This window comes from Vitis riparia, chromosome 8 (genome assembly GCF_004353265.1).
Source record: "Vitis riparia cultivar Riparia Gloire de Montpellier isolate 1030 chromosome 8, EGFV_Vit.rip_1.0, whole genome shotgun sequence".
In the NCBI taxonomy this organism is placed as follows: Eukaryota; Viridiplantae; Streptophyta; class Magnoliopsida; order Vitales; family Vitaceae; genus Vitis; species Vitis riparia.
In genome coordinates this window covers 15,807,764-15,910,966 of record NC_048438.1, presented here as the reverse complement: position 1 = coordinate 15,910,966, position 103,203 = coordinate 15,807,764, and the positions used below count along the sequence as shown (strand labels likewise).

At 34.2% G+C, this 103,203-nt stretch overlaps 12 protein-coding genes, 2 long non-coding RNA genes, 3 other non-coding genes and 1 pseudogene across 33 annotated transcripts; 8 read left to right on the top strand and 10 right to left on the bottom strand.

Moving 5' to 3' along the window:
- The first annotated feature begins 2,163 nt into the window (after positions 1 to 2,163).
- LOC117921335 (O-fucosyltransferase 19-like) lies at positions 2,164 to 6,195 on the top strand. The gene is made up of 8 exons (XM_034839206.1): positions 2,164 to 2,896; positions 3,791 to 3,863; positions 3,957 to 4,027; positions 4,142 to 4,230; positions 4,322 to 4,454; positions 4,535 to 4,767; positions 4,874 to 5,350; positions 5,466 to 6,195. Exons 1-8 carry the CDS (start codon positions 2,366 to 2,368, stop codon positions 5,713 to 5,715), a joined length of 1,857 nt encoding a protein of 618 aa, XP_034695097.1. The 5' UTR covers positions 2,164 to 2,365; the 3' UTR covers positions 5,716 to 6,195.
- A 5,612-nt stretch (positions 6,196 to 11,807) lies between these two features.
- LOC117919581 (fructokinase-like 1, chloroplastic) lies at positions 11,808 to 13,908 on the bottom strand. The gene is made up of 2 exons (XM_034836767.1): positions 13,130 to 13,908; positions 11,808 to 12,839 (listed from the first exon to the last, which is right to left on the bottom strand). Exons 1-2 carry the CDS (start codon positions 13,892 to 13,894, stop codon positions 12,147 to 12,149), a joined length of 1,458 nt encoding a protein of 485 aa, XP_034692658.1. The 5' UTR covers positions 13,895 to 13,908; the 3' UTR covers positions 11,808 to 12,146.
- Positions 13,909 to 19,493: 5,585 nt separating this feature from the next.
- Positions 19,494 to 20,368, bottom strand: LOC117919826 (heme-binding-like protein At3g10130, chloroplastic). The gene has a single exon (XM_034837087.1). The coding sequence runs from the start codon at positions 20,234 to 20,236 to the stop codon at positions 19,634 to 19,636; it is 603 nt and encodes a 200-aa protein (XP_034692978.1). The 5' UTR covers positions 20,237 to 20,368; the 3' UTR covers positions 19,494 to 19,633.
- Positions 20,369 to 23,332: 2,964 nt separating this feature from the next.
- On the top strand, positions 23,333 to 24,992 carry LOC117921217. The gene is made up of 2 exons (XR_004652304.1): positions 23,333 to 23,434; positions 24,603 to 24,992. It is a non-coding gene; the product is annotated as an uncharacterized LOC117921217 (long non-coding RNA).
- On the top strand, positions 23,615 to 23,705 carry LOC117921364. Its single transcript, XR_004652325.1, has one exon. It is a non-coding gene; the product is annotated as a small nucleolar RNA snoR27 (small nucleolar RNA).
- Positions 24,049 to 24,139, top strand: LOC117921362. Its single transcript, XR_004652323.1, has one exon. It is a non-coding gene; the product is annotated as a small nucleolar RNA snoR26 (small nucleolar RNA).
- Positions 24,231 to 24,321, top strand: LOC117921365. Its single transcript, XR_004652326.1, has one exon. It is a non-coding gene; the product is annotated as a small nucleolar RNA snoR27 (small nucleolar RNA).
- An 866-nt stretch (positions 24,993 to 25,858) lies between the features above and the next one.
- On the top strand, positions 25,859 to 27,808 carry LOC117921215 (tubulin beta-2 chain-like). The gene is made up of 3 exons (XM_034839047.1): positions 25,859 to 26,360; positions 26,441 to 26,710; positions 26,826 to 27,808. Exons 1-3 carry the CDS (start codon positions 25,967 to 25,969, stop codon positions 27,503 to 27,505), a joined length of 1,344 nt encoding a protein of 447 aa, XP_034694938.1. The 5' UTR covers positions 25,859 to 25,966; the 3' UTR covers positions 27,506 to 27,808.
- A 406-nt stretch (positions 27,809 to 28,214) lies between these two features.
- On the bottom strand, positions 28,215 to 29,681 carry LOC117921216 (L-type lectin-domain containing receptor kinase VIII.2-like). Its single transcript, XM_034839048.1, has one exon. It carries the CDS (start codon positions 29,507 to 29,509, stop codon positions 28,433 to 28,435), a length of 1,077 nt encoding a protein of 358 aa, XP_034694939.1. The 5' UTR covers positions 29,510 to 29,681; the 3' UTR covers positions 28,215 to 28,432.
- Positions 29,682 to 34,019: 4,338 nt separating this feature from the next.
- On the bottom strand, positions 34,020 to 39,112 carry LOC117919796. 3 transcript variants are annotated; one of them, XM_034837050.1, is made up of 5 exons: positions 38,688 to 39,112; positions 37,877 to 38,055; positions 36,944 to 37,307; positions 36,560 to 36,641; positions 34,020 to 34,382 (listed from the first exon to the last, which is right to left on the bottom strand). In XM_034837050.1, exons 1-4 carry the CDS (start codon positions 39,081 to 39,083, stop codon positions 36,561 to 36,563), a joined length of 1,020 nt encoding a protein of 339 aa, XP_034692941.1. In that variant the 5' UTR covers positions 39,084 to 39,112; the 3' UTR covers positions 34,020 to 34,382; position 36,560. The 3 variants fall into 3 exon arrangements, with proteins under 3 accessions (XP_034692941.1, XP_034692940.1, XP_034692939.1); XM_034837049.1 differs by lacking the exon at positions 34,020 to 34,382 and adding an exon at positions 36,011 to 36,146; XM_034837048.1 differs by lacking the exon at positions 34,020 to 34,382 and having other exon boundaries at positions 36,494 to 36,641.
- Positions 39,113 to 40,149: 1,037 nt separating this feature from the next.
- Positions 40,150 to 43,120, top strand: LOC117920932. Of its 2 annotated transcripts, none has more exons than XM_034838635.1 (7): positions 40,150 to 40,381; positions 40,474 to 40,732; positions 41,301 to 41,468; positions 41,626 to 42,310; positions 42,410 to 42,513; positions 42,604 to 42,663; positions 42,757 to 43,120. In XM_034838635.1, exons 1-7 carry the CDS (start codon positions 40,208 to 40,210, stop codon positions 42,810 to 42,812), a joined length of 1,506 nt encoding a protein of 501 aa, XP_034694526.1. In that variant the 5' UTR covers positions 40,150 to 40,207; the 3' UTR covers positions 42,813 to 43,120. The 2 variants fall into 2 exon arrangements, with proteins under 2 accessions (XP_034694526.1, XP_034694525.1); XM_034838634.1 differs by having other exon boundaries at positions 40,152 to 40,381; positions 41,301 to 41,501.
- A 56-nt stretch (positions 43,121 to 43,176) lies between these two features.
- Positions 43,177 to 47,357, bottom strand: LOC117920933 (fructose-1,6-bisphosphatase, chloroplastic-like). The gene is made up of 4 exons (XM_034838637.1): positions 46,859 to 47,357; positions 44,102 to 44,326; positions 43,508 to 44,014; positions 43,177 to 43,381 (listed from the first exon to the last, which is right to left on the bottom strand). Exons 1-4 carry the CDS (start codon positions 47,288 to 47,290, stop codon positions 43,310 to 43,312), a joined length of 1,236 nt encoding a protein of 411 aa, XP_034694528.1. The 5' UTR covers positions 47,291 to 47,357; the 3' UTR covers positions 43,177 to 43,309.
- A 618-nt stretch (positions 47,358 to 47,975) lies between these two features.
- Positions 47,976 to 63,219, bottom strand: LOC117920429 (protein AE7). 6 transcript variants are annotated; one of them, XM_034837947.1, is made up of 8 exons: positions 63,169 to 63,219; positions 62,464 to 62,590; positions 54,128 to 54,157; positions 52,765 to 52,893; positions 51,602 to 51,707; positions 51,405 to 51,504; positions 48,542 to 48,587; positions 47,976 to 48,375 (listed from the first exon to the last, which is right to left on the bottom strand). In XM_034837947.1, exons 4-8 carry the CDS (start codon positions 52,886 to 52,888, stop codon positions 48,275 to 48,277), a joined length of 477 nt encoding a protein of 158 aa, XP_034693838.1. In that variant the 5' UTR covers positions 52,889 to 52,893; positions 54,128 to 54,157; positions 62,464 to 62,590; positions 63,169 to 63,219; the 3' UTR covers positions 47,976 to 48,274. The 6 variants fall into 6 exon arrangements, with proteins under 6 accessions (XP_034693838.1, XP_034693841.1, XP_034693842.1 ...); XM_034837950.1 differs by lacking the exon at positions 63,169 to 63,219 and having other exon boundaries at positions 62,464 to 62,627; XM_034837951.1 differs by lacking the exon at positions 63,169 to 63,219 and having other exon boundaries at positions 54,128 to 54,195; positions 62,464 to 62,533.
- Positions 63,220 to 66,182: 2,963 nt separating this feature from the next.
- Positions 66,183 to 68,334, bottom strand: LOC117919547 (fructose-1,6-bisphosphatase, chloroplastic-like). Of its 2 annotated transcripts, XM_034836705.1 has the most exons (4): positions 67,850 to 68,331; positions 67,363 to 67,587; positions 66,614 to 67,120; positions 66,183 to 66,512 (listed from the first exon to the last, which is right to left on the bottom strand). In XM_034836705.1, the coding sequence occupies exons 1-4, from the start codon at positions 68,282 to 68,284 to the stop codon at positions 66,441 to 66,443; spliced, it is 1,239 nt and encodes a 412-aa protein (XP_034692596.1). In that variant the 5' UTR covers positions 68,285 to 68,331; the 3' UTR covers positions 66,183 to 66,440. The 2 variants fall into 2 exon arrangements, with proteins under 2 accessions (XP_034692596.1, XP_034692597.1); XM_034836706.1 differs by lacking the exon at positions 67,363 to 67,587 and having other exon boundaries at positions 67,850 to 68,334.
- A 2,924-nt stretch (positions 68,335 to 71,258) lies between these two features.
- Positions 71,259 to 73,216, top strand: LOC117919825. Its single transcript, XM_034837086.1, has 3 exons — positions 71,259 to 71,471; positions 71,562 to 71,888; positions 72,871 to 73,216. The coding sequence occupies exons 1-3, from the start codon at positions 71,393 to 71,395 to the stop codon at positions 73,026 to 73,028; spliced, it is 564 nt and encodes a 187-aa protein (XP_034692977.1). The 5' UTR covers positions 71,259 to 71,392; the 3' UTR covers positions 73,029 to 73,216.
- A 9,561-nt stretch (positions 73,217 to 82,777) lies between these two features.
- On the bottom strand, positions 82,778 to 84,829 carry LOC117920128 (annotated as a pseudogene).
- A 647-nt stretch (positions 84,830 to 85,476) lies between these two features.
- LOC117919992 lies at positions 85,477 to 91,642 on the bottom strand. Of its 8 annotated transcripts, none has more exons than XR_004652170.1 (6): positions 91,283 to 91,642; positions 91,077 to 91,205; positions 90,590 to 90,684; positions 90,328 to 90,397; positions 88,936 to 89,031; positions 85,477 to 85,703 (listed from the first exon to the last, which is right to left on the bottom strand). It is a non-coding gene; the product is annotated as an uncharacterized LOC117919992 (long non-coding RNA). The 8 variants fall into 8 exon arrangements; XR_004652172.1 differs by having other exon boundaries at positions 90,364 to 90,397; XR_004652168.1 differs by lacking the exon at positions 90,590 to 90,684.
- A 5,899-nt stretch (positions 91,643 to 97,541) lies between these two features.
- On the bottom strand, positions 97,542 to 100,976 carry LOC117919710 (laccase-7). Its single transcript, XM_034836949.1, has 6 exons — positions 100,829 to 100,976; positions 100,408 to 100,559; positions 99,638 to 99,882; positions 99,220 to 99,348; positions 98,162 to 99,112; positions 97,542 to 97,931 (listed from the first exon to the last, which is right to left on the bottom strand). The coding sequence occupies exons 1-6, from the start codon at positions 100,916 to 100,918 to the stop codon at positions 97,801 to 97,803; spliced, it is 1,698 nt and encodes a 565-aa protein (XP_034692840.1). The 5' UTR covers positions 100,919 to 100,976; the 3' UTR covers positions 97,542 to 97,800.
- Between the last annotated feature and the right edge of the window lie 2,227 nt (positions 100,977 to 103,203).

Below are 103,203 nucleotides of genomic sequence, written 5' to 3'. Positions count from 1 at the left end.
TTTTCAATGACAAATGATGAGTGGTTTGAGACCAATAAAACCCATCAAAACTGTGAGGATGAGGAAAGTTCGAGTTGATCGGAAAAAGAAAACCCTTTTAAAAAAAACTAAATTCATTTTTTAAAAAAAAATTTATTTGTAACGAAAATATTTTAATTAATGGACTTCTTCTTCGTCGTCAAACCTATTTTTCCGTCAACATTCATTTTGTTGATTAATTCCTTTCCCTAAAAATTCAATTGTTTAATTTAATTAATTGATTTTAACAATTTGTTTCATTCATCCAAATTTTATTGATTTAGGAAATTAAAATTTTAATAATCAAATTTAATGATAATTTAATTTATTAAAAAATATCTCCAATATTTATTTACTTGATAATTTCCTATCATATCAACATCTATTCATTATTTATTTATATTAAATCATAATTAATATATTTGACTTTAAATTTATGATTAAAATCACAATTAATTGTGATTTTAGTTTTATGGTTAACTTTATATTTAAAATCACATTTGATAATTACGAATTTAACCTTAAATTTAAAACCATAATTAATAAAATAAAAATAAAAATTGTGATAAGTACTGTTTGAAAAGATGATCCAGATTGAGGACTTTTAACAAACATCATTTTTATTGCCAACTCGGAAAGTTCTTCTCTTCACAAATTTTCAAGATTCCCCGCGTTGAGCTTCTGTTTTGTCCAGACCCTCGTCCTTATTGCCACCGCATTCCCATTCAAAATCTTACATTTCGCGCTCCATAAAGTCAAGCTGTTTCCTACCCCCTGCACCGTCTGATCTCGGGGTCAGAACCATCTAGCGCTCCCCATCAACCTAATCTGATGAAATCCAACGTGGGCCCAAGCCGATTAATTCCACTTATTTTCCACGGGGTTTACGTTTAATAATTTTCACCACTTAAATTACAGCTTAAAAGAAAAAAGCACTTCTGCCGTCACATATGATTCTTTTTCGTCAACGACTTAAGATAAAAAAGTTATATTTTTGTGCTTTTATTAAAAAATAATAATTCCAAAATGTTAAATTTAAAATATAAGTAAAATTTCCAAAAAAAAATAAAAAATTATAATTGATACCAAATATTTTTTTGTTTCTAAATTGAAGGCAAAAAATAACTTTGGAAATAATAAAGGAGGAAACTAATAATAATAAAGATTTTATAATGTTTCTTCTTTTTTTTCTAATAGTCGACCGTTATTGATGCAATCGGAGGCGAAAGCCCTAGAAGGATGACGCGTGTATAAGAGCAGACTCTAATTCTACGCACCGCACCGCCACTTCATGTTGGACGAAGTGGTCAAATATTGCATCATATGAAATTGAAGCAGCTGCGAGCCTTCAAAAATATTTTACTTTTCATCCTCCGTGGCCGTCCAATAAATAATAAAGAATTTCCCCATTGAAATGACCTAATTGTCCCTAAAGGCATTTTTCTTTGGTTTTAAGAATGGTTAATAATAATAATGATGCAGGTAATTTTGTGTTGATACGTAATGAATTTGGACAATCAAAGAGATAAAATGCTCGGGAAAAACGTGGGTTTGGGGTTAAACGAATGTTTGGAAATAAAATGCTTCCAACCCGTTATGGAAAGCATCAAAATGGGAAAGAATTTCCCCCCTGAAATCCGTGAAAAAATGGTGGCTTTTCCCGAAACTAAATTTACTTACAAACAGAGTCATATGAATCGTCTTATCCGGGGATTTCATTTCCAAGAAAAAACAAACGTGGGGACACGATCATTAGCTACCTAAGCCTCTGGATATGGAAAAAGTTTAAAAATGGAATGAGGGGAATAATTATATATTTAAATTAAAAAAATATAAGAGGAAGAGAAATTTAAGAAATAGATACAATAAATAAATAAGGCGAAATAATATAGGGAATAACAGGAGATGCAGTTGGATATTTCCATAAAGAATAAAAACTCCAAAATTAGGAGAGAAATATAAGTCATATAACAACCTATAAAAAGAGAATATATCATTCCGTAATTAAATATTGAAAAATAACATATTGGGAAGATATTCGAAATTCAAAATTACCATCTTACCCCGATGGTTAAAGAAAAAGGAAACTAAATATGTAACTATATAAACGCAGAGAGGAAAACCAGAAATTCAATAGAACGGCGAAGGAACCTCTCTGCTCGCCTTTGATAACGGAGCCTCGTTTTGAAGAGAGAGAGATAGAGATAGAGAGAGGGAGAAAGAGAAAGAAAACAAACAACACCAACCAATAGAAGCGACGGTTCTCTCTCTCCATTTCTCTATTTTCTCTCACTTTCGTCGGCTTTCTCTGGGTTGCTCATTCGGGAGGAGTTTTGGTATCCCGGCGATGTCAAGCGGTGGCGCCAACTCCTGCAACGGAAGTCCCAGACTCGCCGGGCCAACCACCACCAGGCGACGCGTGGCGGATATGATAGACGCCGAGAGATCTTCCAACTTTTCAGACGTGTCTGAGGAAGAGGATAACCCCAACGGTAACAATGGCGATCACCACCACCATTGCCACCATCCGTCAATCCGTTATTGGCTGCTTCGCAGGAGGATATTCTTCTTTGCGCCGGAAACGTGGCTGCTTAAGATTGAGAACGGGTGTTCGTGGGCGGCGACGGCGGTGCAGTGGCTGAGATCGGGGAGGCACTTGGGGCGGAGGATTTTTGTAGGATTATTGTTGTTGGTTTTTTTATCGGTGTTTGTGAAGTTTTCGCTTATGAGTAGCCATGTGGAGGCGAATGGGAAGAGAGAGAATGGGCTGTTGATTATACAGACGTTCAAGGAGGATTGGGCAATGGCGCAAAAAGTTCTGGCGGAGGATGAGGCTTCGGATGCTGTCAAACCCCTTCGAGTATTGGAAAAGATCCCGGTAAGTGAAGACACTCCCAGAAAATCGGAAATCAAAAGTTTCGTTGTCTGTTTACATTCTGTTTGGTTCTCGAGAAAACTGGGGATTTAAAAACGGTCTCAAAATTTTGATTTTTTTTATTTATTGGGGATTTGATTTAGTTTATCTAATGTAAGATTATCCACTTAAACTACTCCTACTGGGTTATTGGAACTAGTTCTTCTTGCACAAAGGTTCGAGGATTAGTTCAATGTTCTTTTAAATAAATTTCCGAAAAATAAAATTTCCATAGAAAATTTCATTCGTTTTTCTTTCACGACCTTTCTTTTCTCTGCAACCAAGCAGAGCAGAAAAGGTCTCATGAAAGGTCTTTTGGAAATATTAGAAAATTGAATGAAGTATTCTACTCGCGATTGCTCTCTTCCTTTTCTTCTTTCTTTCATTTATTTTTTTATTTTATATATATATATATATATTCTGTAAGATGATGTTGAACGATTGGTTTTCTTTGTATTCAATTTTGACCCACAAGAAGTGTTGGGTAGCAAGCGAGTTCATTGAATTTAGGTTTGCCTCTGACCGACTTGTACTCACTATTGAGGTCGCTTTATAATGATTTGTTGGCCGTTATTGCCCTTTTATGCCTTTCGGTTTTACATTTCTATAACATTTAAAGAATACTTCTCTTTTTGATGCCTTCTCTATATGGCCCGGGGGACCTGGTGTTATCTAAAACTTTAATGATGATGATGTCTTTCTATTTCTATATTCATGCCTGTATAATTCTGTATTCATTATTGATGTTTGCTATCCCAACTAAGTTAAGATAGCCGTGGTAGGTGTAGGTATAATTGAGTGTTCCTTTTTTCCTTTTTGGATATTTTTCTATGAACTTACTATTTTCATTGATTGCAGATTCCTGAAATTTGGATGAAACCAAACAGTGATAACTATCACAAATGCATTACTAGACCAAGGAATAGGATACGTATGTTCCCCTGTTCCATTTCCAAACTTGTTAAGCAGCCTCCTCCACTGTTTAATCATCCTTGGCTAATTTTGTGAATTTAACTTCTTTTAGGGACTGGTTCAAAGACCAATGGTTACCTGCTAGTTCATGCCAATGGTGGATTGAATCAAATGAGAACAGGAGTAAGCATTCGGTGTCACCAACTTTTTAGAATGTTTTATCATATGGTCTCTTCCCTTTATTGCTTCATTCATACTACTTTTTAAGCTAACCTTTTGTTACTTATTGAAATCCAGATATGTGATATGGTTGCTGTTGCCAAGATTATGAATGCCACTCTTGTTCTTCCTTCTCTTGATCATGAGTCCTTTTGGACAGACCCGAGGTATTGAATTTGAGTTTATTAATTCTTGTTTTAGATTAATTTGAATTCTGATCTTGCTTTTAACTATAATTACATCCTGGTATTTTTGCAGTGATTTTAAAGATATTTTTGACTGGAAGCGTTTCATAGAGGTTTTAAACGATGATATTGAGATAGTTCCATCTTTGCCACCGAAATATGCAGCAATTAAGCCTCTTCAAAAGGCCCCGGTTTCCTGGTCAAAGGTATGAAGACTTAAAATACAAAAGCACACCCCTTTCATTTCTCATTTTTTAGAGCTTTAGCTTAGATGTTTCATTTGCAGGCTAGTTACTACAGAGGGGAGATGCTCCTACTACTTAAGCGGCATAAGGTAATAAAATTTACCCACACTGACTCACGACTTGCGAATAATGGCCTTGCAGCCTCAATACAGAGGCTCAGGTGCCGTGCCAATTATGAGGCCCTCCGGTACAAAAAGGAGATTGAGGAGCTTGGCAAGATTTTGCTTGACCGACTTAAGAAAAACAATGAACCATATATTGCTCTTCATTTAAGGTATGAGAAGTTAATATAACTAAATACGTCACCCACCTAATATGAGAACATAAGTGCATTATCCTTTACGGTGTGATCCATCTAATTAAACCAATATTGATCACAGATATGAGCAAGACATGCTTGCATTCACTGGATGCAGCCACAACCTTACCACAGAAGAGGCTGAGAAACTTAGAATTATGAGATACAGTGTCAAGCATTGGAAGGAGAAAGAGATAGATAGCAAAGAACGACGACTTCAAGGAGGATGCCCAATGTCCCCTAGAGAAGCAGCCTTGTTCCTTAAAGCCATGGGGTACCCTTCAACTACAACCATATATATAGTTGCTGGAGAAATCTATGGCAGAAACAGCATGGCTGCATTCCGTTCAGAGTACCCAAATGTCTTCACACACAACACTCTAGCAACGGAAGAAGAATTGGAGCCCTTTAAGCCATATCAGAATCGCCTTGCTGCTTTGGATTACATTTTGGCGCTAGAAAGTGATGTCTTTGTTTACACATATGACGGAAATATGGCAAAGGCAGTGCAGGGGCATAGGAGGTTTGAAGGTTTCCGAAAGACAATCAACCCTGACAGGTTTGTTTTTTTTTTTTTTTTTTTCAGATATTGGTTCCTCAAATCTTTTCTTGTTAATTGAGAGTGTGGCCTTGAAATAGATGGATGAATGACTGTTCCAGTTCTTGCATTTCAGGCAAAATTTTGTGAGGCTGATCGATCAGTTAGATGGAGGAGCTATATCATGGGAAATGTTTTCTCAGGAGGTGAAGAGTTTGCACACTAACCGGCTTGGAGCACCATATCTTAGACAGGCAGGAGAGTCACCAAGACTGGAGGAGAATTTTTTTGCCAATCCTTTTCCTGGCTGTGTTTGTAACAAGTCTCAGGAGCAAATCAGTAGCCTAAAACTTTACCAGGGGCGCAGGCGAAGGGTTGTCTTGTAAAGATAGGGTAGGGTCTTTGTTTTTATGAGAATATCCGGCTCAGGCCTAGAACACACAATACCCATTGCTCCAGAGGGCGGCTTGTATGGGTTTTGAAAGGACAGACTTTTTTACACAGCCAGGAGATGATAGCAGCAAACAGGGTCCAAAGAAGCTTGAAGGTTTCTTTTGAGATTCAAAAACTACAAGTTTCAGTTTTGATGTACAGACGGAGAAGGACCACAAGAGTGACTGGGGAAGCAACAGCAATGTTAGATACAATTGAAGACAAAACAGGGCAGCAGGTACATTGGCACGGATACATCATCCCCTCAGAAAGTGGTCGTATTTCATTTATTCATTATTCTTTCCTGTTTGGTTCGTTAAAATCAATTTGTCAAATTGGGATTCGGCTCTGAACTTGAATCTACTTTCTGATACAGATCATAATGGGAATTTTATGTTCCAAATGTTATTGGCAATTAGCAAATACTTTCCCTCTCTTTTATGATTGTATTTTTTTATTATTTATTTATTTTATAAAAAAGAACATAATGCAAGAAAGAAAAGACATTGGTTGTGGGGGTGTTAAAAGTAGTAGTGTACAAACTACAGTCCATTTTCTCATTACCAAAATTAAAATGCATTGTGGGTCTGCTCATTCTGTTGCACACCTGCCACCACACAGAAGGTACATAAACCTGTTCTTTCAGATTCTGTGCAGGACTTGGCACCAATCGTCCATTGTGATATGATTCCTGCAGCAATGGCAAATGGAAGCTGCCCTTCCAAAGTATCTTGATTTTCATACTCTCAGGGAAGGTGGTCAGCTTAAAACCTATTAAAAAAAATATAGCATCATCAGATCCGGTTCTATCACAAGTGAAGGGTGTTTATAAGCACATCCTCTGTTCCAACCACCACACCATCAAAAGATGGGGAATAATACTGAACCCGAAGAGTTCCATCAGTCAAACAAAAATTTCAATCCCTCATGCCACAATGGAGATATTTCATCACGGCTGTTATGGTAATAATCTCTTCTGTTCTTGGTTTCTCATAACTTTCAGCATGGTAGTGAGGCCAGTGGTTTCTCTTCCTCTCATGATGATCTTCATCTAAGAGAAACTCTGGGTCTTATTTGGTCACCTCAATGATGTCTGCCTGGTTCCGAGCTTTTTCAATCAATTCGTTTGGTTCATCATGCAATGTCCACAAAGGGAAGGACAAATTCAAATCGAAAAACAAAAGCACACCATCGGTTAGATAATCTTAACCTGTATGTAAGATCCCATATAAATTACAAAGTACTTTCCCATACATTATTGGTAGAATAAATTGCATGAATACATTATGATAAATTAGAATTGTTTCGCAATGTTAGGTGGTGTTTGTTTTTTTACTTAATTCTAAATAGAACCTTAATACTTAATAGTGTTAAATATTAGGTTGTTTGTTTTTATAGTATTTTATTTCTATTAAGTATTAAAAAGTAAAAAAAAAACAATATGTTATTTTTTTCTATTTAGAAAAAGCTACATATTTTGGCTTTTTTTATTTAGTAAAAAGTTTATAACAAGTTATGAAAAAGTAGAAAAACAAACAACCTAAATTCTAAAATTAAATTGCTTTTAGCAAAAAGCCAAAAAAACAAACACCACCTTAGTCATCATCTTCCCATTCTCAAACTTAATTCTCATATTCACATTTGAATCTCAAACTTAATTATAAGATAACATTTGATTTGAACTTAATCGTTTGTCTATACTCTCTTTATTCATAGTAAAAACCAACTCCTCCCCAAATTCATCCAGCCCAACCTTCCCCATGAAGGCCACTCTCCTTCCAATATGAGGTGCGATATCATAACATTCAATGATGGCCCATCGAGAGTTCATAAGAGCTCTCATTACAACGTCTTACACCATTGAGAGCTCTTATGAACTGTAGTAGAACTATAGCAAGTCCCATTACAGGACTTCTACCCTTAATAAATGTTTGAATGCATGTGGTGCTTTGAGACCTATATTGTGGGTACAAACTCATTTTGTGCGGCATCAAAAGTAGCATATCAATGAAGGTCATCGTATGGGTTCCATCGTAATTGTCCTCATAGTGCTCAATTGTTCTTGTTTAGTCACCTTCACTTCCATTTTTGAGTTTGTTTTTGTGAGGTCTTGTTTGAGAAGAAGAAGATGTGGTAGCGCCTTTCGACCTCTACAAGTTAGATTTAGTGTCTCAAGAGCTCCATCTTAGATACCAATGACAACTTTGAGTGGTTTTGGTTTTTGGTGTTTTTGAAGATAGAATATTGAAGAGAGGTAAGTGAATTTGATATGGTTGTGTTGGGCAAGAGGGTCGAGGAAGAAAGAGAAATGTTGCCGTGGTTTGAATAATAAGCTAGGGTTTATCCATGGATTTGGCAGACCATCTTCGTCCCAATAGGCTGATTTGAGTCAAGTCATGGTAAGTTTGGACGCAGTAGTCACCATTTTAAGGTGTAGGGTGTGTGGGATTTCATTTTATTTTTTTCAAAAAAAGAAATGCAAAGCTAAGTGGCTTGAGTTGTCTAAGTGTTGCATAAGTGCTTAGTAAACACCTCAATCCATCATAAGTGGTGTTAGAGCATGGTTGTGAGGTGAACAATATAACAAGTGAAAAAAGCATATCGAGCTCCAATGTTGAAAAAATGACTAGTGAACAAGCTTGTGGATGAGAAACCAGCCTTACTACACATGAGAGGATTTCAAAAGGGAGATTAAGAGGTAATTCTATCTCAAGGATGTGGCTTACCTAATGAGGAAAACCATGAAATATCTCAAACACATAAGAGTGATTTGTGAGTATGTTAAAGAATTCTCTACACTTATGTTTGAGCTTTCTAACATGATAGAGAAGCTACTTTTCAATTTTATGGATAACCTACAAAGGTGGACCAAGTAAGAGTTAAGGCACCATGGTGTCTAAGACCTTGCGATAACCATGACAATAATTAAGTCTTTGGTAGAATACAAGAAAGGAGGCTTTTTTAAGCCAAAGCCCTCAAAGGGTAACCACACCAAGGTAAAATGACAAAGGGTCAAAGAGCTATAAAGCTATCAAAGAAGGGTCAAATAAGGCCTTTAGTGGTAAGAAAGACAAAGGTAAGGACAATAATAGAAGTTCATGCCTAGGATGAACTGTTTCCTATGTGATGTTCCACATGAGTGTGAAATTGCCCTAAAAGGAAAACACTATGTGATGATAAGTGAGAAAAGAAAAGAAAGATGATGCTTATATCGGGTCAATGCAGCTCTTAAACACCCTTAAGACTAAGAATAAATGGTTGATGTGTTTAGAAGCCCATGTGAAAGGAAAACTAACCAAAGCTATAATGGACACGAGTGCTATACACAACCTTATCTTTGTAGATGAGGCAAGAGATTAGAGTTCCATGCATTCAAGGAAGGTGGATGAATTAAGGCAATCAAATTTGTTGCCAAGCCATTATAAGGTGTAGCATTAACCTACACATTAACACATGGGAAGGCTAGATCAACTTCATAGTAGCACCCATGAATGACTTTAAGATGGTGCTAGAAATGGATTTCCTAGAAAAAGTTAAAGCAATGCCATTATAATTCTTATGCTCGATGGTTATCCTGAAAGAGGAGACATTATGCTTAATCCTCACGATCACCGAAGTACACCCAAGGGCTCGTTACTATCAGCTATGTAAGTAATGATGGGATTGAAGAAAAAGAAGGTTACTTGCTTGGCTATACTTAGGGAGGATAAATTAATGATGAGATGCTACTAGAGTTGTCTAAGAGACTCTCGCTAAGAATTAAGGAGGATCATAAGATTGAGCTAAAGTTCAGAGTTAAGCCCCATGCCTTGGGGTCATACATGATGACATTGCTCGAGCTGGAGGACCTAAGGAGATAATTGAAAGAGTTGTTAGATGTAGGGTCCATCCAACCATCTAAGTCTCCTTATGGTGTAATGGTCATATTCTAGAAGAAACACAATAGATCCTTACAAATGTGCATAGATTATTAGACACTCAATAAAGTGAGGGTAAAGAACAAGTGGCCTATTCTTCTTGTTGTTAACTTATTCGATCAACTTAGTAAAGCTACGTACTTCACAAAGTTAGACTTAAAGTTAGGCAACTACCAAGTCAGGATCATGGAAGATGATGAACTTAAGGCAATGTGTGTGGTATATGGTTCTTATGAACACTTAGTGACTTACCAATGCACTAGTCGTGTTATTGATAGGATAGAACCCTCAAAAGCATAATATGATGTAACAAATTCAGAGTTTATTATTTATTTAATAAAATTCCAATTACACTTAAATTTATTCTTATTTTATGCATTACATATGATGATTTTTCTCACTTATATATTTTACATTATATATGACTTAGGTACATTAGGAGTTACATAGAAAATCTAAATTATGGGTTCCTTACAAGTAAATGACTTGCTCACAATTGGTTTATGGACTTAGGTAATCCATTAAAGGTTGTAATGCATAACTTTCTAATTTGAGAGATGGTTGGTCTTGGCTATTGAGATGAGCTTCCTATGGTAAGTGTACTAGTGTGTACAGTTACACATTAGATAAGATTTATGGTGAATCATGATATAAGACTATCGAGTTATCATAACTTCACCAAACTGCTATGTTGTATTGTCTCTCAACTTTTAGAGAACATTGAGTTTGTGTTAAAATTAACAATGACTTTGACCTATAGATGAGATCCTAAAGTGATTTTATATTCTCTATTAATTGAGTTACTATTAATAGAAACCTATAACAACAAGTATTTTCAATAGAGGTACCATGATATATCATGGGATTAAGACAATGTGTTTTCTTAGGTGATCCTAAGGATGTGTTTTGTTAAACTATGGTCATAATAATTCCTAAAGTGGAACTTGACATTAGCTTTGGTAAAGTAAGATATGTCAATTGATCACATCATAGGATGATCTGAAACTTAAGAATGATAGAAGTGATCTTGAGAAACTAATAGCTTTCACTTTGTTGGGTTATAAATACTAGTTTATGTGGAAACTATGTATAATGGATAGTAAGTCATGGACTCAAGTACTTAGTATCTCGCTGTTATATACATAAGGTATCATATTGCAGTTAACTCTTTTTAGTGGGATGTTGAGTCAATTTTAGAATTCAATTCTTAAGGAACCCAATATTGTCCTATGGGTTCTAGTGGTCCTCGTTTGAGTTTATATACCTTGTTGATACAACTTATGAGGGTTAGATCAACTTTTGGTTCACTTATGTGTATAAGGACATTTTGATAATTATGCAAGATTGCTCAAGAATTGGTGGACAACATCTCTGGATTGGGCTAACTAATTAATTGGAGTTGTGTCAGATTAATTAATCAATTAAAACATTTTTTGGACTAGATTAAGTAACCTAAGTTCAAGAAGAGTTCAAGTAACAAGCTTAGTGGAAACCCTATAAATACCCAGGTTGGGGTTTCAATCTTCCACCATCCTCCCTTATGTTCTAGATAATGTCTTAGCCTCCACCTTAAGAGCTTTCCACCATCTTGGTGCTAAAGCTCAAGGACAAATTATTAGGCAGAAAATCTTTAGGTCTTCGAGGTTGTCTTCAACACTTAGAACATAAGGTTGGGAAACATCTAAATCTAAAGGTCAGTAATTTAACCCTAAAAAATATTGGAAGAGAATTTTTTTTTGCCAATCCCTTTCTTGACGGTGTTTGTAACAAGTCTCAAGAGCAACTTAGTAAGCCTAAAACTTTACCAGAGACGCAGACGAAAGATAGGGTGTCCTCAAATTTTATTTTTTTTTTTTGAGAATTTCCGACTCACACCTAAAATACACAATCCCCATTGCTCCAGAGGGTGGCTTGTGTAGGTTTTGAAACGATAAAAAGTTTTCTTCACAGCCAGGAGATGATAGCAGTAAACAGGGTCCAAAGAAGTTTGAAGGTTTCTTTGGAGATTCAAAAACTACAAGTTTCAGTTTTGATATTGATTGGGGAAGCAACAGCAATGTTAGAGTCAGATACAATTCAAGGAAAACAGGGCAGCAGTTACATTGGCACAGAATCACAGATACATCATCTCTCAGAAAGTGGCTGCATTTCATTCATTCATTATTCTTTCCTATTTGATTCGTTAACATCAGTTGCCAAATTGGGATTCTGCTCTGAATTTGAATCTACTTTCTGATACAGATAATAACAGGAATTTCCACATGTTATTGGCTAGCAAACACCTTCCCTTCTTAATGATTGTTTCCTTTTTTAGAAAAAAAAAGGACAAATAATGCAAGAACATGAAGATGTCCATCAAAGAAATGGTCTTGACTAGGTTGTGGGGTGAACATACTACAATCCATTTCCATTTTCTCATGACCAAAATTAAAATGCAGTGTGGGTCTGCTCATTCTGATGTACACTTGCTACCACATAGAAGGTACATAAACCTGTTCTTTCAGATTCTGTGCAGCACTTTCAGTAGGAAAACCTCTCACTGCACCAATCGTCCATTGTGATATGATTCCTGCGGCAATGGCAAACCGAAGCTGCCTCTCCAAAGTATCTTGATTCTCATACATCTCAGGGAAGGTCGTCAGCTTTCTCATAATACCAGCCACAATAGCATCACCAGATCCGGTTCTATCACAAGTGAATGGTGTTATAAGCACATCCTCTGTTCCAACCACCACACCATCAAAAGATGGGGAATAATAGTGAACCCGAAGCGTTCCATCAGTCACAAACAAAAATTTCAATCCCTCATGCCACAATGGAGATATTTCATCACGGGTGTAATGGTAATAATCTCTTCGGTTCTTGGTTTGTTCATAACTATCAGAGTAATATTGAGGCCGGTAGTTTCTCCTCATCTCATAATAATCTTCGTCTAAAAGAAACTCTAGCTCTTGTTTGCTCACCTCAATGATGTCTGCCTGGTTCCAGGCTTTCTCAATCAATTTTCTTGTTTCATCACGGGATCTCCACAGAGGTAAGGGCAAATTCAAATCGAAAAATACAAGCCCACCATGCTTTTTAGACAATTCAATTGCTCCAAAAAGAGATGAATGCATAGAAGGCGATGTTAGAACCTCTGAATTAAAGTGGAAAATCCTGGCCTGCAAGAGAATATGCAAGGAAAAAAACATCATACAAACACATCTGCAGAAAGAACTAGAAAATTTCTTCAGCCAATAAGTCAGGGTTCTTAACATGTATATAACACCCAACCAATCATCTGAAAATTGGGGTTTTCACACCCATTTCAATTCAATGCAAAATCAATTGTCATATAAATTACAAAGCACTTTCCTATGAATTATTGTTAGAACCATGGTGAATTGCATGAAAACCTGCTATGCTATCAAAACAAACGCTATGATATATTAGAATTGTGAGTTCAGATTACCTCTTTGAGCACGGCAATGTTGAGTTCAGAGCTGAGGAGGGAATCCTCTGGCGACTCTTTCACTGTTTCCATCATCATCTTCCCATTCTCAAACTTAATTCTCATATAGGAACACCCGGTCCTCGCATTTGAATCAAATTTAACAGCTCGCGTCTGCACTTTCTCCTTATTCATGGTCAAAACCAACTCCTCCCCAAACTCATCCCGCCCGACCTTCCCCATGAAGGCTGCTCTCCCTCCTAATCTGACATGCGATATTGCTACATTTGAAGGCGGCCCACCGGGAGCCCTCACGAACTCCGGCGGGTCCCATTGCAGCATCTTCCACTCCGAATAAATGTCCGGGTGCATCTGGTGCTCCGACACCCGTACCGTGGGTACAAACTCCTTCTGTGCGGCACCGAAGCAGCAGATCAGCGGAGGGTCATCGTATGGAAAATCAATCTCATCGTTATTGTCATCAGAGTGCTCAGCTGGTTCTTGTTTTGTGATCTCCACTTCAGCTTCAGTTTGATTCTTTTTTGGCGAACGCTTTGGTCTCGTTGTTTGGGAAGAAGAGGAAGTGGTGGTGCCTTTCTTTCGGCCCCTGCGAGTTGGCTTCGTTGTCTCAAGAGCTCCATCCTGTGTGCTAATGGCAGCTCTGAGCGGTTTTGGGTTTTGGGGTTTTTGAAGATGGAATGTAGAAGAGAGGCAAGTGAGTTTGATAGGGTTGAAAAGGATTTGGTAAGATCTTTGAGGTGGAGGAAGAAGGTGAAACGCTGCCATGGTTTGAATACTATGCTAGGGTTTATCCATGAATTTGCCAAATCATCTTCTTCCCAATAGTCTGTTTACTTATCGGGTTGTGATTCGGCCCGAAACAATCGGGTCGGGCCATCATTAGATTGTTTTGAAAATTTTATTAATTAAAAAATATCATTTCAGGTAGAAAGGTTCCACTTGGGTTTTTTATTTTATAAATAATGGGTAAGTTTTCAATTCTTTAAGTTGTGTTTGGCCCAAAAAATACTAAAGAAAATAAAATAATTTTTTCTTTTATATGTAATTGTCCTATGAAAAATAAAAAGAAAATCAAATATAATTTAAACCAATTAAAAACTTATATATATTTTAAATTATTTAATATTTATATCAATGAGTTAAAATAAATAAAATAAATTTGAAATAGTAAATAAAAATAATTTATTGATTTTTAATATTTTTTTCTTATTTTATTTTATTAATCATTTTACTTTTTCTTTATATTTTATTTATGTTTGATTGTAGAAAATTTTAAGAAAAATACGAAAAAAAAATAGAGAAGAAAAGTATAAAGAAAAAAATAAAATAAAATAAAGTAAAAAATCAGTTCAAAGTCAATAAATTATTTATACATATTTTTTCAAACTTATTTCACTTATTTTTCCTTACTATATAAGAATTAAATCATTTTAAAATTCATAAATTTCTAAATAATTATAATTATATTTAATTTCATTTTCTATTTTTTATAGTGAAATCTAGAAAATTTATTTTCTTAACAATTTTTTCTTTCTTTATTATTTTCCAAATATAACCTTAGAAAACAAGTTATTTCTTTTATATTTATATTATAATACCAAATAAGGGGATTTGTTTTTCATTTCGGTTATTTCTTGTAGCAAATAGGATAAAGAAATTCAAATTCAATTTATTTCATTCTAAATTTCATTAATTGAATTCTTTTTCGTTCAAAATTTAGTGTCAATTAAACTTTAGTTTTTATTTTTAAAACTTAATGAGACGAATTTAAAACCCAAATTAGAAAGAAAACTATTTCCAAAATTTTAAGGAATATTTTGTACCAATTGGGCAAGTGGATATAAAAAATTTGATTAATCTCATTTTACAATTATGTATAAAATTATAAGGTTATATTTCCTTTTTGTTATAATTTTAGAAATCCGAATAATTAGAATTTTTCATCAATTTCCTCAATTTTATCCCTTAATATTTAGATGTCGAAATCGTGTTTGACATATGAGGATAAGAAGTGAGAATTGATATTTTATTCATTTACTTATCCATTCTCATTTTAGATAACTCAAATGCGAAGAGAATAAAAAATTTCAATGGAAATAAAACCTTGATCGTAAATGAGGTTTCAATTCATTTTTTACATGAGGTATTTTTATTTTTCCTACAGAGAGAATGATACATAATATGATAAATTATCATTTTATCCTTGATGTTATGTTTGTGTGATTTTCATGTTTTTTTATTGAGTGAATATTATTATTTGTCTTAGGGTCTATTTCACCATATATTTTTTTTACACTTATTTTTTAAAAGTTGTTCTTTAAATTAAAGAATAATAATAAAAAAATTTAGTGTTTTGAAAAAAATAAGGGTATTTGGTAAGTTGTTTTTAAAAACACGCTTCAAAAAATAAAAAACCAAAATATTGTGTAAATAAGTTATTTTTAAAAATAAATTTTTATTTTGATTTTGTAAAAATATATATATTAATTCAATTTATATAATATTAACTAAATTTAATTCAAAATTTTTGAAAATAAAAATAATTTATAATTAAAAAATAGTTTTATTTTTGTTTATTATTTTTTTCGTAATTATCAAACTGATTAATATATCCAAAACATTAAATCTTACTTGATTTGAATTGTCCAATAAAAAAATTGATTCTACTTAAAAGAGAAATAATAAAGTTATTGTTAAAAAAATTAAGCTAATCCAACCTATGGTAATCACCTTAAAGTGATGGTAAATAAGGTGATGGTCTCTTTTTGCAAATTTAAACTATGTGAAAGTCAAAGACAATTATATGCAAGTATATAATAAGTAAAATAAAGACAATTGCATATAAATTAAAAAAGTAGGGAAAAGAGAATGCAAACACAAGAGTTTATAGTGGTTCGGCGCAACTTGGCCTACATCCACTCTCCTTTAACTTCAATCCCAAGCTTGAGGTTCCACTAATTCAAGGCTTCCAAACCAAGCCTTCAAGCAATACAATTGGATTATGGTTCCAATTCACCCTCTTGAACTTTTGGCTTCAAGCACCCTTTACACTTCTCAAGAGATATCCCACTTTTGAACAACCCCTCAAGTGATACCCCATACTTGAGAAACTTCCTCTCAAAGATTTACAAATAAATGATCTCACAAAATCCTAATACAAAAACTTTAAGCTCAAATGATATAAGAAAACTAGGATTGAAAGGTGCACTAAAGATATGCAAGTTTTAGAATAATGGTGCACTCAAAAATACTCTTCCAAGGCTCAAATATATTCAAGAATGGTTTTAGAAGGTTAAGCTTTTTAAGCAATGAAGATTTGAGTCTTTTTATAGAAGAGAAAAGTCAAACTAGCCGTTTGGGGGTCCGATCGATCGAGTTAGGGGTCGATCGGTTGACTAGCTATTAGCATTAAATGCTTGGTAGGTGACCATTGGGCCTCAACCGGACCTCGACCGAACAAGCACAACCGATCGACCGGTTCCTCAATCGGTTGAACCGGTTGAGCCATTTTTTGGCTCAACACCCAACTTTTTCAACTTAAAACCTTTTTAAAACAAGTTTAAAAAATATTTAACACAAGGTTTTAGTTGAAAACATGAAATCTTCAAATTCTTAAGATATTTAAAACAAAATAACTATTGGATGATTTTGGTTGATAAGTAAAGAATGTAATACATGAAAATCCTAGTGTACCAACAACCTTATGAAGCTTGAGTCTTGAAAGACACCTCTCTTTGAGGTGATCTTCTTTTTCATGATTTTTCCTTGACTTGATTTGTCTTTGTGATTGCCACTTTGAAAATCGTCTTGCCTAATCACACTTGAAATATAATTATTAATTCTAAACCTTTTTTTGTTATCATCAAAATCAATATTAACCAAACCTTGGTTTCATAGTTATTTTATATCAATTTTTGTCTATAAATTTATGGTATTCATTGGGTCTATTTTTAAAGTTTAATAGATTCCATAAGGAAAAGGTTTGCCTAATTGGGAATTTAACTAGTAAAAAAGTTCATAAAATTATTATTATAGGTAAAAAAAAAAAAAAAATCTAACAAATTCATTCAAAGTGAAGTTTAGTTTTTCACTTTCTAGTGTTAATTTCTCTGATTTTGAACCCATGACTTTCTAACACTAATTATATGGATTTTTGAGTTTCAAATTATTTTTTTTAATTAATAATTTTTTTGTATTAAATGTTATTTAATTTTGAATCTATTTGGTTTACAAAAAAAAAATTAGAGAAATATATAGAAATTTAGAAAAATAAAGATAATATTTGAAGATTATCGTATTCTACTTCATTTATTTTTTATTTTTTCATGTTTTCCTTTTGTTATTATAAATGAGTGAAACTTTCACTAATATTTATTTCACTTTATTTGTAAAAAGTGTTTATGGCAACAACAATTAAGCAGTGAAATTAATTTTGTAAAATACATATTTTTTAAAAAAATATTTTTTAAATCATATGACGAAGCATGCTTTTGTTATTTAGCCAAAAAAAAAAAAAAACCCATTTGATTTATTCTTTTGTTCAAATGACCTAGTATCCCTCGATTAGCTAAAAAATAAGCCCCATAGAGTCATCCATTCAATGGAAAATTGATGTTATGTTTATTCTTAATAAATATCGAAAAAAGAAAAAAAAATGTTAATAAAAATGATTTTTTTTTGTATTTGATTGTTATAGGAAAAATATAAAAAATAAAATCTAATATAATTAAAACTAGTTAAAAATAATATTTTTTAAAATTATTTAATTTTTATATTGATGAATTAAAATAAATTAAATGAGTTTGAAGCCGTGAATAAAAATAATTTACTTTAAATTTATTTATTTTTCTTCCACTTTTCTTCACAGTCTCCTTTTCCTTCCATTTTCCCTGTAACCAAACATGCTTTAAGTTAAATTTTGATGAATCAAAGATGAAAGATAAAAGTGCTAGAGCTAATCAGATAATCTAGATTACAAAATTCAAATCCTTTAGGGGGTGTTTGGTACGTCGGAATAGGGAATGGAAATAATATTTTGTTTCCTTTCCTATTTCTTAGTGGAATGGAATGAATTTGATGATTCCATTTCTAGCATTTGGACGAACTTAGGAATGCAAGATTGGAATGATTATTTGTTTCAATTCCAATGTTTGATAATAATAGGAATGGAAATGAAAAAGAAATAAATTTACAATAATATCCTTACATATAATTTAAAATATTTTTTTATTTTTACTTTTATTTTAAAAAAATAAAATTTGAGAGGTTTTTTGTTATTAAATAATAAGACTAATATATATATATATACTCAATAAATAAAAAATTAACCATAAAAAATCGTATAACTCTAATGCACAAATATTCAATTATTATTTTTATTAAAAATTTGAATAATTTGTCATGCTTAAGTAGTTATAAAATTATATTTTTCAAAAAAAAATTATTTATTATAATATTTAAATTCTCAAAGCTAGCAAATGTTTTTCGTATTTTCAAGAGATGAAATAAAAGAATTCAAATTTATTTTAATTTTCAACAAGTATCATATCCAATAAAATCCATAACCTTAAAAAATTTTAAATATTCGTTTTTTTTTATCAAAATTTTAAATAATTTGTCATGCAAAAAAAGCTATAGAATTATATTTTACTAAGAAAAAAAAAAGAAAAAAAAAAGATAAGAAGTGGATGATGAATGGATAGACCTTTACAAAGAAGATAAACATTGAGTTTGAAAAATAAGATAAGAGGGTAAAATAATAATTTAGGTTATTTTATATTATCAAATAGGTTTAATGAATCAGAATACCACCTACTTTTAATGAATGCAAATCCGACTCATGCCGGAATAATTTTTTATTTCATTTCCGCCTTCTTAACATTTATCCAAACATAGGAATAAGGGAGAAAAGGAATGAGATGTCTATTCCCACTCCCTATTCCCATGTACCAAACACCCCCTTAGATTCTTTCCCTTCCATTCCAAATGCTAAACTTGGATTTCAAGCCAATTCTTTTATTTTCTAGCCAAATCCCTTCATTCCAACAGAATGCAATCTTACCTTCATTCCAAACGCAATGTAAGTGCTATAAAGCCATCTTGCCGAAATTGAGGTTTGCAAATGTCAAAAAAAGACATTACTTCCAGAAGTGTAAAACTATTTTTCGGAAGTGTGAGTTCTGCAACACAAACACTGATGGGCGTCAAAGCTATCTGCTTTTTGCATCAAACTAGGGTTAGCCCAGAAAGTGAATTTTGGCAGAATTTCCCTGTGTGTTTAATCCGGACTCTTTAACTGATAGCCCAGCGGTTTTCCCATTGCCGGAGCAATGGCTGCTGAGGAAAAAAGGTTTACGTGCAAAAGGAAAGTGGAGCATAATAAGATACTTTGACTGAAAACATTGAGAGCAGGATTGGCGATACAAGCTTAATACAAGACACAAATGTGATATAGAGGATTCAAGGGTATTAAATTACTGCAGCCAGAACTTCAATTCCAGAAACTCACTCAATTGGGATCATAACCTCATTAGTTCTAAAAGCAGGCAAGGTCCAAGGAGGGTTGTACCTAGCCAACACGAATTCCCCGATCACCTTAAACCCATCTCTCTCCAGGCTCTTCTTCAAGCTCTCCACCTTCGCCCCCACCACCTTCTCCGTTGCCACTCCCCCAAACTTCACCACCCCATATTTCCTCTCCCCCTCCTCCCTAATCACCACTCTTTCATCCACTGGCCTCGGCGCCTCCTCCGCTTTTGTATACTTCGATGGCAACAAAAATTGCATGGTCACCGTCTTCCCTTCTCCTCCCTCACCGCTCTTGGTCACAACGGGAGCCGTCATTGCAATCTTCTCCGCGTACTTGGTCACCACAGGAGCCGTCATTTCGATCTTCTCGGGCTTGGTGTTCTGGGGATTGCCAAGGGCGCCGATGTAATTGGCCAGGAGAGTGAAGCCGCCATCTTTGTCCCCTCTGAACTGGGACGGATCGTATGCGACTTCCGCAATCACCGTGGGTGGATATTTTCGGATTTCGTAGTCAGCCGACGATTGAATCACTTGGAATTTCGGTGTTTCGACGCAGATCTTCCCAAAGACCATGCCCATCTTCGACAATTGATTTAGCCGTGGAAATGGAGAATTGATGCAGTAGTGCACCCAATGGTTGATGAATTTATAGAGTGGCGTGGCCTCCAGAATACTCCATTGTGTTGCTTGGGGAAGGAGTCAGGGATTGGGGAATTTTCTCGTGGTGAATGAGGGACATGCACTAGTGGACCTGGTTGTTCCACGATTTTACTCGCCTTGGGAGGCGGCTTACCATTACATCAGTTAAGATTTTTTTTTTGGGGAGAATTATATTTTGGGTAGATGAAAGTTTCATGTAACTCTTTAAATTGAATCCAATACCTAATGAAAGTATGAAAATTGAATTGAAGGATATCATCCTTCAGTATTTTCAAAAATGCCCGTTGATTTTGAGAAAAAAAAAATATTTTTTAAAAATATTTTTATTTAATTTAATATTTTTTATTTAATTTAATATTTTTAAAAATACTTTTATGTAATTTAATATTTTTTAAAATACTTTTATTTAATTTAATATTTTTTAAAAATAAATTTATTTAATTTAATATTTTTTTAAATACTTTAATTTAATTTAATATTTTTTTTAAATACTTTAATTTAATTTAATATTTTTGAAAAAAAATTAATTTAATATTTTTGAAAAAAAAATATTTAATTTAATATTTTTGAAAACTACTTTTATTTAATTTAGTATTTTTGAAAAAAAAATTATTAAAAAAAATTATTTAACTTAATTTTATAAAATATTTTATATGTGTTCTTAAAGGGTATATTTATCCGTTACTATTTCATATCCTTTAATTTAATTTAAAGAGTTATATAGACCTTTTGTTAATTTGGGGGCCCATCTACCCCCAAAAGATAATTCTCTCATTTAAAAAAAAAAAAAAACGTGGTACCAAAAATAATTCTAAAACCGTTGAGGTGAACGGAAAAAACAAATTCAGTATAAAAATATTAAAAACTGATCTATCTTTTTTAACTTGATTTTTTTTTTATTTAAAAAAAGATAGATTCAATTTAAGAGAATATTTTTGGTGTAAATCTTAAATTCAAAATTTTTTGCTTGCAAGGATTTTTTTTTTTTTAAGAAATGATGTTATAAGCTCAAAAGAACTAACTATTCCAAGAGAATTCAATTCATACATAAATTTTCTAATTAATGATGTCATGGGTACGTAAGGATTGACTATTCCGTAGTGTTGCTTGGGGAAGGAGCTAGGGATTGGGGAATCTTCTCGTGGTGAAAGAGAGAGACGAACTTGTGGACCTTGCTCTTCTACGATCTTACTACTGTTGGGAGGCGGCTTTTAGCATTACATCAATTTAAGATCTCTCTCTTTTCTCTTTTTATTTTTTTGTGTTTTCAAAAAACATGACACCAAAAATAATTCTAAAGCCCTTGAGGTGGACAAATAAAACAATTTGACTATAAAAATATTAAAAGGTGGTCTCATTTTTTATTTTTTAAAGTATAAAACTTCGTGTAACTTCACGTCTCATCTTCTATACATGGTAAGACATGCACATGATACATCTTAAAATAGTGATACTTATGGGTATCAAAATTTTTGAATGAATTAAATTATCGTTAAATTAGTTTCAAAATAATTTTTTTTTTGTTGGTCAATGAACTATTTTTTTTAATTAAAAAATTTAAAACTAAAACTTAGAGATTCTAAATTTAATTATTTAGTTTCACATATAAATAATGATGATTTTTTTTTAATAAATAAACTAAAAAAAATCAATAAAACGATTTCACACAAAAAAAAATACTTCATAAATAAGAAAAATCTTAACAAATTATCTTGCAAGGCTGAAACAAAATTGTCATACACATTATCTTTGTCATTAATGAGTTTATTCAATAACAACTCACTTTTGAACTTCTATTGATCTCCAAATTCAAAAAAACGTTTTTATCGTCGTTTTTCAAATTGTGATTAAGATTAATGAATCAGATGAAATATTTTTTTTTTTGTAAAATGAAAATAGCACAAATATTATATCCCTACAATTAATTTTAATAAAAAAATTGTTTTGTATATATTTTTTTTATTGTTTTGCTTGCATTGGGAATTCATTATGCTTACATGTAGGTAAGGATTGACTATTCCATGGGAATTCATTCCATAAACCTATTATCAATAAAAATAATATAAAAAATTTGTTGAAAACAGCAAAAAGCGTTGGTGGTGATTGTTGAATAAATTTTCATTCTCAATTGGATTAAAAAGTTAAATACGAGATGATTGGTTCACAATAAAATTGAAAGAAAATGTAAGAAAAAAGAAAATAGGGAAGATAGCTAAAAAGAAAGAATATAGAATGGACTTAAACCTAGTAAATTATTTTTAAATCTTAATTCAAACTTATTTCATTTATTTAATTCATCTATATAAAAATTAAATAATTTAAAAATATATAATTTTTTAAATAATTTTAATTATATTTGATTTTTTTATATGATAATCAAATATAAAAAAATCACTAATTTTATTTTCTTAATATATTTTGAAAATCAAATATAACCCAAATGCATTTGGGTCATCATGCTTTTCATGTAAAGTCTTTTTTACCGTAGCACCATAAATAGAATAATGTCTAGTACATAATAATTTCAGTCTAAACGAGTTTGTACAATCATGAAATCATACTTTTTCTTTTAAAAAAATAAAATACAGATTAACTTGCATTTTTAAAAACGAATTAAGTGAAAAATAAATATATGATTAAAATTGTCATATTTTTATAATTATTTTTCTAATATATATTTTAAAAAAATCCAAACAACACAAATTTGAAGTCAAATATGAATATCTTATTAATTTAATAAAATAAGAGCAAATTTATAATCTCAATTTGATACCTTAAAATTTCAAACCGTTATAATGAAAATAAAATTTATTATTCCTGCCTGTTTTTATTTTGTTTCTAAATTTTGTAAATTTATTTCATAAAATATAGAAATCGAGATTACTCTGGGTATAACCATGGATTAGGATAGAATGGGTTATGGGCCTATGGCCCACATAATCCGGGTATGAATGGATGGATACCCGACTACTCTTAACGCCTCCCGTCAGTGGGCGTTAGGGCAAACCCAACTCAACAACGGAGCATATAAGAAGAAAGAGATGCAGAGCAACGATTCAGAAAGCACCTAACCATTTCAAAGTCGTTTCAGATCTACCGTTAAACCCCCGATCCCTAGTAGGTCATCTCTCTGCTACTTCACTTTCCTTCGTATGCCTTGCTATTGGAGAGAAATTCCTGGCGACACTTCTCTCTGTGATGATTTTTCAAAATCATTTGATTTTCTTTTTATTTTGTTTCGATTTTTTAATTCTATATTATATTATTTTTTGAATGTGTTGATTGCGTTCGTGTGTCTATGAATCGATGATGTTACTATGAAACTGCGTTATCTATCTGAAACATCCTAATAGGGATTGGAGATAATCATAGCATCCTGAGATCCATTTTCATTCCTTTTTTTGTGTTTCTTGATCTAAGGAGATGCGCCAAAGTCATAGCAGTGAGCGACTCTATATTTGTTTTTGTTCTTTTTTTTCATTGTGTTTAATTGAAAACAAATTTTCGTTGGCATAATTTTATTTTATTTTTTTGATTTAAACTTTTTGTAATTTAATAATTCTCAAAAGCAACATTGTCGGAGATGGATGCTTGCTGTTTATCATCTTTATTAATATTTTGCTGAATATATTGTGATAGTTGTTTCATGCTTTTGGTTCTTGTTGCTGTGTGAATCGCAGGCATATTGGCTTTTGTCTGCTTTGTTTCAGTATTAATTCAATGGATCTAGATAAGCATCGATGATGACTTACTTCCTTTGTTATCCTTGCACTATGATTGCTAGTGATGAAACTTATAGGGACAGTTCAATCTGAGATGCTCTTCTTCTTCTTCTATTTTTATTTTCTACCTTTTTTTCTTTATTTTATAGTTACTTATTTTCTATCTGCATTTAGCTACAAACTATCCATTTTTTGGATCAGTGATGTTACTAATGAACTGCGTTATCTATCTGCAACTCCCCAAAAGGGATTGAAGATAAATGTGATAGCCTGAGATCTTACTGCGTTGTATTAGTATTATTTATATCCTCATTTTTGTGTTTTTTTTCATGTTCTCTGATTTAAGAGTTGGAAGTTAAATCCCTCTGTATTAGTAATTTGCACATGGTCATTTTTTAATTTTAATGGAATTACACAAATTTTCTTGGGAAAATTTACTGGCTCTTATTGTTCACTATGAAGTGTATTATTTGCTCACATTCCGGTGCTTCAGTGAACTTAATGTGATTGATGAACATAAAAAGTTATCTGACTTAGATCGCGGTTGGTTGAATTTGCTGCAGGCTTTTTTAGCCTTCCGCTTAGAACTTCATCCCAACCCGGAAATTGATTGCACCTTGCCAAATTCTTGTGGCATATTTTTGGTTCCTTGTACTCCTTGTTTGCGGAGGACACGACCAATATTGCAAGGGTTCTCATTGTTCCTATTTGCAGAAGACACCAATATGTTGTCTGAAGCTGCACAAAAGCATAACTTTTGAGGGCAAAATCTGCTTTTTCTTCTAAATTTGAATTATTTTTCGGGAAGGATTTGTTCATTCGATTTATGGTTTTGTAGGAGGTAGGTCAAATGGTAAGGTTCGGGAAATTATGATGGTGCAATATTGGACTTCATTGAAGTTGGGAAATTATGATCATATATTATATGACCGACCACACAGTATAAGACTTCATTGCATTTGCACGGTGCTGTAATAGACAAACAAAACAAAAACACGAACATCAGAATCAAAGGGCCGGGAACCATTTCTAGATCAGTTCTTAAAAAATAATTTTTGAGTATAGGTGTAAAATAAAATTCAGATATCTTTTCAGAACAAAAGATTGCGATAAATGAAAATGTTTTCAACCAATATTTGAATTTTTCAATAGTTTTGTATTTATGATATTTATTTTTAATTATTGTTTTATATAAATGCTAAAAAAAGTGAAAGTAACTTAAATATGATTGAGGTGAAAATGATTAAATCTAATTGAGTTTCTTAAATAATATCATGTTTATAGCAATAAAAAAGTAACCAAAATCCCAAACATGCTCTGTGAGGTATTCTATTTACGGAAACTATGTAGCTGATAATCAACAAATTTACAATGCAGTTTCTGCAATATTCAACATAGTTGTCTGCCCAGCAAAATCATTTGTCCCATTGGTTTTGGACCAACAGCAACCCTACGAGTTTCTGCAATGCGATGCCTTCATTGAAGGCTCCACCCTCTACAGCACAATTCAATTTCCAGATTGAAACTCCTGCTTGATGGCAGGATGCCCGCTGTCAATCTAATAATTTTAAAATCCCTAAAACCCTTACCGCTGAATTTTCATTTGGCCGTTCCTTTTTTGTCCTTTTCATTTGAATAAATCTGAAACGTCCATATGAATTCCACCAATCTAGAATTTCAAATTAGCTACTTAAAATTTGAATTTTGAATTTGAATTTTGAAATTGTAATGGACTGAATCCAACCGTTGATGAGTTATCGCTTCAGCTTACAGCTCATTTCCACACATTCACACCAATCCGATCCCGCTTTCATTTCAAACAAATTAAACCACAGTTGCCTAGTTGCTATAAATATTCCTCCGTCCCCACAACCTTTTCTCTCAATTATTCCTCTGTTTTTCTCTCTGGTTATTTTGTCGATCGAAGATGCGAGAGATTCTGCACATCCAAGGAGGCCAGTGCGGCAACCAGATCGGTGCCAAATTCTGGGAAGTGGTATGCGCCGAGCACGGCATCGACGTGACCGGACGGTACCAAGGGGATTCGGAGCTTCAGCTAGAGAGGATTAATGTGTATTACAACGAGGCTAGTTGTGGGAGGTTTGTGCCGAGGGCGGTCCTTATGGATCTTGAGCCAGGCACCATGGATAGCATCCGATCCGGGATGTACGGTCAGATTTTCCGGCCGGATAACTTCGTTTTCGGTCAATCTGGTGCCGGGAACAACTGGGCTAAGGGGCATTATACAGAAGGGGCGGAGTTGATCGACGCGGTGCTTGATGTTGTTCGAAAGGAGGCAGAGAACTGTGATTGCTTGCAGGGTTTGTGATTGGATCTCTCTTTTGCTTGTGTTGGTATTGCTGTTATTTTGCTTTTGTATTGATGTTGCTTTGCTTTTCAGGTTTCCAGGTGTGCCATTCTCTAGGAGGTGGAACTGGATCTGGCATGGGTACTCTTTTGATTTCAAAGATCAGGGAGGAATACCCTGATCGAATGATGCTTACTTTCTCTGTTTTCCCCTCTCCCAAGGTCTCTGATACGGTGGTAGAACCATACAACGCAACCCTATCTGTCCATCAATTGGTTGAAAATGCAGATGAGTGTATGGTTCTTGATAATGAAGCTCTTTACGACATTTGCTTCCGAACCCTCAAGCTTACCACTCCAAGCTGTATGATCTTCAACCCCTGTTTTGCCCCAATCTCATAGGGTGTTTTTTTTTTCTCTTTCTTTTTCCTTTTCGTTTTTTGTCAGTCAACTGATTATCATGATTTTATTTTGGGCAGTTGGCGATCTGAACCATCTGATTTCTGCAACAATGTCTGGAGTGACCTGCTGTTTGCGTTTCCCGGGTCAGCTGAATTCTGACCTTAGAAAACTTGCCGTAAATCTCATCCCATTCCCTCGGCTCCACTTCTTCATGGTGGGTTTTGCGCCTCTCACCTCCCGTGGTTCCCAGCAGTACAGAGCCCTGACAGTGCCGGAACTGACTCAACAAATGTGGGATTCAAAGAACATGATGTGTGCAGCTGACCCACGACATGGCCGGTATCTGACAGCATCCGCCATGTTCAGGGGCAAGATGAGCACCAAGGAAGTTGATGAACAGATTCTCAATGTCCAGAACAAGAATTCTTCCTACTTTGTGGAATGGATACCAAATAATGTAAAATCAACAGTCTGTGATATCCCACCTACAGGCCTGAAGATGGCATCAACCTTCATCGGGAACTCAACATCCATACAAGAAATGTTCCGCAGGGTGAGCGAGCAGTTCACGGCTATGTTCAGAAGGAAGGCCTTCTTGCACTGGTACACAGGCGAAGGTATGGACGAGATGGAGTTCACAGAAGCAGAGAGCAACATGAATGATTTGGTAGCCGAGTATCAGCAGTACCAAGATGCCACAGCCGACGAGGAGGGAGACTATGAGGATGAAGAGGAAGAAGAACTCCATGACATGTGATGTTGAATTAGGCGGTTCTGCGTTTACTCCCAGTTGCCGGTCTCTGTTAAGAGAATGGGTTATTCTGGGTTAGCTGTATGACGACATATCATTCCAACAATGTTTTTGATTTTGCTTCTTTTCTTTAGGGGCTTGCAGAGAAAAGAGTAGTATTTATGTTTGATATATAAGCAGTCAACTATTGGGATGGATCTATCTAGTTCTACTTCTATTTATGAAGATAGTGTATTGCTTTTTTGTTCTTGGTGGATCATAGTATTGTTCCATCATTATCGACACTTGCTCATCAAATCTATTTTGCAATTCTTGTCTCTTAGAAGATATGCAATGCTCTGATTTAAGAGAACAGAAGCAGATTTCCCATTTGGGTCCAACTGAGGGAAAACTCCCAACCTGCAACATGTGATGATTTCTGATGCTAACGACCAGGAATTTAGAGCACAGTCGAATACAACAATTCAAGGTTAATAACATTGTCAAAATAATTGGGTAATTCGAATCAGGGGTACTGAACACCTCAATCAAAGAGAGGAGGAGCGGAGGTTACCATTATAACAACTAGAAGGGGGTAGGAATTTCAAGCTATTCAAATTCAGTAAGGATTAGGGGATTTGGAAGCTGAAGGAAAAAAGTCCGTTCCTTTCGCTTCAGTGGGAAAAACCATACTAAAAATGCCAAAGCTGTAAACAGAGATGCTAAGTAGAGAGAATTGCAAAACTGTGATCAGTTTTTTGAGAATTAATCTGAAAACATCCGCAAGCTGTTGTTGAAAGCCCCTTACCATCAGGAAATATGTAACATAAGGTACATTTGCTGATTGATAATGGAATTACAACCACACAATACAACCATAAGAATACAAGAACAAAACAAAAAGACCGTGAATTTACAACACAAAGCCTCCAACACAACTCCCACCTCAAACGTCTACTTCCCTCCATTTTGGATGGATTTATCTACAATTACATTGACCTTCTTGTACTCGAATTCCACGGGGCGCATGACAAACTCCTCCGGCACCGGCACCACCGGACGCCTATTCCCAAATATGGTGCACAAGAACAAGGCAATAAAAGCTCCTAATGCCCCACACCCAGTGCCAAAAATAAGGGCAGCAAGGACCCTCAAAAGACAAGCCCTCTTCTCGTGAACTGTCTGAGGCCTCATGTCCTCTTTCAAAGTTTTCGGATCTAATGGCTGTGAATGCATCCAATGTGGAACAGGCCTTGTATTAAAACTCCATGAATAGACTACACACGTCTGAGACGAGTTCCCACTTGAAGAACTGAACCCCACAAACACCTCATCCTCATTCCACATTTCTGACAGGTCAATTGGGTGAGAGATGAAGGGACTTACGGGCCTGATATCCCCAAATTTACTCAATCTTACCTCTAATCGCTTCGACCCTGCCTCGTAGTCGATCCAACAATTCAATCTCTCCCCATTGTTCAATACCAAATCGATCGAGGACACATTGCTCACTGTAACTGATACGAGATTAGCTACATCAACCCCCACATGGTTCCCATTTGAATAACCATGTTGAGCATCCCTCGGCGTGTCAAATTCAACGGCAAAAACCCTAATTGCTGTCTCCTTCAACCCATGTGAGAGCCCAAAAGAACTACCGTTAAGCACGTTCAAAGGAAACCCACTTGGGAACACAGCAAAAGCCAAACCGCCGCCATTTCCAGGCGACATCGAGAAGGAGAAATACGTGGAAAAAGAAACCGAGTTTCTGGGGTTTCCTTCAACGACCCTGACGGGTCTCTTGTAAACGAAGCGTCCGGCGCTTGAACTCGCTGGGCCCGAGAGCTGGACCGAAGAGCCGCCATTAACGACCTTGGCATCACCGTACAGAGCAAAATCGGACTCAAAACTCGGATCTTTTCCGAAACTGTTGAAGGAAAAAGAGGGAATGGGGACGGCAGATAATGTCCTGAAGAAGAAAACGATCAATGAAAGGGTAGTGAGGTAGGTGGAAAGGGAGGGTGAAGCCATAGCAGAAGTGGGCTGGAGGTGGATCTGGGCGTTGTGGGGAGGAATCTAGGGTTTTTGGATTGATCGCATCTGCTAAATTTTGTTAGTTTAGGGTTTGAGAGGAGAAGTGAGGGTGGGGTTGCTCGAAGGCCGGGAAAATTAAATACGTTTACTTCTGTGAATTCACTTTCTCTCAGTGCTTGCTGAGTGAGGGAATATAATAAAGGGTTTCTTTTTTGCAGCTGTCTTCTCCACTTTTGGTAGAATTTGCAACCATACTCCTCTTCCTTTACTTATTCGCGTATTTACCCCCCTTGATTTTTGCTAAAATTCCACTTCCCCCTTACACATTACTCGTTGCCCTGATAAGGGGAAATCGTAAGTTGTAAACCTACTAGTGTACTTAAAGTTGAATAACTTTTATCTGAAAAGAAAAAACTGACATGTGCCTGCCACCTCTGCCCTTTTCGCAGTGTTGAGGAGGGTATTTTTGCAAACATAATGTCAAGGCGGCGAATATAACAAAATTTATAGAGCTTTGACCCATTAAAAAAAATTTCCAAAAAATAAAGTTATTTTCAAAATAATGCCCGAATTTAATGCGTGTGTGCCACGTAAGCTGCTATGTCATAAAATCGTAGTTGGTGACTACGATTTTATTTTTCTAAAGTGGTTAGAAACCGTAATTACCAACCACGGTTTTAACTTTAAGTTTAAAACCGAAGTCGGTGAATACGGCTTTGATTTTTTTTTTTTAAATGGTCAAAACCGTAATCACCAACTGCGGTTTTAACTTTATATATATTTATATATAACTTTAAATTTTTTAATAAAAATATTATATTATTTTAATTTTAAATATACTTATTTCATTATTTTAAAAATAATAATATACGAAATTAAATAATTGATATTTTTAATTTGATATAAAAATATATTTTTAAATTTTATTAAAACAATAGGCACTATATTTAATATAAATATAATTAATTAATTAAAATAAAATATAATAAATTATATTTATTTAAAATAAATAAATTATAAATGCCTATTTAGAAAAATAAAAAAGTAATATAAATTATTATATTAATTAATAATTTTTTATATATTATGTATAAGTGGTATATAATACCTCACACACACATATATATATATATATATATATATATATATAAAAGTTTAATTTAAGTTTAAAATTTATCACATTTTTATTTAAATATATAAATAAATTTTATTAAAACAATTGACACTATATTTAATATAAATATAATTATTTAATTAAAATTAAATATAAATAAAATATAATAAATTATGTTTATTTAAAATAAATAAATTATAAATGCCTATTTAGAGAAAAAAATAATATAAATTATTATATTAATTAATAATTTTTTTATATATTATATGTAAGTAGTATATAATATCACACACACACACACACATATATATATATATATATATAAAAGTTTAATTTAAGTTTAAAATTTAGCATATTTATTTAAATATATAAATAAATTATTATCATATCGATATAATATTATGAACTTAAATTAAAATATGATAAATTTTAAACTTAATTGAACTTATATACATGTGACATTATATACCACTTACATATAGAATATAAAAAGTTATTAATTAATATAATAATTTATATTATTTGTTTTTTAATAGGCTTTCATAATTTATTATATTTTATTTATATTTAAATATAATTAACTAAATATATTTATATTAAATATAGAGTATATTATTTTAATAAAATTTAAAAATATATTTATATCAAATTAAAAATATCAATTATTTAATTTCATATATTATTATTTTTAAAATAATGAAATAAGTATATTTAAAATCAAAATAATATAATATTTTTATTAAAAAATTTAAAGTTATATATAAATATATATAAAGTTAAAACCGCAGTTGGTGACCACGGCTTTGACCATTAAAAAAAAAAGTCAAAGCCGTAGTCACCAACTACGGCTTTAAACTTAAAGTTAAAACCGTGGTTGGTAATTATGGTTTCTAACCATTTTAGAAAAATAAAACCGTAATCATCAACTACGGTTTTATGACATGACAGCTTATGTGACACAAATTATTTTGAAAACAACTTTATTTTTTGGAATTTTTTTTTAAATCGCACTATTTTGGGTCAAAGCTCAAATTTATAGGATTTGCGTGGCATGATGTCATTTTAATTTACAAATATAAGTAACATGAGAACCTAAACGCAAATATGTAGAATATGAGGATGCATTTGCAAAGCAATCAAAGTTAGTGGAAGTATCACAATAGAAAAAAGAGGGCCTATGTTGTTATGTGTTACTGTTACTACCCTGGAGGCACGCACCCTCCATGCCCTTGATCCATTATGTACAGCTGTTAATACCAGACCGCGAGTCAATAATTTTCTGTACTTCCAGGAGAGTCCCCCACTTCTTTTTCATTTTTATTTCCTTGGTTTATTATTTTGTTTTTAGATTTAAAAATTTTGGTTTCTATCACAAAAGTAGAGTATTAAAGTTTTGTGGGGGCAAAAAGGATGAGTTTTCATGGAGGGCCCAATCTAAATGGCGCGGCGTGCGTAGAGATACACCATGTCGTGGCGTTTATCCAACACACAACAAAGGTGTTGTGCACTGTGCCCACTTTAGCAAACTCTTTACAGTAAAAAACTAATGTGCGCGTGCTTTTGTGATTTTGATATGGTAACGGATAGGTTCCGAAAGGAAAAGGCACAGACAGCTGAGAAGGAGACAAGTGAGCCTGGCAACGAACAGGACAGGTCAGTGTTGCATTTAACGAACGTTCCGTTGAGCCATTTTCTGTGCAGAGGATAGGCTGCGTCCCACTCTTGTGTAGGTACTCGCCAGGAGAGATTCCACGTCCTTGAAATTGGTGATCCGATCATCGTAGGAGTTGACACCAACATTAAATACAATCACGTTTTGAAGATCGATGTAGGGCCCATGCGATTCTCCATTCAATAAAGGCCCTCCTCTGCAATTATTTTCAAATGCTGTGGGTCGTGACTTTTGGTGGGACCCTCCAATTAAAATTCCACCCTCCACGTCGTACTACTTTTTTTCCTTCTTTTTTTTTTTTCAATTTAATTGGATGGCGGATATTTTACAAAAATTAAATCCAGTTAATTCAATATGCGTGACGCGTGATACATAATAATTGTCTATTTGTAGGATTTTAGACCTTAATAATTAATCTTAGAAAATATAAGAAAAATAATAATTTAGTTTGAATTTAATCAAATTTTTGTACATAAATACTCAAATTTATTTCCTTCATTTTATGTTTTATATAGAAAATAAAAATTTAAAGCATAAAAGTTCTAGAATAATTTTAATTATACTTAATTTTTCTTTGAGCAAAAAAATTTAATTCAATTTAATTTTTTTTTGGTTCTTATTATAAATATTTTCGTCATCCCAACATAGACTTATCGGTCATTTTTTTTTTCTCAAGTCTAAAAAATATCAATTTTTAATTAAAAAAATAACATTTCCTTTTAAAACTTACATATAAATAATCAAAATATTAAAAATATTTTTATTAAAAATATATTACTTTTCAAATTCAAAAGTGAAAAATGCTAGAATTACAAATTTGAGATTTTTTGTACCTTTTAATTAACTAATTCTAAATGAAATGCTGCTAGCAATATCTTCTAAACTTGTAAGCTCCTTATATTTAGCAAATGTTTGCCCAAGCAAGAAAAACCTATTAACAATGCCCCGTATTAATCAAATCTATTTCTTTGATCCGGAGGAGAGAGGACCCTCCACCCATAGGAAGGCAAAGGGGTTAGGAAAACAACTTGGCAGACACATAGAAGGATTCAGGTAATCAAACATCAATCTTTGTTCTTTTCACTCTTTTCCTTTTTTGGGTTTTCCTAATTCCATCTTGAATGGATATGCATGCATGTGTCTGGTTTGTGGGGTATAGGATGCTTTAGACTGAAAGCTAATCAGTTGGAGATGCTGTGAAGAAGTAATACGTAGTGGGGTTTGACATAGGCTTATCTATAACAACTGTTTTTCTTACCCTTGTGACTCCTTATCAAAATCTTTTTCAACGATCTTTTGCTTCACTAGGAATTAAGTGATGTCAGTTATCAACCAATCTAATGACAATGAAACAACACCTTCAATTGGCAGCATTCAAATAGACAAAAATGGATATTCCGTATCCCACATCCAGAAAATATTCTATGGCATTATCTCACCCTATGTGGTTTAACAGCCCTATCTGAATTGATCAATGGCAAATGTCTAGCAAAAAAAGAAAAGCCCTAAAAGCAAAATAGGCATATGCATTTGAGCAAAATAAGAGAATATCTAATGGTATAGTCATAATAGCAACACCCCAAGAATCGCAGACTATCTAGATAGCATGGTCAAAGCACAAACTACGGATCTGGGGTAGACTAATATATCTCTTAAGGGTAAGGAACAAAACAATTCCATTGGATGATAGGTGGTATCCTCTGATGGGAACAGTATACCTATAAGAAAATAACACAGACAATTTTGATAGGCACCCAACACCCAACACCCAACACCCACCTCCACCCACACTTGAAGAAGGGATGGGGTTTGTTGGGGATGTAAAACAGTCTTATGATTAGTTTTAACCTGGTATATGCATTATACAAGGTAAAGCTGAAACCAATGTCCTATCAACTAAAACAAGGCTCTACTTGTGGAGAATATGTTTGCAAATGCTGGCAAAGACTTTTCTTTCATTGTCAATATATGGCTTCACCAAATGGTGTTTCCTCATTCAGATCTTCTGTCACTTCGTCTCTTTGAAGAGCTTGGCTTTTACATATATACTGATTTTTTTGTCTGGCTTCACCAAATGGCATTTCCTTATGCAGATTTTGTGTCACATTAGCTCTCTTTCAAGTACTTGGCTTTAATGTTGAAAAACGTGAAAACAAAACTAATGTCATGATGATGATGATGCTAGTCAAAATAAATCATCTCAAGTTTACCAATTTTAATCTCCATTGGCTAATAATGCTATGATTATGTAGTAGATAATGAATGCAAAAGCAATCATACAATAGACACAAGGATTTTACCCAGAAAACCTCCTCCATTGGTGAAAAACCATGAGCTTTTCCAGCTAGCAATACTCCACTATTGAATAATAAAGCTACAAAGTTTAGTTTAAACAAACACGAGTCCCCTCGATTGATCCCTGATCTACTCATTCTGTGCCTTCTCTTTGAAAATGAGTGCCCAACCTCAAAGTCACATCAAGGCACTCAGCATCCCACTGGGATTTTCAGATCACAGCCTTAATGCACCACAATACTCAATTTTATTACATGACATGGTCACATTCAGTACTAGAAATCACCCCAAGATTTCTCAGCCAATGGTATTGCTCCGGAGTCACACTAAACCCATATCACATAATCACACCACAATTGATCTCCAGAGTCCCACTGGATCAGATTGCAATTCTTTGATTGTTAACTCTCTTCAATAAGGCATTCTGAAAGCACTCAGATCCGATTCTTGAATGACAAATGCAGGACCATAATAACGAATCAAAATTTAATAAATCACTATAGTCACACACTACTAGGATTGGCCTGCATAAACACTTGAGTTGTTCTCACAACTTCTCTCTCAAAGAGTTTTCACAATGAATTACAGGGAGTTCTAAGAGATACACCAAATCTAAACGACCTAGGGTCCATTTATAGACAAATGAACTCATAACTGACCTATAAATGCCTAGAAAAGAAAACCAGAAACTATTAACCTTGAATTCATAACATAATCTGCACTTCTAGTGCTACTTGCATTGTTAGTGCAATGCTCCTGTCTGGTAGCACATGTCAGAATAGAAAAACCAAGCTTCTAGTCTTTATTGCTCTGGGAGTGCAATCCGCCTTGAGCTGGTAGTGGTAGAGCATAAAGCAAATATCCAGACTGCATGCCTCTGTATTCTACTGTGTTTCTGGTCAATTGTTTCTAGCCCTAATTACACATCCTTACTCGCACTAGTAGTGAAATGTTACTAGCACCGGTAGCATATCCTTAATAGCACTAGTAGCAAAACTCCATGTCTAGTACCAAAATACCAACCAAACTGGAAGCATAGTGGCCAAAAATAGAACCTTCTCTTGATGCAACTGTGCTGCTATGTGAGTTGGGAGCAGAAAGTCTACTTGGCACGCAGTGCAGACACTGCCTGGAACCATTGCACTAGTCTAGACAACAATTTTTAGCACTTTTGAGCTCTATTCTGATACCAACTCAACTCAAATCAAATCCATGACAAAGGTCTCTATAGGTCTATTTAGAGTCGCTATCTGTCTTGTATGAGTTTGAAACTAACTCCTCTTCTTCAAAATAACCATCAACTGAGTTTGACCAAACTAGAACCTAAACAATGTTAATGTCATTGAGACTAATCATGAAAGTAGATTTCTAGTAGATTTTTGTCTCTGGATTTTAGTATATGTACTCAAGTAAGTACAAATCATAGTTTAAAACTTGCAACTGAAATTATCATGGAATTGCAAAGAAGTACAAGTATGCATACTATGTGGTTATATACGCATACAAAGATCTGCATTCCAACTTGCAAATCCTGGATAAGCCCTCTCAATCATCTGTTAGCAGTATCATATGCCAGACATAAGTAGGTATTAAGATTATACTTTGCCAAGTAGAACTAGACAGCTTATGCAGCATGGAGCATATACTATGTCAAAAATAGCAACCTGCATGGAAGATTTCAATCTAATTGGCAACTTCCCCTTGCAATCATATACTATTTTTTTTATTTTTAATTTGTCTAATGCTGCAAGGAATCATCAATGGCCAGAGAAATGGGACCTTAAGACTGAGCAAGTGACCTCATAATTTAGGGAGCATGAGGCTCTCACTCAATCACAGAGTACGTTCTAGATTCAAAGGCTATGCAGGAAAAAGGGTGAAAATACAATAAAGGAGAGTGGAATTAAAGCTATGAAATGGATAAACTTAACAATTAATAAGAATTATCAGTGAAAAAGTTGCTTACATCACTTTGTTTCTGCAACAATTTCATTGACATCAAGGTCCACTAAGGTCTCCTTTCCAAAGAGAGTGAATCCAACAGTTGCCTGAAAGAAAACAATATAACATTAAATTTAGTCTTGAATAGATGAACACATAAAGAGGCATATTGTTATTAGTCGTTCGTCAATTCCAGTCCAAATATTTATGGAATAGATTAGATTGTTGCTAGGATTTTGACACGTATAGACATAGAATTAAACTGAATTTATTGATCATTACATATAATTCAATTAAGATATTTATGAAAGTATGATTTCTTCTATTCTCTTTTGAGTTTTCACATGGACTTTGCAACATATTAATCGTATTAAACGTCAATAAGTCGATGTATCAATTAATAGCATACCTTTCCATTTTTGCGATCCAGCTTTTTAAGGCTGCCCGAGAACTCTGTAAAAGTCCCAGATACAACTCGGACAGTTGAACCTGGTTTAAGGAGCTTATCATGCTTTGCTGTTGATGCACCATCTGCAGTAGGTTTGGAAGCTTTTCTGGATCGCCTTTTTGGCTTGGAATCTACTACAGATATTGTAACATCTTTGGAATCTAAATGAGGGTATATAATCAGTTTCTCAGGGTTAATAGTTTCTTCTTTTTGCTGCTCTTCTTCAAAAGCTTTGTCTGCTTTTTCCTGTTCTTCTTTTGATTGTTTGAAGATTGCTTCAATATCATCAACAGATACTGGCCTGGGTTTGTTAATCTGCCTTTTTCTGCAAATGTTGAAGGATCAGCATCATTTCAAACTGCCTGAAATTTATGCAATGGAGAAAAAGCAGGCAGGCTGAAAGGACATTCAAATAAGACAACCCTGGTTTTTCATTACAGGAATACTTTCTTTCCTAAATTTTGTTTTACATTTTTTTGGCTGGAACATATGCAGTTTACTCCAATTCTCTTTCTTTGGGTAAAAATTTGCTATCAGAATCTCTTTCTTCAGGTACAAATTTATTTTCCTACTATGCTGCTGCACCATCTATGCATCTCCTCTACAGGGCCCATGAGTCATAAAATCAGTAGAGTTAAGTTAGAATTGGATAGCCCTTAAGTTTAGAAAATGGTAAAGTTACATCTTTCCCAGATATCTATGGAGGTCCTTCACTGTTTTTCATGCCCAGTAAAATAAGAGCATCCTAGCTGTAGGGGGACAAAGTATGATGCATCTACAAGACACTTCAACATCTATACTATCAAATCCTTATACTACTTTTACTGAATAGTGTTGAAACAAGTAATTATAGCAAATTCAACTAGTGCAATGAGAACAAGAATGAATGCTTACGTATTTCCAACTTTGGATCCAACAAAGCCTCCAATCCCATCACATTCTCTTATAAAGTCATGTATCTCCTTGTTCAGTACACACCTTAAAAATACACACCCAGGAAAGAGGGGTTTTGGTTTAACTGAAATCGATCCATTCTTTAATTTCCTTTTCACTTGGACAGATGGAACATAAACCTGAAACAAACAGTAAGGAGGTTGAGCCGCAATCCACCTGTGGCAATTTTATTTTTTTGGCATTCAAATCCATATGCCTCAAATAGTCATCATTAAGCCCCATTTCCAAAACAATTAACAAAATTAAATCATATTTTGCTCGCAAGATTCGAGAAACTCCAAAAATTTCAACGAAATAAAGGATCTAGCATAATGCTGACAACTTAATCTACATGGAATAGAAAACTGCCACTGAATCCAAGGACTATATAAGAAACTTGAGGTAGGGTTAAGGAACTTTAACTTAATTATGGCATTGTATCCAACATAAGCGCAGTGGGATTTTGCCCGAGAAGAATATCTATCAAAGGATTCACATCAAACCTAAAAGACTGATCATAATACCAATGATATATATTTTTTTGGATAGGTAAAGAGAAGTAGTATAAATAGAAAAGAGGGGAAGCCAAAAACAGCGCCCTCAAAGTATACAGGAATCATAATTCAAATGACATACAACACAACTAAAGGCAGACATGAAACAGTGAAACCCAAAAGCACGAGCATAGCATTTCTAACTGGAAATTCATCAATCATTGAACACGAAACCCAAAGTAGGAATGATTTTGAATCCTACCCGGTACCCAAACTACCTTGAAATCAATGTCGGGGAAGTTCCTGGCCAAGGATCGGGCGAGTCGTTCCGCTGACTCCTGACCCGAAACCCGTGAAACGCGAACGACCCACCATTGAGGACCCAAAAGAGCGAGGTTGTCGAGGTTAAGCTCTTCGGTCCAGGAAGCATACCTCTTCTTGGGCTTCTTGAGAAGCCTTTCCTCCACCTCTTCTCTCCAATTGGTGGTGGCTTTGCTCTCTCTCCTCTCGTTTCTGAGTTGTCTTCTTTCTCTGGCTGTAAGCGGTCGGGTATCGGCTGAATCAAGGCTTACAGAGATGACAGTGGTACGTTTAGCTGTGGATATTGGGAAATGAAGGGAGGGCAGAGATGGAGCGTTGTATGAAGGATTACATAGCAGAAGCCCTTGCTTCATCTTCTCCTGCTGCTGCTAAAACCTGGAGTGGTAACGTTACATAGCAGATTTGTATTTTTGTGCTCCTCTTTTTTTGGGATAATGGGCTTCTGATGCTGGGCTCTAGCTTCAGCCCATGAAGCTTAACCACACTTCCCGTTTTTTTTTTCTCTTCTATCTTTTGAAACATAACAATGCTAAAGAGTCATTTATTTATGGTGTTACTGTTACCATCCATTTATTGGCAATTATTTTTGTGTTAAAACATCATTATGTTTTGGATTTATTATTTATTTGGTCCATAGGAACTTTAATGTAATTCATAGAATTTAATAAAATATAATAGAATTCTGCAATAAATGACCCATGACATAAAATTTAAATCCTAAAAACTTTGTAAAATTTCACAAAGTTATGAACTGTTTGGAAATTATTTTTTATAACCGTTTTATATTTTCTAAAACTAAAAACACAGAAAATATGTTTGATAATTAAAAATTACTTTTTAAGAATAAAAAATATAATGTTTTGAAAAAAAATTATTTAATCGTTTTATCTTATTTTTCTTTATTTTCTAAAAGTTTTTTAAGAAATAATTGTATATAGAATGATTAAAAAAATAAGTTAAAAATATTTTTAATTTTTAAATATATTTTTTATTTTATAAAAATTAAATAATAATTTTCAAAAACCATTTTTTTAGAATTATTTTAAAAAATAGTTACTAAACATGCGGTTAAAAACTTCTAGACTACTATGAAAGTGTTTGGGTGACGTGTATGTCAAATGTCCACGTGTATCGAAGAGTTTAAAAAAGATTTATGAGCTGGTTTGTAGACTCCTATACAATCCAAAGAATATTGGGGTATTTATTTTTCATTGGGCCCATTTTTACCGCATGGAGGGAGTTGAATTTGACATCCGCCAAAAGCGAATTAAAAAAAAAAAGGTTTTGGGGGATTTAGAATTTTAGAGGGAAGAGGGTACATTAACCGCTAAAAAACCAGCGTCTCCCTCCCTATTATGAGTCTCTTCAAAAATTTCAAATACTCCCGCGTTCTTCTTCAACCCTCCTTTTGCTCCTTATATGTATATTTTGTGCTCGCAGATCTCTTCTCATATCTCATTTTTCCTGTGAAGAAGATATGGGGAAGCCGACTAAACCCAGAAAACCTGAGAACTTGGGCAAGGGGAAGGTCACTCCGGTCCAGGTCGCCTTCATTGTCGACCGATATCTCTCCGACAACAGCTACTTCCAGACTCGCTCCACTTTCAGGAACGAAGCTTCCAACCTCATTTCCAAATCTTCGGTTCAGGAGGTACGCTTTTCGATTTTTAGGCTATTTGCTTAAGATCGGCGTGTTTCATTGATTTTGCGCGGTTTGATAAAGGATTCGTGTGGTTTTTACAGGCGCCCAAGAGTTTGTTGAGTTTGGGGGCGATGCTGGACGAGTACATTTCTTTGAAGGAGCAGAAGGTGATGCTGGAACGAGAGAAGATCCGTTTGGATCAGGAGAAATTTCGTGTCCAGACGCTGTTGCAGGGTATGCAAGACGCTATGAACGCTTATAACGCTGGAGGAAGTACTCCCAACTCCATGATTCCGGCTTTGGGGACAAAATCAACAGCTGTTGTTCATCATTTAGATCCAAATGTTGGGCCTTTCTCAGGTACCATTCTGCTTGTGATTTTTTTTTTTTTTTTTCGCAATTTCGGTGACAGTAATGTCTGAGATAGGCAACTATTTGATAGAATTGGGTTTTGGATAATCTTGCAGAATAGATGAATAGGTGCTATTTGTTTATCCAATCTGGTTGATGACTTTTGCTTTCATTTAGCTGGATCTGGTACATACAGTTTATTAGAACTGTTGATCAAAATATAACCTCTGAATAATTAGGGTTACACATTCAAATCTAAGGCGCTCAAAACTGGATCTTCTTCAATAGAAATGTGTTGATTGTTGGAATTCAAGAAAACTGAAGTCCTGATAATGTCAAGCATAATGCAACCTATGCTAAAGTTGAGCCTAATCTTGTTTGATTTGAAGCTTCAGTTGTTTGACTTGGAATTCTTAGAGCCACTGAATGAATCCTTTAGGCAACGAGCAATTTCCCGTGATCATGGTCATTAACAATTTTTTATATGTGGAAATTCTTTGCACTAAAATCATGAGTCATGTTACAAAGATCTGCTTATTGTTTTGGTGGCTTCATCGTTTTGATGCCTTCTCCTTAGGTTATCATGCATACAACTCCCCCGTTGTGACGCCCTTACCAATGCCCTCGAACGCTATAGTGGAGCCTGCAAATTTCTCTACACCAGTCACAAATCACCTATCTGCCAAAAAGAGGAAGGACGTAAAGGCTGTTCCTGATGCACCTCCACCTACTAAGAGGTCTCGTGGTAAATTACCCACCAAGCCGTTGCCAACCAAAGGTTTTTTTTTTTTTTTTTTTCCTTTCCTGCAAATTCTCTTATGCTTCTGATATGTCCTTATAGAATTTTCACCTTCAATATTTGAATTGTTCTCTAAACATTTTTTTTTTGTTTAAAATTCCAGGTAACGATACATTGTCTCAATCAATTGATGCTGTTAATGGTCCAGAAAATATTAAGCAATTTTCAGCTGCTTGTTCTTCACCCCACAACCGTTTGCTGGGTGGGTCAGTGGTTCAAGGATCCAGTGTTGCTAAGAATTTGTTCAGTCAGCCCTCTCTATCTCCTGTAGCAAATTCATCTGGTCCTAAAACACCTCCGCAAGCAATTTCCTCCCAAAATGATAAAGCCATCTCTCCACTGGAGATTTCTTCGACTGCAAACTCCAGCAAGAATAATACCCCCCAAGTAATCACACCGGCTAACTGCACTATAATTTCTTCAGAGACAGTTATTGTGAGCCCTTTCAAACAGAAAGCTTACTACGTGGAGAGAAACCAGTGCATTTCTTCTTGCTCACCAATCAAGACAAACTTGAAGAAGATGAGCAAGAGGGATCATGTAAAGGGAAGGCTAGATTTTGATGATTCTGATCTGCCAACAACCTCAGGGAAACCAATTGCTGATGGGATTTCAACATCTGAATCCAAAAGTGAAGAAGAGATTTTTGACATGGATTTGCCTAATTTTGATGCTTTTGGCATGGATTTCTCCATCTCTGAGCTATTAGTTGATTTTGATCTTGACTGTGAAGGAATTAATTATTCTTGCCAGCCTGCCTTGGGTTCTTCTATAGACTCTGGTTCAGGGTATTGTTTCCATCTTATGCTTTTTGTCTGTGATCAGATGTATCTCCATCATTCCCTTAACTAGCATGTAACTTTTTTTTGGCTCTGAATAATACGCAGGACACCTCAAGAATTACAGAATGGTGATTTGGGAGCTAGTCAAGGTTTCTCTGAGCTTTCATCAACTGTGACAAAAATTTATTCAGAGGACATGAATATCCAAGGTGAGGAAATTCATCTGTCATTTGATTTGATTCACTTGCCCATGTGCCAATAAATTTATTAACTCTAGTTTTTTCTGTTCCTGAAAACAGGCCCAGATTCTCTTACATCTCTAAAGACCATAACCAAATGCATAAGGATAGTAAGCCCTGGTAAACTTACCATTCATTCCTCCTTCTCTTGATCCTATACTTTCCTATTTGGAGGATCTAGATTTACTGACCATGGTTCCTTTAAAACTGCAGCAAAAGATCATCGAAGCTTTTCTGTAGGTCAGGAGAATTTGTCTGCAAGAAACTGACTGGCTTAACAACACGACTGTCTTTAGGCTAATCTGTTACCAGAGTGCTGCTTACCAGAAAAGATATTCAGTTATGTTGAATATCAACAGAATTGCCAATAAAATTCCATTTAGCAAGCAGTAGAATTTTCACTTAAATCCTTAGATTTACCTGCTTTTTTTTATTTTTTTTTTTATCTATGTAGTTTTTATATCTAATATGCTGGCAAACCCATATTTAAAGGTTTGCAAAAATGTAATTGTTACTCCAGGCATGCTGATCTAATGAGTTGATTCTGTTGAATACATAAATTCTTTATAAAAGCTGATATGATGTGCTAGTCCCCTTGAATGTTGCCTGCACATTTTTAATGGAGGTTATGAGTAAGCAAATTTGATTCTATGTTAGAATTCAATCTGGACTTTGTTCAGATTTCAAAAAATTTGTAAACATGCCAATGAAAATAAACAGGAATTACAAACAACGGAAAATTGGACCATCTGTCCTTTAGGACTTATCAGGCCAAGTACTTCTCCAATTTCTCCACTTCAACCGGGCTTCCAATAAAAATTGGTGTACGCTGGTGAACCTGCCGGAAAAAGAAAAGTTACTTGATATTAGCTGTTATTTAAGATAAATTCAGTTAAAGCATCCTGCATCTTTTGGCTTCAGCTTTGTTTCCTTTTAATTATTTTTCTTATTTTTTTATTTTTACCTCTGTGGGTTGGATGTCAAGTATTCTCTGGTTACCATCTGTTGCTTTCCCACCAGCTTGTTCTACTAAATAGCTCATTGGTGCACATTCATATAATAGTCTCAGATTCCCCTTCTTGCTGTTCATGTTCTTAGGGTTCCCATAGATGCCACCATATAATAGCATTCTATGGATTTCACCAACAAGGCAGCCTATGTAACGGCCAGAATAGGGCTTGCCATTAGGGCCCGGCTGCCTAAGGTGGTGAAGGTATCTCTTCAAATTATCATCCCATAGCTCGTGATTTCCTTCATTGAATGAGTAAATTTTACCTGATCTGGGTATCTTGATATCCGCATGCGTTAAAACGAATTCTCCAAATGTTGGATCCAAGGTGAATGCAAAAACTCCTTTCCCTATTGAGAGTGTGAAGACCACAGAGCTGGAATATAGGCAATAGCCAGCGGCCAACAAGTTGCTGCCTGGCTGGCAAACACTGACGACACACTTCTGTTTTGTTTGATCAAGCTACAAGTAGACAATTCTGAGCATGTAGGTATTGGAAAAATAATTAGATGCGTGCTTGGTTAATGCAAAATGAGAGAATTACATTACCATGGAGTCATCATCAATGTCAAAGAGGCACTGCTCATCAGGGCCATATATGCCAAAGATGGATCCAGTGGTCAAGGACGTGTCGATATTGGCAGATCCATCGATTGGATCAAACACAACAATGTAGTTTCCAGAGTAAGTTTCCTCAACTGCAACTGGTACGTCTTCTTCTTCTGATGCTATAATCCCTGTCCTTCCACTAGATCTAAGGCAGTTGCAGAACACCTGCACATTGTGATTAACATTTTCGATTGAGCTACAATTCTACAACTGATAATATGTTGATTCACTTTAGGCTGATGCTTTGAAGGAAGGGAGTTAATACTGTTAGAGAAGATTAGTTAGGATCAGTTAAGAATTAGTTTTGGATTAGTCTTGACAGTTCATGCTTAACAGATTGTAACAATACTTAAGCTGTAGAAATATATAGAGAAAACAGAGAGTCTACTTCTCAACAAAAGAGGAGACACTTTTTGGACAGTCTTCCAAAATAACCTTTTTCACTATCTTCTCTCCAGAATCTTCTTTCTTAAAATTTTTAATGAAACCTCCTTCCCTTATTCTAAAACTATTCAAGCTTCATCTTGTTTACCTTTTACTGTTTCCCCTTCTACTTATTTGTCTCCTTCAGCCTCTCCTCCAATATTGTCTCCAACAATGCTGCCAGCTCCTACTTCTCCCATTTCTTCAACTAGGCCAATAAGTGAAATGGATAATGTTGTTTCCACTCACCCACATGCACCTAATAGTGCTGATACTACTCCAGCACCTGCACAAGTTCCTAGTTTTGTTGTTTCTCCTCAGCAAGTTGTTTCTAATCCAGTCGCTAGTCCTGTACAGCATGTTGTCTCTTCCGTTGCAGATGCAAGTGTGACTAGGAGAATTGCCAAGGATGCTGATAATACTCATCCAATGATTACTAGAGCAAAGAGTGGAATTGTTAAACCCAAAATTTTTATTGCTGCAGTAAGAGAACCTTCAAGTGTTGTAGCTGCCCTTCAACAAGATGAGTTGAAAAAGGCTATGGTGGCTGAGTATGATGCATTACAAAGGAACAACACCTGGTCACTAGTTCCTTTACCCACTGGTAGATAGACTATAGGTTGCAAATGGGTTTACAAAACTAAAGAAAATCCATATGGCACTATTCAAAAGTATAAAACACGATTGGTCGCCAAAGGCTTTCACCAACAAGCTGGCTTTGGTTTCACTGAGACCTTTAGTCCAGTCGTTAAGCCTTCTACAATACGAGTTGTCTTCACCATTGCTCTCTCAAGGAATTGGGCAATCAAGCAACTGGATGTAAATAATGCGTTCCTCAATGGAGATTTGCAAGAAGGAAGTGTTCATGCAACAACCACAGGGGTTTATTGATGAGCAAAATCCTAATTTGGTTTGTAGACTTCATAAGGCCTTGTATGGCTTGAAACAAGCCCCACGAGCCTGGTTTGAGAAACTCCATCGAGCATTGTTGAGTTTTGGGTTTGTATCCGCCAAGTCTGACCAGTCACTATTCTTAAGGTTCACTCCTAGTCATATTACATATGTCTTGGTCTATGTTGATGACATTTTGGTCACTGATAGTGACACAACTGTAATTACTTCCCTAATAGCTCAATTGAACTCAGAATTTTCCTTGAAAGACCTTGGGGAAGATCATTATTTCCTAGGAATACAAGTTTCTCATACCAATAATGGACTACATTTATCCCAGACTAAATATATTCGAGACTTGCTCCAAAAGACAAAAATGGTGCATTGCAAACCTACAAGAACTCCCCTGCCCACTGGTCTAAAATTGAGAGCTGGAGATGGTGATCCTGTGGAGGATTTACATGGTTATTGGAGTACAGTAGGAGCTCTTCAGTATATGACCATCATGAGGTCAGAGCTCTCCTTCAGTGTGAACAAAGTATGTCAGTTTATGCAGAATCCTACAGAGGAGCATTGGAAGGCTGTGAAACGAATCTTGAGATATTTACAGGGCACTTTGTAGCATGGTTTGCATTTGAAGAAATCATCCAGCCTTGATTTAGTTGGATTTTGTGATGCTGATTGGGCATTTGATTTGGATGATAGACGCTCGACCTCAGGCCATTGTGTATTTTTGGGAATTTTTGGGACCAAATTTGATATCTTGGCAATCCAAGAAACAACATACTGTTTCAAGGTCTAGTACTGAAGTTGAATATCGAAGTCTTGCAGGTTTGGTAGCTGAAGTCACATGCTTAAGGTCATTGTTGAGTGAGTTGCAAATTCCCCTAGCTAAGCCTCCTCTGGTTTGGTGTGATAACCTTAGCACGGTTTTGCTGTCTGCAAATCCTGTTCTTCATGCAAGAACAAAGCACATAGAGCTTGATCTCTATTTTATCCGTGAAAAGGTCATTCGGAAGGAGGTAGAGGTTCGCCATGTCCCCTCAGCTGATCAACTTGCAGATGTATTCACAAAGACAGTTTCCTCGACTCAATTTATTGAATTCAGACACAAACTCAGGATAGAAAATCTTTCTACCCTGAGTTTGAGGGGGGATGTTAGAGAAGATTAGTTAGGATCAGTTAAGAATTAGTTTTGGATTGGTCTTGACAGCTCATGCTCAACAGATTGTAACAATACTTAAGCTGTAGAAATATATAGAGAAAACAGAGAGTCTACTTCTCAACAAAAGAGGAGACACTTTCTATGTAGTCTTCCAAAATAACCTTTTCCACTATCTTCTCTCCAGAATCTTCTTTCTTAAAATTCTATCAAATACCAACCTCATTGGAGATAACGTCGAGTTTCTTCTGATCCTCGCCTTGGACGTTGATGGTGCCCTGACCGCCAGTAAGATTGCTAATGCTGGACCTCTGAAGCAGCGAAGCTATCCGCTTACATGCCAATGAAATACTCGAGAGTACAATTGTGAGCTCTGCATCAATTATACCGTCCTGTTCTTGCTTCAACAGCCAAGTGGTTAAGTTTTCGATTTCGAATTCATTCTTCTTTCTCTTAACGTCGGGTATTGTCTCCGGCGAGGTTGCCACCGATCCCACCGCTGTGCATCGGATTCCAGGGGTAACAGTGTGGGATTGCCCCCAGGTGGTGTTGTTGAAGCGTGAAAGAAGATGGTGAGGAGAGAGACGAGAGACGGAAGATGGAGAGTTAGAGAAGAGGATGCGCGATGAGCCGGCTGGAATTGTCCCACCCATTCTCTTTCAGATACTCTCCTCTGTCGCTCTCTCACCGCTTGTAATTCCACCGACCCCTCTTATCTGTTTGTATGCAAAACTTGTGTGATCCTCCTTCGCCTCTCTAGGCTTTTATTTTCCTTACATAATTAATTTATGTCAATATATTAAATCAGCTTAAAATAATAAATAAGAGTAATTTAGATAGTGTTTTTTAAAAATACCTTTATAATTAATTTGAGAAGTGTTTTTTTTAAAATATTTAAAAATATTTTGAAGAGAAATATTGTCAAACATAATGTAAGATATTTCTTTGAAAGTATATATTTTGAAATTTTAATTCTTTTTAACATTTAAAATAAAATAAACAAAGACTCTAAAATAAAGAAACCAATAAAATTAAAATTCTAAATAAATTATTATTTTGATAATAAATGAAAATAAAAAAGGCTAACAATTGAGTGAGGGTACAACTAAAGAATGTAAAATCGCATATTTCTTGGTTTATTTTGAGATTGAACTTCAAAGATTCTATTTTCCAAATGTAAAGATTATCACGCATTTTCTAAAGGCAAAGATATTTATCGTTCGGGTTCTGCGCTGCCTAGAAGCTGCTTTTTCATATCAACAACTAATATAAAATCATAAATTTTCCGGCTATCTTTTTCGCGTAGCCATATTTGCTTCTCTGAGATCTTTTCATGAATCATGGAAAATTCACATGAATTCTGATCGTTTGAACATCTCCAGATGAAAATTATGTATACACTCGTTTGTGCTCCATTATTAAAACAAAATGTTCTATAAAACAATACAATGTGTAGAACAAAAAAAATAGGTACAACTTTTTGTAACTTAAATTTCCGGACTTCTAGGATACAAAGGCCCCGGGGTGTGGGGGGGTGGGGGTAGGATAATTTTACAGTGACCAGAGGCAGATGTGATCCAGGGGAAGAGGATTGCACTTAGTCCATCCAAATGCATTGTTCCAAAAATATTACTTGCTCAACCATATGATGGAGCCAGACATTCATCAACCATGTCCAGAAGGTTAGGGTTTTCCAGTGCTGCTGCCACCCGTTCTTTATCATTCAACTGTTTATTAACTGTGAGCAGAAAACATGGAAATCAATTTTGTTTGATAATCAAAATCTTTGTTGACATTTGCATTGGCGGTTAATAAATTTGTACACATGCAACAAAGGAGAGGGGAGAGGGAGAGGGAAACCCCACACAAATACAGTGGGAGGGAGTAGAAGAGAGAGAGAATACCAGCAGCTTCGGTAGCATGAGTTCCAGGTGCAACCTTGATATCCACCTAAGCAAGAAAAAGTTTAGAAGATATGACACTGATAGTACAACTTTAAAAGACAAAGGCAACAAAGTTAATGCCTGCTCAATGCTCACATCACGATTGATAAGTTAACAACTAACCCATACCAAAAAATAAAATAAAAAATCCCCAGAACAATCATAACACTGTATGTTTAAGAGGCATGATTTCTAATTTACCAAATCATACAGTATAATGTCTTTTGAGACAAACTTCTTCACACATCTTAACACCAGTTTGGGCTTTTACCATTTGATCCACCTATCTTTCCTCTTAAGATCACACCCAAAATGCATATGGTGAAATTTAAATTCAAGACCTATTATAAAAATTAAAATAAAATAATTAAATCTTCATTAATTGATAACTTGTCTCCTAATCGTAGTTATTATAGAGACATGCTCACACCACCAGTTTGGTTTCACATGACTCAATCAATATTACTGATACATAGAATCTTAATTAAAGTCATTTCCACACCAACAGCTTTGTCAAAGGCACGAAGAATCAATAGATCACATTCTCCTCCATTGTGCCAAGGTAAGGGACTCTTTGGGCGTTGCTGTTCTCTCTTTTTGGGGTGCAGTGAGTGCTGCCAGCCACAGTTAAGGCGGCGATTTTGGGTGGGGATGGATGGGTCTTTTGTGGGAAAAAAGAGGAAGGGAGTTTGGAGAGCAAGCCCATTGTGTCTTTTTGGACGGTTTGGAAGGCAGGGAACAAAATAGCTTTTGAGTAAGAAGAGCTGTCAATCCAATGACTTAAGAATTCTTTGGAGGCGTTTCGTATTTTTGCCAATAACCCTCAAGCCCGTTTGGATTCACACTGCATCACCCACCTCACCCTGGCCGTTCCTCACCATTTCTACAAAAGGAACTCATCTGAAAGAAGCTCCCTGCCCATGCTCCTGCCACTGAAGATTAGCCACCTAGACCCCCTGTTCAAACCTTTAATGAGAGGCTACCCCTAAGCTCCTCAACTTATTGGCCAAAACATTCCAACCCACTGGATATCCCTACCTTCTGGAAAAACCAAGTTGAATTTCTTCTCTTCCACAGAAAAAAACAGAGCACAGGAGGAACTTTCTTACTCAGTTGCTATGCAACTCCAGCTTGTAATCCCTTCCTCCCTACATCCAAACTTTCCTATAAGCTTTCAGGCCAGTTTCATCCCTGCAAGACTCTGCCCCTTCCACCAATCTCCAAACCTGATCCAAGAAGAAAAGCCTTGACCCCTTTCCAACCACATTACCTTTGATCTTCTCAACTGAAATCTTAAAAGTTTTTGAATCAACACTAAACCAACAACTACCTATTTCCCTAGAGAGAAGTTTCTGAAATACTCAAAACTTGGACCAATATTATCCAACACCCGAAGGGTACTAAATAAAAGAATTGAAGAGAATGGAACAATCCTAAATCCTCTGAAGATCACTCCCCATGCACCAAACACTTCTTCTCAGGCATTTAAAAGCAGGAAAGAAAAAATGTGTAATTATCCAAACTTCCCCTCACTGGTGAACAAGTTAACAATTCCTTCTCTCTATTGTTCCCTCTAAAAACAACCACAGGATATTTCGGTGAAATATCAGATATTGGAGGTGGACGAAAACGATTATTGACCGGGAGAAATTTTGTCAAAAAGTCAAGAAATTTCAGCAAATATCACCGATATACTGGTCAAAATTTCAACAAAAAATCAGCATAAAAAATCGCCAATAAATTGTTAGGCGATATATCGCCAATTAAAAAAAAAAATTTATCTGTGTTTTTTAAATTTATATCACCCTTTTTATTTCATATTATCCTTTTATTTTTAATTATTTTTCACATTTGTTTCATTAATCCTATTTTAAAAAATTATTATCACTTCATTTTAATTTTTTTTATATTTATCCTTCTAATTTTATTTAATTTTAAATGGTTTTATTTTAAAATACTAAAAATATAAATTTATTCAAAAATTGCTAAAATATAAAAAAAATTAATGAAACTCTAATATTTTATAAATTAAAATTAATTTGATAAGATAAATTATTAATTTCATTTTTAATAATTTTTATTATTTAAATAAATTGATTTTAATAGAAAAAATTGTCACCACAAATTTGTAATAAAATTTTAGAAATTAAATCTCAAATAAAATATTTTATGTAAATCGATTTAATTTTTTATTTAAAATGTGATAAAACATATTTTAATAAAAGTAGTTTTTAATTTTTAAAATAAAATATATTAAAGGAATTTAAGCTAATTTTTTTTAAAAAAAATTGATAAACATTATCATTGATTGTATCTATATCAATTACACTTATAAAATAACTTTAATATGTGTATTATTGTTTATTTTATTGTTTTTTTTTAGGTTTTTCTAAACATTTTCATAAATTTTTAACAATTTTCATCCCACTGATATTTCCAATATATCAGTATTTACGGATATTTTTTATCCCTGAAAACAAAATAGTAAGAATGAAATTCATAAAAAAGATGGAAAAATAGAGAAATAAAAAATGGAACAAGCTATCTCTAGTATTTCCTCTTTGAAAACAATCTAGCAAGACCAAAATTCATGAAAAATATGGCAACATAGAGAGTGCAAAAAAGGGAAAAAAAAAACTTTCTTTACCCCACAATTTCATATATTAATGGATTCATGGATTACCATTGCTTCCACCCTTTAGAGCACATTAGCAAATTAAAATGACAAAATTTCTGTCAAGTCCTAATATTCATTGATGTACGTTCATCAATATATGTGAACAACAATTTAAACCAAGTTATCATATGGAAATAACAATTATACCTTGTAACGAGATGGCAAACTGCGCAGAAGTTTCACACGCAAGCAAAGGCCAATCACTGTCGCCATACTGCAATGTTCAACTGTGGGAGTGAATGTAACCCTGAACCAGAGTTTCATTATATTCATTAATCATATAAAATGAAACCTGATATGCTTGAAAATAAGATATAGGAATAAACAGAAAAAATTTTGTTTACCTAACATAGCTAAGCTTGTCATCTACTTCAATTGCATCTTCTGTTATCACTTTCAGCTCTTCTAAAGAATATGGATGCTCAGGATCCTTTATATCTCTAATATGATTTAAGAACATTAAGGAAACAACAATTTCCACAAAACCCAGTTTAATATACCCATATAATTTGGTATAGAATGCTTTTGTTCCTGCTTAGAATATAGAGTAAGCATGTTTATAGAAAATGTCCCAAGTATGGTAAGAAAAGAGGATGCTAAAAACTTACAGGAACATTAAATGTTCAAATAATATAGAGATTTTTTATGCAATTAGTCTGCGGGAACAGAAAGAGAGAGATTGTTCTTGCATATTCCCACAGATGCAAAATTCAAGATCTCAGACATACATTCATCCAAAGTAGTCTTGAATCATTTGGCACACAAACTAGAACATGCATACAACAGATAATGGTCTTTGACCAACTGTTTGGTCTCTTTTAGATGGAAAGAGGTCCCATATGCTTTAAAATCACAAAGCCAGAACACCCAAAGCAGAACAAGTCCCAATTGCCTTCTGCTTCATTGCTTTTGCTTGTCAAAATATAGAAACTAAATAAGAAAAAATATTATGGTCTTCAGTCAACTAGAAGGCAATAAATAAGAATGGGGCAATAGGTTTAGTTGTGACCAGCTTAGCTTAAAGAAGCACATCTTTAAATCTAGTTCTAACCTCATTTGCAAAGAATAAAAAAGACCCTTTCAGGGAAATAAAACTGACTCAAAAATGTTTTTGAGATTTTCATATACTCAAGACCTTTCAAAGTCCTACTACTATACACTTTTCGTCAAGGACTAGGATTTCCTAAGAATCTGCACAGCAGAACATGGGGCAAACCTTGACACTAGTCTAGCTTCCACTACCTTACCATACTTGTGTGGGAAAATTTACAAAACTTTGCTAAATGGGGAGATCAAACTAATCGATCAATCTTTTTGGTTAAAAGACCATAACAGTGGACCACGGATTCAATATTGGCATGCATTGAATATTAAACATGAATTTAATTCCTCCACAAAGGCTAGCAAAACAAATCATGGACTGTCAAAATACATACAAGGGCTAATATATGACTGCAATGCCTATTGGACATAAGGAGCATCACATATAATCATAAAGAGAGGATATCAAAAATTTCTTGTTGGTCCACAGGTTCCACAGCATACTCATCGGAATCACAAGGTGCAATCCTAACCTGGCGCTCTTTCTTTTGGTAGATGACAGGATTGGCATTAATTAATCCTGAAACCATTTTTACTGCCCAAACAAGAAAAATTAGCAAAAACAATAAATAAATATTCAAGCAGCCTCATTCACTTCAAAAAGTACATAATTCCCAAATAGAAGTATAAAGAAAATGCTTAAACACTACAAAACAACATCCGCACTCTTAAAGTCTGTTTGACAACATTTTGCCTTAAGCACATTTCATTCACTGATAAAAATAATTTATGGAATTGCATTTTCATTGTGAAAAAAAATGTCAGGAAAAAATTTCCCCTTTAGCCCTCTGTTTAGTTGTGGGAAAAATTTGGGAGACGAAATTAAAAATTTGAATATTAAATAGTCATTCATTAGGAGCTTGGGAAAACTAAAACCAACACTCAACTAAGGCTAGCCACCAAATTGGCTATGTTGGGCAGAGTATTCCATGTTTTCGCACCAACACAATGTGAAACATGCTATTCAACCTTCTATCTTCTCAGTTCTCAATTCTCAAAGAAACCAAATGTCTTCCCAATTAATTCAGGAAAACAAATGTTTCTCCTCCTATTGGCCACATTGAGTAGACTGTTCCATGATTTGGCACCAAGATGAAGTCTCCTCAGTTCTCAATTCACTGACAAACCAAATGTCTCTCCAATTAATTTAGGAAAACAAATCTCTCTCCACCTATTGGCTAAGTTGAACAGAGTGTTCCATATTTTGGCACCAACACAATGTGAAACATAATATTCAACCTTCCATCTACTTATTTCTCAGATCTCCAAGAAACCAAATGTCTCTCCAATCAATTCAAGACAACAACAACAAAAATAATAATAACAATTAGAAAAAGAAGAAGAAGAAAAGAACATGTCCTGTCAGGAATAATAATAGAAGCACTAATAATTCTCAGCAAATCTATTCACTCACAATTGTCTGCAAAACTATTTGTTTTCTCAACAAAATCCTCCCCAGGAAATATTTTCCATCAAAAAAAAAAAATGAAGTCTAGCATGAAAAGCCATTGTGATTTTTAAGAATTCACAAGAAAAAAGGATTTCCTTTGCTTGGTTGCTAAGAAAACCAAGAAAAAGCATATTTACTAAGTTTTCAGTTCCTAAGAAATCTCACTTTCATTAACACCAAACTAACCAATAAAATACCTAAAATCCCCTCCCCATTATAGTTTTTACCAAACTTAAAACACATTATATTGCATAATCAAGCATCTCCAACTTTCTCAGGAGAACTTTTCAGCGAAAAGGAAGTACAGTGCTAATCATACCTGCAAAGTTGAGGTGGACTAAAGCAAGAACTTGATTGGCCACAGTTGCAAAATGTTTGTTGCAGAGATTTTTGCAATTGAAATTTTAGGTAGAACAAGGTGTAAGCCTCAATTTAAAAATAAAAATAAAAATAAAAAAAATCCTAAAAAATCAGAAAAATACTAAAAAAAAAATCACATGAAAAATAAATAATAGGAAACCATACAATGTATAATAATCAAATTAATCGTATGTCATTTTCAATAGCTTCTAATTTAGTTTTTTTTCTCTTCTAAAAAGAGGCAACGGATTCTAGCTAATAGATGCTTCCTTTGTTGTGAGGAAGAAGAGTCTATTGATCATATTCTTATCCATTACACCAGGGCAAGAGTTTTATGGGAGTTATTGTTTGCTATTTTTGGCGTTACTTGGGTCCTCCCTCTTTCGGTTAGAGACCCTTCTTGGATGACACAACTTTAACATGGGCAAGAAACATAGAAAGGTGTGGAAGGCAGCCCCTTTGTGTCTTTTTTAGGCGGTTTGGAAGGAAAGAAATAGGATTGCATTTGATAATAAGGAGCTTTCGATTCATAGGTTGAAAAATTCTTTTGAATGTAATCTTTGGATGTGGACTAAGTCGGTTGTAAATGAAGGTACTCTTCCTTTATTCAGTTTTTTTGATCGGCTAGGAGCTAGTTGAGGGCTTGTGATTTTTGTATCCCTTCTTCTTTTGTTTGTGCCTTTTGGCGCCTCTTATATACCCCTTGTATGCTTTTGAGTTAGCCTCAAGGTGCCCTTTTTCTAATATATTTCTATTTGTGCGTTTACTTATCAAAAAAAAAAAAAATCCAACTCTCTCTTATGGATTGATCAAATAATCTTCAAAACTACCATCACTGTCACTAGTAGGATCCTCTAATGAATCATAATTATATCCAATTGCTCTATTATCCTCTCCATCATGTTAATGTCAACCCATTTTTCTTCTTTATCCATTAATTACAGTGATCTTTTTTCCTTTATCCATCAATAAAGGGGTGGAGGCTTGCTGTAGGGGTCTTGTTGTGCAGGGTCTGGTCAAAAGGTGGGAAGATGGAGGAAGGAGGTTTAAGTTGGAAAGTCGAGCAAATGAGGCAGGTAGGTTTTTATTGTGTTCCGTGGTTGACCTGGAATCAAAGAGATATTGTTTAGTGTTTCCAGAAGGAAAAGGAATTTTGGGAGGATGGGTTCTGCTGGCTGAAAAGCTTCGCTCTCTGGGGGTTATTTCTCGGGTTGAGTCTAGGGGAAATGTTACTTCTTATGGGACAGGGAATACAGTAGGGGAATCTGAAGGAAAAGCCCAAAAATCCTATGTCGATGTGGTGAATTCAAGAGTGAAAAAGGCTGGGGAAACACTATGGTTACAGTTGGGAGAGAAAGACATCTCAAGTGAGAGGAAGTTAATGGACCGATGTCTGGTTGGCAGATGGGGACATAACCCACTGTTGGATTCAGATATGCATGCTCTTGAAAGTTGGGGAAGAACCTGTTGGAATATTAAAGGAGGACTGAAGTTCGCAAGGCTAGGGGCCCTCTCTTGCTGATCGAGTTTGAGAATAAAGATGAGGCAGACAAGGTGCTTTTAAGAGGAAACAGATGGTTCAAGGAATCGACTTTGCATTTGGACAGGTGGGACCCAAAAGTGGGGTGTTCTCAAAATGGCGAAAGAGCCGAGAGTGTTTGGGTAAGAGTCATGGGATTGCCGTTGCACCTTTGGAGTCAGGAAGCCTTCAGAAAGATAGGAGACTGTTGCGGGGGATTCGCTGAAGTGGATGCAAATACTGCAAATCTTAAGGAACTAAGGTGGGCCAGAATTTCAGTGAGATTTACAGGTGTAGAATGGCCGAGTACCATGCAAGTAGTAGTGGGATCTTTTTGTTATGCTCTCCAGCTATGGTGGGAGGTGAAACCAGGCTTGTCGGAAGTGGTTCCGGCCATTAGAAAAGATAAGGGCAAGGAGCGGGAGGTTAGGGATGACGGAGAAGGAGTTACACGCGCTGGATTCATAAGGGTGGGAGAAAAGATGTATGGGGAACCTGCAAAAGTGGCTGAGAAGTACAACGCAGAAGAAGGCAGCTGCAGCACAAAAGTTCAGCCCTCTGGTACTGTGCAGGGAGCAGCATCAGAGACTGACGGGTCAAAAGGAGACCGATCTTCAGCTGGGGGGAAGAGTTTGCACTCTGGGCCTGGAGATTTTATGCCACTGGGCCGGCAAGATGAATCGGGCTGGGAAAGAGAGCTCGCTGAGGAGGGCCAAGGGATTAAAAAATCAGAGGTAATGGGCCGGCCCATTTTAAAGCTTTTTAAAGGCCAGACGGGGGAGGGAATACCCATTTTGGAGAATGCAAAAGGGGTTAGGGCTCCCGATGGGCGTCGCAGTGGTGGCGGAGAGCAGGAGGGGGATTTGTTTGGGTTCAAGCTAGGATCGCCTCGTCCGGTCGTCAATTCCTCAGAAATCACTGACGAGGCGTTATTGGAGGAGGCCTCCAGGTATTCCGATCAAACCTCTTCTCCTTTCTCATCTTTGGGGAAACGGGATATCTCTCTCTTTTCTACTCCTTCTGGGTGGGACGGGAAAGGGATCGTCATGGCAAGGACTTCCGACCGGGGAACAGCTTCAGATGACGAAGGGGTTGCAGTCATGGACCCGCTACGGATGATTTTGGCGGACGGAAGGGAGGCTGAGGTTTCGGACATGGTGGGTAGAGAGGCTGGGAATACCGAGGAATTATCAGTGGGGGTTTTGGGAAGAGACAAGGAGGAGAGGGGCAAAGAGGGGGATTTGTGTTGGCAGTCTAGTAGCCTGGCTAAATTTAGCCGTTATCTAGGAATGCCGACGGAGGGATTTGAAGGGGAAATATTGTTCTTGCTCAAGAGAATGAAAGAGAGGAAGATTCAAAAAGGCAATTTGGATGGCACAAAGAGGAGAAAATTAGAGACGTCAAAATTTGAAAGAGAATTGAGAAAATTGGAATGGACTGTGAACTATATTGGAGGTGGAGGAGGAGGTGAAGGAGGGGGAAGCACGAGTAGGTCTAAATGAAGCTCCGAATGCTCACCTGGAATGTAAGAGGGGCTAATAATTGCGACAAAAGGAAGGTGATCAAAGCTTTGATTAGGAAAAATAGGGTGGACTTGGTTTGCCTACAGGAAACCAAGATTTAGGAAATGACCACGGGCATTGTTCAGAGCTTAGGAGTGGGTAGGTTCATTGAATGGGGAGCTATAGACTCAAGGGGTGCAGCCGGAGGAATAGTGGTGATATGGGACAACAGGATGCTGGAGTTGGTTGACATGCAAAAAGGATTGTTCTCTATTTCGTGCACTTTTAAGAGCTGCGAGGATGGTTTTATATGGACGTTTACTGGGGTTTATGGGCCAACTTTAAGGAGGGAGAGGGAGAGTTTTTGGGAAGAGCTGGGGGCCATTAAGGGGCTTTGGAATGGGCCGTGGTGCGTTGCAGGGGACTTTAATGCCATCCTGAGTCCGGAAGAGTGCAACAGAGGAGGGAGATTGAACTCAATTATGAGAAGGTTCGCAGAAGTGAAAGAAGATCTGGAGTTAAAGGACCTGCCCATGGTGGGGGGCCCTTTTACATGGACTGGAGGAGCGGGTAATCAGTCTTCTTCAAGGTTGGATCGTTTTCTGGTTAATGAGGAGTGGGATAGCCATTTTGGAGATGCGAGGCAGTTTCTCCTTCCAAGACCCGTGTCCGATCACTTCCCGATTCTTATGGATGGTGGGGGTATGAGAAGAGGCCCTATCCCGTTTAGATTCGAGAATATGTGGTTGAAAGCAGAAGGTGTAAAGGAGCTATTGAAGCAATGGTGGGAGGAAGGCAGATTCAGTGGATCTGTAAGTTTTATCTTGGCTGAAAAATTAAAATTTATGAAGGCTAAGCTGAAGGAGTGGAACAGAAATAGTTTTGGAAGGGTTGAATATAGAAAGAATACGGCACTGGAGCAGATGGAGTATTGGGATGCAAAGGAGAAAACCAGCAGGCTGTCATTGGAAGAGCTGGAAGCCAAAAACGAAGCGAAAGAAGAGTATAAAAAATGGGTCTTACTTGAAGAAATCACGTGGAGGCAAAAATCCAGGGAAGTGTGGCTGAAAGAGAGAGATAGAAATACTGGTTTTTTCCACAAAATGGCCAACGCACATAGGAGGAGGAATAATGTGGACAGAATTAAGATTAACGGAGCGTGGCTCACGGAGGAAAATGATATTAGGGAAGGGATCGCCAATGCTTTTAAGACGTTGTTGTCTAATCCGAGGGAATGGAGACCTTCTGTTTCTGGGCTGCAGTTTGAGATGTTAGAGCCTTTGGACATCAGTGCATTGGAGTCTCCTTTTATGGAAGAGGAGGTGCTTGACGCCCTTGAAGGCTGTAATGGGGATAAAGCCCCGGGGCCAGATGGATTCTCTATGGCCTTTTGGATTTTTGCTTGGGATTTCGTGAAGGCTGATGTGATGAGCTTCTTTAAGGAGTTTCACGAAAATGGAAAATTTGTTAAAAGCCTAAATGCAACATTTATGGTCTTAATTCCAAAAAAAGCAGGGGCTGAAGCTTTAGGGGATTATAGGCCTATAAGCTTGGTGGGAAGCTTGTACAAGTGGTTAGCCAAGGTATTAGCCAATAGGCTAAAAAAAGTGGTTGGAAAGGTAGTCTCAAAAGCTCAAGGGGCGTTTGTGGAAGGTAGACAAATCCTAGATGCAGTGTTGATAGCCAATGAAGCCATTGATTCGACCCTTAAGAATAATGAGAGCGGCATTTTGTGCAAATTGGACATAGAGAAGGCGTATGATAAAGTGGACTGGAACTTTATTCTCACAATCATGAAGAAAATGGGCTTTGGGGAGAAATGGATTAGGTGGATTCGGTGGTGTATATCCACTGCAAGCTTGATGATCAATGGAACCCCTACGGGCTATTTTCAAAGCTCCAGGGGTTTGAGGCAGGGTGATCCCCTTTCCCCCTACCTCTTTGTCATTGCTATGGAGGTCTTTAGTGTTTTCATTAAAAGGGCAGTAGAGGGAGATTTTTTATCTGGTTGTAGGGTAAAAGGTCGGAGCGAAGAAGGGGTCCTAATTTCTCACTTGCTGTTTGCTGATGATACACTGGTGTTTTGTAAACCTTCTCAAGATCAGTTGACGTACCTCAGTTGGCTTCTCATGTGGTTTGAGGCTGTTTCTGGATTGAGGATAAATTTGGAAAAAAGTGAATTAATTCCAGTAGGGAGGGTGGAGAGTATGGATGACCTTGCTGAGGAGTTTGGATGTAGTATGGGTAGTCTTCCAACTACCTATTTGGGGATGCCCCTGGGTGCTCCTTTTAAGTCAGTCACAGTTTGGGATGGAGTGGAAGAGCGCTTCAGAAGAAGGTTAACTATGTGGAAGAGACAATATTTGTCCAAGGGAGGAAGGGCGACTCTCATTCGTAGTACTTTATCGAATTTACCCATCTATTTAATGTCATTGTTGTGTTTACCAAGCTCAGTTAGACGAAGATTAGAGAAAATCCAAAGGGATTTCCTATGGGGTGGGGGCAACCTGGAACATAAGCCCCATTTAGTAAGATGGGAGTTGGTGTGTTTAAGCAAGGTGAGAGGAGGCTTGGGGGTCAAAAGCCTATCCCTCCTTAACAAGACTCTTCTTGCTAAGTGGAATTGGCGTTTCGCAAATGAGAGAGAGGCTTTGTGGAATCAAGTGATTAGAGGGAAGTATGGAGAAGCTAGAGGGGGATGGTGCTCGCGGGAAGTGAGAGAGGCTCATGGTTTGGGTTTGTGGAAAGGAATTAGGGCGGATTGGAAGTTGGTGAGTGATAGGATGGCTTTCATAGTTGGTAATGGAAGAAGGGTGAGCTTCTGGAGGGATAGATGGTGTGGGGACTCTCCTCTGTGTATGACCTTCCCCTCTCTTTTTGCTGTGACGGTTGAGAAGGAAGCGAGGGTGGCAGATATATGGGATCCCTTGGCTGAGGGGGGTTGGAACCCCTGTTTTTTAAGAGCGTTTAATGACTGGGAGGTTGAGGAGGCAGAAAGATTTATGGAGAGGATTCAAAGTAAAAGAGTTATTGAGGATGTGGAGGATATGGTATCGTGGACTGAAACCAAGAGCGGTAAATTCTCGATCAAGTCTCTTTATATAGCTCTTGAAGCGGGTGGTTCATCTTTGTTTCCTTCAAGCTTTATTTGGAATGCGAATGTGCAGCCCAAGATTAGTTACTTTGCATGGGAGGCCACGTGGGGCAAAGCTTTAACATTGGATCTAGTCCAGAAAAGAGGATGGGCCTTGGCGAACAGATGTTTTATGTGTCTTGAGAAAGAGGAGACCATAAACCACCTCCTTCTTCATTGTTCCAGGACGAGGGCTTTATGGGATCTTCTCTTTGCCTTATTTGGGGTGTCTTGGGTTTTGCCCTTTTCAGTTAGAGAGACCCTTCTGAGTTGGAATGGCTTCTTCATGGGCAAAGACCGCAAGAAGGTGTGGAGAGCTGCTCCTCTTCATATTTTTTGGACGGTTTGGAAGGAGAGGAATCGTTTGGCATTCAAGGATGAGTCGGTGTCAATTCAGAGATTGAAACAATCTTTTATTCTTACTTTATGGGTTGAGGCTAAGTTGTTCATAGACGATTGCCCTCTAACTATAGCTAACTTTATTGATTGGTTGGGCTCTAAGTAGGCTTGTGGCTATAGGTTTTTTGTCTTTTGGCCTTTGATGGCGGGTGTATAGGTTTTGTATACTTAGAGTCGCTATTTTAGCGTCTCTTTCCCCTCTTTTTAATGAAATACATTTACTTATCAAAAATAATAATAATAATAATAATAATAAGATAATGATTATATATAAGGTTGGTCACTATAGTGACCAACAATTCTTTTATTTTTTCTTCCCAATCTCTTCCTTTCATTTCCACTTAAAGGGTTAATTGGTAGTAAAGTAAACCCTTATTTTTAAAAAAGTTTAACCCTAATCTTGGATGCAAGACGAAACTTATAAATCTATACCAAAACCCTATAAAAGAACAAGTGATCACAACCAATGAATATTGAGGCTTAAACATCTTAATAAATATATACAAAAAGCCCATAAAGACCCTAAACCCATTAAAAAAATTTGAATATTAGAGGCTTTAGCCTTAATAGCCTTGAGGCTAAAACCTCAAGGCTTAAAGCCTCAATAGGTGAGGCTTAAGCCTCAATTATCCTCTTTTGAGGCTATAGCCTTAAGATTAATTTGCATAGCCTCATGAGCCTCAAGGCGTAGGTCTCAATAGCCTTTTCAAACACTAATTAGGGTTAGGGTTACCAGCAATGCTATTCTCTATGCCTCCACAGTGTGGAAGAGGTCAAATCTTTGGTTTTCCTTTTTCCATTTTCTTTTTCCAATTTATGTGTTGTTTAGGTTTTTGATTCTCCGTTTTCTTATTTTCCTCCCATGAAGGAGTTAAGGGTTTCTAATTCTTTGTTTTCCTCTTAGGAAGGGATTGTTGGATGCTCTAAAGCAGTGCATTAAGTTTTAATCGGACTGATGTTGTGAGTTTTAATTGTATGAGATTTCAGAATTTGCATTATTTAATAAATAAAAAAAATTAGATTTATTCTAAAATGTTTATAATCATATGTTATTTTAATAAATTTTAAAATATCTAAAAATTATTTACTTTAAATAACTTTTTAACAAACTACTTTTTTATTATAAAAAATACATTCAAATTTAATTTAAATTATTCTAAACGCATCTTCAATATTAATTCTTATTAACACGTTTTAAAAAACTTATAAATCACTATTAATTATTAAAAATTAAGGTCTGAAGTCAGACCTGAAGATATGTTTGGATCATATTTTCTCCATTTTCATTTTCAATCATTTTTAGAAATTTTAAGAAAAACAAAAGCAAACAGCGTATATTGAAGCCAAAAGCATTTCCACGGGTGTAATCCAAACTGGCAATAGTTCCACGTTGTTCAAAGATAAACTCGAGAATTGAGAACTTTCAGCAATAGCATATCCAACGTATGGAGCACTCTAAGAGCAAACCTACCGTCTGTTTGGTTACCAGGAAAAATGGAGAAAAATTATAAAGAAAACCTCATTTTGATTACTACGTTATCTCTCCCACTCTCTTTGCTGCCAAAAATCCGTAACCAAAAAACAATAATAATAATGGGTAAAATGCAATTTTTTGTATTCTCGAACCCTAGAAGGTGAAAAATTTAAGATTAAAAAATTTCTCTCATTTTCTCAGCATCCAAACGATTGTATCTAACGTAGAAGTCGATTGATTGAATTGGGAAAAATTTTTGGAACAGTACCTGAACTGAGAAATCGACCAAGACGCGGCGTTTCGAGAAACGGACGATTGAAGCTTTTGTGCAACGGGAAATCAAATGCTTTCGTGCAGTGATCGGGGTATATCGACCGAAAAGCAGAGCCTTGACTCTGGGGACGGGATGATTGAATGCGTTTGTCAGGCAAAAATTAGGGCTACGCTCATTCGGCTAATAATGGGCTGAGCATGGGCCGGCCCATTTTTTAACTATTAGGCTGTAACTGGGCCGTTCTCTGATTCATGCAAGGATTAAAATATCGAAAATTTTCGGCGATATTTCGGTATTTTATTTTTACCGATTTTTCGGGAAAATTCCCGATATTTCCTACCAGTCCTTCCCCAATCTGTCCAATTTCTTTTTAAAAAAACATAAGATGCTATTTGGTAATCCGATCATGATTTGCCGGCAAAGGTTGTGTTTTTCAGCCTGGCTCAAAAATCGTGGATTTAGGGTTCGTGAAATTTAAATCGAATGGCACAAAAGCAAAGAGACCCCTAGAACAGATCCAGAAAACGCAGGGAGCAAAGAAAAATAAAGCAATTTTTTTGGTTTTCGTTGGGGGTTTTGCATGGATTTTCTCGGAAATCAAACGAGGATGAATTTTCCCGGAAATCGAATGGGGGATGGATTTTCTTGGGAATCAAACGGGGTTGCAAAAAAAAAATAATAACATGACTAGATTAGTACCTGCGAGGATTGAGAGTGGCAGAGGAAAATAAGGCCCTTTTAGGGATTCTCTCGTCTGGAGGGCAACTTCAGAAAAGGGCTTCTAATGCCCGAGGCCCTGAGTGAGAGAAGTGTTAGGATTTTTAGATTTAGTAGAGATAAAAAAAAAAATTAAAAAAAAAAAAAAAAAAAGGAAACATGAGAATAATTTTCCTCTTCCTGTATAAATAATTATTAATTATCCATCTTTATTTTGATTAAATCACTACCATAGATTGAAATTTTGATTTTTATCAACAATATATTTATAAATTAAAATTAACTTAATAAGATAAATTAGTAATAATTTTAATTATTTAAATAAATTAATGTTAATAGAAAAAATTGTTACTACATATTTTTGATAAAATTTTAAAAATTAAATCTCAAATAAAATATTGTATATAAATTAATTTAATTTTTCATTTAAAATGTAATAAAACATGTTTTAATAAAAGTATTTTAAAATTTTTAAAATAAATATTATCTTTAACGAGATGGACTCCCTTCATCTAACAATATGATGGAACCACATCGATCTTTATTTTGATACTAAGACTACTACAATGTCATATATATTATATTTATGTATAAATTGTTTTTATTCAATAAAATCAAATATTTCTTAGCTCAATTCTAACTTTACATACTTTCAAAATTTATATTTATTATTCTTAAAATTCAAATATTGAATCTGTCGATATATCTATGTCTACTGATATTTTTACTTATTTTATCATTTTTTTTTTAGTTTTTCCAAACATTCCTATAAATTTTTATTAGCCCAAAGACTCTCTTAAATAGGTTTTGATGATAATAAACCATGGTTAAATGACTAATTAGTTTAAATGGTAAAAAATCTCAGGTATAAATTCGGAAATTCATCAAAAAACCAAATGGATACAAGATCGAGACTTTTGAAAAAAATTTGATCATAGGAAACAAATGTAATATGAATGCATGGGTGCACTTAGGTTTTTCATACCGTTTTATGCATATTTGAAAACTCGGTTTATCCTTTAAAATTTCGATTTTATTAAAACCTAAGTTTTATCAAGTGTACTTTAGGCAAAACGTTTTAAAATTGACATATTAATTCACCTAAAAACCTTGCCTAAGTGTTAGAAAAGAAAGGAATTTAAAAATATAGGTTTTCGGGGCCAACCGGTTGAACCGGTCAAGGCTCTGGCCAACCGATTGGGGAACCTGTCAAAGCATTAAATGCTCCAACGGTTAGTGAATCGGTCGACCCCTAACTCAACTGGTCGAGGCTGCCATTTGCTGTTTTTGGCTCCCAAGCTTAGGAACCTATAAATTAAAAGCTCCACTTCATTTATAACATAGACAACACCTGCAATCAATTGTTTACCTATCTGTTCATGACTTAAAAGTTTTCATTTCTTTCTTAGTGCATTAAAACCACCACTTGCATATCTTTAGTGCATCATTGTGAATCATCCTAACTTTGTTTTGTATTTGAGTTATTTTTAGTTAGGTTGAAGGTTTCTTTATTATAAAACTTGAGTGTTAAAGACTTCAAGAAGTTTAAATCTTGAAAAGATTGTCCAAGAGTCATTTGAAGTCGGAATCCAAGTGTAAGAAAATTCGAAACTTGGTTGAAGTTTCAAGTTGGTGGAACCCTTACTTGGTTAGGAGATTGAGGAGAGTGGACGTAGGCAAAGAAGTGCCAAACCACTATAAAATTCGAGTTTGAATTCTCTAATTTTATCTCTTTATTTTTTAGTATATTGTGCTTGAACTTGTTGTGTTAAAAAAATATTTTAAAAACTCAATTCACCCTCCTCCTCTTGGGTGTTTTTCTTAATTAAGGATAGTCTTTATTTTCTCAATTTTAAATAATTTTCGTTCCACTAATATTTATGAAATAATATTCACCAATATTTATCCCATATATTTGTATAATCAAAATACCGATATATCCATAATTACCAATATTTTCATATTTGGATTTATGTCTTAAATCTCTTCATCTTCATCAAATTTTATAACATGGAGATTTTTAATTCATACTCCGTTTAATAAAGTTTAAGTAGGTTTCAAGTTTCACAAATTTAATTATATATATATATCTTCCTCCCTTTTCTTTTTTTAAGTACAAATTATTTATCCTTTTTATTTTTCATCGTCTTTATTTTTACAAATGGAGTAAAATGTGTCTCATTTATATATTAAAAATGTTAAACTTAATTTTTTAAAACTTATTCTAAATAAAATATTATTAACAATTATTTTTGTAAAGTATTATTATTTATTTTTAACAAAAGAATTAATTATACTTTCATAAAGATATCATTATCCATATATTTTTAACATGTACCAAATAACATATTTTTATATATATAAAAAAATTACAATGTTATTATAATATTGTTATTTATATTTTACTAAAAATTATTTATTTTTATTTTAATAAGACTTGAATTAATACAAAATCAAAATAAAAAAAAATATTTTTAAGAACAAATATAAAAAAACATGACCAAATGGGCCTTAAATCTTTTTTAACAAATCCTAGGAGGGAATAGTTGGATTTTGAAGAAAAAATTAATTTCATCATGTGAATTTTTTTTATTATTGAAAAAAATAGGTAGATGTAGAGTGGAATGACATGGATGAGTTTAGCGATTCTCGTGCTTATTTGACATAGGAGAGATGCTGTAGGGATTGGGGAGAATGTATACAGGATTGCGCTGGTCTGGACCCTCAGCTGGGCCAAATTTAAAACCCAGCCCAGGCCTGACACTAGGCCGGAGGTTATCTAATTTGTAAGTCAAGGTGAAGTGGTGGTCTCCACCGTAGCGGGAATGGAGTTCAAGAAAGCCCTTCTTTTTAGGGGGTGATTGTGGGTTGGTCTTGGCGTTAAAAATCAGCCCAAATCTAGTCCCAGAGGAGTTTGGCCCAGAAGTTTAGAGCCAGCTCCGGAGTTTGGAGCATGGCTCTTATATTTTGTAACTCGAATTCAATTCACAATCATAGAATAGAAGAGGAGTGACACCTGGCTGAATGAAGCCATTCCTCTCCTCACCCTGGTTTAAATTCTATATATATTCAGTACGGCGAATCTTCCATCTAACAAAGTAATTTTGACAGAGTGGAGAACACAAATGACCTGCTTTTAGGCCTTTCCGAGTTTTTGTAACTGATTAATTATCAATTCAGGGAGCTCCTGCAGAGACTTCCACAAAACATGTTCTCCCATAAACAAAATCAAACTCTTTGCTTTCACATTTCAATCAGGCCAAGTACTTCTCTAGTTTTTCCACCTCCTCCACGCTACCGATGTAAAGCGGAACACGCTGATGTATCTGTACAAGTTACAGCAAACACCATAAAAAAAATATCATAATCGTTTGATGTTCCAACCAAACAGGGTAAAAAGCTGATCAAGTAAATGATTTACACTCACTTCCACCGGCTGAATGTCGAGTATTCTCTGGTGACCATCCGATCCTTTCCCACCAGCCTGTTCCACCAAGTAGCTCATTGGTGCACACTCATACAAGAGCCTCAGCTTCCCATTCTTGCTCTTCTTGTCCCTTGGGTACCCATAAATCCCACCGTATAGCAGTGTTCGATGGAAGTCCCCAACCAAGCTTCCAATGTATCGAGCGGAGTAGGGCTTCCCACTGGGACCTGGGTCCTTGAGGTCATCAATGTACTTCTTCAGTTTATCATCCCACAATTGGTAGTTGCCTTCGTTAAATGCGTAAATTTTTCCCGACTTAGGTATCTGGATGTTCTCCTGAGTCAAAACAAATTCCCCATACATGGGGTCTAAGGTGAAGGCGAACACCCCCGTTCCGATGGAGACCACAAAGATGATAGAGCTTGAGTACATGCAGTATCCAGCGGCAAGGAGGTTGCTTCCCGGCTGACACACATTCACAACGCACCTTTGTTCTGTTGAGTCCAGCTGCGATGCGGGACATCAGATGCCATTATAATTCAATTCATCGATTAAGATGTATGGTGCCCACCCTGTACTTGGTCTTAATTAGCATGGAATTGTGTTTTACAAAGGAACTCAAGTGAGTTCCAACTTGGTTTTGTTTTGCCTTTTAGACTCTGTAGTTTCATGATGGTGGGACATTGGAATTGGTTTCTTTTCCTCTTGAAATTATGATTTGGAATGAAATGGGGGACGCAGGGAATTACCGTGGAATCATCGCCAATGTCTGCGAGGCACTCATCATTTGGGCTGTATATTCCAAAGATAGACCCAGTAGACACTGCAGCATCGATGTTGGATGATCCATCGAGTGGGTCAAACACCACAATGTAGTTGCCTGAGTAACTCTCTTCCACGGCCACTGGTACATCTTCCTCCTCCGATGCTATGATCCCAGTCCGTCCACTCGATCTCAAGCAATTAGAGAACACCTACTATCCAAGTTGGTTTGCTTAAATTCATCCAAGTTCTTTAATGTTTTTAATGGTGAAAATCACAAGGAATGACCATTGCCAGAGTTGTTTGGCTGCTTGTATGTAGCTCAAAGTGAAGACTTCTGATCAAATTGCCATGAAAGCAATCATCACAACTCTGCCAAGATCTTTTTTATCCCTTACTCTTTAATTTGTGAGGAATTTGAAAATGCATTTTGTGATTTATGAATCAAAGAAACTACTTTAAGGCGATGAATACCTCGTTGGAGACCACGTCAAGCTTCTTCTGATCCTCCCCTTGAACGTTAACAACTCCCTGAACTCCAGTCAAGTTGGAAATACTAGCTCTCTGCACCAGCGAAGCAATCTGCTTACACGCCATGGAAATGCTTGAAATCACAATAGTGAGCTCAGCATCAATGACACCCGCTTGCTCCTGCTTCAGCAACCAGCTCGTGAGTGCCTGAATTTCAAATCCACTCTTCTTCTTGGTCTCTGCTTCCGACGCCGTCCCCACGGCCATGCACCTCACTCCGCTGACTCCATGCCTTCTCTTGCTGTTGGTTGGAAATGAGACAAGAGTCCTCGAGTCATAGACACGTAGGTGGAAAGGGGAGAGACGAGAGATTGAGTGAGAGCTTGAGAAGTGGAGCTGTGACGATGCTGTCGTTGCTGTTGCTGAAGTTGCAGCCATGGTCTCTGTGTTTTTCCTTTTCTCCTAGTGATTTTGTCTAGCTCTGCTTCCTTTTCATGCTGTTTCTCCATTGTATTAATTATGGCTGAGATTGCAGATTGCGTTGTGTGCTGAGGACGGGCTTGTGAGGCTGGTAACCACTTCTGTTTTACTGGGCCCCACTTATCCTCCTTCCTGGGTCAGCTTTGTGATCATGGTTCATTCGGGCTTAGGTAGTAACAAATGGACGGGTTGGGTTGATCTGGGCTGATGTTCGGCCCATTTCCAGATTTGGAATTGGACGTGACCCAATACCAACCTCATAATAAAGGCCATTGATACTATTGGGCCACATACTTTAGGCATTCGTTTGAAAAACATGTAGCCAGGTTGCCCAATGGCATGAATGGTGTACAAAAATTGAACATTGCCTTCCCACTTGGATTTTTCTTTCACCCAAATTTTCAACTTCCTAGAAAGTCATGATATAAGATTTCAAACACCACCACTGTGAATATGATATTCTTCTCTTTATTCACGATGTGGGAAAGTTCTAAAGCAACTCATAATATGCACTTAGCTTAATTTAGTGTATAATTAATTAATTACACACTCCAAGAGTGCGTGTCTTCATAATATTGGACAATAAATCGAGACTTTGATTACAAGATGAATAAATACACTAACTAAGGGTAGTCTCATAAAGTTGATGGAAACATGATAGTATAAAAGAATTTAGAAAAAAAAAGTATTTTTTCACTCTTATTTGAAAAAAAAAACCCACAAAATAAAAATTCAAATTTATGAAATCATAACTTTGTACATATATTTTAAAATAATTAAAATTTGTATAATATTTTTAATTATTCAGATTCTACCTTTTAATGATATATAAATATTATATTTGATTATCTCACATATTACCTTTAAATGAGTGTGGAACAAGGATTGAAATTTCAGTTTTTTTTTGGATGGAATATCATGGGTCTATTGACATGTATTGGGTATAGATTATCTATCGGAGGGAATTTCAAAAAAAAAAATTGATAATATCGACGATATATCAATTTGGAGGCGAATTATTGGTGAGACCGTGAGAGTAGGGCAACGCGTGGAAGCAATGAAGAAGAGCCTCAAAAAATTGCCGATTTTTCCATGGTATTTTAAAAAAAAAATCATCAATTTTTCAGAGCCAACCTGCCACTCAAATTTCAATTTATTGCCCACCAACTTTTGGAGCCCAGCCCCGCCAGCACAAATGCTCAAATTTTGTTGAGGCCAAAAGGGTCGGATTCAAGTTGGTTACCACCAGACCATCTTCTCTTTTGTTAATATATATACATAATAAATATCTCAAAATTCATTATTAAAAAAATAAAAATAAATACTAATTATGTTATTTTAAAAATTAATTAATATATAAAAACCACAATGATAAATTTCTATTTTTTTAATATAATTTATATGATAATTAAATATAAAAAATATAAATATTAAAAATTCATATATGCATCATAATTTATTTTACATTATTAAATGTATTTGAATTAAATAAATTATAACTTTAATATTAAATATATCATCATTATCTCATTAATCGTATTTTAAAAAATTACTATCACTTCACTTTTATATTTATCCTTTTAATTTTATTTAATTTTGAATATTTTTATTTTAAAATATTAAAAATATAAATTTATTAAAAAATACTAAAAAATTAAGTTCAAGTATTTTATAAATTAAAATTAATTTAATTAGATAAATAATAAATTATTAATACCAACATATTTTCATTTACAAATATTTTTCTCTTTAACCATATTTATCTAAATTATACTTAAAAAAATACTTTGACATGTATTTTTTTATTTATTTTATCAATTTTTTAGTTTCTTCAAATATTTTCATTAATTTTAAATAATTTTTATCTTATCTATATTTTTATCAAAATATCTATCATTATTTATTATTATTTTTTTGATATATTCGTAAAATTTAAGTACTGTATTTATAGATATTTCAAGTTTGGACATGGAAAAATATTTTTCCAAAAACTCTGGAAGGGAATTCAATAAGTTCTCATTGCGTGGAAATGTGGAATACAGTACCCCATTGCTCATGGAAATTTTGGGAAGGTTCATAAAACTCTTCCCAAAATTTCCATAACTTGTGTTGCACGTTTAGCACCACCATATGGAAATGAACATGTGGTGGTCAAGCTGACCTTGGATGTGAACAACCTAACCAACGTCACAACCAACATAACTCACGATTTTGTCTCTCTACGTTAATATTAAGCTAGGTTGACCTTTCAACTTCCATGTCTTCTAGGTCGTCTCTTCGCACTGCTCATCTTTCAGCTGTTTGGCTTCCAATACGTGTATTCTGTATTTGAAAAGTCAAATGACTTCCATAAAATATCTACCCCATCATATTCATGATTAAATTAAATCGATAATCTGGTTTTAATAATCACCCTTTTCCTTCTCTCATATTTGTAGGAATAAAGGGATCAACTAAGACAAGAATTTAACAACGTCAACTTCTCATTTCATCAAGCAAATTCAATGCATTCCGACTGCTATTGCTAGCGAATTAGGTTGGAGCCTCCAAGTCCAAGCCTATTGGGCACAATTAGAAAGAGCCACAACGAAACTTCCAGCGAAGGGTATTAGGAAAATGGGCATCTAGACTGCCAAAAAAGGGGTCCTTGGTTAGGTTTGAACATGAAAGCACGTATGGAGAACAAAATAAAAAAATTGAAATTAGGCTCCCCCACCAAAAGTAAAAAATAAATGGAAAAAAGCGTGTGGGAGACCAAGAAAAATAAAGAGAGAGGACTTATACGAAGTGATATGCGAGGGCATCGGCAGCCGGTAAACCACCAAACGCGTGCCCATTCTAAAAGACGCGTAAAATATAGAAGAAACTATTACGTTCCAAAACAAGCATTCCCAACACCTACCTATATATAGCCAACCCAATACCCTCTCTGGTTTATATACACACCCGACAACACCACCATCCTCAATTCACTCTCCTTCACAAACCCCATTTCCATTCACCCAATCCCAAAATAATCCCACCTTCCTCTCTACAGGAAGCCTACGCGAAAACAACTCCAATCCTATGGCCTTTTCCTCCTCCTCCTCCCCCTCCTCATTCATTCTCTTCTTGGTTTCTTCTCTCTTGCTGCATGCAGCTTTTGGTATGTATATTCAAGATATCTTTCTTAAATTAGTTTTTCTTTTCGTCTCTCTTATTGGTTGATTAATTAGATTGTTGATTTGGGCCTTAGGGGAGATTATATGCGAGGAATTGCCTAATGACAAATGCGCCTTCTCGATCGCGTCTTCGGGGAAGCGGTGCTTGTTGGAGAAATATGCAAGGGAGAACGGGGAGATGGAGTACCAGTGCAGGACGTCGGAGGTGATTGTTGAGAGGATGTCTGAATATATCGAGACGGATCAGTGCGTGAGTGCATGCGGGGTTGACAGGAGCTCCGTTGGAATTTCTTCTGATTCTCTTCTTGAGCCGCAATTCACTGCCAAGCTTTGTTCCTCCAATTGTTACCACAACTGCCCCAACATTATTGACCTCTACTTCAATTTGGCCGCTGGAGAAGGTAACACTTCTTATTCACCTTGCCCTTTTCTCTAACTATAGTTTCAACTTTCAACAAGAAAAAACAAACTATGATTAAAAAAACAACCTCCATCTGTTTGTTCAGACCAATTACCTTATGCATATTTTTATTACAAAAATGATTCAGTCCAGGAGGATGAAGGGGCTGCTTGGGACACTCTTTAAAACAGTTATCAAAAAATATTTTTTGAGAATTATTTTTATGTTTTTTCAGAATAAAAGTTTATTCAAAATTTCGAAATATTTTTCACCTATTTTTTAGGTTTTCAAATATTTTTTTTATCTAATCATTGTCATTTTTGAAAACAGCTCAGCCTCAAGGAAACATTTGAATATAATTAAATATGTTTTAAAGGTAATCAAATATGTTTTCAGAAAATATTTTGTTTCAACAAGTGTTTTTTTTTTTTTAACAAAAAATTACTAAATATGTTTTCAAGTTCTATATTTTTTTGTTAACAAAAAATTATCAAATATGTTTTCAAATTCTTAAAATTTTTTTTTTCAATAAAAATTACCAAATATGTTTTTGAGTATGGAAATAATTTTATATTTTTAAGAAAAAAAACTGTTTTTGAAAACAATTCTCAAATATGCTTTAAATTTTTTTTTTTTTTTTTTTTCTTATAGAATAATTCACAATCACAAATTTGTATGAATATTTTGTGAGGTGTAAAATCAAAAGTTTTTAGTCCATAGCTATTCTTCAAGCGTTAACTGAAAGTCTAATTATACCCTTCAAGATACTTTTCTTTTGGTGGAGATGTTTTAGCTTTTTTAGGTAGACAGCCAGATCCCTTGTATGTCAAGGCTCTATATTATCCTCTGGCTTTCACTTTTACAGTGAAAGAGTTGCGATGCCTTCCTTACATGGCCGTTTGTCTTCCTTCCTTCTCCTCCAATCAAAGAATTGAAATGTCTTAAATTATATCTTTTATTAATTAAACCTTGAACACATGCAGGTGTGTTTTTGCCGGACCTTTGCGAGGCACGGCGCATCAACCCTCACCGATCCATGGTTGAGCTATTGAGCTCCGGCGCTGCCCTTGGCCCTGTTGCCCCTCAATCATCATCCTCACATCTTGATCTTGCTGCCGCTCCTGCCCTTTCCCCAATGTAATTAGTTGTACCATCTACTTTAAATAAGCCGCGCTTCATTCAAATTCTCGTGTTTTGAGTGGAGAATAATTAGCAATTCAGAGGGGGAATTCACCGAGGGAATTTAAATATGTGATATTTCTAATTGAAAAGGTATTCTATATTGTTCACTTTTTTTAATGGATGTGAATTAAGTGCGTCATTATCATACATTTGGTGACTTTTCCACAGTGAGATGGGAAACTTTCAAAATGCAGCCCCCAAACATGACCAAGCATGCAACCCAATTCCCACCCAAAATTATACTCAGTCAATTAAAATAATAACTCAAACTCATGAAAATACATGTTAGAAATCTTATGTAGGGTGTAGAGTTTTGAATTGAATTCGTTCAAAAGCAACGATTTTGAGCGGAGCTTGCCCTGGTAAACTGGTTGAAGCCCGTGAATCTGCTTCTGGGGTGTTGATGAAATGGGATTTGCCAGTGTTTTGACAAAATTCTAGCTGCCGGGTCCAACCATCCAAGATGAAATTTCTTCTCGTGGACCTGGCCCAATTTCTCATGGGCTACGAAGGACCCTCCTGTCTGCGCTTGCGCGGCCTGTGCTGGCATCCCTGCGCAAGCCCCCTCTTGGGCATTGGGTTGTGAAAGTGGATCCCGTGCTTAGAAGAATTCGGGTAAGCCAATGCGCTGGTCGCCACACGCCGACTTAATGAATGATCCGGTTTGCCGGTTTTACCAACGGCACCAACGCGAAATTCTTTCCAAACAACTATGCTACTAACTGGATTGGGGTCAAAAAATTCATCTAGAAAAGCATTATTTTCCAATTTGGCATTCCTAAGGTGCTCTAATTGAACAGACCAGGCATTAAATATACAGTTGAATTAAATATAGATACAAAATATATAAATTTTGGTTATTATAAAAAAATTATTAAAAAGATTATTGTTAGTAAAATAAATACAAAAATATGATTTTATTTTATTTTTATTTTTTTTGCATTGAATATTATCCTGTCCTACCCATCTTACTTTTATACTAAACCCGTGGAATTCACTTTTAATGCTGAATAAATTATTTTTTATATTGAAAGTTTTAAATTGAATTTATTTTTTCAAGAAGACAAGTTTCACGTTATTTTTTAGATTATTTGTTATAGGACTTTTTTCAAAAATAATTATTATAATCATATAATAAATCACTTTTGGTAGAGGTGAACACATATGGTCCCATATTTGCATTGGTGGTGGCCTCTATCATATTGATAGAGTGACCAATATGATATATTTTTAGATTAAATGACTCAAATATTAGGAAACATTTTTAGATTAAAAAACTAAAACTAGATTATGTGATTGAAATTATCAATGTCAAATGTAAAGTATGATTGCTACTTCTGGAAGCAAATTATAAGAACCCTTGGTACAAATTTATTTGATATTTTAGGTCTACACCATAATTATGAAAATATAGATATTTTTTTTAAATGCAACATTAATTAATAAAAGTGAGAAATAAATGGAGATTTTAAGCCTTGAAAAATATTTGTTTAAAGAAATTCAAAAAATAAAATAAATTTACAAATTGTGATTCAATTTCCACTATCCATTGTGTAATATTAAAATTCAAGTGCAATAAAACTATTAATAGGGGGTGAAACCTTTTAAGTTATGAAGGATTAGTTATGGTTTAGTATGAGATTTATTTTAAAACTTTTAATAAATTTAATAACATCCCACTATGCATTTATACTATTTGTCAAGTAAATAACAACTTATTTTCCTTTGATTTCATTTTGTTTTGATTTTATCGATCTTTATAATTATTTTAACTTTTATCAAATAATTTGTTCACTCTTATATGCTTTAGGCCATAGTTCACCTCAAGTGAGAAAAAAAAAAATCATTCCTAATTCTCAATTAATTAATAATAATTTTTTTTAATGTAAATTACTCATTACAAATTTATCACTTTCTTGATATTCATATTTTATTTTATTTTTAAAAAATCTTTTATCTAAATCTAACTTATTTTAATATTTTTTTAATAATAGGAAAAAAAAATCATTCCTATTAATTCTCAATTAATTATTAATAATTTTTTAATGTAAATTACTCATTACAAATTTATCACTTTTTTATATTTATATTTTATTTTTTAAAACCTTTTGTCTAAATCTAACTATTAGATTTTTTTTTCTTAATGTTAAAGGGGAGTTGACGCACCAGTCAGAGTCTTCATCCATAATAGAAGAAAAAAGATAAATATTTCGTTGTTGATTGCGATTCTCATTAGTTGGACCAGCGTCTTATACATTTTTGTAGGTAACTATGGTTGTCTTGGCTAGGAAGAGTTGTGACTATCTTTGTTAAGAAGAGACAATAAAATCTTTGGTAGAAGTGAATACATGTGGTCCTATGTTTACATTGGTGGTGGCCTATATCATATTGGTGGTGGCGGATATGATATATTTTAGTATTTTAGATTAAATGACCCAAATATTGAGTCACATTTTTAAATTAAACAACTAAAACTAGATTATGTGATTGAAATTATCAATATCAAATGTAAAGTATGATTGCTACTTTTGGAAGCAAATTATAAGAACCCTTAAATAGGTACAAATTTATTTGATATTCTAGGTCTGTGCCATAATTATAAAAATATAGATTTTTTTTTTCAATAAAATGCAAATTAATTAATACAAATGGGAAATAAATGGAAAACTTAAGTCTTGAAAAATATTTGTTTAAATAAATTAAAAAATAAAATAAAATTACAAATTGTTATTCAACTTTTGAGTATTCATTATATAATATTAAAATTCAAGTGCAATAAAACTATTAAGAGGGGGTAGTGAAACCTTTAAGTTCCGAAATATTAGTTATGTTTTTAGTATAAGATTTATTTTTAAACTTTTATTAAATTTAATAACATCCCAGTGTGAATTTATACTATTTGTCAAGTAAATAAGAACTTATTTTACTTTGATTTCATTTCGTTTTGATTTTATCAATCTTTATAATTATTTTAACTTTTATCAAATAATTTGTTCACTCTTATATGCTTTAGGCCATAGTTCACCTCAAGTGAGAAAAAAAAAATATCATTCCTATTAATTCTCAATTAATTGTTAATAATTTTTTAATGTAAATTACTCATTACAAATTTCACTTTTTTATATTTATATTTTATTTTTTAAAACCTTTTGTCTAAATCTAACTATTAGATTTTTTTTTTCTTAATGTTAAAGGGGAGTTGACGCACCAGTCAGAGTCTTCATCCATAATAGAAGAAAAAAGATAAATATTTCGTTGTTGATTGCGATTCTTACTAGCTGGACCCGCGTCTTATACATTTTTGTAAGTAATTATGGTTGTCTCGGCTAGGAAGAGTTGTGACTATCTTTGTTAGGAAGAGACAATAAAATCTTTGGTGGAAGTAAATACATGTGGTCCTATGTTTGCATTGGTGGTGGCCTATATCATATTGGTGATGGCGGATATGATATATTTTAGTATTTTAGATTAAATGACCCAAATATTGGGTCACATTTTTAAACTAAACAACTAAAACTAGATTATGGGATTGAAATTATCAATATCAAATGTAAAGTATGATTGCTACTTTTGGAAGCAAATTATAAGAACCCTTAAATAGGTACAAATTTATTTGATATTTTAGGTATGTGCCATAATTATAAAAATATAGATTTTTTTTCTTCAGAAAAATGCAAATTAATTAATACAAATGAGAAATAAATGGAAAATTTAAGTCTTGAAAAATATTTGTTTAAAGAAATTAAAAAATAAAATAAAATTACAAATTGTTATTCAACTTTTGAGTATTCATTATATAATATTAAAATTCAAGTGCAATAAAACTATTAAGAGGGGGTAGTGAAACCTTTAAGTTCCGAAATATTAGTTATGTTTTTAGTATAAGATTTATTTTTAAACTTTTATTAAATTTAATAACATCCCAGTGTGAATTTATACTATTTGTCAAGTAAATAAGAACTTATTTTACTTTGATTTCATTTCGTTTTGATTTTATCAATCTTTATAATTATTTTAACTTTTATCAAATAATTTGTTCACTCTTATATGCTTTAGGCCATAGTTCACCTCAAGTGAGAAAATAAAATCATTCCTATTAATTCTCAATTAATTATTAATAATTTTTTAATGTAAATTACTCATTACAAATTTCACTTTTTTATATTTATATTTTATTTTTTAAAACCTTTTATCTAAATCTAACTATTAGATTTTTTTTTCTTAATGTTAAAGGGGAGTTGATGCATCAGTCAGAGTCTTCATCCATAATAGAAGAAAAAAGATAAATATTTCGTTGTTGATTGCGATTCTCATTAGCTGGACCCGCGTCTTATACATTTTTGTAGGTAACTATGGTTGTCTCGGCTATGAAGAGTTGTGACTATCTTTGTTAAGAAGAGACAATAAAATCTTTGGTGGAAGTGAATACATGTGGTCCTATGTTTGCATTGGTGGTGGCCTATATCATATTGGTGGTGGCGGATATGATATATTTTAGTATTTTAGATTAAATGACCCAAATGTTGGGTCACATTTTTAAATTAGACAACTAAAACTCGATTATGTGATTGAAATTATCAATATCAAATGTAGAGTATGATTGCTACTTTTGGAAGCAAATTATAAGAACCCTTAAATAGGTACAAATTTATTTGATATTTTAGGTCTATGCCATAATTATAAAAATATAGATTTTTTTTTCTTCAGTAAAATGCAAATTAATTAATACAAATGAGAAATAAATGGAAAACTTAAGTCTTGAAAAATATTGTTTAAATAAATTAAAAAATAAAATAAATTTACAAATTGTGGTTCAATTTTCCAATATTCATTATATAATATTAATATGGAAAATTCTACAACACCGACTCAATACTGTACCAAATTTTTTTTCCTAGCCGTTGGATGTCCAAGATTAGATCTGATCATTCATTTTAAATTTGAGGAAAAAAAACCAAGATAACATGTTAAGAGAGTAATTAGTTCTCTCATTCTCTCTTCTGCATTAGCCTCTTTTGCCGTCGGTCTTTTTCCCTCATGACTTCATTTTGTCCATCTTCTTCCATATGGACTATAAATGCACCTATATTTTAAAACATTATAATTTCATATTGTTTCATATATAGATCGAGTGGCCTAATGATTATTTATTTTTTTCCAACACATTGATGAGAAAGTGCATAAAATATGTAACTACAGTTAAACAATTCATATTTTACTTCCTATGCTAGCGCTTATCATTTCTCATCTTTTTCCAAATTAAACACATGATTTTAATTAATGTCACTGCTGCAAGCGCTCTTTTTAAAAGATATTTACAAAAAAGCTTGAGCATTGTATTTTAGATGGAGATTGTCATTATATTTATATATGTTACCTGCGAAGTACTTGGAATCTACACCATTTTATGTCCTATAAATTTTGTGCCTAAAAAGCTTTAGCATATACCATATTTGTATACCAATTAAATGTCATGTCACATTGCATATACAAGATTTTATTGATCCAACTCCGACCCTCCAACTCATGTAAACATGGATAGATCCAAACCATTTTATTACGGGGGTAAAATAGGAAAATTATAAATTATAATAATATTAGATAGAATTTCAGAATTTGAAATATTGTAAACTTATTTTTTATATTTTTAAAATATTTTTTATCTATAATATTTTAATTTTTAATCATTCTCTATATTTATATAATTATTTGTTAAAAAATAAGTAAAATATGCTATCATAAATTCCTTATTTTATATTTTTTAAAATAGAAAAATGTTTTCTATTTGTTTATTATCAAACATGTTTTCTTTCTTTTTCTTATTTCTTAAAAACATAAAAGTATTTTTGAAAACAACTTCTTAACATACCATATACATCTCAAAGTTTTCAAATTTTTATAAAAAGATAAATTTGAAAAAGCATATACAAAATTTTTATTTAATATAACCCTATTTTTTATAATTTCCTTAACACCTATCATTGTGGCTTCCAATTTTAATCACAATTGTGAATTGTAAGAGGCAATTGAATTCAATGTACTCCATGTACATTATGCACTATTTTATCCAACATTAACTTCTAAAAATATTTTATTAAAATGATTAAATAACACCTATATTTGGAAAAATAATTTTAATATATATATATTTAAAAGTAATAGGTTGACTCACCCCTTATACAATCAAGGATGAAAATATCGGTAATCACGGAAAATATCGGTAATCACCCCTAAATTAAGTCCGGGATTTTTATGGAGTTCTCGGTCGTAAAGTTGTAACAGAGTGTCAAACCGGTGGCAGCTTCGAGTTCAATAACTCTTTTATACTTGGACATCTGCTTCTTCAACTCAGCTGCCACAATATTAAAAACCGTTCTTGTCATGCATGTATCCTAAGCTTGAGTCTATCACGAGTTTACCTCTTCGGTCGGATCCCGGAGCCAGATACTTTCGTGGAATCCTCAGGAATTTGTCGTTGGTCATGGTATCTTTGACACCTATGTAGTAATAAATTAATAGGAAAGTCATTTGGGTTCTTGAGAAAGGGAGTTTAGCTAAGTCCTTTGGTTTCCCCATCAGGGTAATCCAAAATTAATTCGCCGTGAGAATTGAGACAGTAAGCGAACTTCTTCACACCCATCTGCACTGGCGAGCAATGAGAATAGTATGCAACCGAATCCCGCAAGTGCCATTGTTGTACGGAGTATGTGGATGATATAATTCTCCATAATGATGATAATACAATTCCTATGATGTCCATCTATTGATCATGCATGTAATTCTATTGTTATTTAATAATATAATAATATTACATCATATATTTTTATAAATGGTACATTAACAATGCAAAAACGTAAGCAGAGTATATGCATTACTGAACCGAGTGTCAACATTCTCACATCCATTATTTTTGTTCTTGAGCATCTCATAAAACATCATTGTCGGGTATTGTATGACCAGAATTTAATGCATAATATTTCCAAAAAAAAATTACTTTTTTTTATATTAATTCTTTGTCATGATTTAAAAGAAAAGGCCCAATTGGAAGCACGGGTAATCAATATTTTTACCCATTTTTATAGGATCTATGTGACTAATCAATTTTCTTCATAAAAAAACATCGCATAAAAAATCTTGTTAATTTTATATAAAATTATGCCCCATACAACTATCAACCTAATAAATCCATAAATCAATTTATATATATATATATATATAAATAAATTTATATCACATACAATTCATTTCCTTTCTATTAATGCAGATTGGATAATAATAACTACTATGACATTTGAAAGGGCTAAAAGTTTGATTCACCTCGATAAAAAAGGACTTTAAAATTGAACCTCCTTCGAGCAGTTCATGGAAAATTCCACACTTGAAAAAGTTTGCATACAAAAAAAAAAAAAAAGTTACTGCAAGCATGAGAAAAGCCATAAATCATAATACCAAGGCATATCAAGTTGCCATCCTGCTGACAATGAAAAAGGAAAAAATAAATCCAATCAAGGAAACTTCCTAGAAAATCATATCAGCTACCACTCTACTCTAACAAGTGAAACAAAGGGGGAAAGATCAATTAAGGAAACTTTGTAGAAAAGGCCAACAAGGAAGTTTTCTTAATAAAAGCTATAAATAGTAAATACTTATGGGAAGGAACAATCCAATTGAGGAAACTTCCTAGAAAAAGCCTAAAATGCAAACAAGGAATTTTCCCAAGCACAAATAAAAGTTATAAATACTAGAGGGCAAGGGGGTAAAGGGCAAGTCTCTCTTCACTCGTTCATCCAAGGGCGGAGCCAACATATGCTTTGGGAAATTAGATAAGTATTGTGTATGGACACAAAATATATTTATAAAATATTTGTTTGTTTTCATTTTTAATTTAAGTTTAATATTTATAAAATTAAATTTATTTAAATCCTAATACATATATATAATATTCTTCTAAATATTTTTATTTATTTATAATTTTGTATTTAATACTTTATTAAATATTTTTTGGTGGTGAGTTATCTTTTATTTTATTTTAAGATTTTAAAGTTTTTTGGACTTTTAGGTTTAATCAAATACTCTCTAATTTATTAATAATTATATAATTATGATAATTATATCGCTCACAACTCTCTTCTCTTATACCAATTTTTTATATAATGGATCTTTCCTCTACCCATAATTTTTTCCATCTAGAGTTTTTCATATAAATCTATATGTTCTTATTCAATTTTTTCTATTGTTTGTTCTCGCTGTTTTGTAACATATATTATAGATAACATTTAAATAAAAAATTTATTACTATCAAATGATTTATTTTTTAATTATTGAAAAAAAATCAAAGAAAAATTATTAGTGAAATTATTGAATTTTTCTAAAAAGTTCTCTATAACAAATATTTCTAAAAATTATTAAAAATATTTTAGTCATATTTATTACAATATTTTTAAGATTTTTAAAAAAATATTATTTGAACTTTTTAACGAACTTTTTGTTAAAATCTAAAACTCTTTAATATGTTTGTGATTTAATTTGATAGATTATAATATTTTCTTTTTTTTATATATAACTAATGTCAATAATTACTTATTTTATTGAATGGAATGATGTTGAAGAGTCATTTCTAAAATATGAAAATTTATCTATATTTATTATAATCATCGTATACTATTTCATCCCATCACCAAAAATTCTAGCTTTGGCACTGCATCCAGGACAAACAAAAGTAATTTATCTTCTTCAATGAGAGTAAAAAGGGGTAACTCCCCACTAAGGTTCCCCTCTATCAAATCCATCTTTGTATCTACCAAACAAATTAATTCTCCCCTCTCTGCCAAATCCATCTTTGTATCCACCAAAGAAATAAATTCTCCACTCTCTACCAAATCCATGTTTGTATCCACCAAACAGATGAATTCTCCCCCTTCTATTTCAACATCAAAATGAAGTATGAGTGGCTTTTGGATGTAAAATTAATAGTTACGTAACATTAGGATTTTACTAAGTGGAAATAGACTTCTAGAACACATAAAATTTTAATTATAGATATTAAACATATTCGATAATTATAATTTTATTTTTTAAAAAAAAAAAATATTTTTTTTTCTAATTAATTATATAATAAATAAAAAATTAATGATTTCTCAACTATCTTTATTATTTATATGCAAGAGACTAATTTTATAGAAAAGAGTGAGCTCTCAAGCACACACTTGAAAATAATCCAATAATAAAAATACTCTAAAAATAAAGTTTTATATGCTGGAAAATTAAAAGTAGTATTTAAAATTATTAAATATAATACATATATTATTAAAAAATAGTATCTATATAATTAATTAAAAATACATAAAATTATAATTATTTTTTAAGTAAATCACTTAATTGAAAAATATATAAACTTCTAATTATTTTTGAGTAAATTTTTATTAAATTTAAATTTTCTAAACTCTGGGATTCTTATTTTATGATTTTTTTTTAGAGTATAAAAACACACTTTTTTCAAATTTTTATTAGTTTGGTGACCAAGAATAGGATTGGGTGGACTCATGGGTGTAATTTTTCATTTTAAAATTTGTTTAAAAACTCCGACAAAAAGAGTTCTTTTATACCTTTATTTTTAAAATTTTTGCTATGAAATTGCGAAAGTAAAAAATATGCCATTAAACATGATTTTAAAATTTTTAATTATAAAAATAAAAATACCATCGAAAGCTTCATAATTTGTATTTACTAAGCTTCTTTTATTTAGACCGGAGACTGTAAACACAAAGCCTTTCCGGTGCTCCAACAGTACAGGCATGTCGGTAATAAAGAGTAGGCAGTATTCTCCCAACTGCCATCATCCTCTTACATTACTTAACAATACTGCAGGATCCTCCTAGGTTGCCATTATTTACTATTTCTTTGCCGCACCCAACTAGACCCATTGGCATGGATGTCATAGACTAGCAAGTCTGTCGTCGGAACCCAAGACGCTCATTTTTGAGGTCATACTCCACATAATAATCCACATGCTGAGAATTCCCCAGAATAATAGACGGTCCCGGAGTGAATTCCATAGTGTTGTTGCCTGCATCAGTGACCATGGGTAAACAAGCCACGAGGCTTGTCTCAAGCCTAGACATTAATAAATAATTCATTCCTGCGACCACCATATTTGCGCCACCTCTAAATTGGTAAATTAAGGGGGGGATTTCTATGGATTTGTGGCCTGTGAAATTAAAACAAGGCGTGAGACCGGACTGGGTTTCTGCCTCGAGAGATCTCCTATACTTGGACATCTGCCTTTTCAGTTCATTTGTCACTATCTTAAAAACCGGTCCTGTCATGTATCCGTAAGCGAAACCAGAATCTATCATGAGACCACCTCGGCCGTCAGATCCTGGAGCCAGATACTTTCTTGGAATTCTGAGGAGCTTGTTTCCGATCTTGATACCTTTGACACCCAAGTAGTAGTAAAACGGGAAGTCAGGAGGGTTCTTGAGAAAGGGAGTGTAGGAAAGTCCTTTGGTTTTGCCATCCCTTTAGTCCAAAACCAACTTGCCGCTGTTCCGGGTGTCATCGTAGTAGTGAGAATTGAGACAGTAAGCAAACTTCTTCACACCCATCTGCATCGGCAACGAGAACATTGTGCGACCGAACCCCGCAAATCCGTCAGAAGTAGGTAGACGAGCTGCGGATGTTGTACACCCAACAAGAAATGTATGAATTGTTTTCGCGGGAAAATTGAGGTTTTCTAATAGAAAATATCCAGATGATGCTCCTCCGCCATACTGAAGACGGTACCGTGGGCAAGCGTGAGAGCAATTTTTGGAATTGCCATTGCAGCGGGGCACCCAAGGTGAACATCTGGGGAAGAAGTGTTTACACATTTGGGATTTCTGCACCCCAGGATCTTAGAAGACGACGAAAGTTCGGGATTGAAAATTGGGGCTTTTTTGGGGGCGGCATCTGAAAAAGAACAGTTGGTGCATGTATAGTGAGTTGTACAAAGAGTCCATACTACATGACTTCCTGTGTCCACCAGGAAGGAGAGTTTTTGTGGAGGAGTGCCGAAGCCGAGAGGGATGGTGTGACCCCCATAACTATGAGGAAAAAGAGAGGTTTTTTACGAGAGGACTGGTCTTACCATGTTTCAAGTGATGGGCTCTAGACAAGGATGCAGAGGCAAGGTGTTGGAGAAAGACCATGGGTTCCGTGGATAGTTTGCTTGTAAATGTTGAGGTTAGAGGGATGGTGATGGTGGCAGGTATGTTATCTTCGGAGGAGGATGCCAAGAAAAGGATAGAGAAGACAGTGAAGACAGAGAAAAGCAAAGAAGTAGAAGAAGCCACAAGGAAGAGATAATGGAATCTTTGGTCAATCAAATGCATTCTGTGGTTAACCGATCTCTATCACGTGGGTAGAGTTTGGATGCCTATAAATACTTAATATTTTCAAAATTAACCTAATATACTTTTGTGTCTTACGTCTTTAAAACTATATTTCCACCTTCTCATTTTTCCATAGAAAGTCCCTTTGAATTTGCTCTTACCTCAATCTAACTATTCTTGGCATGCATAGTAAAGACAAAAGACAAAGTGTTTTGAATCAGCGAGATTTTCTCTCTTTTATAAATGTTTTATCTCTTCTACATGGTCAACCTCTTGCAAAACCTCACTTCTACTCTATCTTAAGCTAACATGAACTTAAATGGAACACCCAACGACATCTCTAAGTAAGTCAAAAGATTTAAAACACCTAAACTATTAATTCAGAATACTTTAAGTTTGATTTTCAAGAATTAAGTTAAGAAATGATATAAGTCAAATTGCTTATAAATATTGCAAAAAAAAAAAAAAGGAAATATATATGTAAAATTTTCAAACTTGTAATATAATCAAAAAATAAAAAGAAATGAAAACATATAGCTAAATAAACTCTATAATTATAGGTATATAATTAAAGTCAAACAAAAGAATGATTTCCAACAATTAAATAAAAGAAACAATAAAGAATCTTTCATATTATGGATGATTTTGAAATATTGAGAGAGAATGATGAGAAATCAAGTATGGCTTAATGTGATTAAGAATGAGTTGAGAGGTCGGCAATTTATGAGATTGCAAGAGAATGTTCAAAAAGAAAAGTACAAAAAATAAGTTTGAGAAATTGAAACTTTAAGATCTTGGGAAAGAATGTTGAAGACAAATGTAAAAAAAATTAGAAGCAATAATATTTAGAAAACATTAGACAATTAAGAAATAATGAGTCAATTAAAAGTGAGATTAAAAGATTCAAAAAGATCGAGAAAAAATATAATTAAGAAATAATCAATGCAATGATATGAATTGTCATTTCTTTTAAGAAAAGGAAATAACAAAAAAGATTAAAATATTTTGAAGACATCACAAATTCTAGAGAAAAAAATATGATTAAAAAAAGAAGCATATATGTCAATTTGATAATTTTGTTTTCTTGGTTACATGTTGAATAATGAGGGTGTAAAGTTGAGGGGAGTTGATGAAAGTTTACAATAACTTATTTTTTTAATAGTACAAGCAAAAAATTAATACACGTTCAAAAGGGACATAAATAGATCTTAAGGGTATACCAAGCCGTCAATCAAGAAGCAACGTTAAACCTCATTATATACCTACTAGAGAAACACATAAACACATGCAAAAATAAAATTATTACAGAAAACCAACATCAATCAAACAAAAGAATAGAGAGTTAAACGCAATCATAAAAAATAACATTCTTTGGACCAAGTTACTAAAGGTAATAGAAATCAAATATTGCTAAGGAAATATGAAATATAGGATAAAAGAAACCAACAAAAGGATATCCAAAAAATCTCAAAGCAAGAGAACATAATGAACTCAATAGCAAGAAATACTAGCTAAGGGAAATTCATGGAACTAGATTATGGAGGGCTATTATGAAAATATGGGAGGATTTTAAAAGCCAAGTTCACTTTATTATAGAAAATGGGAGGAGTGTAAAGTTTTGGTTGGATAAGTGGTGTGGTGATGCTTCGTCGAAAAACTCTTTCCCTTCTTTATTTAGCATAATTAGTTAAAAGATGTGTGGATAACAAATATGTGGGAGCAAGATAGGGAGCACATTGAAATCCTTACCTCTCAAGACAATTCTATGATTGGGAGTTATAAATGGTGGAAGTTTTTCTATGAAAACTTCAAAAAAAAAAAAAAAAAAAGTAACAAGACAGGCTATAGAAGATAGGATGGTATGGTCGAACTCGAGGAGTGGTAAGTTCTCAATTAAAGCTTTCAACTCTTTTTTAGCACTAGAAGGTTCACAACATTTTCCAACTAAAGTCATTTGGAACTCTTAGATCCCAATGATAATGAGTTTTTTACATGAGAAATAACATGGGGAAGAACATTAACATTAGACAAATTGAAAAGTAGAGAGGTATAAATGTTATATGTGTAAAAGAGAAAAAGAATTCATTGATCACATGCTTCTTCATTATGTTTCAATAGGAATTCTAAGGCAGTTGGTTTATTCTATGTTTGAGATACATTAGGTGATCCACTCTTCAACTAGATTGATGTTGCTAGGTTAAAATAGGTTCTACATGCTCCTTTGTCTTTTTTAGATCCTTTGGCTAAAAAGAAGTTAAAAAGTTTTTGTAAATAAGGAAAAATCAAAACAATCGCACTCAAATTCTTTTTTGTGTAATTTTTTAGAATGTGTTGAGTCATTGTATAATAGGTTTTTCTAACTATATGATGGTTTTTATTGATTGGTTAGGATCAAAGTAGGTGTAGGAATGTGTTGTCTTTTTTTGGTTGCTCTTTGTGCTTAGTACCCCTAGTATACTCCCTATGGTGTTTGGCAAGCCTTAGTTGCAACCTTTTTTGTATTTTCTGTTTTTATATATTTATATATTTTATTTATCATGTGTTTATTTTTTAGCTACCGATTTTCCTTTTTTGGTTGCTCTTTGTGCTTGGCGTCTTTAGTATACTCCATGTCCTTTTATGTTACATTAAAGACATCTAGTAAAGGTTAGAAATGGAATTTGTCAATACCTTGTTTTGAGGGTGATCAATGAACCTATAATATATGTGTATAATACATGTGTATATATGGGGACTCGAATGTGTTTTATTCTGAAAAAAGGAAAATTGAGGCAAGATATGAGAATACCCATTTCCCAATTTCAAACACGATAATTCACAATACATCTTACAGTTCCAATATCAATGGGATTAAGTCTTGGTAAAGTTGCCCATAGTTATGCCCAGGTTATAAGATCAACCACTTGACCCAATGCTTCAACAAAAGAGACCCTTGCCTATTACAAACAAATTATTTCAAAAAACAAAATATAATGTAATTAAAAAAATGTAAAAATCTCAGCGTGAAAATTGAATGTCTAGAATGTTTAACCATAAAGAAAACCCAAATTTTCAAAAAAAAAATTCTTATGTTGTTCAACTATAGAAGAATTTTGGAAAAATAAAAAAACAAAATAAATAATACAATATTTTGTGTAACGTGGATGATATATCACCTAAGCATGCAGATAGAGAAAAGCATGAAATCCTAACTCGACTTTTCTGGTTTTGTTCCAATAATATGGATACAATATGCAACAAATAGTGAAAAAATGAGCCACTAGACATGCAAAATACAACAAAATGTAAAATAATTTGGTATGAATCTTATTTTAAAAAGCAAGCAAACAACAAAAATTTACGTTTAACATAACAATAATACAAATTAAGATAATAACCAATAGAATAGTATGTCTTTAGTGCAACATTAGAACAACAGGTTTTCTAAAAGGGAAAGGACAAGGATAAAAGAACAATGAAATTTATTCAAGTAACCTTTAGATCCTCGAAGTTTCCTAAACTCTCATCAAAAGTTCAAAAGTAGAATTCAAAATTGCCTATGTAAATGAGAAATTAATTTCAGACAAAACGACTATGAAAAAATCATACAAATCCAAACACAAAATAAGAGAACACATAAAGCATAAAATTGATTTCACATCACATCGGCATCAAGAAGTGAAGTCAATGGAAAATCCATATTATATTGCCAAGAAGGCTAACACCTACACTTAAAACACTGGAAAATGCTTAACAGAAGTTACAAGCTCAAGCTCATTCCTTACTAAATAAAAAAGAGAAAGAATGGTGAATATAAAGCATCTCTACAACAAAGTCACCATGAGAAAAGATTTGCAAACTCAAATTAATTTTTCTTTTTTTAAAATGAATGAAACATTATTTAAAACAAGCCTTGAACTTAGACCCAAAAAGTGAAAAGTATATCAACTAATCATCTTCTTTTAGTAGATAAAATCCTTTTCAACTGCAACAAAAATATAAGATAGGATGATGCCAAAACAACAAATTCTAGCTAAGAAAAAAATCATTTCATGGCTAACCTAAAAAATGGCATAGCTACAGTTTGGAATGTTGGGTGAAATTGTTCAGCTTGACAACCAGAATGAAATGTAGGAAATATGTGATATATACATATATATATATATATAGATAACACGTATGATACTACCTACTCAGTAAAACTCAAAACAAATCAATCAGCATGGTCAGAAGAACATCCCAAAGGTAAGTCTGGACCATGTCAAAACATTTAATAGTAGGGATTTGGAATGAAAACATGGAACTATTGAACTAAAGTCAAACTCTCTAGCCATCTAGTTCTGTCTAATTCAAGATACCAAAACAGAATGATTTACAATAAATCAAGTGCCAAAACAGTTTTATAAGCATAGCATGCCTATAACAATGACATAAAAGAATCAACCACGTCATTAGCAAAGACTGGCCAATGTGCAACTTTGACATTTCCAAGTATAGGCAGGACTTGAGAAAGTATACCTTTTAGTTGTGAAGTGCAAGGCTTCATTAGATTTTAGAGAACATGAGACACTTTCGTTTATGGAGAAAACTTTCATACGACCCAAACACCGTCATCTGAATATATATTATAAAGAAAAAAAAGTTTAATGATTAACCATCAGCAAAAGCAAAATCTGAAAGAATTTGAACCATGGCAGGTAAAGCTGAATTTGGATCTAATAAATAAAGAAATATTTCTTTCATCATCTGCCAAAGAAATAAAAATAAAAGAACCAAAAATCACTAAATAGAAAACAGAAATATTGAACAGCATATCCGTCCAAAAAAAAGGGGTCGGGAGAGTAATTTGAAGTCAAATATTACACAACATCAAAAAGATCATATACATTGTAACAAGAATGTACATATAAAAAATGAAATGTTAAAAGAGCCCATGGTCTCCTCCATGTACTTTCTTCTAGGGTTTATTCTCTATTACACAAAGAAAGCCCTCCATGCCATGCAATCGCACGGAAAGTCCAAACTGTGGGGTGACATGATGCTCATCTCAAAGCAAGAACTTATAGATTTAGAAGCTGGACTCAATAGCCCACTTATTCTCAACTATATAATATTATAATGTCCCTTTTGTATGAATCACCCAAGAAATGAAAGCCTTTGTTTAAAAAAAACAAGTTCTATAATGTGTAAAGAATAGTTATAATGGAAGGAAACAGAGTTCTTCCAAGGGAATAACTTAGCTCAGTGATATGACAATACAAGTAGAAAACAAGTTAAAAAGGATAAAGCAAGACTACTTGTGCTCCAAGTTAAGATGGGAAATTGTGACCTCCAGTGAGTCCTTACCAAGGAAAAAAGGAAGTGTCAATCACCTTCAAATCCAATGTCTTCTCACAAAAACTGTTTAGCATATGATCTTATCAATCTTAGAATTATTCAATGTCCCATCCAAAACAACAGAAATCTTGGTCCAAAACAAGAAGAGTAGTAAGCTTTAAAGGATGTCTCTTCACCCAATTTGGATTGGAAAGGAAATCCATAAATTTTGATAGTTGAGTGGCATCCTGGTCAATGCTTTTGGGTTGGTCTCACCTCCTTACCCTTTTTGTTGGAGTATTTGACTCCCTTTCTTCCATACACGGCACTTTTAAATTTTTCAAGTTTTAGATCAGAATCACCTAGACAGAGGAGGGTGTGGAGGAGAGAATGCCAAGAAAGGAGAAGAACCCGTCACAACTAAAACACCTTGTATTCTAACTAATCCAAGAAATTGCAAGTAAAAATGAAATATGAGGTCACTTCCACAGGTTCTCCAATAATGATTCACTATTATCTTAGACGAAAGCAAGTATTACAACTGAAGTAACAGGTTTCAGTTCCTAAGTGATTAAACAAATTGACAAAACTTACTAGTTCAGGCAAATAAGAGCCAATGCAAACAAGTACCTGATGCAGCCCTTTGCTAGTCTGCATTGAGTTCCTACATCAAAGATGAAAATAGAAAAATATAATAATGATTAGGAGTGATCCATGAAATATCAATTTGCAGTAAAGAAGGAATCATGATGAAGGTGTTGTTCAACTTGATAAGAACATAAGGCTGTCATTGCATTGAGTGTTATCAGTATTTTCCATATCAAATAAAAATTAATGGTACAGATCAGTGCATTACTTGAAAGGCTTGTCCCTGCTGTTGCAGACTTACAGTAAGTTACACGATTCCAAGTACTAATAAAACCATAAGGTCATGTTGGGTTCTCAAAAAATCTGGGGATGTGAGGAAAAGAAAATAATGAGGAAAAGTTGAAGAAAAAAAAAAGTGAAAAATAAATAAATTATTTTTATACGTTTTCTCAAACTCATTTCATTTATTTTCTTTTATAAATGTATATATTTCTAATTAATTTTAATTATATTTGATTTTCTTTAATATGAAATTAGAAAAATCAAATATAAAAAAACCATTTTTTTTAGTTTTTTTTTCCTTTCCTATTTTCCAAAACCAAACATAGCCTAAACTTTATAGTCAACCCTAGATATTGAGTTTCTATTTTAATTTCAAATAAAACGTACACAAATAAAGGGGGCTAAAATTCAAATATATCAGCCATTTTCAACCTCTCAAAACAATAGCTACGTAACTTAGGGTTTTGATGCACCTTGGACGAGATCATCTCTGCGGTGGCGATCTTGGCCAGATTTGCCATGAATGGTGGATCGACGTCTCTCTTTTATTTGGAATACCCCAACGTATTCCCAAATGACTCAAACATTTTCAAATCAAAAGCCTAATTAATAAAACACATTCTTTGAGAGCGTGAAATTTAGATTCCAAAGAAACACCAAAGGTAAAGAGAACAAGTACCCGATGACCTCCTCGAGATAAGTAGAGCAACATTCAAGTACCAAAATAGGGTTTCTGCAATCGGGAAAACATTAGATCCACGAATCATACGACGTATATAGATATAAACAGAGAGAAAATGAGGAAAGAATGGGACATGGCAACGATGCCTCTATAAGTGCAGCCATGGAGCTTGCCTGATCATATGAGATTCATCTGCGAGCTGCAAAACCAAAACCTGCAGGGCCTCTGAAACAAGCAAAAGCGTAAAACAGTAATAAACCGTTCAAATCGGAGAAGTAATTGTAATTAGATGGAATTTACAGAACTGAAAGAAGCCATTCCGGCTCCAACCAGATCGTCTGTTCTTGACCGTTGGAGTCGGTGAGGGCGCACACACATATATATAGGCATTGGAGCCTTTTTAACCGCCTCCAGCTGGCTCTCTACATAACTTTTTATTTTTGAATCCTATTTGAAAATTGAAACTCCTTTCCCGCTGGCTACATACTTTAATCAAATTAGAAACCTTCCTTTTGCAAGATTTGAATGATACGTATATCTTATTTGAATTTTTTAAAAATGTCTTCCTTTTTCATGTTATATTTTATAAATATTTCCTTTCACTAGCAACCAAACAAGACATTTTATTATAATAAATTTGAAATTATTTTTTCGAACAAGATATGTTTTAATCAACATTGAGTCTATCAAATTCAAACCACTCAAAACAAATACAACTTGTATTTATAAGGACGGGATATATATGGCAGACTTTAACTTTAATGTCATCATTTTTTTATTGGTTTTAATTAATTGGGAGAATTATGTTTTGGGGTAGATGGACCCCCAAATTAACAAAAGGTCCATATAACTCTTCAAATTAAGTTGAAGGATATGAAATAGTAACGGACAAATATACCCTTTAAGAACACATATAAAATATTTTATAAAATTAAGTTAAATAATTTTTTTCAATAATTTTTTTTTCAAAAATACTAAATTAAATAAAAGTGGTTTTCAAAAATATTAAATTAAATTTTTTTTTTCAAAATTATTAAATTAAATAATTTTTTTCAAAAATATTAAATTAAATAAAACTATTTTTTAAAAAAATATTAAATTAAATAATTTTTTAAAATATTATATTAAATAATGTTTTTTTTTAAATATTAAATTAAATAAAAGTATTTTTAAAAATATTAAATTAAATCAAAAATATTTTTAAAAAATATTAAATTAAATAAAAATATTTTTCAAAAATATTAATTTTTTTCTCAAAATCAATAAAGGGCATTTTTGGAAATACTGAAGGATAATATCCTTCAACTCAATTTCCATACTTTCATTGAGTCTTGCGCTCAATTTGAAGAGTTACACGGACCTTTTGTTAATTTGGGGGTCCATCTACCCCAAAACATAATTCTCCCAATAAAATAAAGGAAAATTAATCGTAGAGTTGACTAAATATACACTAGCTGAAGAATGAATATTACAAATTAATTACAAAATAAATTACAGAATAATGAAAGGATTGTTTCCATATATTCAGTGGGAGGAGATTGTGGCTTAACAAATGGAGCAAATGATGATATTGACTTATCACTGATAACGGTGCCCACTTCACCGTGAAGTCTTATGTAACTTCAGCACAGATTTAAATATTAGAGATTTTTTCTCCTCACCTATTTCCCACAGAACGACTATGAAGGGAAAGCATCTAATAGGAACGTTCGGTTGTTTGAAAAAATATTAGGAGAAAAGCAAAGCAAGGTGGGTCAATGAAGGTCTAGGAGTATTTATGGGCATATACAATGACTATGAAAAAAACCCATTGGTGAAACTTACTTTACCATGACTTATGGAAGTTGTCATACTTATTAAAATTGGCATTCCTTTATCAAGAATGACTCTCATTGATCATCTTGACCACCAAGAAGCTTCAAAAGCCTCACTTGACTGGACAGAAGAACAAGGGGAGTAAGCTACCATATGATTCGTTACCTATCATCATAAAAGTTATTATCCCAATACCATAAGCATGTGTGAAAATGACGTGTTAGGGTACATGATTTGGTTTTATGATGGACATTTGATTATATACAAGACCAAGAAGCCTAGAAATTAAGCCCCATTTTGGACAGGTCATATTAGATGTCTTAAGGGATGAAATGACACTTACCACCTCTATTATCACTTTAAGTTGTTCTAGAACATTTCTTAGTTTTTATTTTTCATCATGTATCTACGTGTCATCTACTAATTAGTTAAAGTTGTAACTATTTCTAATAGAAAAATCTTCTTTGGAACTATATTGTCGTATTCATAAGAGTACGATCATAAATCTATATTTTTATTAATACGATTTAATGGTAGTATTCTTAAGAACATGATAAGGAGTTTGTATTCTTCAAAACAAGGCCTATTAGTCATGTTTTGAATAACATAATTATTATAATTTAACTTGTATTGGTATCTCAAAACGGATAACCTTTAACGGGTTATATTTACTATAGTAATCACTTTAACCTCCATCTGATGAGTTGGATAACTAGATCCAGTCCATGAAAGTTGTCACTTGAAGTTATACTACCATTAATGAGAATTTCAGAAGTATTTATCTTAACTCTAATTTTTTTTCTTAGAAAGACCACATAACTTCTTGATAGTAAAAGAGAGTCATGTAACCCTAAAATGTCCTATTCATCAATAATTTTTTTCTTGAAGAAGGTCATACAACTTCCTAATAGTAAAAGATAATCGTGTAACCTTAAAAGGCTTCATACTTCATAAATTTTATCCTAAGAAAGATTATGTAACTTCCCACTAAAGGGGAACAAGGAACCCCTAAGAGGCATTATAGACAAGACAAATACCTATTCAAACAAATATTATATGTTACATGGAATGTTATAAGTCCAAAAGCACTTAAATTATGTTTAAGGAAAGTAAAAAACCATAATAATATCTTAAATAAAAAGAAATATAACACTATCCAAAATATGAGAACTTTTCTTCAAGGCAATGATCCATTAGCAAATTATCCCTATTTCAATATGTAAATGCCACCCTCCTTAGTTTGACCATTAGTCAACCATACTGAATCAACCCTTGCCTGGTTTGATCCGCACCTTTAGCCACTTCAAAAACCATATATTCCATTCAATGTCACCTTCCACGTATTCTAGTTCACTCAAAACTATCTTGCACTTGGAGTCAATGGTGACACACCCATAATAAAATTTTGATTCACAACAAGATAAATTTCAGTATAAAATGATTTAAGAATAAAATCTTTATTTTATAAGAAGGATAACCATTAACTAATGAAGTTATAAAATTAAAAAAAATATCCTTTTAAGTGATAATAAGGTCTCTTTTATTAAAAGAAATCAATGATATTTGCTTGGTATTTAATTTAATTTTAAGTGATTGAAAATTTGTGTTATCAAATAGTAGGAAGAGTGTAAATGTGAAGTTGTGTTCTAAGTGTTTTAACTTGTCCCACATCGAAAAGATAGTAACTCTTTTAATAGGTATATTATCTAACTCACTTTCCTTAGTCTAATGGGTTTGTAAAGAGGTATAGGAGAGCCTTGTGCGCCCATGAGGCCCAAGCCCATTTGAGTGTGGGATTTGGGCTGGTTGGGCATGCGAACTTAACTAAGACTTTTAATGGATTGTTTCTTTTGGAGATTGAGGTTAGGAAGTAATGAGACCGTGTTAGTGGCTCATGTTACAAGGAAGAGTCTCGTTGAGACTATGTTAGTAATTTATAAAAGTAGGTCAACCCACAACTCTCGAAAGATCAATTTTTTTTCGAGTTCTTCTAAGTGAATCAAACTATTTGAGAAGAGTCTCATTAAGACTATGTTAGTGGCTCCGATTACAAGGAAGAGTCATGTTGAGACTATGTTAGTGGCCTATAAAAGCAAGTTATCCCACAACTCTCGAAAGACCAATTTTTTTTTAGAGTTCTTCTAAGTCTTTCAATGTTCTGCAACATTCTCTAGTCATGTTCATCACCATTCTTGTTGCATTCATACATCTATCTAGATGAATATTTATAAACCTAAGTTGTATACATCTCGTCTCACCTATAGAGTGCATCCAAGACGAGATTCACTGGTTGTTGGATCTTGGAGATAGACCATCGGTACCCTAGTGCACCGAGTTTGTCTTTGAGGATGGTGAATCTATTTCAAAGACAATGCATTATCACGTCTCAACTTATGACCAATAAGTTTTTATTTCCTTATTCTATTATTTACTTGTGTGTTTTTGGGTTAATCCTCTGTTTTTTTAATACCCTTAGAACAACATCAAATACATTTAAAAAATGAGGTCCATCATTCTTGTCACCCTTCATTAGCTTTTTTTTTTTTATCAAACACCACCTTAATCACATTCAAATTTAAATTTGATCCAATTATTTATGAATATAAATTCAATGACTTGTTCAATCCATTATATGATCCATAAATAAGAAGTAAATTTTGCCCGTTCATAGGCCGACCCAAAACTTGTGGGCTGATTTTTAATGCGCCCGTATTCAGAAGCTAATCAGAATGAAAAGGCTGATGGCAAGTGAGGAAGCCTGGGGCCGATCCTATAGATATTGGCCCTGTCCTCCGTGATTGAAATGATACTAGGTGGGCTAACACTTGGCAGATTGCACAAGAGGGGCCGGCCCTTATAGACCAGCCTGCCTATACTCCTCCCAAATTGCATTTTGTTTTTTTTTTTCAAGTCATGTTCAAATGTACAACAACCTTCCCCGTTGACAAAATATATTCACAATTTTTTTTTTTTCCATTTAACATTCCGACATTTCCATTTCTATTATGAGTGTGATAGTGATTTTAACTTTTATGATACTTAAAAAATAAAAAATTTTAAATATTAAAATTATTAGAAACTTTTTTTAAAATTACCATCAAACAATCACAAAATAAAATAACTTCTATCAATTTTAATACTAAAACAAACAAATTTTACTATATACTTCACAAAAATAATTTAGATATTAATAAAAAAAAAAGTTGATTTTGTAGACGAAAAAAATTTCCCTTGAATTTTCGATGAACCAACCAAAATCAGGAATTGTAACTCCTAGCAACCAACCAAATTGCAAAAAAAAAAAAAAAAAAAAATCTCCCTTATCACACAACAAATTCCTTCCTTAATCCATAGAAGGTTGTTGAAAAAAATTAAAGAAATATAAACATTCAATAACAATTTACCATATCCATTCTATAAATATAATACACTAAGATTACTTTAATTCTAAAATATATACAAATCTCTTTACCTTAGACTTTTGTAAAGATATAAATAGTGGTAGGAGAGGATTTTTCATATTGAGGTTTTTCCACTTTTCCATCACCATGCTCAATCTTTCATTTTGTAGATCACCTTTTTGTTTTGCTTCAATTCTCATCCTCACAAAATTTCACAATCAAAGATAAAAAATAAGCTATTTAAATAGTAAGGCCATTATCAACTTTACGCGTTGAGGGGTCTTCTTTTTGTATGTGTTTTGGAGGGAAACCCATAGCTTTAATAAAAGAACTTTCTCTTATTTTTTATTTTTTATTTTTTTGAGTAGTTGGAGGGTGCTACCTCTTAAATAAATTTTCCATTCTTAATTGTTGTCCTCCAAGGGCTTTGGAGACAAATAAATGAGTTTCTTCTTCCGCAAGAACTCGTGTGTGCAGTGCGCCTCGCCATGAGAAAGCAAGCTTGTCTCCGACCAAACATTCTCTCCGGTGACATGACGACCAATTTTACTGGATTCCAAACCAGATTCTTGACACATTCCTCACCTTTCCTTCATTCCGCACTACTCTTTGCAAATTCTTTTTCTTATAATAATATGCCCCTAGGCCCTATTATTCTCCATTTTCAATGACTAACACTAATTAAACAGGAAGGTAGAATTTGGTTTTTTACTTAATTTTAATACTATTAAATATTAGATTATTTATTTTTATAATATTTTATTTTTATTAAATATTAAAAAGTAAAAAAAAATCAATATATTATTTTTTCTATTTAAAAGAAGTTGTATATTTTGGTTTTTTTTATTTAATAAAAAATTTATAATAAGTCATTAAAAAAAATAGAAAAACAAATAATTTAAATTTTGAAAACAAATTATTTTCAATAAAAAATCAAAAAAACAAATACCACTAATACTTATACTTAATACTTTATCATGCTTGATTTCCAATAATAATATAATCACCTTTTGAGGCCACACACACGCGAGAGAAGAGTCTAATGAAAAATAAAAAATAAATTTTATTTCACTTTACACCAAAGTTGACACAGACACACGAGAGAAGAGTCTAATGAAAAATAAAAAATAAATTTTATTCCACTTTACACAAAAGTCGACAAGAATAAATCAATGAGGACCATTATTACTTTGTGGTGGAAATGAAAACGAAGCCAAAGAAAGGTGACAATAGCAAAACAAATAAATTAGAGCTTCCACAATTTGCGCCTGATTAAAATCAAGAAGATATGATCAACTTCTAACAGAGGGGTAGATCAGCCGGCGGTGGAGGCAGCGTGGACGATGGAGTGGGACCATTTTCAACCACGAAAGCGGTGGCCAGCCCCCACGGAAGGTGCACATCCAGGTGGCAGTGAACCAACCATACACCTGTCAATGATTGTTAAAATACAAGTAAGCTCAAAACTTCCAGAAGATTTGTTCGACTATCACCTTCATTGACACAGTAGGGTTATGCTACCATGCCTCATCTAACCACCTTAGACGTACTAAACATTTATAATCAACTCACCGCCTTATCCACGTGGTATATATATATTTAATTATTGACCAAACATAGTGAATTATGTATTATAATAAATAGAAAAAGGCGTAATTACCTGGATTATTGGCCTGAAATCTGATGACAGCCCATCCTCCGACAGGCACGCCAATAGTGTTGCGCACTTGAGGATTCTCCAGATTAAACTTTTTCCTATCAGTGGTGGCGTTGTAATTTCCGAACCCTTGTGCCAGTACATGGAAGTTGAAACCATGGATATGTATAGGATGATTCTCCACTACCACGAACGCCGTGTTCTGCAGCACAATTTCTACGGTTGCGTTATACTTCAGTTTCTTCACCCTCGTTGATTTTGGAGCAAAAATCAGGGATTGATCAAAGCTGATGTTGGAATTCGTGTAGTCAAACTCCACGGGTGGCTGGTCAGGGAAATCAGCGGTGTAGATTCCACTCACTCCAAAAAAGAAAGCTTGCAACATGGATAGCTCTGTGGGGAATACGAATGATGCGTTGTTCATGCTGGCAGAGAACTGCTGGCCCAGTGGACCAGCGCAGGTGGCGTTTCCACCGCATGGGCTGAGAGCCAATCCGAAGGTCACGAACATATGCTCATCGATTTGAAGTGGCACTGGGGTCCAGTGTGGTCCATTGGAAAGCGCAGTCAGATTGCTGAAGAACTTGTGTGCCGTGGGGGTGTCGTTGAAGGCGGGTAGTACCGGCATTTCAGGGGTTGATGACGTGGCACCGTCGTAGACGACGATTCCAGTGGTGGTGGTATTATCGAAGGTTGCACCGGCCGCTGAAGCGTACGGGTGCGCTGCCATGTAGTATGACCCCAGAGACTGATCGGCAGTGAGGAGGATGTCGGTGGTCTGGCCGGGGGCGATGACGACGACGTCGGTGACATAAGGTTCGGTGTAGGAGGCGTCGACTGCGATAACTTTCATTTTGTGCTTGGCTATCTTGAAGAAGAACTGGTTATTGAGTGCAGCGTTAATTATACGCAGGAGATAGGTTTTTCCTTGCACCACCTTTATTTTATGCGTATCTGATGCAGACATGTGGTAGAATGAAGTGAGCAACAATATGTATTAAACCTTCAAGTAAATTAGCATACACGCATGGGAGTTATGTCTTGTGCTAGTATTTACGTACGTTTTTGAGAGCATGGATAAAGATCTCCGGGCTGGCCGTTGATGGTGTACGCGTCGGAAATGTTAGGAGCACCGCCGCTGGCAAGTCCCTCGTTCTCCACATCAATAACATTAGCATTCCACCACTCTCCTGCAATCGCATTTTCGTGGAAGATGGTGAAGAAAACCCCATGAGTAAATTTCCGGATAAAAATATTTTCTCGATTGGAATTAAATCTTTGTCAAGAAAAGTCGTCTGCAAATTGGTTAGAGGTTTGCCAGAGAACCAGATTATCCTGGGGCACCAAATGGTAATGATTTTTTTTTTTTTCAAAAATAAGAAAACATAATGAAACTTTTGCGAAATTGTGAATGCATTAGCTACTAAAATCCATAGAATAGATTGCATAAAAGGATCAGAGTAGGGAAAAGCAGGGTACCTAAGATAATGGGATACTCCTTGTGGGGCTTTGGGAATGGATACTTGTGACCAGCTCTGGGGCGGATGATGAGGGCACCATAGACAGTTGCTCGGAGCCACTGGACATGAGCGTGCCACCAGAGGGTCCCTTCCTGTCCCGTGATCGTAAACTTGTAAGTATAGCTGTGCCCAGGACGTATGGGACATTGAGTTGCATACACAGGTCCATCTGCCCAACCACTCAGTAGTTGGAACACCCCATGCCTGCATTCACATTCACCACATCACATGACCTCGAATTGTGACCTGATACTAAGATATAATAACAATAATGACATCCTCATCATCATAATTTATCAACAGAGTATAAAATTTTGTTGGACTCATCTCTGCTGTGGTACTTGAAGAATCCCTTCAACCTAAGTTAGTAGAAAACATATAAAAGAACACTTGCTACTAAAATATATATTACATGGAAGAGGTCCAAAACCGCCTTTGAATAATTTGGAAGAGAATACATAATTATAATGTACATTGTCACTTGCTAAATATTATATGGAAGGGACCCAGAGGCTGCCATTGAATAAATGAAAGAGGATAAACAATTAATTACAAAATACAAAGTCAAAACCAACGGGAACATAGAGAATCACTGTATAATAAGTCAAGTTCAAATATTAAATCGCTGGCTCATGTGAAAACAGCTAGCTAGTTAAAGGTATGAAGATTCAAGAAGCAAAAGATGAGAGAAAGTGTGTGTGGTTTTAAATGTTTGGCTTATTCAGTTACCAGTGAATAGTGAGATTGTACGGAGACTTGTTAAAGACGTGGACGACAAGGGTGTCGCCCTCTCGAACACGTATGGTTGGGCCGGGGAGGCTTCCATTCACTGCAGTTATAACTTGTTCATGGCAGAGCCTCCGTACGGTCAGGTTTTGCACCTGAAACAATGGAAGAAAGAGAGGTCATGACATTCCGTACAATTTCAAACTCAAAAAGACTTTATGCAAAATATGCACGTGGTTAGGGTATTAGTGAGAGTGTATAAGAAAATCTAGACATAATGGTGATCAAAATCACCAACAGATGGTATTGGATAAAAATGCCAGAAACTTTGGTTTTCACAATGGCCTCTCAATACTCGAGACAAGTAGTATTGGGAAAAAAGAAACGGAAAAACATAGTCAAGTGGGTAGGACATATTTTGCACATGGAACGAGTGTTCCACGACATCGGCGGAAGCCATTGTTGAAGCAAGAAGAAGTAAGGCGAATGGCAACAGAAACACAGGGCGTGCCATTGTGAGTCGATGGAAAGTTCGAAACACAGGAGAAGGATACCAATGGAATGAAGAAACACAGAGAAGATCAGCTCCTTTTTATACTGGACGAGCTTGGAATGATTCTAAGCTTGTACGCGTGAGACGTATATAAAATGTTTACATAATAATATATAGAAAGAGCCTTAGGCTTAACTACGATTGCGTGATCTCCTAGATAAATCAAAGTTCCAATAGTCTAGATCAGACATTAATTAAGATTGACATTTAATGAGTTAGCAGAAGTTTCGTTATCTCCCGACAGCTGAGAGTAGGCCATCAAAATATTGGTAAACAAATATGAGTCAGAATCCCGTTTGCTCAAGCAAACAAGCTCTTTGAATTGGACAATTATGGCATTGACGCCCAAATTGCCCTTATTTCTCCTTGCCTCATTCCATTTTCTCTTGCAATTTCCCATTTCCTTAATTTTGAAGGTTAACGCCTGCACCAAACAGCAAATCAGCCAAAATCACCGCTTTAACTAAACATAAAGGACTTTTCTTTTTTTGATTGGGAAAATGAATAAATGGGTTCGTTGGAGAGTACCCAAGAACTGAAGTCATCTCACCTAACTTCCAAATTATTATATACTGATATAAAGCATGTGTTTTTAATTTCCTTCTTTTTTAGGAACAAAAAAACATGGCAAATGTGGAATGATGTCTCTTGATAAGTTACGTACTGACATCTCTATTTTAGCATCAACCACGTTCGACAATCTCTATTTGTCTGGCTTAAGAGGAAAAGACATCCCAATTCAAACTCTGTGTTGTATATTATAATAGAAGATATATACTCCTTAAAACAAGGCAGCAGCGCACCCTATTTTTTAATCAGAGTGGAGTTGAGTGAGGGAAAGAAAGATCTTTTCGATATAATGTTCTTCTCATTTATTTTAATATTTTTTTTCACAATATATAAAAATATTTTTTATTTTATTTAAAGTTATAAAAATATGAGATCAACTTAATTCAATGGTTCCTGCAACAATTTGTCTAATTGTCTAAATCAAAGGTGAAAATATCATCTAATGATTGATTTTATAAAAATATCAATATTGATGAAAATTTAAATAAAAAATGCATAAATTCTTGTTATTAACTTGTTCATATTTTAGTTATTTGCAATTTTAGGAAAGATTGATATTTGAACAAGATTTTGCAACCATACATGGAAATTTAAAGGTCACAATGAGAAATTGTGGACTTCTTCCAAAAAGAATTAAAGATTTAAGCATTTATTTACGAACAATTTAAAATAAAATTTAAAATTTATTCTTAATAATATAGAAAATTTCAAAATATTCTCTATATTTTCATTGCTTTTTAGGAATTAAAAATACTTAAAAATTGTTTTTATTTATTAAAGGTTGGTTAAATATGTCTTTAAATTAAAATAAAAAAATTATTTTCACCGATAGTGTCAAATAGATCCTAAGCTTTCACCCTATTTTCCTTCTAGTAATTTTATCTGAAAAAGTCGATCTTCACAATTTCGACTTGTTCCTATTTTTCAAACCATTGATCATGGAACTAAGAGAAAATCTATCTTACCATCCAGAATGGTCGAAAGTGTGGTAAGAAAAATAAAGATGTGTTTACCGGCCGTTCGGGATTGAGTATCCCTATCGGTCAAAAGTGTGAAGAGAAAAACAAAAAGCTTTACGTTTAACTGTGCCAAGGGGAGGACGGTGTCACCACTGAAATCAACGCGTTGTTCTTTAACTCCAGCTAATCGGAAGAATGATGTGGCTTTGACAAATCACAAACTTCTTTGACAATTTCAGATCATCTAGCTAGTAGTTATTAAATTTCCTCACGCTCGTCTAAAGACATCCCACTATGTCTCTCATTTGTTATCATAATCATTTCCTTCCGATTCTGATACGAATTTTTTTTGAAGTTGTCCTGGTCGTTATGAGTTAGGTAGCGGCTCACTAAAAGTATTTTCAAATAGATAGATGAGATCTGCTCACTTGCCTTGGCCTTAAAGACAACAGATTTGCCAAATAAGTCAAAATCGCCTACTCAGAAAAGTAGGACAAAAATAAACAAATCGACTCTTAATGTGAATATAGGTGCCAGGTGCTGAACACCCGTCAGTCGTTCCCATTTTAGTTGAGTATTTGCCTCTGTAACCCAGCATATGAGCTAGAGACCCCGAGTTTGATTTTTTAGGCATCTAATCAATGGGATGTAATGGCACTACGACTTCAAGTTCAAAATTTATGGAACTTTCTAGATCATACCCCATGTCCTGTACGT

Excerpts from the sequence above, each read along its gene's own strand:
- LOC117921215 (XM_034839047.1), top strand. The coding sequence starts at position 25,967 with ATGCGAGAGATTCTGCACATCCAAGGAGGCCAGTGCGGCAACCAGATC. Across the intron at positions 26,361-26,440 it reads GAACTGTGATTGCTTGCAGG|GTTTCCAGGTGTGCCATTCT; the intron begins GTTTGTGATTGG and ends TTTGCTTTTCAG. Across the intron at positions 26,711-26,825 it reads CAAGCTTACCACTCCAAGCT|TTGGCGATCTGAACCATCTG; the intron begins GTATGATCTTCA and ends TATTTTGGGCAG.
- LOC117919710 (XM_034836949.1), bottom strand. The coding sequence starts at position 100,918 with ATGGCACGCCCTGTGTTTCTGTTGCCATTCGCCTTACTTCTTCTTGCT. Across the intron at positions 100,560-100,828 it reads TCGTGGAACACTCGTTCCAT|GTGCAAAACCTGACCGTACG; the intron begins GTGCAAAATATG and ends CCATTGTTTCAG. Across the intron at positions 99,883-100,407 it reads TACAATCTCACTATTCACTG|GCATGGGGTGTTCCAACTAC; the intron begins GTAACTGAATAA and ends ATGTGAATGCAG.
- LOC117919581 (XM_034836767.1), bottom strand. The coding sequence starts at position 13,894 with ATGGCAGCGTTTCACCTTCTTCCTCCACCTCAAAGATCTTACCAAATC. Across the intron at positions 12,840-13,129 it reads ACATTGCCGTGCTCAAAGAG|GCCAGGATTTTCCACTTTAA; the intron begins GTAATCTGAACT and ends ATTCTCTTGCAG.
- LOC117919547 (XM_034836705.1), bottom strand. The coding sequence starts at position 68,284 with ATGGCTGCAACTTCAGCAACAGCAACGACAGCATCGTCACAGCTCCAC. Across the intron at positions 67,121-67,362 it reads ACATTGGCGATGATTCCACG|CTGGACTCAACAGAACAAAG; the intron begins GTAATTCCCTGC and ends CCCGCATCGCAG. Across the intron at positions 66,513-66,613 it reads TCGACATTCAGCCGGTGGAA|ATACATCAGCGTGTTCCGCT; the intron begins GTGAGTGTAAAT and ends TAACTTGTACAG.
- LOC117920429 (XM_034837947.1), bottom strand. The coding sequence starts at position 52,888 with ATGGTTTCAGGATTAATTAATGCCAATCCTGTCATCTACCAAAAGAAA. Across the intron at positions 51,708-52,764 it reads GGACCAACAAGAAATTTTTG|ATCATATTAGAGATATAAAG; the intron begins ATATCCTCTCTT and ends TAATGTTCTTAA. Across the intron at positions 48,588-51,404 it reads GTTTGCCATCTCGTTACAAG|GTGGATATCAAGGTTGCACC; the intron begins GTATAATTGTTA and ends TTTCTTGCTTAG.
- LOC117920932 (XM_034838634.1), top strand. The coding sequence starts at position 40,208 with ATGGGGAAGCCGACTAAACCCAGAAAACCTGAGAACTTGGGCAAGGGG. Across the intron at positions 41,502-41,625 it reads CAAGCCGTTGCCAACCAAAG|GTAACGATACATTGTCTCAA; the intron begins GTTTTTTTTTTT and ends TTAAAATTCCAG. Across the intron at positions 42,514-42,603 it reads AGAGGACATGAATATCCAAG|GCCCAGATTCTCTTACATCT; the intron begins GTGAGGAAATTC and ends TCCTGAAAACAG.
- LOC117919826 (XM_034837087.1), bottom strand. The coding sequence starts at position 20,236 with ATGGGCATGGTCTTTGGGAAGATCTGCGTCGAAACACCGAAATTCCAA.
- LOC117920933 (XM_034838637.1), bottom strand. The coding sequence starts at position 47,290 with ATGGGTGGGACAATTCCAGCCGGCTCATCGCGCATCCTCTTCTCTAAC. Across the intron at positions 44,327-46,858 it reads TCGACGTTATCTCCAATGAG|GTGTTCTGCAACTGCCTTAG; the intron begins GTTGGTATTTGA and ends CACAATGTGCAG. Across the intron at positions 43,382-43,507 it reads TTGACATCCAACCCACAGAG|GTTCACCAGCGTACACCAAT; the intron begins GTAAAAATAAAA and ends TTTTTCCGGCAG.
- LOC117919796 (XM_034837050.1), bottom strand. The coding sequence starts at position 39,083 with ATGAAGCAAGGGCTTCTGCTATGTAATCCTTCATACAACGCTCCATCT. Across the intron at positions 38,056-38,687 it reads TCCCCGACATTGATTTCAAG|GTTTATGTTCCATCTGTCCA; the intron begins GTAGTTTGGGTA and ends TGTTTGTTTCAG. Across the intron at positions 37,308-37,876 it reads GGATCCAAAGTTGGAAATAC|AAAAAGGCAGATTAACAAAC; the intron begins GTAAGCATTCAT and ends CAACATTTGCAG.
- LOC117919825 (XM_034837086.1), top strand. The coding sequence starts at position 71,393 with ATGGCCTTTTCCTCCTCCTCCTCCCCCTCCTCATTCATTCTCTTCTTG. Across the intron at positions 71,472-71,561 it reads CTTGCTGCATGCAGCTTTTG|GGGAGATTATATGCGAGGAA; the intron begins GTATGTATATTC and ends TTTGGGCCTTAG. Across the intron at positions 71,889-72,870 it reads CAATTTGGCCGCTGGAGAAG|GTGTGTTTTTGCCGGACCTT; the intron begins GTAACACTTCTT and ends GAACACATGCAG.
- LOC117921335 (XM_034839206.1), top strand. The coding sequence starts at position 2,366 with ATGTCAAGCGGTGGCGCCAACTCCTGCAACGGAAGTCCCAGACTCGCC. Across the intron at positions 3,864-3,956 it reads TAGACCAAGGAATAGGATAC|GGACTGGTTCAAAGACCAAT; the intron begins GTATGTTCCCCT and ends AACTTCTTTTAG. Across the intron at positions 4,028-4,141 it reads TGAATCAAATGAGAACAGGA|ATATGTGATATGGTTGCTGT; the intron begins GTAAGCATTCGG and ends ATTGAAATCCAG.
- LOC117921216 (XM_034839048.1), bottom strand. The coding sequence starts at position 29,509 with ATGGCTTCACCCTCCCTTTCCACCTACCTCACTACCCTTTCATTGATC.